This window comes from Vulpes vulpes, chromosome 3 (assembly GCF_048418805.1).
Source record: "Vulpes vulpes isolate BD-2025 chromosome 3, VulVul3, whole genome shotgun sequence".
Taxonomy (NCBI): Eukaryota; Metazoa; Chordata; class Mammalia; order Carnivora; family Canidae; genus Vulpes; species Vulpes vulpes.
The window spans coordinates 100,764,692-100,908,230 of NC_132782.1; the positions used below are offsets into that span (position 1 = coordinate 100,764,692).

The window sequence follows — 143,539 nt, forward strand, 5'->3', positions numbered from 1 at the left end:
ACCGCATACAAGGTGTGCACAGGCATGTTTCCTTAAGGCACATGCACGACCTTCTGCAGGCCTCTACATCCAATGACAAGGCTTCCCTAAGTACTCACTCTAAGTCTAAACCCGAGGTACCCATTCGCCCTCTCTTAGTCCCAGCTTTGGAAGCCATTCCCTGTGATCTCCTTATTTGCTGCAAATAAAGTCTTCTCTCTGTGACAACTTACCCAGTACAGTTTCTGTGACTCACCAAGGAGTGAACTCACGTTGGTCTGAGCACAGAACAGACCAGGCACGTTAGCAAGTCCTAATGATCCAAACTTGGTGTTTTAAAATTCCCAAGCTCAAGGAATTAAGAAAATGAGGGGCACCTGGGTGGCTCAGTTAAGCGTCTGCCTTTGGCTCAGGTCATGATCCCAGGGTCCTGGGAACCAGCCCCACATGGGTTTCCTGCTCAGTGGGGAATTTGCTTCTCCTTCCCGCCCTGCCCCTCTCCCTGCTTGTGCTTTCTCGCTCTCTCAAATAAATAAATTAAATATTTTTTAAAAAGAGAAATTAAAAGTATTCCATTTACAACTGCATCAAAAAACAAAAATACCTAAGAACAGACTTTTTTTTTTTTTTAAGATTTATTTATTTATTCATGAGAGACACAGAGAGGGAGAGACACAGGCAGAGGGAGAAGCAAACTCCCTGCAGATGAGCCTGATGGGATCAGGCCCTGAGCCAAAGGCAAATGCTCAACCACTGAACCACCCAGGCGTCCCCCTAAGAAAAAACTTAACCAAGGAAGTAAAATTCCCAAACTCCCCATCTCAACCAGGCAAGCAAACTTAACATCACCAGTAGTGAGACAGTGTGACATCATGGGCCTTTTGGTTGGACTATGAAGTTTATAAAACAATAACATTTCTCCTATAAACTTTGGGAAGAAATTTTGGGTCACCATTTTTTTTCCCACAGACCCATACTAGGCAAAATTCCACAAAAAGAAGAAAAATACATTGCCATTTACTAACACAAACATTTAATAAAAAAAAAACTTTAGAGTATTTAGCAAACATTTATATATACCACTTACTCTGGACCAGGCACTCTTGCAAGTGCTTTATAGAAATGACCTCCCTATGTCATCCCAAAGTCTTTCTTTCTTTTCTTTCTTTCTCTTTCTTTCTTTCTTTCTTTCTTTCTTTCTTTCTTTCTTTCTTTCTTTCTTTCTTTCTTTCTTTCTTTCTTTCTTTCTTTTTTAGGATTTTATTTATTTATTCATGACAAAGCAAGAGAGAGGCAGAAACATAGGCAGAGGGAGAAGCAGGTTCCATGCAGGGAGCCCAATGTGGGACTCCGGGGTCATGACCTGAGCCAAAGGCAAGCGCTCAACCGCTGAGCCACCCAGGTGTCCCTCATTTCCAACAGTCTTAAGAGTTTCGCTGGGGGATGGGGGTTGGGGCAAGAAGGGGAGGGTGGAGGAGTGACATAGTAACTTTCAGGTGCCAACCCTGTACTTGCAACCCTGGGTATCTCCTTAAATGTTGCCCCCAGGCCCCCTGCCTGCCTTACTCTAGTCCCAGCCCTAAATTGGCAGTAGATATTGCTATTAGAATCACTTGATAGATGAGAAAACAGGAGCATAGAGAGGTTTAGCAACTTGCCTCAGATCACACAGCTACTGAGTGAAAGAGCCAGCTGTCAATCTAGGCTGTCTGACTCCACAACTCTTAGCCAGCCACCTGTCTCTGCAAATAGGACATTTTAACATGAAAAAGGATAACACAGCAGAATAAAACGGTCCTTCCCAAGAAAGAAGGCTTTGCAACTTGATACACTCATGCACATAGATGGACCTAGGGTTTATAATAAAAATTTAATGTAGCGATTGTCCTGTGCTCCGTGGCTTGGTGGTGTGTGTAAAACAAGCTGACAGGGCGGTTTTTTCCTCCCATGTCACTGAAGGGGCCACCATCAGCTCTAACAGCTGGTTTTTAGGCTTGTGAGCAGCCCCAGGGGCAATACTCTCGGCCTTTGTTAGGATTCAGTTCCTGGCAGGAGGGGATTAAAACTGAATCATCCCAGGGTGAGGGGGGATGGTCTGTGCTTTGTGAGAAGGCAAGGGAGTGGTTTAAGGCTGCTGTCCAAGTAGGAACTGGGTGGCAGGAAGGAAGTATTTTCCAGATCGGCCCTCCTCGGCCCATCTCCGAGCCCCCTGGGAAGAGACAGGCCAGTGTGGATGTGCATGGAGGCAGGACCACAAACACTGAAGTCTTTAAAATAGCAACTGAGCTCTCTCCAGCAAGGGAGGGAACCTTTGCTAAGAGCCCTTAGCAAATAGCCTAGAAAACTGAAAGTGGGCTCATCCTCTCCAGATCTCAGAGATGTTTTTCCTTCTTCGAATTACCTTGCAATTTGCCTGAAAATTACTTTTCAAGACTTACAAACAAAGAAGTATTGTATTTAAAAATCATGGAGCAATTTATCCCAGAATGTAAGAGAAACTGGCCTTCCCTCACCCTGTTATTTTTCACATTTCCAGAGAAAATTTGAACACAAGCTGACCAGAGTTTGGAACATGCCCCCTTATAATCCTCAAATGAACCTCAGGAACCCAATTTATGGAAGCCGCTGGAGTCACTGAGTTCCAGATAATCTAGACATGGGGAATCTATCAGTGACCACAGGCACACCAGGATCCTTGCCCACGTGGGACTTTCCTTTCAGTGAGGGAGACACACAATAAACGGAAAACAGTCAGTTGTATATTTTGTTAGAGTTAGTGACTGCCATGAAAAAGGAAGTCATACAGAGCATGGATAGATTGTTGTAAGCCAACCCGTGGAATGACTGTAGGGGGCAAGGGAAAGGGATGAAAGGAAAAAGCAGTGGGAGGCACAGGGAGGCCTGTTTGTACCTGGACAACAACTAACACAAAAACATGTGGTTGATGAGGCCAAGAACTTACTCTTAGAGCGAGAGAGAAAGCCGGGTGTGCAATGTGGGCAGAGGGGGAGGGGCAGAGGAAGAGGGAGAGGAAAACCTTAAGCAGGCTCCAAGTTCAGCAATGAGCCCAACGTGGAGCTCAACCTCAGGACTCTGAGATCATGACCTGAGCCGAAGTCAAGAGTCAAATGCTTAACTGACTGAGCCACCCAGGGACCCCCAAGAATTTACTCTTGATTTAAGCCAAGGGTCAGAGGGCTGGTGGGGGTTGAAGGAAAAGGGGAGCAGAAGCGGGCAATGTTAAACAGGTGGCCTGGAAGAATGCCACTGAACAAGAGACGTGACGTCTCTTACATGACGTCTTACATGAAGGAGAAGCAAGGGAGTGAGCCACATGGCTCTCTACAGGCAGAGTATTCCTTGCACATGGTGTAAACCTACCTGTACAACTAATGCGGAAAACCAAACAGTATCCTGACCCAAGTCTAAGAGGAAAGAAGGATAAAACACAAGTATTTATAATAAAATAATGGTCATAAAAAATAAATAAAAATTAAAAAAATAATAATGGTCATGAAATAATGCATGTCTACCAGAAAAGATATCTCAAAGGCTTCAAAAAAAAAAAAAAAAAAAAAAGGAGAGTGATGCAGAGAGGTAGTTATGATTGATGTCAATTTTTTTTTTTAACATGGATGGGGTCCGGAGCAGACAGCCATGAAAGAAGTCTTGAGATGTCTTTGGTGCAAAAAAAGGTGTTTTATTAAAGCATGGGGAAGAGATGGTGGGCAGAAAGAGCTAGTGCCCCGGGATTGTGAGGAGCAGCTGAGTATACGCTTTGGGGGTGGGAGAAGTAAAGTTAAAGGAGGTTTCAAAAGAATTTTCATACGCTAAAGAAGACCCAGGATACTGGAGGCCTTGCAACTGTCAGGCTAAGGTTGATTTTCCCTCTAACAGGCATTAACATTAAGAGAGCTGGGAGCTTGGGGCATTTGGCTGGCTCGATCCGTTAAGCAGGGCCTTCAGCACAGGTCAAGATCCCAGAGTCCTGGGATGGAACCCCCATCAGGCTTCCTGCTCAGCAGAGATTCTACTTATCTCTCTCTCTCCCTCTGCCCCTCCCACCACTCCTGTTTTCTCTCTCTCAAATAAATAAACAAAATCTTAAAAGAGAGAGAGAAAGAGAGAGACAGTTGGGAGTTTCCGAAGGAACTGACTGCCTCAAGTATTTGTCAATGGGCTGCAGGTTATAGGACATTTAATTTTATCTACATTTCCTTCTGTCTGTGTTCCCCACATCCGTGATGACCCAAGTACCCTGAGTAGCTTCGATTTTCTGAAATAGTGAGTAACTCTTGACAGAATTAGAGGCTAGATGATGTATACTCTCCTCAATGTACATGGTAGCTGTGTTCCTGGAAAATTCAATACAGGTTCAGAGCATGCAAAAATACTGGGTGTTCGTCAGACGGAGTCTGGTTCTTGGCTTAGATCATTAGAACGGGTTGTAACCTGCCTGCATGTCTGCTTGGATCATGAGTGGTTTGTGTCCCAGGAAACAGGATGTTTATTGCATGGGATGGGACCCATCAGCTCATTGCTAGGGAGCAGCCTGGCTTTCACCTTTGAATTAAATCAGTAGCATTCCCTGTCCATGGTAATTACTAAACTGCCTGCCCACATTTCCAAAGTGCCCCCTGGGTGGGGGGGTGGCGGGGGTGGGGGGAAGTGTATCACCCCAGCTTAAAAACCACTGCTGTAAACCATTTATTTTGCAAATGGGAAATCTGTGGACTCCATGGGTGAAATGGTTTGTCTGCAACCACACAGTCAAGCTGAACTACATTATTATTACTAGCTGTAGTAATGATAAAAATTTTATGTCCCGCATCTTTGTCTCTTTCTATTAAGAGTCTGACCCAAAAGAAAGCATAGGGATAATGAACAGGTGTCCTATAATATATCATTTAAAAATAATAACTTTCATGTCTCAATTATGAGTGCAGTTTTGTAGACATGCTGGCAAATACAGAAAAGCAATAAGAGAAAAAAACGACTGGGATTCTGGGTGGCTCAATTGGTTGAGTGTCTGCCTTTGGCTCAAGTCATGATCTCAGGGTCCTGGGATCAAGTCCTGAATTGGGCTCCCTTGTTCAGCTGGGGAGTCTGCTTCTCCCTCTCTCCGCTCTTGCTCTCTCTTTCTAAAATAAATAAAAATCTTACAAAGAAAAGAAAAAGACTTCTATAGTCACCACCTAGAAATAACTACTTGGTGTGACTGTTTCCATCTCCTTCTGAGGCTCAGCTGCATCTTGCCCCGCTACCATCCAGTTAATTCCTGTTATTCTCAAAGAGAATTAGACTGATTATCACTGCTGCCAAATAAAAGCAAATCAGCCTATGCAAAATTAAAAGTGAGTTAAAAACCAACCAAATGAGTAAAAAGGCAAACCAAAAGTAATCTCAAATTGTCCATGAAAATTCAAAGTAGCAAAGACATTGGTTAGTTCTTTTTCCATAAATGAACTAAAACAATATGCTTTATTTGCATGCATCTATTGATATGTAAAATTCTCTTTTTGTCTCATTTTGTGACCCCATAGTTATAAGTCTTACACGGCCAAGCTCCTATATAAACATTTATTTAGAGATTTACAGTTTACAAAACATTTCTGTTCCAGGCAACTTGTGAAATGACAACTGGAGGAGGCAGGAGGATGAGTTTCCAAGGTCACAGTGATGGGGAAGCAGAAGGCAAGCTGAAGACAAAGCACAAGCTGATACTCCGCAACCCTCCCCTCCCTCCTCCGCTCCCCTGCCGAGAGTGTGTGTGGCATTCCTAAAGCACTCCTGGCTGCCCTAAAGCTAAGGGAAGGGAAAACAAATGGTGAACTGATAAAGATCACAATTCTGCAGGACGTGTCTCCATCAGTTTACCAATATCTTCTTAGTGATTTATAAGGAAAAAGCATTCCTATCAACAGCCTAACTTCCAGAGACCCATAACTCAATTTCCTGGAGAAAGAACGTCCCCTTCGCTTTTATGAGTGTGGGAAGTAGCAGCAGGAGGGAAAGCAAAATTAAAGTTTTAAGAAAGATTTTATTTAATTGGGACGCCTGTGTGGCTCAGCGGTTGAGCATCTGTGTTTAGCTCAGAGTGTGATCCTGGATTCCGGGTGAGTTCCACATCAGGCTCCCTGCATGAAGCCTGCTCTCCTCCCTCTGCCTGTGTCTCTGCCTCTCTTTCTATGTCTCTCATGAATAAATAAATGACATCTTTAAATAAAAGATTTTATTTAATTGACAGAGAGCAAGAGAACACAAGCAGGAGGAGTAGCAGAGGGAGAAGGAGAAGCAGGTCCCCCGCTGAGCAGGAAGCCCAATGTGGGGCTTGATCCCATAATCCTGGGATCATGACCTGAGCTAGCCAGCCATCCCAAACAATAAATTTCTTTATGACCTGCTGCCCATTGATAAGGACCTGGGATAGGAAACTCCCAAATGTCTTACTGTTAGTGTCTTACAGGAATGAAAAGCAACCTTAACCCAGCAAAGGCCAGGGCATCAGTAAGTATCTGTAAGTCTTCTTCAACATATCAAAGTACTTTTGAAAACCTCCTTTAAAAAAAAAAAGAAAGAAAGAAAAGAAAAGAAAAAGAAAAAAGAAAATCTCCCTTTTGGGGACGCCTGGGTAGCTCAGTGATTGAGCATCTGTCTTTGGCTAAGGTCCCGAACCTGGAGTCCCAGAGTCCCACATGAGGCTCCCTGCATGGAGCCTGCTTCTCCCTCTGCCTTTGTCTGCCTCTCGGTGTGTGTCTCTCACAATAAATAAGTAAAATCTTAAACAACAACAACAACAACAAAAACCTCCTTTTCTCCTTTTTCTCTGTCCCTCCCCCAACTCCCAAGTATATAATTAGCCATTCCTCACAACCCCAGGGCAATAGCGCTTTCTGCCCAAGGGGTCCTATCCCAGTGTTTTAATAAAACCACCCGTTTTGCACCAAAGAGGTCTCAAGAATTCTTCCTTGGCTGTCGGCTCCAGACCTCACCAATGTTCCAAAACTCCATCGTAGGATGCACAAGGTGTTCCAGGATTTCTCTGCCTTGAGTGCTCACGGTTCTTGGTCATGCCACTTCGGAGAATGAAGAGGGCGACCAGATGAAGAGTAGTGCGCAGCAAAGCAAGGTTTGTTGAGTAATACTATAAAGCACCCAGAGAGGGAGGGGGGCCCGAGACGGTTGCCACCAGAGTTTCTAAGTTTAGGGGTTTTTATGAGTTCTTTTGCGGAACTGTCTTAAGCGATCAGGGTATGCTGAGCCGTGCCAACCTGGGCTCTGGTCAGGTTTCTGTCTACCTATTAGGTTAATGTCAATGTGCTGGTGATCTTTTTTTGCTGACATCTGGAGGCTTATGTCTTAACTGCCCCTTGCCTGTGATACTGACAAGTGCTTTGTGGCTAATTGCCTTATTTTAGGACATTTTGCAGAAGTCATTTCTGCAAAGGCTACAAAGCAGGATGTTAGTGAGGTCCTGTCTAAGCTGTAAAGCAGGATGTTAGTGCTGTTTTTATTTAGCTGTCCTGATTCCATATTTTCTTTTTGGGTACCCTGGCTCTGGCCACTTAACTATCCAACTAACTCCTAATACAGGGAACCCTGTTTGTATCAGGACAGCCTACATGAAGTACACGGTTGATAGGGACAGGAATTTACTCTTTTAAAAAATTTTATTTATTTATTTATTTAAGAGACAGCACAAGAGCATGAGTTCAGGGGAGGAACAGAGGGAAAAGGAGAAGTAGACTCCCCACTGAGCAGGGAGCCCAATGCAGGGCTCTATCCCAGGACTCTGGGATCATGACCTGAGCTGATGGTAGACACCCAACCAACTGAGCCACCCAGGTGTCTCTGGAATTTATTTTAAGTTTATCAGTTTCTGTTTAAGTATATATCTTTACCTACCCTCCCTCTAGGATTTGGGAATTATGACTCACAGACCTCTCTACTCAATCCTTGCAGACTTTATGAAAACTTGGAGCTGCGATGTGACCATCTTTTGCCATGGGAAGGGAGAAGCAGACAAAATCAGGGGCAAGTGTGAGATATTAGGTTCCAAGAATAAAGAAACAGCAAACAGAAAGCCTACAGGCAAGAATGTGCTAGGTGTGTTCAAGGGGCAGAAAGGAGGCCAGCCACACTGGTGATGGTAGGAGATGGGGTTGGGAGGATCCTGGGCCATAAGGAAAATGAGTGTGTATTCTAAGCCGTAAGAGGAGACCATTGGAGGAGGGGGGTGTTTAAGCAGGAAAATCACAAGATCAACTTCCTTTTTGGGAAAATGTTTGGATAGGGCAGGGAGATAGTCAGGAAGCAGTCCTTGCCTTAGAGGGAGGCAGTGGTGCTTGGGGTAGGTGATCTCTGGGGGATGCTGGGAAGAAGAAAACAGGAGTGATTCCACTCTGCCTGTCTCTTAGGGAAAAGCATGGCTCTTTTCTCCATAAAATAGAGTTTAGAAGCTCCCATTGTCTTCTTAGGAATGATGGTTAAGAGAGGTAAAGCATGATAAAGGTTGGCGCAAAGTAATTTTTCAATAAGCAGTAGTAATTATTATTATTATTCCCCTATTAATAAAAGAGAGCCCTCACCGAGCCTCCATACTACATTCTAGTATGGAAAATAGACAAGTTGTAAAAATAAGGTGCTGAAATTGAGAAAGGAGATGGGGGCGCTGTGGCAAGACATGTGTCTTCCTTTGAAATAAAAGCAATAAATCAAGGATTTCACCATCCTTCTGTCTGAATTTGTTTGTCCGGCTGACAGTCTTCTTCTTCTACTTCTTTCCAACAGGAGATCTTTGTGATCTTTTCCTGAAGAGCTATCTTATTTCTATTCCTGTAAAATTTGTCCTCTCCTGGGAGGAAGAAGTCTCCTTCAGGAGTTTGGGTTCATTCCCTTGCATGGAGAGAAACTAAGGCCCCCCACCTAGCCCCGGATGCAGACCCAAGCCAGGGCCAAGTGCCAGGTGAGACCAGCAGGATGGAGATTCACACCTGGAGTTCTGAGCCTCTTCTTTAAGAACACCCCACCCCCTAAAGGCCATGGGGTTCTGGCCATCCCCTTCTGGATTTGTAGGCTGGGACTGGGGACTAGTAGGTGGCCTCTGATGAGGAATGGGATGAGGGAGTGAGGGAGACACTACCTCATCATAGAAATAGCCATCATTAGTCAACACTCCACAGACTTTTCTTTTTAAAGATTTATTTATTCATGAGAGACACACACACACAGACAGAAGCAGAGACACAGGCAGGGTGAGAAGCAGGCTCCCCACAAAGAGTCTGATGTGGGACTCGATCCAGGACCCCATCATACCCTGAGCCCAAGGCAGGTACTCAACTGCTGAGCCACTCAGGTGTCCCAACACTGCACAAACTTTAAAGGTAATTCTTAAAAATACAAACATCTGCATATAGGTAACGCATCTATGCAGTACAAAACAAGGATAATCATTAAATACTCCCACTCTTTTTTTTTTTTTTTAAGATTTTATTTATATGACAGAAAGAGAGAGCCAGAGAGAACACAGAGGGAGCAGCAGAAGGAAAGGGAGAAGCAGGCTCCCAGCCAAGCAGGGAGCCTGATGTGGGGCTCAATCCCAGGACCCTGGAATTAGGATTTGAGCCAAAGGCAGCTGCTTTAACCAACTGACCCGGGCACCCCCCTCTTTTTCTAAAGATTTTATTTATTTGAGAGAGAGAAAGCCAGAGAAAGATCCCCCACTCTTGTTTAGAGATATTCTATGCATTTACATATACTTTTTTTAACCCAAATGGTAACTTACCTAATATACTTCTTCTGTATCTTGCTTTTTTACTTATATGCTTTTCTATGCAGAATTTCCCATATGTCTATGTATAGAACTATAGAATAGCTGCATGGTATGTGTCAAAAGTTATTTAACCAGCCTCCTACATACAGAGATTTAGGCTGCTTCCAGTCTTCTACTGTTATAAACAACATCGCAAAAAATATCCTTATACAAATGTCATCGCTTGTGGTGCAGAATTTTAAATTTTTGTGTAGTTGGATTTATCATGCTTCTTCGGCTTCTGGGTTTGGGTCAAACTCAGAAAGATCTTCCCCTTGGTGATACTTTTAAAAAAGATTTTATTTATTTATTCATGAGAGACAGAGACGCAGGCATAGGGAGAAGCAGGCTCCATGCAGGGAGCCCAACGTGGGACTCGATCCTGGGTCTCCAGGATCACGCCCTGGGTTGAAGGCAGGCGCTAAACCGCTGAGCCACCGGGCTGCCCTTGGTGATACTTTAAAAAAAAAAAAAAATCCTTTTTCTTTTTTTTAGTACTTCTATATAGTCTTACCTTTTCATTTCCATCTTTGTTTGGATTTTCTTTTGTGTAGGTGTGATATTGGCATCCAGATTAGGATCCACCCGCCCCAACCCCACCCCACTCCAAGCTCTGCCCGGCACTTCAGATGAGTATTCTCACTATAGCCCAGGATCTAGTAATATATTCTCATCTTACAGGTGAAAAAACAGAGGCTCAGAGAGGTGGAGGCATGTGGCCCAGCTGACTTAGGGAATAATTGGAAACTAGGCTGCAAAGAGTAACCCAGTGACCCCACCCTTAACAATAAAAATAGCCTTTATTTTGAGCCAAGTAATTACTGTAAAAATAAATAAATTTTCTATTTTGGAACAGTTTTAAAGTTACAGAAAATAGCCCAAGGAGTACAGAGAGTTTCCATACAGAGACTAGTACAGAGAGAATAGTACACAGAGTTTCTGTACACCCCCGACTCAGTTTCTCTGTTTCCTACTATCTTAAACCACTGATATATTTTTCACAATAGATAAACCAATATTGACACATTATTATTATCTAAAGCACATATTTTATTCAAATTTGCATAGATGCTACTTTTCCTGGTTTCACGTCCCTACTCTTCCCCAGCCCAGCTACACTTACAAGGGTCATGTCTTCTTAGGTTCCTCTTAGCTGCTCAGAGTTTCTCAGACTCTCCCTGTTTTTGGCAAACTTGACAATTTAAGGGGGTAATACCCAGGTATTCTGTAGAAGGTGTCACCTGTAGTTTGTCTGATGGTTTCTTGTGATTGGACTAGGGTTACAGGTTTTGGAGAGAGAGAAACCTCACTGGTGGTGTCATTCTCATCACATCATACCAAGAGTGCATACCGTCAGCATGACATCACTGTTGGGTGTGGACCTTGAATGTCTGAGAGTTTGCCAAGTATTATCCTGATAAAGTTACTTGCCCTCCCACCCATACTGCCCTCTTTGGAAGGAAATCACAGGCTCCACCCCTTTTAAATATCTATATAAATGATCTGGAATGCCACAGGAGATTTATCTACGCTTCATTTTTGTTTTAATTTTTAAAAATTAAAAAACATTTTTATTGGAGTTCAATTTGCCAACATACAGCATAACACCCAGTGCTCATCCCTCCAAGTGCCCCCCTCAGTGTCCATCACCCAGTCACCCTAACACCCCCGCCCACCTCCCCTTCCACTACCCCTTGTTCATTTCCCAGAGTTAGGAGTCTCTCATGTTCTGTCTCCCTCCCTGATATTTCCCACTCATTTTCTCTCCTTTCCCCTTTATCCCCTGTCACTAATTTCTATATTCCCCAAATGAACGAGCCCATGTAATGTTTGTCCTTCTCTGCAGCCTTCCTTCACTCAGCATAACACCCTCCAGGCCCCTCCACGTCGCGCTTCTCATTTATAAATACAATTCAGCAATTCCTTAAACACACGTGCACACCGAGCTACCTTTACTTAATTATTTTTGCTTTTTACTTCTACTCGGCAATGAACTTTCGTGGCCTCAAACAGGACGTGGATGCATGTGAGGAGCGAGGGAACGTGGATACGCAGCGGAATCATAGGTGAGGTCCCCCCTTGCACCTGCACCTCCCGGCTCCCCGAGCGCATTTACAAACGGGTACAGATACTCGTTGATCCCGCCCGCCCCCCAACCCCTTTTGTACCCAAATGGTAACGCCCCAGATACACTTGTTCAGAGTCTCAGTTACTTGCACTAATAACCGTCGCGACCTTGGAGGAAGCCCCCGGGGCTGGGTCGCCCCGCGTCTCGGCCGCGCGGGGGAGCCTCTCAGCGCGCCCCGGGGCTCCCGCAGCCCCCGCAGCCCCCGCAGCCCCCGCTCCTGCGCCCCCGGGGGCGCCCCGGGCTGAGAGCCGCCTCGGCGCCGCGCCCCGCCCCGGGCTCTGTGACGTCCGCGCCGGAACCTGGAATTTCGGCTCCGGGAGCTGGCGGCGGCGGCGGCGGCGGCGGCGGCGGCGGCGGCGGCGGCGGCGGCGGCGGCGGCGGCGGCGGCGGCGGGAGCGGGGTCCGGGTCCTGGCGGCCGGGGCGCGGCGCGGCCATGAGCGAGGCCGGTGCCCGCGCGCTCCCGCCGGCCCGGCGCAGCGGGCAGCCCTTCGCGCACCCAGGTAGGGCGGCGGGAGCGAGGCCGGGGCGCGGGCCCAGCCGCTCGCCCCCTGCCCGCTCCGGGCGGAAAGCGGGCCCCTCCTACCCCCCTCACCCCACCCCGGGCTCCCCATCCTCGCCCCTCCCGGGGGGAGCCCCGGCGGCCCGCTCCTGCTCTGGGGACCCCTTCCCTGTTAGCAGCGCCCAGGACCGGGGGAGAGCCCCGCAGCCCCACTCCTCGGCTCCAGGCGCCCGCCTCCCAAGTCCTGAGGCTTTGCTGTTACAAACCAGCTCTGCCTTGGCCGCCTGTTGCTGTGTGATCTTAGGAAGGCGGCTTGTCTCCTCTGAGCCTCAGGGTCTGCGGCCGTAGAACGGGCCGAGGATGTCGGGGGCGTCAGCTGCGAGGAAAGTAACGTGAAGGGCCTGCGCAGCCCAGTGCTTGGCACATGGGCACAGTGAATGGTGGCCAGCCAAGCGTTACAACCTTTGTCCTTTCTTCTTGCTTTTCTTTCTTTCTTTCTTTCTTTCTTTCTTTCTTTCTTTCTTTCTTTCTTTCTTTCTTTCTTCTTTCTTTCTTTCTTTCTTTCTTTCTTTCTTTCTTTCTTTCCTTTCGTCTTCTTTCTTAAAGATTTTATTTATTTATTCATGATAGACATAGAGAGAGGCAGAGACACAGGCAGAGGGAAAAGCAGGCTCCATGCAGGGAGCCTGACGTGGGACTCGATCCTGGGCCTCCAGGATCACACCCTGGGCTGCAGGCAGGTACTAAACCACAGAGCCAGCCAGGGATCCCCATCTTTGTCCTTTCTTACTGAGTAAAACTTATAGTATCCTGTAAACACTGATTTTGTTTGTTTGTTTTTTACAGAAGCATGTACAACTGCCACCTAGTTGGCAGCACCTAGGCGGGCTTCCTTAGGGCATTCCCATCTTACATTTGTCCCTAACAAAACACAGGACCCTGCTGTGAGTTTTATAAGCAGCGTTTCCTTTATTTCAGTTTGAGGATAGAAGTTTTGTTGCAAGGATTTACAGTAAACCATGAGTGGAGATTTGGGCATCAGGACTCTCTCTGATTGGAGTGTTCTCCATGTCTAGAAGAAAAAGAAAGATATCTAGAGAGATCCAAACCCCAGGAACTTGCTCAGGAGTCAGAAAACAGCAGTCAATTCTGATCGATCCTTATTATTTTCTAGGTCATTATTAAGTGCTGACACCAGCTCCACTTCAGCCTTTCATTTTTTTTTTTTTTAAAGATTTTATTTATCTATTCACAAGAGACACACAGAGAGAGGCAGAGACACAGGCAGAGGGAGAAGCAGGCATCATACAGAGAGCCTGAAGTGGGTCTCGATCCAGGGTCTCCAGGATCATGCCCTGGGCTGCAGGCAGCGCTAAATCGCTGCACCACTGGGGCTGCCCTACTTCAGCCTTTCAGTGATAGCCATTCAAGTATTTTTCTAGCTGGTTTCCACTTATCTTCCTCTTGTTTGAGCACAATCCATCACATTTAAGTTGCTGACCCTGGTTTCCCATAATAGAGGGCATGGGATTCATGTATCTTGGATTTTTGCTGGGTGTTAAAGGAGACTCTTTAACATCTTTTTAGGAGTGTCTTAACTGACCCCTCTGACTAAAAGGTCTTCCCTGTCCCTCGGAAAAATGGTGCTTTATGACCTTGTATCCACCAGAACGTCTTGGGAGGCTCAGAAGGGACCACGTTTGTAACTTTATTGTACTTTGTAAATGGTGGCCCGCTCTATGGGCATCACAGGAGGACGGTTGCTGGAGGAAAGTTGGAGCAGGGCTGGAGACGAAGGGCGTCTGGTTTACAGGAAATATACGTCCTTGTAAATGATAAAACAGATCACATCATTCCCCTCCTAAATTAAAACTTTCCGGGGATCCCTGAGTGGCTCAGCGGTTTAGCGCTTGCCTTCTGCCCAGGGCATGATCCTGGAGTCCCGGGATCGAATCCCGCATCGGGCTCCCTGCATGGGGCCTGCTTCTCCCTCTGCCTGTGTCTCTGCCTCTCTCTCTCTCTCTCTCTCTCTCTCTGTCTGTCTCTCATGAACAAATAAATAAAATTTTAAAAAGAAAAAAAAAAAACTTTCCAGTGGTTTCCCATTGCAATAAGACTAAGCGCCAAACTTTTCTGTGGTGGCTGGTAAGGCCTGGTGATTCTATCCCAGCCCACCTTTCTAGACCTTCATCACCTATGACCCTCCCTTAATCTGTCCAGCTCCAGCTATCCTCACTACCTTTCCATTCCTCCAACATATAGTTACTGCCTCAGGGCCTTTGCACCAGCTGTTCACTTTGCTCGGGCTACATTTCTCTTTGATCTTCCTATGGAAGCTTCTTCCTCCTCCTTTCAGATCTTTGCTCAAATGTCCTCTCAGAGAGGCAGACCTCTGGAACCACCCTGTCTGAAGAAGTGCCCCCATCTCTCTCTCTTCTCCTGATTCTCTTGGTTATTTCTTCAGAGCACTTACCACCATCTGAAGTCACCTGGTTTGATTGTTTTCTTGTCTATTAGCTGTCTCTCCTTGTAGAATGTGGATGCCATGAAAAGCAGGGACTTTGTCGTCTTCTCCTTGGACCTAGAAAAGTGTCTGGCACTTAGTAGATGCTAAATATGTGTTGAATGAATAAATGAATGAATGGGTGAATGAAGTGTACCAAAAGCCACACTGGCAGCTATGGCGTAGAGGTTGAGAATCTGGACTGTGGATTCCTAGATGCAACTCCTCATTTTCCGTGTACTGCCCTTATCTTTAGGCAAGGCACTTAAGTGCTTCGTGCCTCGGTTTCCTTATGTATTAAATGGAAGTAATGATAGTATCTACTTCAAGGGGTCAGTATAAGGATTAAGAGAGTTAATTACATAAAAAGCTTGGTAAGTACTTATATTAGTTATCTGTGCCATGTAACAAATTATCCCCAAACTTACAGGCTTAAAACAGTGATAATCACTTCTTATCTCACAGTTTCTGCAAGTCAGGAATTTGGGGATGACGTATCTGGTTCTGGCTCAGAGTCTCCTGCGAGGTTGAGTTCATGGTGTGGGCCAGAGATGCAGTCCTCTGAAAGCTTGCCTGGGGCCAGAAGATCCCTTTCAAAGATGGCTTGCTCATATTGATGGCAAATTGACACTGGGTGTTGGCAGGAAGCCTCTCTATGTGGACTTCCCCGAAGCTGCTTAAGTGCCCCGTGGACATGGCTTTCTCTGGAGCCTCTGATCCAGGAAAGAGCAAAGAAGAAGCCATTAAGGTCTTTTATCATCTGCTTTTGGAGATCACACCCTGTTATTTCTGCAATATCTTTTTGGTCATGTGGGCCAGCCCTGTTCAGTGTAGAAAGGACCCATGGAAGGGTGTGAGTGTCAGGGTATTTTAGGGGGAGAGGATCACTGGGAGCCACCCTGGAGACTGGTTGCCACAGGACCATCAAAGTGTTAACTGTTATTATTAATGCCTCTGTTCCCTACTAGATGATAAGCCTACTAGGAGGACAAGAGCTGGCCTGTTTGGCTCACCATCATGTCCCCAGTGCTAGGTGCATAGTAGGCCTTCAGTAAATATTAGTTGAGTGGATGCCTTTCATGATTTGGTCCTATGATGCTTCTAGAGCCTGTGAAGCCACTTCTGTTCCCTCTGCCATGGGTGCCATTCATTACCTTATTCTATTATAAGGCATATTCCTTCTTTCAATCTGGTGTCACTTCCTCCTGGAAACCTTCCCTGACTGCTTCTCCTCTCACAGACTGGACTCTGTGTCCCTGCTCTGTATCCACATGGCCCACTGGCCAGTGTAGTCCATTGAGCTATATTCTTGCTTCTCTTGAGATGTATTATCTTTAAGAGCAGGGATTTTGGAATAGAACAGACCCAAGTTCAGACAATGACTTGTCTCAGTTTCCACCACTCTAAGGGAAGGTTCTGATAGAAGTAAAATCTGGAAGACCACATTCTCCCAGGGCCTCTAGAAAGGATTGCCCCTGTGAGCCAGCCCCTGGCTACCTCTCCTGATCCCTGTTGCATTCCCTTACTCCCCACCTGGCTCCAAGCCACCCACTGGTCTCTTCCAGGGTTATTCTTCTCAGGTCCTGCAGTCACTATTCCTCTGCCTGATTGCAGCTTGAATGTCACCTCCCGGAAGAGCCAAAGACCCTGCCCTATCTCAAGTACCCACAGGAGACATTTGCTCATCCCCCAGGCCCCTCAGCCCCATGGTTCCTGGCATGTTCCATGTTTACTGAATGGAATGACTCTTGGTGACTTTTCCCAACCAAACGTTTACCATATTCCATCTGGTAAGTACTTCATACTAGATCATCTAGCACGCATTCAATGACTTTTAAATTGAGGTATGATTCACATAACAAAGCCAACCATTTGGAAAGTATACAATTCAGTGGCATTTAGGACATTCACAGTGTTGTGCAACGACTATCTCTATCTAGCTCCCAGACATTTTCATCCCCCCCAGAGGAAACCCTGTGCCCAATAAGCTATCACTCCCAGATTCCCCCTCCACCCAGCCCCTGGGTACCCCCAATCTGCATTCTGTCTGTGAATTTACCTGTCCTGGACATTGCATAGAAATGGGCTCATACCATAGTGTGACCTTTTGTGACTGCTTCACTTAGCATAAGTAGTATATTCGAGGTTCATCCATGTGGTAGCACATATTAGGACTTCATTCCTTTTTACGGCTAGATAATATTCCTTTGCATGCAGTTTGTTTATCCATCATCTGTTGATGGACATTTGGATTGTTTCCATCTTTTGACTATTAGGAAAAATGCTGCTGTGAGCACTTGTGTACAAGTGTTTGATTGGACATCTGTTTTCAGCTCTCTTGGGTATAAATTTCAGAGTGGAATCACTCGATCATATGGTCATTCTCTGCTTAACTCCTTGAAGATTGGCCGAACTCCAGGACTCTTAACCCTCATGCAGGGGTTTGCTGTGACCATTACCCCATTGTTCATTGGGGAAACCCAAGTGACTCAACCAAGATGACCTGATTGTCAATATGCTGTGACTACATGGGATTGCAACTTCTGGGATGGTTTCAGAGCCACTCACCTCTCCTCTCTCCACCTCAAAGGGCACCACTCTGGGTGGTGGGTGACTTATTTGAATTACCCCATATTCCACAAGGTGGGACTTGGTCTGGGCCTTTGGAGCAGGAACACTTGGAAGGGTAAGGGATAAAAACTAAACAGCCTCTTTAGACTCCTTCTGTGAGGGGCACTAGGACTTGGTTTGTTTTTTGTTTTGTCTTTAAGATAAACAGAACATCTGGAAGTAGTTTTTATGAAGCCTGCCTGGCCCAGGTACAAATCCCAATGTGGCTATTTATCAGGTGGGTAACCTTGAGCAAGTCCTGTTACCTCTGTGACCTTCAGTTTTCTTTCCTGTGCAATGGGGATAATCATACCCCCTATCTGCTAGGGTTGCTGAGAAAGTGTTTTTTTTTTTTTTTTTTAAGGTTTATTAATTTATTTTAGAGAGAGAGAGAGAGAACGTGCAGGTGGGGGAGCAGCGGAAGGAGGGGCAGAGGGAGAGGATCTCATGCAGACTCCTCACTGAGCTTAGAGCCTGAGGATGAGGATGAGGCTGGGGTTTGACATCACAATCCTGAGATCATGACCTGAGCCAAAAATCTAGAGTCGGACACTTCACTGACTGAGCTACCCAGGTGCCCTGGTTGAGGACTTAGCACCACACCTGGCAGGCACTGAGCACTCAAATGGTAGCTGTTGCTATTATTATATTATTATGTTATTATTACTTAGGCCTTCTCTAGCCTTAATATTATAAGACTTGATGATTTCATGTGCTGCATACCAGCACTTTCTGGAGTTACACTATTAGTTCTATGGTTAAGCAACTGTTTGGGTTGTTGTAGTCTGACACATTGTCTTAAACTGGAAGACAAGTTATCGTTCATCCTGCAGGGTTTATTTTGTTGTCCTTATCTGCTAAGGCCATACATCGGGGTTACTTGTCACCCTGAAAGGTTTCCTGGGAGGGAGGGATCTTCTGCAGGTCTCGACGTAGCCGGAGACTGCACAGGCCACCAAAGGCCACAATGGTTCTCTGGTGAGCCAGCCATCTGACTTGAGTTGTTTTTTCCCCTCTGTCTGAAGAGGCCAAGTGAGCTCTGCCCAGCAACTCAGGCCAGATTAGGCCCAAAGGCCCTCGGTGACTTTTTTTGTTTTGTGTTTTTTTTTTTTTTTCAGGAAGTGAAGAATTTAGAGGGATAAAAGGGGGAAATGACTTTTCAGTGTTGTAAGCTTTGTTGCAATCTGGTTGCTTTTTAAAGGAGCTTTGTTGGTAGTGTGGGACCACCCAGACCTTCAGTGGGGCTCCCCCCTCCCCAACACCAGCAGGACGGGGAGAAGGGAACTGAGCCTGCCTGAACCAAGACCCAGTACCCGGGAGAGGAACCTAGTGGTGAAAGAGGCAGGCGAGAGACATGCTTTTAGGAAGCATCTAGTCCAGTGGGGGAGACACTCACTGAACAGGTAAAGAGGGATATAGGGTAGTTATAGCCAGCCATAACTGCCAAGAAGGAAATAAACAAGTGAGGAGCTAGAGAGGGAGAGGGCTGACTTAGCTGAGATGGTCAGAGAGGTCTCTGTGAGGCATGGACTTTGGGGCCGAGGCTGAAGGGTGTAAAGGCACCAGTCATATGAAATGCATCCAGTAGAAGGAGCATCCAGGGGGGCGTCCAGCAAGAGCACAGGGTGGAGGTGGGAATGACGTTGGTGTATTTGGGGAGGGTGCAGGCTGCAGCCTCGATGTGGACTAGTGGGGATGAGGTCAGGCAAGCAGAAGCCAGTTCCTGAGGACCTGGTTGGCCCCAGTCAGCAGTTTGACTTTGGACTCAAATGGATAAGTTTCTTGAATTACTCACAGCAACTCACCAAGTATTATTTGCCCATTTTACCCCCCCTAGAAACTGAGGCTCTGAGAAGTTACAAGCTACTGAAACAGAAGGGCATTAATGTCGTGACTCTAGAACCCGCGTGTCTGTGTGTTCATTGGACAGATGTTTATTTGATTTAAGATGTGCCAGGCACCGTGCTAATTGCCAGGGTGTCCGAGTGAAAAAGAAACTCCGAGGTCTTTGCCCTCGGGGTTCAGAACTTGGCTCAACCTTGGCCAGAATTCCTCTCTGAACTTTCTTTATTGCAAAATGAAGGTAACACATAAGAAGGACCCATGTGGTAAAGTAATAGGATCACAGATGAAAAGTATAGAAAGGGTTTGGTATAATAATCATGGTGCATGGCGAATGCTCCGTCAAGTCTCGCTGTTTTTGTCGTCACTTCCAGAAATGTTAGAAATCTTTTTTGTAGAAGTCTTGGCCAAGGGAGATAAACACTCCACATAAGAAGTAGCTTGGTCTGTAGTAAGATCCCTTACAGCAAATATAAAATCTTTCTGTACATTGGATTCATCAACAAATAACCAGAGGTGTAGCACAACGTGCCAGGCACTAAGCCTAGGGCCCAAGGGTCTCTAAGCCAAGGGTCTGCCAAACTGCAACTCACGGGCCAAATCCAGCCTGCCGCCTATTTTTATAAATAAAATTTTATTAGAACACAGTCATGCAAAAAAAAAAAAAAAAACACAGTCATGCCCATTCATTTATGGATTATGGCTGCTTCCTGTAATGATGGCATAGATGAATAGTTGTGATAGAGACTCAGGTGATAACAGTAAAGAAATAGTAACGTTCTCTGACCTCTTTTGTTTTTTCTTTTTTAATCTTTTTTTTTTCAAGATTTATGTATTTATTCCTGAGAGACACAGAGAGAGAGAGGCAGAGACATAGACAGAGAGAGAAGCAGGCTCCATGCAGGAAGGCTGATGTGGGACTCAATCCCAGGACCCTGGGATCATGACCTCAGCCAAAGGCAGACATTCAACCACTGAGCCACCCAGGTGTCCCTGTTTTTTTCTTTTTTTTAAAAAGATTTTATTTTTTTATTCAAGAGAGACACAGAGAGAGACAGCGACATAGGCAGAGGGAGAAGTGTGGGGAGCCCGATGCGGGACTCCATCCCAGGGCCCCGGGATCATGCTCTGAGCCAAAGGCAGATGCTCAACCACAGAGCCACTCAGGTGCCCCTTGCTGACCTGTTTTCCAAGCATATAATAGCCATCTAATCCTCAAGATGGTCACGTCAGGAACTACTATCACCATTTTACAGATGGGAGAACTGAGGCGGAATGGTCAACAAGGTAACAGGTGGACCTGGGATTCGAATCCAAGGAGTGGGCCTTTGAAGCTGTGCTTTTAACCACTATATCTGTCACCTCCTCAGACAGATGCTTATTATCACTGAGAATCACAGTGATTGCTCCCCAGAGAGGCCACCGGATGCTCCACTCACTTGAAAACCAGGAGACTCCAGTTCAGGGCCCAGCGTCACTCTGATTACCTTGTTAGTCACTCCTCTTGGAGACTGTTTACTCATCTGGTCATAAAGCCTTGGACCCGGCTAGTCCATAGGCCCCACCCAGGTGCCAGGTGGTATGACTCACACAGGTCCTCCCAGGCTGGCAGTTCTGAAGTCTGGCAGATAGAGGAGGCTCCCAAGGCCCTTGGGTCCTCCCCTCTCAGAAAAACGCACAGTAGCTACTGGCAACACGGGGCTATGCAAATAGACATTGAATAAAGTCTGATAAAATTAAAAATTCATTTCCTTAGTCTCACCAGTCACATTTCAATTGCTCAGGAGCCACACATGGCTAGTAGTCACCGCACTGGGCAGTGCAGATATAGAACATTTTTATCATTGCCAAAGGACAGTGCAGCCTGACATTTGATGGCCTGGCATGGGAAATAGCCATGCCAACCTGTGCAGCTCAAGGACAGAAATAGCCACAGGGCCAGCCAGAGAGCTCTTGCTAAATCTGAGTCAGATTATGTCATTCTACTGCTCAAAACCCTTCATAGCTCCCCTCCTTTCTTGACTAAAAGCCAAAGTCCTCACCATGGCCCACAGACCCTGTGTGGTCTGGCTTGTTTCTCCCCAAAACTCTTACCCTGCCACTCATCACTCTCCTTAGCCATACTGGCCTCCCTCCTGTTCCTTGAACTGACTGGGCACAGTCCTGCCTCAGGCCCTTTGCACTTACTCTTCTTTCTCCCTTGGATGCTCTTCTCCCAGATAGCCATGTGGCTCTTTCCTTCCCTTCCTATAGGCTTTGCCCAAACCCATCCATGCCTTATTTTCCTCCACATGCTCTCAATATCTGCAATATATTGTTCTTGGCTTGTTTACTATTGGTCTCTTCTGGCTAGAATATAAGTCCCATAAAGACAAAGGAATTTGTGTGTCATATTGAAGGCTGTCACCTAGCAGTTGCTCAGTAAATGTTTTTAACTGAGCAACTGAATGAATGGGTGGATGGGCAGATGTGTCGCCTTTCCAGGAAGAGGGTAGTCATAGGACTGTGGCCATGGACCACTTGGTGGAGATGTCCTAGCAGCTTCAACTAGATGCCCTGGACCCTGGGCCCTCGGGTTAGGGTTAGAGTTAGCTGTGAGCACAGATTACTTGGGGTACCCCACCCCTAGTTAGCATCCAAAATAAAAGCAATCTTAAAGAATATGAGTGGAAAGAAGCCCAAAAAGTTCTGAAATCAGTGTATACATTGCTTTATTGATAATCTCAAATGGTATGTGCACAAGCCATTTGATCATTTCTTGAGACATAACAGCAAAGCACACATCGAATAGGGCTTCTAATTGGGATGTTGACCATATATTATATTCTGTACCTTAAATAGGAAGAATGATTGGGATGTTGACCGTATATTATATTCTTCCTCTATAAGGTACAGAATATAATATACGGTCAACATCCCAATCATTATTTTTTGCCAGCTTATTTTTTCTCCTTTAAAATTTTTTTTAAAGATTTTATTTGTTTATTCATGGCGGGGGGGGGGGGGGGGAGGCAGAGACTCTGGCAGAGGGAGAAGCAGGCTCCATGCAGGGAACCTGACGTGGGACTGGATCCCAGGTCTCCAGGATCACGCCCTGGGCTGAAGGAGGCGCTAAACCTCCTGAGCCACCCAGGCTGCCCTAATTTTTTTTTCAATTGTGAAAAAAAAAAATCCATATAAAAAAGAATGGTATTCAGTACTTACATTCCTTAAATCTTTTTCTCACTTTTTAAAAAAGAGAGACAGAGAGAGAGGCAGAGACATAGGCGGAGGGAGAAGCGGGCTCCCTGTAAGGAGCCTGATGTGGTACTCCATCCCCAAAATCCGGGATCACACCCTAAGCCAAAGGCAGATGCTCAACTGGTGAGCCACCCAGGTGTCCCTTTTTCTCACTCTTTGATGCCCCTGCTTTGCTGGTGTGCTAAACACATGCTTTGGTCTGCCTGGTAGATGAGCCAACATTGCCTGTACCCTACACACCTGATTCATTCATTCATTCATTCGTTCGTTCGTTCAGCAGGTGTTTATTGAACATCCATCATGTGTCTGGTTCTGTGCTAGAATCTGGGAACTGAGCAGTGCAAGAGAGGTGGGGTCCCTGCTCTTCTGGGGGCTGCAGTCCTACTGGGGAAGGGAGAGGATTGGAGATAAGGTGCAAGTGAACAGTTAGGGAGGAGGATAGAATTAGGGATGAGTGCAGTGGGGTGGGCTGTCAGGAGATAAGGCTGAAGGAGTGAGTGTAAGCTCACTGAGGCAGGAAGTAAATATGCAAACCTTCCTCCTCTCCAGAGTCTCCTGCAGAGAGGGGTTCCATACAATTTGTCAAACAGAACTCAATTTCCCCAGCGGCTGGCGAGAGTCCTGGACCAGATGACCCAGAAGGTCCCTTCTTGTCGGGAGTTTCCAGGATTCTGTGAGTGGGAAGAAAAACCCTGAAGTGAACCCAGCACCAAATACGGTTGGGTTAGGTTCTTGGCAGGCACACGAAGGAAGTTGGTGGTAGTTTTAGTCCCATTTGGATCACGGTTGGCTTGTGCCCACATCCTGGGAATGTAGAGGATCTCACGGCCTGTGAAAAGAACTGTCAAGGTAGTTGGGACCTAAGGATGCTGTTCAGGTATACCTGCCTCTGCCCCTCCTTCAGATGGAGGGCTCTCCATGAGCAAGACGCTGCTCTAAGTCTCAGAGAGACTACCTTTGTCCTTAACCCAGAAGAATACTAGATGTCAGAAAAAGTACTTAAGGGACGCCTGGGTGGCTCAGCGGTTGAGCACCGCCTTTGGCCCAAGGCATGACCCTGGATTCCCAGGATTGAGTCCCACATCAGGCTCCCTGCATGGAGCCTGCTCCTCCCTCTGCCTGGGTCTCTGCCTCTCTCTCTGTGTCTCTCATGAATAAATAAATAAAATCTTAAAAAAAAAAAGTACTTAATTCCTGCCCCTGCCCCCACATCTCCTGTAATTACCCATTCATCTTCCCACCTAAATAATCCTCTCCCAATTGCTACCAGATTCTAGACATTCCTAGATGGAGGCATATCCCAATGTCACATATATGCTCCTGCCTCCCACGCAGACAGCCCACAGGCAGCCCACACACGGACCATAGCACTCCGAGGCCATGCTGGGATGACACTCCAGCTGGGCCACCTCAGGAGAACCTCTGACAGGAACTATAATGAGACATTCTTATTCTCTAAGGATGAGAAAAGCAAGGCTCTGAGAGATGATGAAACCTGTCTAGGAAGCCAAAACCAGGAGTTTGTCTTGATGGCAATGCCTTGGGTGAGCCACCATTTCTCTGGGTCCCGTTTTCTCCGTTGAAAAGCCAGGGCAGTGAAGCCTTCTCTGTCTACTGCTGCACGTTGGCGTGAGAAATCAGGTGATGTCATGCTTTGACCAATGTCTGGTCCTGTATGAAAACAAGCGGAGGTGGATCCTAGTGATAAAAATAATGAGGCCTGCGTTCAAAGGTATGATTGGAATTTTTTTTTCCTTCTATTTGAAGATGAAACGCTTCCCAAGAACATCTGAAGAGGAATAATCCTTCCTTCCTCTGCGATGATGGCCATTTTGAAAATATGGTGTTCTACCAGGGACTGTTGTGAAATATGAATATGAGTGTATGAAGGAAAAATTAAATAATTTCTCTTAGTGTTCACAAAGCACTTTCAAATCCATGGCCCGCTGAATCATTTTATGGTGAGGACTACAGCTTTGGTATTTGGCAAGCCTGTGAGAGGCTCCTAATTCCAGCACTTACTAGCTGTGTGAGTGGGCCCTTCACTTCTCCAGACCTCAGTTTCTTCATCCGTAAAATGGGGTGATCCTATTTAAAGAGTAGTTCAGAGTTGTAAGTGTGGTGACACGTACCTCCCATAGCCTGGCACAAGGTTACTGCTTGGTAAACCCTACATAATGTTATTTGGGTCGTTTGTAATGCCACCCTCATGATCACGCCAATGACGTCTGTGGTATTATATACCCCATTCCTGAGAAGAAAAACATGTGACCCAGAGATGGTCATTGTGGCCCAGCTCGTGGGTGACAAGCCAACCCAGGCTCCAGCCCCAACCCTTGGTCCCTCACCCTACAGTTGCTGAAGATTCAGTTGGTTGGTGCTGTTCCATTTCAAAGACCTTTGTTTGTGGTTCATAAGAGCTCTTTGTTGCTGTCCAGAAGGAGTGGCCTCCAGCCAGGGCTTGGACCCTTTAGCCTCCAGGCCCCCGCCTGCCCCCCCTCCTTTGCACTAGGGAGCCACTGTTACTAAAGGAAGTGTAGCATATCCTCAGGGTGTTCCTGAGCAGGGAAATGGAAGGTTGAGTGAGATTCACAGTCTTGGGCTTGGCAACTGGCAGGGCTCCAGGCGCGTGGCTGTGTGTCATCTGCAGTGGGACAGCTGTTCCGTTGTGTCTGAACATGCTCCTCAGAGAGGCAAACGTTACAAATCTGCACTGTCAGACTCCCATCCAGAGAGCAAGGCCTTGGCTGGCTCCCCCTGCCCAGTGCTGGCCCCTGTGGTAGGGCCCATCCTTAGCCCGGCAGCCTCCAGAGCGATCCTTTAAAATGTGGTCAGATCTCAGCATGCACTCAGAGCCCTCAGCGGCTTCCAGTTGGCCTCATCCAAGTGTCATGCCCAGCCCACAGAGTCTGACTCAATCTGGCCCCAGCCATCTCTCTAGAACCCCTGCTTTTCCATGCTCCCTAGTCTAGTTACCTATTGTTGTCAACAAACTAAACGTGATGGCTCTGCGTTTTATTGTTTCTGCTGATTCTGTGCATCAGGAAATCAGCAGGGCATGGCAGAGATGGTTTGCTCTGCTGTGTGTCATGTCTCTTGGGTCTGGAGCTTCCATATGGGCCTCTTCATGCCCATGGCAGTGCTTGCTGAGGATGACACAAGGGCCGGGGACTGGCTGCAACAGCTCGCTGGGGTCAGAGCCAGAGACTTTGGTTCTCACTGGCCAGAATTGGTTCTCATCCTTGGACACTTGGGGCCTCTTCCTCTCCCAGCAGCATTGCCAGACTTCTTAGACGACGGCCTGAGGGTCCCAGCAGCACAAAAGTGGGAACTTCCAGGCCCTTTTAAGGCTTGGGGCTGGAATTGGCTGAGCAACATTTCTTTTGCAACCTCTGGCTAAAGCAAGTCACAGATCCAGCCTAGACTCAAGGGAAGGGGATTGCAGAGAGGCTGGTGTGGCTTATCAGGGGTCAGGAACAACAGAACCTATGAAGCTGCTGTTCATTCACTCTTTAGCCACGTAGGCCTCCATGCTCTTACTAAAGCATGTTGTACACACACCCACCTCAGGGCCTTTGCACTTGCTGTTTCCTTTTCCTGGGATGCCCTTCCCCAAATATCCGCAGGGCTCATGTCCTCTATTCAGCCCCAGCTTAAATGCTACTTTAGTGCAGAGACCATACCTGACCCACCTATCAGAACCTAGATGGAGGCATCCCAACGTTGCATATATGTTCCTGCCTCCCTTGCAAATGGGAGAGACCCTACTCTGTTTTTGTTTTTGTTTTTTTACCACCTCCTGGCATAATATTCATCACCTATTTACTGTCTAATCTTCCCCTGCCCCCATGTCTAAATATAAGTGCCGTGTGAAAAGGGCATTTGCTTTGTTTGAGGCAGTATCTCTAGCTCCAGATCTGACACATGATGAATACATTTGTTGAATGAATATTGGAGAGGAGGAAACAAGTTCAGAGGTTAAGTAACTTTCCCAAAGACACACAACACTAATAACAACAGAGTCAGGATTCCAACCAAGCATCTAATATTAAGTCTTAGAAGTTTTGTTGCCTATGGGGGGTAACTGCTTAGATAATTATGGCTATTTTCTACTTCCTCTCTCTCTGTCCTATCTCCATTCAAGGTAGTCTTTCCACAACAAAAACTGAATCAGGCATAAAACCCATCTTGAAGGTAGCATCCCTCAACTTCAGTGGAAGGCCCTCCCTTCTTAGACCCCTGCATAAGGCACAGCAAAACTTGGCCTCCAGCGGTGGCCTGATGTAGTAAATACAGATTTTTTTAAAAGATTTTATTTATTCATGAGAGACACACACACAGAGGCAGAGACACAGGCAGAGGAAGAAGCAGGCTCCATGCAAGGAGTCTGATGTGGGACTGGATCCTGCAACTCTGGGATCACACCCTGAGCCAAAGGCAGACGCTCAACTGCTGAGCCAAATACAGGTGTCCCGCAAATACAGATTTTTGAGTCAGGAAGACCTGGTTCTGTTTTCAGCACCTCCACTCACAGGTTAAGCATTGGCAAAATAGTAATGTCATCCATCCTCCATCCATCCATCCATCCATCCATCCATCTTCCTGTCCATCCATCCATCCATCCATCCATCCATCCATCCATCCAATGAGTATTTATTGAATTCCTCTCTGAATCAAGAATGGTGCTAGGTCCTGGGGTGCAGTGGTGAAGAAATCATCACAGTTCTTGCCCTCTGAGAATTTCCAGTCTCCTGGAGGAGACAGATGTACTCACACAGTCACACAAATGAACTTATTTACAAATATTATGTATTTATTTACAACTTGTGATGTGCTGTAAAGGACTTAGTGTGTATGTGGGGGAATGTGTGACAAGGCACCTATAATAGTGCAGTGGGGCAGGAGCAGTTTCCCTGAGGAAGTGACATTTGAGTAGGAGCTAATAGGATAAATAGGTGTGACAAGTTCATTCCAGGCAGAGAAAACAGCATTTGCAAAGGCTCTGAGGAGGAAGGAACAGGGCTCATCTTAGTATCTGAAAGATCCTTAAAAAAATATGTGATTAGGGGGCAGAGAGCTTGAGGAACTGGAGACAAGACAGGAATCTGACCATACATGGCTTTGAGGACCTGAGCATGGGGTTGGGGAAACCCATCTACTTTATTTTCTCATCTGTAAAATGGTACTGATAGTAGTACCTACCTCAGTATGTGTGGGCATCTGTGGTCAGCTGGCTGACAGCTGACTGTAGGTTGTCTGGGATGGTCTCAGCTGGGGTGACCATCCCTGTTCCAGTGGTCATATCCTTCAGCAGGTTAGCTTGGGCTTGTTCATGTGACAGTAACTGGGATCCAGGGAGCAATAGAAGCTGGCAAGGCCCAGAACTGGACAACATCACTTCTACTGCATTCTGTTGGTCCGAGCAGATCACACGGCCAGCGCAGATCCATGATTCTATGTGAAGCTTTTAACACAGTGCCTGGTGCACAGGAAATGCTCTGTCAATGCTATTATTATTGTTGTCATTGGTGTTGATGTTATCACTATGCATTTGCATAGTGCTTTATGCTTTTCAGAGTTTTATCCCATACATCATTATAGCCTACACTGTGTGAAGATAGTTGGGGCAAATTGTACTAGCCCTATCTGACAAATGTAGAAGAGTTTAAATAATTGCCTGAGGTCACACATTTGGTAGTGACTGCAGCCAAACACTGGAACTCAGTTATCATGTAACCTAAAGCATATTTGTACATGCATCTGCTGAAAGTGAACCCATTTGCAGCTGATGTCATTGTTCTGAGCACCAACCTGGTAAATAGGATAACAAAGGTACAAATGCCTTTGTCAGTGATGCAGGCTAGTGACCATCTGCAAGATTTAGGTATAGCCTCTGAGACACAAGTCTCAATGCAAAAAAAAAAAAATTTTTTTTTTTTGGCTCTTAAGTTCACTGGAGTCAATGATGGATCTTTCTCTCTTTTTTTCTTGCCCAGAGAGTCTCTCTTTGGACTCCAGTTTCTTTTCTTCTCCACCTGTGAATTTCCTTCAAGAATTGCCAAGCTATCGGTCCATTGCACGTAGGAGGACAACCATTCCTTCTCGAGACAAGCAAAGTGGTACTTTGCTGAAGCCGACAGACTCTTACAGTTCCCAGCTGGAAGGAAGAATCACTGAAAACCTCAACAGCCAATCGATTCGGAAGTATGCACTGAACATCTCTGAGAAGCGGAGGCTAAGGTTTGTTTGGTGGGCCATCTAGAAGGCATCTGATGTCTGTTTTGGGCAGAGGTGTGTTTTATGCATGGAATGCATTCCTAAAGAGTTTACATAATTCGAATGTATGTATTACTTAGGGTCAACCAAGCTGTGGTAACAAAGTTACCCAAACAGGTAATAGCTCAGTTTATTTCTTCTTCACCTAAGAGTCCTAGGTTCAGATCAAGGGGAAACTTTGTAGTCATTCAGGGACCCAGGCTCTGTCCATCTTGTGGCTCTGCAATCCCCCAAAACCTCACTGTTGTCTACAGTTACTCCCTGTTTCCCCTTCCCTCAGGCCCTGCCAGCTACTACTATACTCTTTTCTCTAGATTTGCCATTCTGGACATTTCAGATAAGTGGAATCATACAATATGTGACCTTTTGTACCAGGATTCCTTCACTTAGCATAATGTTTTCAAGCTTCTTCAACCAAGTTGTGACATGTATGTTGTTCCTTTTTATGGTAATGATATTTCATCATAGGGATGAATATGCCTCATTTTGTCCATTCATTGGTTGGTGAACATTTGGGTTCTACCTTTTGGCTGTTGCGAATAGTACTGCTATGAACATTTATGTGCAAATTTTTGTTTGGGACCCTGTTTTCAGTTCTTTGGGGATATCTACCTAGGAGTGGAATCTCTGGGTCATATGGTATTTTTATGTTTAACTTTGTGAGGCATATCAAGACTGTTTTCCCTAGTGGCCAACCCGTTTTACATTTCCACCAGCAGTGTATGAGGGCTTCACATCATCTTGGCTGAGGTTTTATTTGATGCTGAGGCTTGATGACACTTTCATTATCATTGTCATGATTGTTTATTAACGCAGGAACATTCAGGAGACCCAGATGAAGTATTTATCTGAGTGGGACCAGTGGAAACGGTATAGCAGCAAATCCTGGAAGAGGTTCATAGGGAAGGCTCGTGAGATGACCACCCACCTGGAGCTGTGGCGGAAGGACATTCGCAGCATAGAAGGTACCACACACCCCCACTCTGCACATGCTCCTCTGCAGAAGACTACTGGGCTGGGGGGAAAGTATAGCTTCCTTTTCTCTAACTTCTAGATGAAATTTAGCACTTCCTTCCATGATGAATGGGAACAACTGCACCAGTTAGGATTAGCAGAACCTGTATCTTTGTCACATATTTTCCTGTCCCTTCCAGTTATCTTGGAATATCATTTATGCTTATCACTATTTTGAAATTGCAGCAGTAAATCTGTAAGATCTGCCACTAGGTCTTGTTATTTAATGTGCCGGTGAAGATGCTTATGTATTATTCCAGCACAAATTTGGTTTTTAATATTATAACCATATGTCCATTTTTATTTGGTGCATTTACTATTTTTTTGAGATTTTAATTTTTTAAAGTAATCTCTACACCCAACATGGGGTTCACATTTACAACCCTGAGATCAAGGGTCACATGCTCTACCAACGAAGCTAGCCTGGTGCCCCGTATTTGGTGCATTTATTTTTATTTTATTTTATTTTTGCATCTATGATTCCATTTTACCCCCCAATATTTTAGTTTAAATTCTTGTTAGTTAACATATAGTCTAATCTTTGGTGCATTTAAGATGTTATTCTTTTTTAAAAATTTTTATTTATTTATTCATGAGAGACACAGAGAGAGAGAGAGAGGCAGAGACACAGGCAGAGGAAGAAGCAGGCTCTATGCAGGAAGCCCGATGTGGGATTTGATCCTGGGACTCCAGGATCACACCCTGAGCCAAAGGCAGACACTTAACCTCTGAGCCACCCTGGTGTCCCTAAGATGTTATTCTGAGATGGGATTCATTAGGCTTCAGCAGACTGCCAGAGGTGCCCATGGCCCTGAAAATACTGAAGATCCCTACTTTTCCATATTTTTTTTAAGGATTTCTAAAATCTACTCATCACACACACACACACACACACAGAGGCAGAGACATAGGCAGAGGGAGAGGCAGGATCCATGCAGGGAGCCTGATGTGGGACTCAATCCTGGGACTCTGGGATCAGGGACTGAGCCAAAGGAAAGTGCTCAACCATTGAGGCACCCAGGTGTCCCCCTACTTTTCTATATTGGTGAGAATAGGGTTATAGTATGGTCGGTCAGCTCTGGCTGCTGTAACAAAATACCTTAGTCAGGGTGGCCTCAACAACAGAAGTTATTTTCTTATAGTCCAGAGACTGAAAGTTCAAGACCATGCTGCCTTCTCACTGTGTCTTTGCATGACCTTGTCTTTGTGTGCTCTTGGGGAAAGAGAAGGAGAGACAGAGAGAGAGAGAAGGAGCTCTGACACCTCTTCTTGTCAAAGGACACTATCCCATCATGGGGACCTACTCTTATGGCCTCATCTAAACCTAATCACCCCCCAAAAGCCCCACCTCGAAATACTGTCATATTAGGGCTTAGGGCTTCAGCATATGAGTTTGGGCCAGATAGGGGGAATATAATTCAGTCCATAGCAAGTATACAAAAACTGGAAATTGTGCCAAAATATAAAATTAGGAAAAAACATTTAAATCTTGAGTGACATAGAGCCAGGAGGAAAATACCTCTTAGGATGACATAGTTTCTTTTTTTTTTTTTTTTTAAAGATTTTATTTATTTATTCATAAGAGACACAGGCAGAGGGAGAAGCAGGCTCCATGCAGGGAGCCTGACATGGGACTTGATCCCTGGTCTCCAGGATCACACCCTGGGTGGAAGGCAGGCGCTAAACTGCTGAGCCACCAGGGCTGCCCCCATAGTTTCTACTATAAAGCAAAAACGATTTACAGACAACTCCTCAAATCTGCTCAAATGGGAATTTTGTCAAGTTTGTAGGGAATGTAGCAGGATGAATGGAAGAAATGCTGTCACTGTTAATATTTTAAGACCTTTAAAATACTCTTCAGGGGCGTCTGGGTGGCTTAAGCATCTGCCTTTGGCTCAGGTCATGATCCCTGAGTCTTGGGATCGAACTCCATGTCAGGATCCCTGCTCAGTGGAGAGTCTGCTTCTCCCTCTCTCTCTGCCCCTCCCACCACCCTTGTGTTCTCTCTCTCTGTCTCTCTCAAATAAATAAAATAAAATCTTTAAACTACTCTTGGTAACTTATTCAGTGAAGCGCCTATTTAAATTGTTTTATTGGGAGACTGTAAATGAAATGACAAGGGGCTTCATAAGCTCACTTAAATTTTTTTTTTTTTTTTTTATGATAGTCTTACAGAGAGAGAGAGAGAGGCGCAGAGACATAGGCAGAGGGAGAAGCAGGCTCCATGCACCGGGAGCCTGACGTGGGATTCGATCCCGGGTCTCCAGGATCGCACCCTGGGCCAAAGGCAGGCGCCAAACCGCTGCGCCACCCAGGGATCCCCATAAGCTCACTTAAAATATAACCATCTAGCTATACTTTTTTGAGATCTAAGTACATCATGATGTTTGATGTGATATAATAAGAACTAACACTGATTGAGCCTTTACTATGAATGGGCCATTGTGTTAAACATTTTACTCATATTGGCTTAGTTAATCCTCATCAGAACATTTCTCATAGTTATTTATCATTTGCATGGCTCAGAGAGTAGGAGGAGGTGGATCCAGGAAATAAAGGATTTGATCCAGGCCGAAAAGCTTCTGAGCCCAGGAGTTTAGCCACCATGCCCAGCTTCCTTTCTTGTTTAGTGATGACCTTTCTGGAGGTTTTCATTCACAAAGTGACTTGTGAGAATTCAGAAACATATTCATACATTTGTGGTCAGTTACAAAAGCACTACTGCAGTTCACTGTGGAAAGGCGAGCTTCTTCACTAAACAGTGCTGAGTCAACTAGATACTCCTATAAGAAACCATAGATATTGAGTCCTGTCTTGCACCATTGTCAGATAGTTAATTCAAGAGGGAGTGAGGGAAAAAAAAAAAAAAAAGATGGAGTGTAGATTTAGAAAAAAAGGAGAAAAGAAACCTTAAAGCCAACAGTAGAAGAACAAAATATTTCTTCCTCCCTCCCCCACCTAGAGTACTCCAACTTCAGCTTTCTGGCTGATGGGATCTGCTGTGGGGGTACATGTGGGTCAATACTCCTGATCAGTGATGTCAGGATTTCTTTTTTTCCAGGGAAATTTGGCACTGGGATTCAGTCCTATTTCTCCTTCTTGCGGTTTCTGGTGTTGCTGAATTTGGTGATATTTCTGATCATCTTTATGCTGGTTTTGCTCCCAGTCTTGCTCACCAAATACAACATCACCAACAGCACCTTTGTACTCATTCCATCCAAAGACACGGGTGAGTCTAAGACCTGGTTTGCTGTGAAAATGTTCTTGTCATTTGTACCTAATCTGCAATGCTTCTTTCCTCGGGAATCTTTATATTCTAAGTTGTGGGTGCTTGTATTAGAATGGGCTCGGTTTGCTGCCCAAGCAAATGACCCCATAACTCTCAGCACCTATTAACCACAAAAAGTTCTTTCTCACTCATGGTATGTGTCCATCACTGTTTGGTGGTAGCTTTGTTCCATGTTGTCCTCACTCTGGAGCCCAAGCTGATGGAGCAGCCTCTCCCTGGACTATTGACAGTCACTATGTCCAAAGGAAAAAGAGCCATGGCAAGCATGCTTCTAAAGCTCCTGTCTGGAGATGGCACCTGTCATTTCTGTCACACCTCAATACTCCAAGCAAGTCACCTTGGCCACTCTTGATTTCACCAACACATTTGTGGGGAGCCCTGTGGGCTAGGAAAGTGGAATATATAGCAAACATGATATAACCTACTCTAGTAACTTTACTTTGAGACTTTTATTTCTGGTAATGGTGACATTTATCTTCCACCAGTCATGTGCCAGACATTATGGCAAGTGCTGGACCTGTGTTTTCTTACTGAGTTCTCAAGATAGATCACAACCTTTGGGCATCCTATGTATTCAAATAGAGAACGTTTTTGTTATTCTACAAACATTTATTGATTCCCCTCTAGGTATCAAGCTCTATGCTAAGGGTCAGAAGTAAGTGAGCTGAATCAGAGCCTGATTTATGTTAGAATTATAAAATGGCAAAACTGGAATTGCCTTTGGAGGAACTGGCCCAACTTTTTTTAACAAAGGGGAGGCTAAGGCCTACAGGAGAAGTGGTATATTGGGTTAATTTCCTCATTGTATCCCTCTCCTGTAATTGTGACCTTATAGGGCCTCCCACTGTAGGCAGAATACTTTCTGCCTCATTGGTATTGCACTTGGCCATGTGGCTTGTTTTGTCCAGTGGAGTATTTGCTTGAAATGGTTTGTGTGGTTGGCCTGCATATGAGAAGAGCATCACCCAGATAACCATTGCCTCAACCTGGGCCCCAGAATAAAGTCATATGGCGCAGACCTGAGCCCAATTGGAAGCCTGGAGTCCATCCTAGCTCAGCCTAAATCAGCTCAATGAACTGAAACACAGCTCCATGAATGAGAAAATAAATGTTTGGTATGTTCAGTTACTGAGACTTTGCAGTTATTTGTTACACAGCAATAGCTCACTGATACAGAAAAAGTGAATTAGCTGTTTAAGGATACAGTAGTGTCACTAAAATTGGTATGCAAATAATTTATTGGTTATTTATGCATGTATAAATATATAGGCTGTTTTAATGAACCTGTATGTTTATTTACCCACATGTAGAGATCTTTTAAAATTGGATGTGCTTACAGTGGAATCACAGTTTTATCAATCACATATTCCAAAGCATGTGCAAACATGAACCTGAAACCACAACATACCAATACAAACAGAAAACACATGCTGTTAAGTTGACCCACGTACAGAATGAATAGAAAAAGACATATATCTATAGATGTGTAGGGAAGATAGTGAGAGGAGAAAATCCTGCCTTACTTGGTGGATTGTGGTTTGCATGACAAATAGAAAACCACAAATTCACAAACACATCCATACATAATTTGATGTGACATCTCTCAATGTATATGCATGTGCATGCATATTTACACAAACTTTGATAGACAAGTTACAGAGACTGTACAACTGTTTTCTACTGATGTTCTTCTTTTTGTTTTTTACAGATGTTCAATGCACAGTATATCCAATAAGTAGCTCTGGACTCATTTACTTTTATAGTTATGTCATAGACTTGCTCTCTGGCACTGTAAGTATTTAATTCTGTATTTGTACCCTCAATAGACTGAACATGGGGTAATTTAAAGGTCAGATTCCTGAATGTCTGCATTTAGACCCAGACACAAGAGTTGACCCAAGTACTAACTAGAAAAAGAAACAGGCTTTGCAGTGACTTCAACAGCAAGGATAATGTTCACTCACTTGCTGATAAAATATGCAGGAAATAGATTTTATTGCTTTCAGCCACTGGCCTTTTCTTAGTCCCTGACACCTTCATATTGACTTGCCTCAAATACTGAGTTCTCCCAAAGAAAGAAGTTTCAGTGAAAATAAACCCAGATAGAATTATTTAATTTCTCAAACATTATAAAACCTTACATTTTGGGGTCCCAGACCACCTGGATGAAAGCCATGACTCTTCCTCCCAGAAATCACACACAAAGATATGAGTCATGCATACATGTGCCCGTGTGTGTGTGTGCACACACCACATTTATACATTACTTGAAATTCAAAGTCTGTTTATCTCTAGGATTTGAGCCCTTGCTCCAAATTGGAACTAAGCTTATCCTTCCTACAGTAATTCCAAAGGTGTTTTATCTTCTTTCTTCTAAAAATTAATTTTGGGTGTGTGCTTCCATTTGTTTATCCCACTTTTTTTCAGGAAATAAGATGTAGCTATGAAAAGTGGCCATCTCTGCCTCCTAGACCAAGATTTCTCAACCTCAGCATTATTGATGTTTGGGATCCAATACTTCTTCATTGTGGGGATTGTCCTGTACACTGGAGGAAGTTTAGCAGCCCCCCTGGCCTCTAGATGCCAGTAGCAGCCATAGTTGTGACAATCAAAAATGTCTCCAGACATTGCAGATATTTCCTGGGGAACAGAATTGCCTCTGGTTAGGAACCACTCCTTTAGGGGCACCTGGGTGGCTCAGTGGTTGAGCATCTGCCTTTGGCTCCAGTCGTGATCCCAGGGTCCTGGGATCAAGTTCTGCTTCGGGCTTCCCACAGGAAGCCTGCTTCTCCCTCTACCTGTGGGGTTAGCCTTTCCCTCTGTGTCTCTCACGAATAAATAAAATCTTTAAAAATAAATAAATAAATAAGTAAATAAAATAAAATAAAATTCCCACTATGCAAAAGAAGAAATGGAAGCTATATAGAACATGTGAGGAGGAAAGAAATTCAGTGACTAACCCAAGGTCATTAGTGAAAGCAAAGGGGGATCAGATTCCCAGAACTGCTGTTAGCCTCATTTCTGTAGATGATATCCCACAAAAGAAGTTTTTCTTTGTGGCTCTCCACACACCATAACCTCCTTCCTTAGAGGAAAAATTGTAGGACACTTAGATGCATTTGGTCATAAATGTTCCCTAAATTATATGTTATGAGAGAAGACTTGGCCAGAGAGATTAAACAGTGGCTTGCTGGGGCACCTGGGTGGCTCAGTCAGTAAGCATCTGTCTTTGGCTCAGGTCATGATCCTGGGGCCCTGGGATCAAGCCCCACATCAGGCTCCCTGATCAGTGGGGAGTATACTACTCTCTCTGCCACTGCCCTCCCCCTGCTTATGCTCTCTCTCATGTACTCTCTGTCTTTGTCATTAATTAATTAATATCTTTAGACACTAGCTTGTCTTTGCTGAAAAGAGTTGAGCTCATGATCAAATCAGAAGGATTATTTTCTAGGCCCACTGGATCTTTGCCCTATAATCTTAGCCAATAATGTTACATTACTTTGAGGTTGATATTGATGACAGCCCTAATACCAACCTGGGGCAATTTAAAACAGGTTTCACGTAGTTGGACAAGTTTTTATAGCCTGTGTGTCCAGCTTTCAGAAGCATTAAAGGTGGAGTCTACTGTTTCTACATTTTGTTCTAATAAAACATTTGCTTAAATACTCAATATAAGAATACATGGTTATCATAAAAAATACAGAATTTGTAGAGTGAAAAATAGAATTTACTCCAGTCAATCTTAGAATAATTTCATCACCTCAAAAAGAAATATTGTACCCTTTAGGTATCCCCCTGCCAATCCTCCTAACCTGCCCTGAGCAACCATGATCTATATATACATGGTCTGGTACATGGTCTTTTGTCTCTGTCTTCTTTCACTTAGTGAGTTTTTAAAGGTTCATCCATATTGTAACAGTCTTTCATTCCCTGTCCCCGCCAAATAAGATTCCATTGTGCAGATATACTGCATTTTGTTTATCCATTCACGATAGACATTTGGGTTGTTTACACCTGTTCTTTTTTAAGATTTAATTTTTAAAAATTTATTTATGAGAGAGACAGAGAGAGGCAGAGACATAGGCAGAGGGAGAAGCAGGCTCCCTGTGGAGAGCCTGATGGGGGCCTGGATCCCAGGACCCCAGGATCATGACCTGAGCCAAAAGCAGAGAGTCAACCACTGAGCACCCTCCCCCTCCCCCAGCATCTCTGTTTACACCTTTTTAGGTATTATGAATAATACTGCCCTGAACATTCATGTGTGAGTTTTTGTTGGGGGCATATCCTTTTAATTCTTTGGGGGCATACATCTAGGAGTGGAATCACTAGGTCAAATGGTAACCCTGTATGTAACATTTTAAGGAACTGCCAGACTTTTCCAAAGTGGCTGCACCATTTTATATTCTCATCTGCAGTGTATGAGGATTATGGCATCTCCACATTCTTACCAACACTTGGTATTCACCTGACTTTTTGATGATAGCCACCTAGTTTGTGAAGTAGAATCTCTTTGTGGGTTTTTGTTGTTGTTTGTTGTTTGTTTTTAATTCATGAGAGACACAGAGAGAGGCAGAGACACAGGCAGAGGGAGAAGCAGGCTCCCTACAGGGAACCTGACATGGGACTCGATCCCGGCACCCCAGGATCACGCCCCGTGCTGAAGGCAGACATCCAACTGCTGAGCCACCCAGGCGTCCCTCTTTTCACTTCTTTTTAAAGATTTTATTTATTATTTACTTATTTATTGCCTGAGCGGGGGACAGGGAGGAGTGGAGGGGCTGAAGGAGAAGGAATGAATCTCAAGCCAGCTCTACACTTAGCACAGAGCCTGATGCAGGGCTCAATCCCTTACCCTGAGATCATGACCTGATTCAAACTCAAGAGTTGGGTGCTTAACCAGCTGAGCCACCCAGGCGCCTTATCTTTTCACTCTCTTGATAGTGTCCTTTGAAGCACAGAAGTTTTTAATTTTGTTGAAGCTGTATTTATTTTTTCTTTCATTGCTTGGGCTTTTGGTGTCATATCTAAAAATTCATTGACAGATTCAAGGTCACAAAGACTTTAGTCCTCTGTTTTCTCTGTTAGTCCTCTTTTCTAGTTTTAGCTCTTGTACTTAAGTCTTTAATCCAAAAGTTGATTTTTATATATGGGATAAAGTAGGGGTTCAACTTCTTTTTCTTCCTTTTTCTCTTTCTCTTTCCTTCTCTCTCTCTCTCTCTCTCTCTCTCTCTCTCTCTCTCTTTGCGTGCACAATCCAGTTGTCTCAGCACCGTTTCTTGAAAAAACTATTCTTTCCTTTATCAAAAATCATTGACCATAGATGTATAGTTTCATTTTTTGCCTCAATTCTATTCCATTGATCTACGTATCTATTCTTCTTCTTCTTTTTTTATTTTTAAGATTTATTTATCTGAGAGAGAGAAAGAGCATGAGTGGGAGGGGCAGAAGGAGAGAGAATCTCAAATAGACTCTGCACTGAGCTGGATGTGGGGGCTCAATCTCATGACCATAAGATCATGACCTGAACCAAAATCTAGAGTTGGGCGCTTAACTGACTGTGGCACCTTGACAACCTTCTACATGTCTGTACTTATGTTAATACCACAGTCTCCTGACTACTGTTATTTTATAGTAAGTTTTGAAATTGAGATGTGTGAGTCTCCCAACTTTATTATTCTTTTTCAAGATTGTTTAGACTATTCTAGGTCCCTCACAATTCAATGTTAATTTTAGGATTAGCTGGTAAAGTACTACAAAGAAGGCACTGGGGATTCTGATAGGGATGTGTTGAATCTGTAGATCAATTTGGAGATTGCCATGGATCTCCTGATCCATGAACAGAGAATGTTTTCCATTTATTTAGATCTTCAAGTTTTTAGACAATATTTTATAGTCTTAAGAATATAAGGTTTACACTTCATTTGTTAAATCCATTCCTAAGTATGTTACCCTTTCTGCTGTTTTGCATATGGAGTTGTTTTCTTAATTTCATTTTCAGATCATACAGCTCTGTATTTTTAATGCTTAGGTTTTATAGATGCTTTGTTCCCCAAGCACTAACTGAGCACTCCTTATGACCCTGAGATTGTTTTGGTATCTAGAAATTCAGGGATGAACTGGCATGTGAGTTCCTCGAGGCAGAGACTGATCTGGTTCCCTGCAGTGAACTCACCAGTCTGACCTCATTGCCCTTGGCTTTGTTTCAGGGTTTCTTGGAGGAGACCTGCCTCTTTTATGGACATTACACCATTGATGGGGTGAAATTTCAGAACTTCACATATGATCTGCCCCTGGCTTATTTGTTAAGCACAATTGCCTACTTGGCTCTGAGCCTTCTTTGGATAGTGAAAAGGTAAAATTTATCAGGTCATTGTATTCTTTTTGAATTACCCTTGATGGCTGGGGGTTGGAGGTCCATGGACCTTAGGAGCCATTGCCCAAAAGGTAAGCAGAGTCCAAGAGTGGGCTATAGTAAGAAAGGTATGTGAATATGTTGTGGGCTGAGGAGACCTGGAGGAAACAGAGGCAGGATTTGGGAGCTGAAGCAGTACCTCGGGGTTCTTCAGTCAATCATTATTGCACACATTTGCCAGTGCTGTATTAACCTTATCTTTGAGCTGATGTGGATACTAATCAGGTCTCTACTGGGTTATAAGTGGCAGAAACCCAACTGTGACTAACTAGGGTAAAGGGGATTTGAGAGAACCAAGGAAGGGAGGACACTCCAAATTACAGGAAGGATAAGGATATAGGTATACATCTTCCAAACAGTCAAAAGCAAGGGCTCCTTCATCTCTGATTCTCCTGGTGGCAGCTTCCAAGGTCACAGGTTCAGAAATCCTTTTGAAGAGACTTGTTGGCTCTGCTTCTTCCAGGTACCCAACCCTAACCTTTCAACTAAAGCCAGTATGTCATCATATGAAAACTTTGTATTTCCATGGTAGGCAAGTGGTTTAGTGGGAGATGCCAATTCCCAAGAAAGGAATAGTGAGGAATATGAAAATTGCATTTTTAAAATTTTTATTCAAATTTTAGTCAGTTAATATATGGTACAATATTGGTTTCAGGAGTAGAATTCAGTGATTCATCACTTTTTTAAAAAGATTTTATTTATGTATTCATGAGAGACACAGAGAGAGGGGCAGAGACATAGGCAGAGGGAGAAGCAGGCTCCTTGTGGGGACCCCAGGCATCCCTGATTCATCACTTTTAATTAATTATTATCACTTTTAATTAATTAAACAAACAACTATTCTAAAAAGATGACAGCACAAACACAATAGAAGATGTGTATCTTTCTTGTATGAAGTTCTGAATAGGGACACGGGTTAGGGGGGTAGACTCCTCAGTCATTCTGGATCTCAGGTTTACAAAGTTCAACCATCTTCAGCATGTAGTTGGAAGGGCTGGAAGGGGAAACAACCACAGAGGAGTATCACATGGAAGGTGTCTATGGGCTAGGCGTGGAAGTGATGCACCTCACTCACATTCCATTGGCTACAGCTTATTCACAGAACATGGCTAACTGCAAAGGAAGCTGGGAAGTATTCTTGGCTAGCAATTACTTCCTAGCACTAACATTATACTACAGAAGGAGAACCACAGGTTTTTAATGGACAGCTTGCTATCTCTACCCCAACCATGTTGCCTGGCGGGCAGGGTCATGGTTGGGCACCTCTCTTACTTCACCATCTATTTGAGAGTATAGGTGTTTTAAGCCACGAGGCTGCGAAGCTCCTTATCACAGGCATAGAAGGGACCGGGGTGTTAAGGATTGAGTTTGCCCTCCATGGAGGCTAGAGTTTCACCTTAGAGAAAGCTCCAGAGCCCAGCTGGGCATTCGTACCCTGAGTTGGTATCTGTGAGATGAAAATTAAGTGATGTGTGTCCATCACCTGGTGAAATGGGCAGCACATTGATGCAAACAAGCAGTGGTTCATTTTGGGAGCAGAGAAATGCTTGGTAAAGAAATGTCAGTTGATTGGGGTCTGGCTTTGCCACTCTATGATTATGACAGGGACAGATCCAGTATCTGCTTGTGGTTTAGACAATTTGGAGGGGCCTTCTTTAAGATGAAGATTACAAAAATATCTTGTATAAATTCTGAAAAAATAAAATAGAGTACCAAATGAACACATTGCTGGAGGCTCTCACAGGGCCTTGGAAGGTGCCCTGCAGAAGTAATCAGCTTTATTAGTCAAATAGTGAGTCCACCTCTAGACCTTGCTCAGGCTCCTCATTTCAGGGCTGTAATTGCTTCCTGGGGAAGATTGGAGGGAGGCCTGGATATAATGTAATGGGGAAAGGCCTATCCCTCGATGAGGAAGTGCTGTAAGTGGCAAAGAATATGGACTTTGGAGTCCAGAGACCATGCATGGTTCTCACACCACTTTTCCTCTGTGAGCCTTATTTTCTTCACCTGTGAAATGTGCACAATGGAAGGGTTACTAGGAGGATTAAGTGAAGCAAGGTAGGTAAAGAATTCGGTACTGGGCTGGCACCTTCCAGACATTTATTGAATTAAAATTATCATCATTATCATCATCACATGAGCCCTGCTTCTGCCAGTAACTCTGGATCTGGGGAAATAATTTTTCCCTTCTCTGTATCTCTAAACTTCTCATCTGTAAACTACAGTTTTGGTGTAAATCAGAGGTTATCAACTGGGATAGGACCTCAGAATCACCATGGAGCTTTATAAAATAATGTATTTCTGGGCCCCATGTAAGACCTACCGAATTAAGAATCTCAGAGTCTGAAACCACCTGGGAGTCTGCATTTTGGAAGAGCATTCCAGGTGGTTCTAATATAAATTTTTTTGCTGTGACCTTTTGGCAGAATGATCATTGTAATTCCTTACACTTCTGTGGTCTTCACAATGTACTAGCAAATCCTAAAAAATACCATTTCATTTCCACAGTGTGTGGCGTATGATGTTTTCATATCATCAAATGCTAGGGTGTATTTTTTCCAGGAAAGCGTTTGAACAAATTAAAATTACGAAGTGTGAAACAGAGTGAAATCTGACCTGAACATGTGCTCACTAAATATTTGGATATTTTACTATTTAAGTCATTCATTCATTTATCCCTAGGTTGGATGGTGGTCATATTATGGTCCAGGCACTCCAGATATAAAAGTGGCAACACATCCAGTGTACCTGCCCTCAAGGAATTTAAAATTAAGTCAGGTTAAGGGGCTACAAGCAGTAAACACATAATGATTATAGATTAGGTGCATTGCTGTGAAGAAAATAGACTAACCTGCAGTGGGGTCACACCTTTAGAGAGGGTGATGAGGTGTTTTTGGAAGGGATATTTAAGTCGAAACCTGAATGATGGGAAAGAAGCAGCCATGGGAAGATGCAGGGGAAGAAGTGTCCCAGGAGTGGGTAGAGGGTCCTGTAAGTGCAAAGGTCCTGGGGCCAGAGAAGTTTGTACATATAAGGAAGGAAGAAAAGCCATGGTAGTTACAGCAGAATGGCCACATGGGAGGAAAGATGGCATAGTGCAGGATCTCTGGGCTGTGTTAAAGAGTTTGGATCTTATTCCAGCTGTGAGAGAAGCCCTCAAATAGACGAAAGGAAATGATCTTCAACAATGAGCTACCTGGTGAGCTGCCACGCATGTATAGCATGGTCCAAAACTTGTCCCTGTCAAAATGAGTGGAAAAGGCAGCCAGGCATAACTTTTTTATTGTAAACAAAGCCAATGGCCTGTATTTCCATTGTTGTTCTTATAAGAAGGGTAATGGTGTTTTGGGGTTCAGGTCAGTGGAAGGGTTCAAAATCAACCTGATCCGGAGTGAGGAACACTTCCAGAGTTACTGCAACAAGATCTTTGCCGGCTGGGACTTCTGCATCACCAACCGCAGCATGGCAGATCTGAAGCACAGCAGCCTGCGGTATGAGCTCCGAGTGAGTGCTCCTGGGCTTTCTCTTGGCGGGTTCCTTGCCAGCAAAGTTGTGCCTTGGAAAGCGGGGTGGGGGGACGGGATTGCAGCTTGCAGAGGAGCTAGGGGGTTGGGGGCAGGTGGTCACCAGTGCTTAGCAAGTTTCCCGTGTCGTTTTCAAGAACTTTCCATGCAGAACAGCTTCCCAGAGCTGGTGGACTGGGGTTGGAGGGGAGGTGGATTGGGGATTGGACTGGGGATTGGAAGGGACAAGAGCTGGTGGGAGGAGATGATGTCTTCCCTCCTTCCCCCACCACCTTATCCTGTTAGTTTTCCACCTGATGAGAACCTGTCACGCATCACTTACACCAGGAGAAACAGAACTAAGGTGGAGTGGAGAGAATGGGAAAAAAGTGCAAGAGAATTTCCAGAGTCGTAAGGGGAGAAAGAGGAAGAAGTAGGATCTTGACCAAACCCACCAAGAAAAGGAGGGGACAGTCATAACAAAAGCGTAATAAAGTGAGATGGAAGGTACCAAACCCAATGTATTATTTGTTTAAAAGGAATGAGACACATACTACCTATAAGTAATGCCATGAATTGGTTATGCTTCTTTTTTCACATTTATTGCAAAGTCTAACTGCAGTATTTTTTTTTTTTCTAAGATTTTGTTTATTTGAGAGAGAGAGAGAGAGTGTGTGCAGAGCACGAGTTTTGGGAGGGGCAAAGAGAGAGGTAGAAGTAGACTCCCGGCTGAGCAGGGAGCCTGACTGAGGGCCCCAGCCCAGGACCCTGAGATCATGACCTGACCAAAGGGAGACCTTAATAGACCGAGCCACAGGTGCCCCTACCTGTGGTCTTAGATAGGAGGCCCTACCTTGACATAGACCCCTAGTAGATGTGAAAGCTAGTTGGGCTTGGTCTGGGAAGATACCTGGGCAGAGGTATCTTCTCTTAACAGGAAGGTGTTAGAGATGGATGGATGGGGTATGACGAAGATCACAGATTCCACCCCTGAATATCCCTTCATCCCGTGCTCACGGATGAGTTTTCTTTGGCCCTCAGGCAGACCTGGAGGAAGAAAGAATACGGCAAAAGATAGCAGAAAGGACATCAGAAGAGACGATACGGATTTACTCTTTGAGACTGTTTTTGAACTGTATCGTCCTGGCTGTTTTGGCGGCGTGCTTTTATGCAATCTATAGAGCAACAATATTCTCACAAGAGCACATGAAAAAAGTGAGTCCTCTGTGAAAGTAGTTTAACTTTTACTCTGGTTGGACATTAGGTATGCCAAGTGCATTACAAGCCTCTGAGGTAGAGACCATCATCATTTCTGTTTTATACATAAGGATTTCTGGCTGCTGTGACAGAGAACTGAAAATCAGAGGTGACCAGTTTCTACTTGTTTATTTTTTAAAGATTTTGTTTATTTGAGAGGGAGAGTGAGAGAGCATGAGCAACAGAGAGAGGGAGAAGCAGACTCCCCATGGAGCAGGGATCCCAACACAGGGCTTGATCCCAGGACCTTGAGATCATGATTTGAGCCTAAGGCAGATGCTTAACCAACTGAGCCACCCAAGCACCTCCAGTTTCTACTTTTAATAAAAATACAACAGCATCCAAAAAGGGTGTTTGGAATTTCTCTTGGAATCCACAATATTCAAATTCAGATTTGCCTGCTTAGATTTAATCCCCAATTCCACTACTTACTAGTTAGGGCCTCAGTTTACCTAAAATAGCAGTGGTTTTAAAAATCTATATTGGTCTGGTGGCTCTGCTTCATGAAATCAATCATTGGGGAACCCAGGTTCTTTCCATCTTGTGTCTCTGACATCCTTAGGCTACACCCTCTTTTGTATGGTACAAGATGGTTCAACACCTCCACATTCTAGCCAATGGGAAGTAGGTGAGTGGGATGGGAAGGCACATCATTTCCTTCAAGGGCAGGACCTGATGCTTGCACTTGCAATGTCTGCTCACGTCCCTTTGACCAGAATTTTTTTTAAAAAGATTTTATTTATTTATTCATGAGAGACACACAGAGAAAGAGGCAGAGACATAGGCAGAGAGAGAAGCAGGCACCATGCAGGGAGCCCTATATATATATAAACTTATATATATATTTTATATATATAAAACCATACATGGTTTTATATATGACCATATATATGGCCAAATAGTCCATTACCCTGAAAGAAGGAGAGAATGGCTAGTCCAAATCAACGACTACTATGGCCTTGAAAATACTTTAAATTGCCCATTGATACAGACTACATGGATTTTTTTTTTTAATACTTGACCTTAATTAATCCAATAGAGCTAGTTTTTCTTCCTGTGGTACTGAGCATGGTTCCTCTATTTGAATACCCAAGAAAGGAAATGGCTTATGTTATATTTATTTTATTTTATGTTATGTTTATTTTATTAAAAATTTTTTTCAAGATTTTATTTATTTATTTATTCATGAGAGAGAGAGAGAGAGAGAGAGAGAGAGAGAGAGGGGCAGAGACACAGGCAGTGGGAGAAGCAGGCTCCATGTAGGGAGCCTGATGTGGGACTTGATCCCGGGACTCCAGGATCATGCCCTGGGCTGAAGGCAGGCGCTAAACTGCTGGGCCACCCAGGGATCCCCTAAAAAAAAATTTTTTTTTTTTAATGAGTGGGAAAAATTAGAGAGGGTGACAAAACATAAGAGACTCCTAACTCTGGGAAATGAACAAAGGGTAGTGGAAGGGAAGGCAGGCAAGGGGATGGGTAATGGGCACTGAGAAGGGCACTTGATGGGATGAGCACTGGTGTTATACTATATGTTGGCAAATCGAACTTTCATTTAAAAAAATGGAAAAGAAAAAAACACAAAAATAAAAATAAATTTTTTTTTTTGAGAGAGAGAGTGTCAGGGACAGAGGGAGAGGGAGAGAGAGAATCCCAAGCAGACTCCATGCTCAGCATGTAGTCCAATATGGAGCTCCATCTCACGATCCTGAGATCATGACCTGAGCCATAATCAAAAGTCTGACACTTAACCGACTGAGCCACGCAGGCTTCCCGGAAATGGCTTATGTTTAGGGGCCATGTTGAATGACATATGGGTTTCGTTTTGTTTGTTATCTAAATATGTATAGTTGAGTTCTTTTTTTCTCTTCCAGTTTTATTGAGATAAAATTGACATATATAAGGTGTACAACCTGACTTGAGTACATATAGTTAAGTTCTTCCAAGATCAATTCTATTGTGATGCAACTTCCCTTTGTTATCTTTATAGGAAATTGACAAGATGGTTTTTGGAGAGAACCTCTTGATATTGTACCTGCCTTCTATTGTGATCACGCTGGCCAATTTTATCACACCAATGATCTTTGCCAAGATCATCCACTATGAGGATTATTCCCCAGGCTTTGAGATCCGGCTGACAATTCTTAGGTAATGCCTAGACATGCCAAGCAGGTCACCACTTGCCCACTCTCTTGTCCATGGCAGAGATTGCTAATCCACTGTGGCACCTTTTCCTGCTGAGCCAAGAATCCTCTACAGCCTTTAGGCAGCCCCCATGAATGAATCAGAGTTTGCCCATGCAATGAAATTTCTTTGACTTAAGCATGTACTCAGTGGTATTATATTTTTGGTTCATGTATTAGCGCATCAGCAGCTGAGGGCATAGGTTGGGGCCCTGGGAGGTGGTATTGCTCAGAAGATATTAGAAATGACAAGTGTCTACCAGCAGGGGAATGAAGAAATGAGAGGGGGGAAGGGAAAGCAGTTGATTAAGGGTGTCTTATTGGGGCTATTGGCAGTGGGGGCTCAGTCCTATCGGGCAACTGGGAGTTTAGGTGGGAAATATCTTAGTGGGTTCCCACTCACCAAAGTGTTTATCCTGTACTCCGTAAGAGTGGCTGGCTCCCAAAGGCATCAACTCTCCCATGCTCCTACCTCACTACCCCCCAAATATGGGCCTTGGGAAGAGAGGGGTGCTTGCATTAGGAAACTATGGCATCTGCTGGGATAGCGAATGCCGAGAATGTGTGGCCAGGTCAAGACTATGTTTGCTACAGTGGGCTTCTTATAATTTGTGATAATATCTCTTCTCATTCTAGATAAATACTCAGTTTCTTAGGAAGAAAGGAGGGGAGAGAGGAAGGAAGGAAAGAATGAAAGAAAGAAGGAAAACGAAAGAAAGAAAAGGAAGGAAGGAAGAAAAGGAAAGGAAAGAAAAGAAAAAAAAGAAAGAACAGCTGTAAAGGAGGGTCTTATCTAACAGGGTCTTATCTAACACAAATTAGTTGAAGAAGACCGGGAGGGGATTGTGTGAAATAGTGTTTCATGCCTCAAATGGCATTTGCATTTTTAAAAACTTTTTAATATGGAAAACTTTAAACACAACAAAAGGTATAATAAACTTACATGTGCCCATCACTCAGGGTTTTTTGTTTCTTTGTTGTTGTTGTTGTTGTTTTTTAAGATTTTATTTATTTATTTGAGAGAGTTGGGAGAGCACAAGCATTGGAGAGGGTGAAGCAGGTTGCCCATCCAGCAGGGAGCCTGATGCAGGGCTCGATCCCAGGACCTTAGGATCATGACCTGAGCCAAGGGCAGCCACTTAACTGACTGAGCCACCCAGTCTCCCCCATCACTTAGTTTTGGTCATTACCAACAATTTACTTATCTCATCTGTCCCCTCTACTCACACACACACACACACACACACACACACACACACACACACTTTTGCTGGATTATTTTAAGCAAATCTTATTTCACCTTTCCCCCCATTAACCGATTATCAGCGAACCTAATAAAATTAAATCAGTTTCCTGCTAAAGTTGCAAATGACTTTCTAGGATTGGTTGGTTCAAACGAGGATCCAAACAAAGATCGCATGCTATGTTTGGTCATTATGTCTCTTAAGCCCCCTTTTTCTTTTCAGAATTCCCCTCCCCTTTCATCAGGCCATTGATTTGTGGGAGAAGCTGGGCATTTGTCCTGTAGAATGTCCCCTAGTGTGAATGTAGTTCATTGTTTCTTCATGTTGTGTCGTTCTGTAGCCTACAGTTGATACAAACTGCTGTGTAGATTCTGGCTTTTTATTGGATTCCATTTTTATTATTTTTTAAAGATTTTATTTATTTATTTGACAGAGAAAGAGAGCACAAGTCAGGGGAGCAGCAGAGGGAGAGGAAGAGGGAGAAGCAGGTTCCTCACTGAGCAGGGAGCCTGATGCAGAGCTGGATTCCAATACCCCAGATCATGACCTGAGCCAAAGTCAGATGCTTAACTAACTGAGCCACCCAGGCACCCCTAGATTCCATTTTTAGTTATAGGCCCCTCCTCAGTGGTGTTGGGTACTCGCATTCCACCAGGAAGGATACAATGTCAGGTGGCATGCTGCATAATGAGAAGAGTGAGCAGATGTGTGACTTTGCTTTTTCTTTTTAATCTTTTTTTTTTCTTTTTAAAGATTTTATTTACTTATTCATGAGAGATACACAGAGAGAGGCAGAGACATAGGCAGAGGGAGAAGCAGGGTCCTCGAGGGGATCCCAATGTGGGACTCAATCCCAGGACTCCGAGACCACGCCCTGAGCTGAAGGCAGATGCTTGACCACTGAGCCACCCAGGCATTCCCTCATCTTTCTTTCTTTCTTTTATTTTTTACAATCAAGCAATAGAAAAGCGTCTTTAAAAAATGGTTAGCCCACTCTGCCCTTCTGTCTTGAATCCCGCTCCCCCAGGCAGCCCTCATCTGCAGGGTTTCTGTTCATTTGCACATTTTGTATTCTTTTAGAAATGGGATCATATGTAAGTGACACTCTGTAACATGCTTTTCCCATTCTCAGTATATCAGACATCACTCAAACCTCTTACTTAGAAGATTCAATTAGTTCCCTTCAGGAATGCATAATGTTCTACAGTGTGGCTCTATCATCGTGGATTCAGAAATTGCCAGCTTTCTGGTGCATTTTTTCCCTTGCCATTTAAAATAATTGTAGCAAAAAATATACATCATGTAAAATTTACCATTTTAGGTGTTTTTGGTTTTTTTTTTTATCATTTTTTAAAGATTTTATTTATTTTTTGACACAGAGAACACAAGTCGGGGAGCAAGAGAGGGAGAAGCAGGCTCCCTACTCAGCAAGGGGGGTACTCAATCCCAGGACTCTGGGATCATGACCTGAGCTGAAAGCAGGTGCTTAACCCACTGAGCCACCCAGGTGCCCCTTAGATGCTTTTAAGAAGATTTTATTTTTAAGTAATCTTTATACCCAATGTGGGACTAGAACTTACAACCTTGGGCAGCTCAGGTGGCTCAGCAGTTTAGCGCCACCTTCAGCCCAGGGCGTGATCCTGGAGTCGCAGGATCGAGTCCCACGTTGGGGTCCCTGCAGGGAGCCTGCTTCTCCCTCTGCCTGTGTCTCTGCCTCTCTCTCTGTATCTCATGAATAAATAAATTAAATCTTAAAAAAAAAAAAAAAGAACTTACAACCTCGAGATTAAGAGTTGCATGCTTCCCTGACTGTGCCATCCAGGCGCTCCCATTTTAGAGATTTTTTAAAAATGATTTTATTTATTGTTTTATTTATTTAGAATGCACACAAGTAGGGGGGAGAGGCAGAGGGAGAGGAAGAGAGAGAGAATCTCAAGCAGATTCCATGCTGAGTGTGGAGCCCAATATGGGGCTTGATTTCAGGACCCTGAGATCATGACCTGAGTCGAAATCAATAGACCCACAATGCTAATTACTTGTGGGTTTGCTTTGAAGCTTTTCTGCCCTCTAGCCTCAGTTCCAAGGAGCCAGCCTGCTCTGAGGCTGCTTCTTCCCATCCTCTCTCCTCCCTCTTTTCCCTGCAGGTGTGTCTTTATGCGGCTGGCTACCATCTGTGTGCTGGTGTTCACCTTGGGCTCCAAGATTACATCCTGTGATAACTACTCCTGTGAGCTCTGTGGCTACAACCAGAAACTCTACCCGGTGAGCCTGTAGGGGTGGAAGCGTCCTGTGGGGGGTGGTCATTGTGGGGCGACAGGCTCAACGTCAAGAGAACAGCCCTCAAAGCTATGGGTTTGAATCCCAGTTGATCCACTTTCTTACTGTGTAGCAGAGTTGACACTGGAGGTATGTCTATAGGCTTGAAAACCAGAGTCTCTGCTGGAGCTCAGATCCTCCAGAGGCCACAGGATCTGAGGGTGGACAGGGCATTGGAAGGAGTGTGAGAATCTGGCTTTCTCTGCCCCAGTTGGGCCTCATTTTCTTTTGATCTTTTTTGGTTTCAGTGTTGGGAAACCCAAGTTGGGCAGGAAATGTACAAGCTGATGATCTTTGACCTCATCATCATCTTGGCTGTGACACTTTTTGTGGATTTTCCTAGAAAGTAAGTGTGAGGGATACCCCCTCTTCTTTCCACCTACCCCTCCTGTACCTCCCACATCCCCAGTGGGGGCTCTCATCACAGCTGCTCTTCACAGAGTGCTGACAGGAATCACTGACGACCATCCACTGGCTTGCAACCAGCTCTAGGACATCAATCCCCCTAGTCCATTAGGTGCCCCCTTGAAAGGTAGGATGAACAGAAATGGTTCCCTGAGGCTTCCATGGAGATGGCTTCCAGCCATCAGCACAGCTCCTATCCGGGGAGACCTTCCAGGTTCACACCCCAGCACTGCCACTTGCTGGTCATGCAACCTCGAGCAAGGTATTTAGCTCTGTGCCTGTTTTCCTGCCTGTGAAATGGAGATAGTATAGTAGCCAGAGCCACTTCACAGCACAGTTGTGAGGATTACATGAGAAAATGCAGATAAAAGTACTGTGCACTCAAAAAAATATTAACTATCACTATCATGATTATGATGTCATTGCATTATTATTATTGGCATCTCTTTGAGCCTTAGGTGAAACTCTGCACTTAACCACTTTTTTACCCAGATGTACAAATTATCCAGGCATGTCAAGTAGTCCAGTAAGCCCTTAAAAATAAACTTTAAAAAAAGAAACTTTCCATTTATTTATTTATATATTTATTTACTTATATATATTTATTTTAGAGTGAGAGAATGAGAGAGTGGGGGAGGGGAGGGGGAGAGGGAGAGAGAGGATCTTAAGCAGGCTCCTCGCTCAGTGCTGAGCCTGACACGGGGCTCAGTCTCACAACCCCGAGATCATGATCTGAGCCAAAATCATGAGTCAGACACTTAACTGACTGAACCAGTTAGGTGCCTCAAAACTCTCTTTTTAAAAACCTACACAAATATGACAGGAATGTGTGCTTATTAAAAAAGATGTTAAATATTTAGAATTTAAATAAATACAGAACTTTATAGAATAGCTCCCCAGCCTCACCTCATTTCTCAGAGGTGGCTATTGTTAACACTTTGGGGTAGATCTAGCAGTCCTTAAAAATAAAAACACATTTACATAACTTTATATGTAGGTAAACACACAGTCTTGCAAGAAGTGTTCTTTTTCCCCATATAAATGGGATCACAATCCATCCACACTGGTGTGTAGCTTGCCCTTTTTTTCCGCCTTGTACACACAGAATATCATGAACAACTTTCTGTGTCAAGACACATAGATTTTCTTCATTTATTTTAAAGAATGTGTAGTATAAGTCCATGCCTTATAATTTGTCATCATGGCCCCTACTGGTCGGCATTTAGATTGTTTCCGGTATTTTTGCTAATATGTGGCAATCTATAGTGAACCACTATGTGTGTTAATCTTGGGCCCTGAGTCCTAGGGTTTCTGTAAGAAACTTGTAGGATTCCAGGAAGTGGTGTGCTGGGTGCTAGGGTTCTCATAAGACATTTTCTATGTGAATTCGCATTAGTCTTTGGGCTGAGTGGCAAGCAAGAGCCCAGAGACTGCTCATGTCATTAATTGTCACCACAACCTGGTGAAGTAGGTGGTGTTATAATTCTCCTCCCTTCCAGATAAGGAATACTGAGCCTCGTCTAACCTTATTAGGCTGGAAGCTGTGGATCTGAGATTCAGCCTCTGGTCTTAAGGATTCCAGAGATCACTGTATTCAGCAACTTCTAGGCATGTGACTCATCAGTTTCTACAAGAAATGTGTGTGGAAACAGCCCTGATTTAGTGGACCTGGTTCTGTGGCCTTGGCAGGCGCTGGCCATCCTGGTGAGAAATTGTCCTGTTTGTTTCCAGGCTCCTGGTGACCTACTGTTCCTCTTGGAAGCTGATTCAGTGCTGGGGACAGCAGGAATTTGCCATTCCTGATAACGTTCTGGGGATCGTCTATGGGCAAACCATTTGCTGGATTGGAGCCTTTTTCTCACCTCTTCTCCCTGCAATTGCAACCTTGAAATTCATTATCATCTTTTATGTGAAAGAGGTAAGGAGAGAGCAGGGGTGGGGAGCTGATATTCTGGACCATTCTTTTTTTTTTTTAAAGCTTTTTTTTAAATTTTTTTTTTTTTATTTATGATAGTCACACACACAAGAGAGAAAGAGAGGCAGAGACACAGGCAGAGGGAGAAGCAGGCTCCATGCACCGGGAGCCCGACGTGGGATTCGATCCCGGGTCTCCAGGATTGCGCCCTGGGCCAAAGGCAGGCGCCAAACCGCTGCGCCACCCAGGGATCCCCTGGACCATTCTTGATTTAGCAAGGCAGGTCCTGTATTTGCAGCCCATACACACCCCATCAAACTATCAAAATTACATCCCTTATTTGATAGATATTTTTATTCTGGAAAAAAGACTTTGAATGGATTTCCACATCTTTATAATTTCCAGAGTTTTGTTTAAGGGTTTCTTTTTCTGCTTCTGTGATTTAAATGTTTTTGTAAGTAACCATCTAAGAGCTGAGCCACAATTGATTCATGAGATGACAGTGGCACATTTTAGTGATCACAAAACGTTTAAGTTTTTGTTTTTATTTTAAGATTTTATTTATTTATTCATGAGAGACACAGAGACATAGGCAGAGGGAGAAACAGGCTCCAAGCAGGAAGCCCAATGCGGGACTTGATCCCGGGATCACTCCCTGAGCTGAAGGCAGATGCTCAACTACTGAGCCACCCAGGTGTCCCTATTAATTTAAGTTTTGCAATTTTCCATCTGGATGTTGGAGCCAGTATATTTGTTTTCAGGTCTCTTATTTGTGTAGCTCCTCAAATGGCTCGCAGATCTCCAAGAATTGTGCCTGAGATACGTGCTTACTGGGTAGAGTCGCCCTGAGGAGGACTAACTGATCTGGGCTTATTAACTGAGCTTCTTCTTCTTCTTTTTTTTTTTTTTTTTATTAGAGAGGCAATTTATGCTCACTATTAAACTATATACAAGGGCGCCTGGGTGGTACAGTCAGTTGAGTGTCCTACTCGGTTTCAGCTCAGGTCATGATCTCAGGATCATGAGATTGAGCTCCGCTTCTGGCTCTGCATTCAGTGCAGAATCTACTTGAGATTCTTTTTGCCTCTCCCTCTGCCCCTGCCTCCCCACCACCCACTCTCTCTCTCTCTCTCAAAGTAAATAAATCTTAAAAAAAAAAAAACTTGGGCAGTCAGGGTGGTTCAGCAATTTAGCGCCACCTTCATCCCAGGGCATGATCCTGGAGACCCAGGATCGAGTCCTGCATCGGCTCCCTGCATTGGAGCCTGCTTCTCCCTCCGCCTGTGTCTCTGCCTCTCTCTCTCTCTCTCTCTCTCTCTGTCACTCATGAATAAATAAATAAAATCTTAAAAAAAAAACACTTTATAAACTATATTCATATATGTATATGGTAACTTCGATCTCTTCTTCCAGAGATTCCCTCTGTTAACAGGCCCCATGCTCACTAATTACCTATTATGCCAAGCCCTAAGGATTCAGAAATGGAAATAATAATAATAATAGTAGTATTAATAATAATGACAGTAATCATGGTTGTTAGAATACCATGCGGCCCCCACTCTGCTGAGTACTTTACACAGGTTATCATGTAATGCTTACACACATCTTTTGAAGTAGGTACTAATACTAGCCATATTTTATAAATCAGGAAGCTGAAGTTCAGAGAGGTTAAGTAACTGGCCCAAGGTCACATAGCTTATGAGTGACTCCAGATGTACTTCACTCTAGAACCTAAGCTATTTATTTATTATTATTTATTTTTAATATGAGAGAGAGAGAGCACCAGTGGTGGGGAGGGGCAGAGGGAGAGAGAGAAGCAGACTCCCCGCTGAGCAGGGAGCCTGATGCAGGACTCGATCCCAGGACCCTGAGACCACGACCCAAGCTGAAGGTAGACGCTCAACCAACTTAGCAACCCAGGCATTGTGAACTTAAGGTATTGAATACTTAAGTAAGCAGAGTCTTGAATTGGGCCATACTTCCTACCCAGATGTTTTGGCTTTTGAAGAATGTTCTGGTGCTTTCATGTGGAAACTTCCATTGGTCAAAGGCACCAAAGGAAAGAAGGGTATGAGAAAACATAGAAGAACTTTTTCCTTTTCCAGAAAATATTAGTCACCCAGTGCTTTCCTTGTGTTTGGCCAAATAAAAACGTGTGGGGGTAACAGAATAGGTCATGGGCACTGGGCTGAGTTCTGACACTACAGGCCTGACCAGCCAGCCACCCCCAAACAGGACATCCGGGGTCCTTGGTACTCATTACTATCCAGCTCATGAGATTTTCTGGGCTGCTAAAGTCAGAACAGCTTGGGTCCCCTTCCCCATAAAGTAGTTTTTAAAAATATTAAGGAGAGGAGCACCTTGGTGGCTCAGTGGTTGAGCATCTGCCTTCAGCTCAGGGAGCGATCCTGGAGTCCTGGGATTGAGTCCTCCATCGGGCTCCTGCATGGACCCTGCTTCTCCCTCTGCCTATGTCTCTGCCTCTCTTTTTCTCTGTGTCTCTCATGAATAAATAAATAAAATTGTTTTAAAAAATTGTTTAAATATTAAGGAGAAATTTTATGCCTGTTACTATCCCCTCGCCCCTTTCCACTTGGTATTTCTACAAGTCTTTTTGCCTCGATACAAATATTTGTTTTTATTTTTTATTTTAATTTTCTTAAAGATTTTATTTATTTGAGATAGAGAAAGCATGAGAGAGTGAGTGAGCAGAGGGAGAGGCAGAGGGAGAAGCAGACTCCCTGCTGAGCAGGGAGCCTGACATGGGACTCAATCCCAGGACCCTGAAATCATGACCTGAGCTGAAGGTAGACACTTAACCAACTGAGCCACCCAGGCACCCCAGAAATATTTCCTTTTAATATGGAGGAAAAATAAATATGCTTTTTTAAAAATTGAAACAAAATCTCCCTTAACTTGTTATAGGTTATTTTAAATCCATTTAATACATATTTAAACTCCTATAAGGAATACTTTTTTTTTTTTTAAAGATTTATTTATTTATTCATTCAGAGAGAGCAAGAGAGAGGCAGAGACACAGGCAGATGGAGAAGCAGGCTCCATGCAGGGAGCCCGACATGGGACTCGATCCTGGGTCTCCAGGATCACTCCCTGGGCTAAAGGCAGCACCAAACTGCTGAGCCACCAGGGCTGCCCAAGTACTACTTTTTTAAAAACTTAACAAGGGAGCTTGTGTGTCTCATGAATAAATAAATTCTTAAAAAAAAAAAAACAAACGTAAACATCATATAGCACATTTCACAGTGCTGTGCAGGATGTAGAGCTCTCTCACCCTAAGGGTTACACGATTTCCCACTGTCCAGATGCGCTTCAACCTTCAAGTGGCCCCTGTTGATTGCTACTTAGGTTGCTTCCAGTTATTCCCAGATATCAACAACTGTAGCAGTAAACATCCATTCATATGTATTTTGGCTCCTTTATTCTGTTTTCTCATCGGGATGAATTTCCCCAGGATTAGGGCCTGGGTTAAACATGTTTCATTTTGACTACCCTCTGGAAAAGTCCTATCAGTTTACATTCCCACTGGAACGCATGAATGTGCTCATTTATCATACTTCTTTCTCTCTCTTTCTCTCCCTTTAGATGAGTCTTCTTTATACCTGCAGACCCTCCCCAAGGCAGTTCAGAGCATCCAATTCTAATTTCTTCTTCCTGTTGGTGCTGTTGATCGGACTGTGTTTGGCAATAATACCTCTGACAATCAGCATGGCACGGTAAATATGACTTTGTTTTCTAGAACATTTGCTTGCTTCTTGACATGTCTCTCTCTCTTTTTTTTTAAGAGTTTAGTTATTTATTCATGAGAGACACACAGAGAGAAGCAGAGACACAGGCAGAGGGAGGAGCAGGCTCCCTGCAAGAGCCTGATGTGGGACTCGATTCCAGGATTCCAGGATCATGACCTGAGCTGAAGGCAGACACTCAACAGCTGAGCCACCCAGGCATCCTGACATGTCCCTCTTTTATAGTAAAGGGTCCCTTGCATTCTTTATTAGCTCTCCTCATGGTACTTCGCCTGCAGAAGTCAGTAAGCGAGTTTTGGTAGCCAGGCCCACCTTTATTTTGAAATCTCACTTGGGACACTGGAAAGTTTTGGCCCACTTCCAGAATTTGGGCTTGTAGTGTTGCCATTGTTTTAGAGAGTGTCCTACCCTACTCCCTTATCCTGTGCCTTTCTTCTAGTCTCCTTTTGGATTATTTCTTTGTTTCTGATTATAAAAATAATACATGCTCCCTGTAGAAGACTTGGAGTGTCTTCAGTGTGGCAAGCACTGCGCTAGGGGTATAGAGATGATTCAAACATGGCACAAGGAAGTAGAATCTAGTGTAGAATTTGGTAAGAGCAGACATGCTTAAGACTAAGAATCAGAAGTTGAGGGTTCAAACCCCAGTGGCCCTACTTCCTAGGAATATAACTATTTATACCAAAGGCCGGCAAACATTTCCTGTAAAGGGCAAGCTTACCTAATATTTAGGCTTTGTGGGCTATATGATGTCGATAGCAACGGTTCAACTCTTTTGTGGCATCATGAAAGCAACATAGATAAGATATAAACTAATGGGCATGAGACTGTGCTCCATTAAAACTTTATTTATCAAAAAACAGATGGTGGGCCAGATTTGGCCCATGGGCTATAGTTTACCAATCTGTCTGACTTATAGTCTTATGGAATTCCATTTCTTCATCTTTAAATTAAAATTCTTGAACTTTGAATCTGTCTCTCAGATTTTATTTTTTAACCAATTTGAGTGTATATATTTTTATTGTTTTTTGTTATAGTTATAGATGTTATGTAAAAAGTCAAACAGTACAAAAGGGTGTAAATTAAAGAGGAAAATTTTCTCCATATCCTCCCTTCTTGGTTCCATTCTACCAAGATAACCACCATTAATATCTTATGAATACTTCCAGAAATTCATACAAACAATGTATTTATTCTTAAAAAACACATGCGGAGGGGCAGCCTGGGTGGCTCAGCGGTTTAGCGCCGCCTTCAGCCCAGGGCCTAATCCTGGAGACCTGGGATCGAGTCCCATATCGGGCTCCCTGCATGGAGCCTGCTTCTCCCTCTGCCTGTGTCTCTGCCTCTCCCTCTCTGTCTCATGAATGAATAAATAAAATATTAAAAAAAAAAACACATACAGAATAATGCTATAATCATGTTTGGTTGTTGTTTTTTTTTCATGTAATTTTATATTGTGCCCTTTTTTATGCCAGCACATATAGAACTCTTATTGTTTTAAAATGTTTTTTTAGCTTTGATTTTATATATAATAAATACATTCACATGGCACAAAATTTTTTTTAAAAAAGCATAAGAGTATATGATGGAAATTCATTTTCCAGTCCTTTTTCCCAACTACTTAGTTTCTGTTTGGGAACCAGTCATTTCACATCTCTGTGTCTCTTTCAGTGGTTTTTTAGTATTCTGTTTTGTGAATGGATCATAAATTGCTCATCCATTTTCTTAAGCAATAATTAGGTTGCTTCCAAGAATGTTTTTTTAATCTATAAAGAGAGAGGGGCAGTGGAAAATCTTATACACAGAACTTTGTGATGTGAATGTAGGCAGTTCTTTTAGGCCTTAATTACAAAATTTTTCCATTGTAATTTTATTTAAATTTTCCCCACTTTTTATTTTGAATAATTTTAAATCTGTAGAAAAGTTAGAAAAATAGCAATAGTGAAAACTCCTCTACCTTTCACTGGATGTCCCAGTTGTTAATATTTTGCTACATTTGTTTTCTCTCTCTCTGCATACATTTTTTTGTGTGTGCTGACCTATTTGAAATAGGTATAGGCATCATGACATACCTAAGTAATAGCTTCAGCCACCCCCTTTTGAGATCTGGGGGTGCACAGAAGATTGGAGCTCAATACTTGAGTGTGCAGCTCCTAAAAATAAGAGCATCCTCCTTCCCATGCATGCATCATAACATTATTATATCTAATTAATATTAATGTCATATTTCTACTTTTTCAAATATCTCCAGTTGTCCCGAAATAGTCTTTTATATAGCCTTATTTTTAAAATGAGGCTCTTTTGAGTTTTTTTTTTAAAGATTTTATTTATTTATTCATGAGAGACACAGAGAGGCAGATGGAGAAGCAGGCCCCATGCAGGGGCCCCAAAGTGAGATTCAATCCCGGGACTCCAGGATCATGCCCTGAGCCAAAGGCAGATGCTCAACCACTGAGCCACCCAGGTGCCCCAACATTTTTGACCTGAATGTACTAAAAGGCCCTTATGAACAGGCAGTTCCTCACAGGTCATGATAACAAACATATGGGCATGCAGAGGAGAGAGGCTCAGCCTGGGCTGCATGCATCACCCTGAGCCCCATGGTCTGTATCCCAGCAGCATCCCTTCCTCGAAAGCCTGTGGGCCATTCACCAACTTCAACACCACCTGGGAGGTGGTTCCCAAGACGGTGAGCACCTTTCCCAGCTCACTGCAGTCCCTGGTCTATGGCGTCACATCGGAAGCCTTCGCAGTGCCTTTCTTCATGATCATCTGGTAAGAACTGCCTAGACCCTTGCAGATATTCTCCATTGAGGTACAGGGACCCTTCTCTACTGGGAAGTGAGAGCTCATTTGCTACATGTGATAAGTTACCAAACCTCTGTGAGCCTCAGTTACCATCTTTAAAATGGGCATAATAATAGTGAGTTCTTTTTTTTTTAAGATTTTATGTAGTTAGTTATTTATTTAGAGAGAAAGTATGCATGCGTGAATGGGGGAGAAGTAAGAGGAGGGGGAGAGAATCCCAAGCAAACTCCATGCTGAGTGGGGAGCTGGCCATAGGACTCAATCTCACAACCTTGAAATCATGACCTGAGCTGAAACCAAGAGTGGGAAGCTACCCAGAGGCTCCATAATAGTGATTCTTTTTTCTTTTTTTTAAAGATTTTATTTATTTATTCATGAGAGACACAGAGAGAGAGAGGCAGAGACACAGGCAGAGGGAGAAGCTGGCTCCCTGCAGGGAGCCCAACATGGGACTCGATCCCAGGTCTCCAGGATCATGCCCTAGGCCAAAGGTGGCACTAGACCGCTGAGCCACCCAGGATGCCCAATAGTGATTCTCTAAGAAGGTCACTGAGTGAGTTCAGTAAGATCCTGCAGCTAAAGCACTTAGCCCAATGCCCGACATAAAAACTCAATAAACATTGCTAAATAATATTCCTGATTATTTATAAGATCACTTGCTCTTTGATAAAGGAAGTGATTACTGGGCAGAGAGAAGAGCACCAGATTAGAAATATGCACTTGAACCCTGGCAATACTACTTGTACATAGTATGCGTCCTCTCCGTGCCTCAGTTTCCTCACCTGGAAAACGAGAGTAAGAATAGCATTGGTTGTGAGAAGGAAGTATGGTTAACAAAGTGAAATGCGTTAGCAGAGGACCTGGCCCTTGGTAAAAAGGCTCAGTAAATGATAGGTATTGTATGTCATGGTGACAAGTCTTTTCTGCAAGTGAATCATTTTCAGTGTTAAAGTAATTATTGGGCCAGCTGGATGGCTCATTTGGTTAAATGTCTGACTCTTGATCTCAGCTCAGGTCTCAATTTCAGGATTGTGAGTTCAAGCCCCACACTGGGCTCCACCCTGGGTGTAGAGTCTACATTAAAAAAAAAAAAAAAAAGTAACTCTAGTCACAGGTGTGCATTGAAATCTTAGTGTGTGCTGGGTGTTGTTCTAATTACAGTCTATCCTCATTATTCATGGATTCCATTTTTTGTTTGTGTATTGTAAATATGCCTACTTGCCAAACTGCCCAAATCAGTACTCAAGGCAGTTTCATGGTCATTTGTGGACTTAGAGTAGCAAAAACTTTGAATCACCCAAAAAGCACTGTCTTAGTCTGTTTGGGCTGCTATAACAAAATATTATAGGTGAGGTGGCTTATAAACAACAGGAATTTATTTCTTACAATTCTGGAGGCTGCAAGTCCAAGATCAGGGTGTGAATGAGCATGGTTAGGTGAGATCCCTGTTCAGGCTTGCAGACTTCTCTTTTCCTCACATAGCAGAAGAGATGACTAGCTCTTTGGGGTCCCTTTATTAGGGCGCTGATCCCACTTGTGAGGGCTCTGTCCTCATGTCTTAATCACCTCCCAAAGGCCCCTGCTTTCTAATATCATCACCTCGGGATTAGGATTTCAACATATGTTCTCGGGGAGGGGGATTGGGCCCAGAGATTCACACCATAGCATGCATGTTACCAGCTGGAGTCAGCGCAATAGGCTGCCTTCTTGCTTCACCTCTCGTACTATACTTAAGTGTCCTTTTGTGATCTATGTGGGACCTAAGTTTCTTGCATTTTGTGCTTTGGGTGGGTCATTTCACGGTTGAAAATGGCCATGAGCATAGTGCTGAAGTGCTTCGAGTCATTCCTAAGTCCAAGAGGGCTGTGATGTGCCTTACAAAGAAAATAGGTATGTTAGATAAGCTTCATTGAGATGTGTTACAGTTCTGGTGACAGAGTTCAACGTTAAGGAATCAACAATAGTATTTAAATAAGGTTTTTTTTTTCTTTTTAATTATTTATTTATTCATGAGAGACACACAGAGAGGCAGAGACACAGGCAGAGGGAGAAGCAGGCTCCTGGTGGAGAGCCCGATGTGGGACTCAGTCCCAGGACCCTAGGATCATGACCTGAGCTGAAGACAGATGCTCAACCACTGAGCCACCCAGCTGCCCCTAGATAAGGTGTCCTTAAACAGAAACGAGGTTATTATTGATAACTTTCTTTCTCAATAAATATGAAACATAAAACAAGGTATTGATCAGTTGACAAAAATGTTGTGACAGATGACTCCAGGAACCTACCCCCTCCTTGTGTTTCCCCCTACATTCGTTCATAATTCATTAATTCAGTGTTCCTGGAGACTTTATAGAATATAACTACCATACATAACTGGAATTGACTGTAGCTGGCATGTATTAACTGTAATGACATCATTGCAATTATGATACAGATATTCTTACAGTAAAACCCTACCACCATGCAAGAAGTGAACCCCCAAAATTTACTTATTAAAAGCAGGGTACTGGGATGCCTGGGTGGCTCAGTGGTTGAGCATCAATAATAAACAGAAAAATAAAAAAAATCTTAAAAAAATAAATAAAAGCAGGATACTTCTTTAAGATTTTATTTATTTATTCATAAGAGACACAAAAAGAGGCAGGGACATAGGCAGAGGGAGAAGCAGGCTCCCTGCAGGGATCCTGATGTGGGACTCAATCCTAGGACCCCAGGGGCACAACCTAAGCCAAAGGCAGATGCTCAACCTCTGAGCCACCCAGGTACCCCAAAGGAGGATATCTTTGATGGAGATTAATAAAATGACTTTGGGAAGCTGTGCAGACAGTCAGGCTGGAATTCTGAGTATCTCAGGTCAGCTACTCCATTCTAGTGGGTTCGCTTGGCTAGTACCATCTGGTGGTGGCTACTTGATCTGGCCATACTTGTCCTGTGGCCATGGTGTCTTCCAGAAGAGTATCATTGATATCAGTGATTCCAGTGGCCCTTATTTCCTTAGCACTCTACAGGGAGATTGGACAGGAATCCATCTGCCCTTCAGGGAATGTAATGAAGTTGCCTTCTGTTTTCTTGGGGGGGTCATTCCACTGCCCCTCTCCCCCAAAGATAATAACTTCAACCACCCCCATTTTGAGATTTGGGACCTCGCAGAAGATAGGAACCAGTTGCCAGTTGCTTTTATCCAAGGATGTATTATCCTAGGCTTGTTGTCCCTGGTCTTACTATATTATTCCCATTATACAGATGAGAAAACTAAGGTCAGAGAGGTCTCAACAGTGATCATCCACAGCCAGTTCATTCCCCACTGAGCTGTCTAGACCATTTCCTTCTCTCTTCCTGTCATATCGTGTGTGACAGGAGAACACCAACAGTCTTTAATATTAAGGCGCAAGGCATGAATCAGTCTCTGCTACACTGCCAGCTACAAACCCCTCTGGGGCTGTTTTTGATGCCCTCTGCTTGGGAGAGTTTTCTTTCTTTCCTTCTTTCTTTTTAAAAGATTTTTTAAAAAAGTAATCTCTACACCCAGTACAAGGCTCACACCCACAACCCCAGATTTCTCCTTTCTCCTTCCTTCCTTCTCCCTCCCCCCACTTCCTTTCTTCTTTCCCCTCCATCCATCCATCCGTCCCTTCCTCCCTCCCTCTCCCTTCTCTCTCTCTCTCTCTCTCTCTCTCTCTCACACACACACACACACACACACAAATAAACCTGTTCTGGGAAAAGTGGATCCAGCTGTTTTTCCAGTGGCCGTCAAGTGGCACAAACTCCCTAGTGACCTCTCCCTTGTGTTGCAGCCTCATCATGTTTTACTTCATCGCCCTGGCCGGAGCACACAAGCGAGTGGTGGTCCAGCTTCGAGAGCAGCTGTCCCTGGTAAGGAAGAACAGGTGCAGAGGGTCATGGCTGAGGACATCTACCCAGGACACCTAACGGAAAGTGGTGCTTTCCCTAGAGAGAGGGAGGAATGCTGGGGCCCTGCTCACCCCTACCTCCCTGAACTGTGTTCAGGCCAGGCCTTCCCCAGCTTCATCTAGTCACAGGCTCATTCATGCCTTCAACATGTACATTGACCACTACCTGTTCCTCACACTGTGCTGGGATACTGTGGTGACAAAGGATGACGAGACTGCTCAATAGTTAAAAACCATGAATTCCAGTAGCAGTAGCTGCCATGAAGGTAATACGGACGAGGTAGTTAGATGATGAGCAGTCCTCTGCTGCTGTAGATGGTGGCCTCAGAGGGCCTCTTTGAGGAGGTGACATTGGAGCTGAAGCTTGAATGATGAGCCAATTGTGGGAGGTCTCAGGGATGAGAGTAAGAGGCAGAGGGGACAGCGAGAGCACTCCTGGGAGCTGAAGGACAGGTGGCCTGGCTGGAGAGACAAGATGGTGCTGGATTATCAGCTGGGGTCACAGCAAGTGTGCTCACAGCAAGAGGGCTCTGCTAACAAGTGTGGGTTTTTTTTTTTTTAATTTTTATTTATTTATGGTAGTCACACACACACACACACAGAGAGAGAGAGAGAGAGAGAGAGAGAGAGAGAGAGAGAGAGAGGCAGAGACACAGGCAGAGGGAGAAGCAGGCTCCATGCACCGGGAGCCTGACGTGGGATTCGATCCCGGGTCTCCAGGATCGTGCCCTGGGCCAAAGGCAGGCGCCAAACCGCTGCGCCACCCAGGGATCCCCAAGTGTGGGTTTAATTCTGAGTGTGATGAGAAACCAATGAAGTGTGTTAGGTAGCAGCCTAATGTACATTTTTTAAAGATTATTATTTATTTAGCATGTGTGTGCATTTGCGTGTGTGCGAGCCAGTGGGGGTGAGGAGGGGGGCAGAGGGAGAGAGAATGTCAAGCAGATTCCACCCATGCAGGGCTCAGTCTCAGGACCCCAAGATCACGACCCCAGTGGAAACCAAGAGTCAGATACTCAACCAACTGTGCCACCTAGGCGCCCCATCAGTCTGATGTGCATTTTTAAAAGATTTTTGGCCATGTTGTGAACAAGGCACTGTGGAGGGGCACAAGTGCTAGAGGCAGACCAGTTTGGAGGCCATTACAACTGTCCATAGTTAGGATCCTTAACCCCGAGTCTGACAGGTAATTGATTAGGTTGCAATGATGATACTTGTTTTCAAATATATTGAACGTGCTCTTGCACTGATTTCTATCTTTAGGAAAGTCGTGACAAGCGTTACCTGATCCAGAAACTCACAGAAGCCCAGAGGGATATGAAGAACCGACTGGATTATCAATGAGGATCCCGCCACGTGTGGCTCATGAGCTGACCTAGTGACCTGCCAAGACTACAGGTCTGGGTTCGGAGCAGAAGTTTTAAAATATATTTTTCTGGAGTTGATGTTTTCTGAAGGTGACTCCATATGTGCAGCTGCGGTGGTGGTATTTTTGGCACCCGGGCCCTTATGTAGGGCTTCAGTGACTTAGAAAAAGCAGGTTCAAACCAAGTGTTTGCATATAGACCAGCAGCTTAGTGACTCTCCCTCAAAACTAACTTATTAAGCTGTTTAAGCTGTTAGAACAAAGACTGAGGAAAGAGAGCCCTTTTATATTTCTAAAAGCTTATTTATGTTGTCTTTTACAGTTAACTGTAGAGGTCACCCGTTCATGAGGCTGGTTTCTTTGGAACCAGGTTCTGGGGGTTTAGGAGAGAAGTATTCCTTAAGAGGTAGTTACCTCTTTGAATAATTCTGTAGATTTAAAAGGAGACCAGATTTTTCCTTTTTTTCATAAAGAGAAATCCTTGAATTGGGATGTTTGGAACAGATGGTGGAAACATGGGAGAGGATGGTTGTGTAATCCTAGCTACCTGGTTGTAATATGAGAGAGAAAAGGCATTCCTGCGGTGTGAATAAGCAGGAATACCTGGATTAAGCTTTAGGAGGAGGGGAACAGCCACAGATTGAGGGCCTTGACGTCTTAGCTTCCTGGGCATTTTGCTGCAGCCTTCTTACTCAGGGGAAGCTGCCTCTATGGTGCTGAGTCCCTTCTGGGCCTAAGTTCCAAAGACTTAGTAGAGGGCTCTGGGTCATCAAAATTAAGAGGCAAAATTTCAAGTCTTCCAAATGCCATTTCCCTTGCTGCCCTGAGGTCTCCATTTCTGACAGACACTTCACATTTTGGAGCCTGGCATAGAAGGGCAGTTCAGTATATCCAGGGAGCACAGAGCTCCACAGTTTATGTGCATGATGCGTGTTGGAAGAGGTGGGTTGCAGCATCAGACCAACCTGAGTGTCCTAGAACATACAATGCCAGTGTCTTCCAGGCACATATGCATATATATAGGGCTATTGTTTTCTTGTGCCTAAAGTTTTTAGTTTTATTTTACAAAGTATGCAGAGTATTGCTTAAGGTTTCCGTTATAGTAAGAAAAAAGAAAAAAAAAAAACATGTGCAATAAATACCTCAGCATAAACTTACCTGAAATTGATAGCTCTGAACCTTTTAATAGAAGTCTAAATTATTTCACATCATCAGTTCTCATCCTAATATCTTCAGAATCTTTTCCAAAGTACTTAGTTTTAGAACAGACTGTTTGAGCCTTTCTTCTGTTGTTTTCCTTACTTTCACTGGCTCGAAACCTTTTCCTAGGGAGGATCCTGGAGTTTAAAGCTGGGTACATGTTCTAGAAAGCTGCTGCTATGAGTATTTCCCACCCGCACCCCTGCCCTCCATTACTCAAAAATGATTGCCTCCTTGCTCTGAGGAGCAGAGCAAGCTTGCTATAGCTTCACATTTCTGTATATTTGCCCCTTTGCCATCTCATTTTCTTGGTCTTCCCCCAACATTAGCATTAACATGGGATTATTTATGTACCTGTGAAACTGATGAGTTTTTCAAGCTAATAATAACTAGTATCATGGAATTTTGAGTAACCAAAAGTTCACTCTATCCTCACTTGAAATTCTTATTGTTGGCATTTTTGCCTAGCACACTTATGTTTTTGCCTTCACCATGCTTCTGAGGACAGTCAAGTTGTGTTGTATGTGCGTGTGTGTGTGTGCGCGTATGTATGTAAGTGTGTGAGATGGAAACTGTTTTCTTTCCCTATTATAAAGTTGATACTGGTATATGTTAATATGTTCATTTGGTTAATGAATGAATTTGGTTAATGTATGCTAATATAGTCATTTTGGTTACATGCTGCTGATTTACATACCTTTTACTTGAATGTTTATATATTTTGATAACTTTAATAACTTCAAGTGATGTCTGTATAATTGCTGAAGCGCAGATCTCTAACAAATGTGCCTTAAAACTACTGATTAAACAGTATCTTGAAGGTTTAAAAATGTGTTTGTGTATATTTGAATTCATGGAGGTTTCTTGTCATCGCAATCAAGCGATCATGGAAAACTGTAACAGTTTGTAAAGTTGCTCTTTGCCTCTTCCTAGAATCACAGAACTATTTAATGCAATCACCAGATGAGTGCTTTTAAGACTCCTTGACTCCAAGGAGGAGTCTATGTGTGTTTTATACTAAAAAGACATAAGCTGGGGCGCCTGGGTGGCTCAGTGGTTGAACATCTGCCTTTGGCTCCTGTCATGATCCTGGGGTCCTGGGATCAAATCCCTCATCGGGTTCCCTGCAGGGAGCCTGCTTCTCCTTCTGCCTATGTCTCTGCCTCTCTGTCTCTCATGAATAAATAAATAAAATCTTTAAGAAAAAAGAGAAAAGATATTTCAAGCACTCCCCTTCTCACCCCCATCTCCTTAGAGGGAGCCACTGCTAATGTTTATTCTCCCAGAAAATTATAATACATATTCAAATAGATCCATGTATGTGGTTGAATGTATGAAGTATATATTTTTGAGCTTCTCTTTTTTTTTTTCCTTATAGCATCTTAAAGATCTTTCCATATAAATAGTCACTTCATTCTTTTTAATAGCTACACAGCATTCCACCATATCAGTGTATACTTCCATAAGGGTTAGCTCCTTTTTTTTTTTTTTTAAGATTTTATTTGTTCATGAGAGACACAGCGAGAGGCAGAGACACAGGCAGAGGGAGAATCAGGCTCCATGCAGGGAGCCCAATGCAGGACTCGATCCCAGGGCCCCAGGATCACGACCTGAGCTGAAGGCAGATGCTCAACCACTGAGCCACCCAGGTGCCCCAAGGGTTAGCTCCTTGCTAGGCTAGATACTTGGTTCAGCTCACCAACACTGCTCCCCATCCATCATCCTGTTACAAACTCGAGGAGCTGGAATCTTAAAAGTCCCTGCCAAGCATGTCTCTATTTCTCTGTTCTGTCTTTTTCTCCTAAAGAACAGGTTCTTGTTCTCTATCAAAGCAGGATTCCATATTCTTGAAATCACAAAATATTCTCATCCCAGTGAAGAGCAGAAGTCAATTAGGCAAGTTTTTAGTTTGCATTAACTCTTAAGTGGCAATATGATTGCAGCTACTCATGAGTAAATAATGATGGAAAAAGGTATGGGTTTTGCCAGAGTGGAGCTGCAAGGTCTAATCCCTGGGAAAATAGGACTTCTGAATGTGTCTTCTTTACATACGGTATGATTTTATTAGTAAATTCCATCTGGTGTATTTTCTCTCCAATAGAGAAGGGTGCTTGGGACCTGGCATGGCTTTGCTACTTAATTGTATAATTTTGTACAGGTGTCTTCACCTTTCTCAGATAAAATTTCCTTACCTTTAAATGGAAAATAAAACATATATTTACTTTTATTTTTGAGAATGGAGTTAGGGACTAATATGCTTTTTCTTTTTGAAATTTTTTTTCTCATTATAAAAATACTTTTTTTTTTTTTTATTAGAGAGATAGAGAGAGCACATGAGTGGTGGGGGTGGGGGGAGAAGCAGACTACCCACTGAAGGGAGTTAGACTGGGGCTCAATCCCAGGACCCTGAGATCATGACCTGAGCCGAAGGCAGCTGCTTAACTGACTGAGCCACCCAGGCACCCTATTGCCAAATTCTTTTTAAGATATCACAGAGGGAGGGAGGATGGGATGAAAAGAAAAAAAAAATGTTGGTATTCTCATTTCTTTTTCACTTACTGTGTTTTTCAAAAGTTCTTTATAAGCATTTCAATTGGCTACATAATATAATATCCAGATGGGTCATAATTTTTAACATTCCTTTGCTGCTTAACATTTTGTTTTCAAATTTTCCTGACAATAACTGGGACTTCTATAAATTTTTATTAACTTTTTTTTCTTCTTAGGAGCAGAGACCTAGAAGTGAGATTACAACAAAGATTTAGAAAGAACATTTGAAAAAAAAAAAAGAAAAAGAACATTTGAAGGCCTTTGAGAGGTTTATACTCAGTATAAAGTGAGAATGTTCTATCATCCTCACTTTCACTAAGAATTTAGGTTTAAGAAACTATAATTCACCATAATTTAAAATTATTGTAGTTTGTTAAAATAAATAAAATTATTGTAGTTTGTTAGAGTAGTTTGAAAGCAACTAGCACCTCAATTATTTTATAGTGTATATTAAATGTTTTATAGTCACTTGGAAAAAAAAATAAATGTTTTATAGTCACTTGGAAAAAATATATAATCCAAGGGTGTAAAGCAGAAAGTGAAAGCCCCCTTCTCACAATCCCAACCTTCTAAAGTTACCAATATTAAATGCTTTTGTTATATATCCTCCCAGGTATGCATCTTTGATTTTTTTCCCCTTCTCATATATCCTACATTTGAAAAATTATTCCTATTAGATAGATCCCTTAAAGTAAGTAGGGCTGTTGTATCAGGGGATTTGTGTTATTTTTTAAATATCCAATAAAAATATTTTCATAGAACTTTTTCCTTAGTTTTAGAATCACAGCAAAATTGAGAGGAAGGTAGAGATGCCAGTACGCTCTTGGCCCCCACACATGCACGGCCACCCCCATTCTCCATATCCTCCACCAGAATGGCACACGTGTTAGAGGTGATGAGCCTACACGCACGCCCTGGGTATTCACGTTAGGATCCGCGTCGCTGGATCTCCTCTCCATTACCCTGCATACCGCCCCAAACCATCTGCACCAATACGGATGCATACCAAGAATAAAGTGAAAACAAACAAAAAATCAATGTTCTCTATACGAATCCTAAAACTAGAGAAAACGACAAAATTTAAATCGGCTGTTAGCCCCACCACGGACACTACTGACCACGTGGTGAATTTAATTTCATTCCGCAATTTCTACTTTTTAAATTTTCTGCTATTTTAAAGTCGATGTAGGATACATAGAGGAAACTCTCCTTCCATGTTAGTAATGCAAAAAAATACAGTGGCTGCGCCAATAAAGAATCCCTTCGTGATCCTTTTCCCCCAGAATTTACACCGGGGCAGGATCTTTGGAAGACCAATGTAGCATCCTCATCTCCCTAGCAACCCAAGTCTCTTACACAATCGTCGTCCTGAGTGATTGATGGTGATCGCATCCAATACCGTCTTCTCACTTGCCCTTTCCAACCAATCAAATGGAAGCAGCGGCCGAGGGGGCGTTCCCACCGGTGCAACGGGGGGCAGTGTCGCTCTGACGCCTGCTGTGCGTCATCAGTCTGCGCTCAACACACGTTTCGCCCGCTCCGCGCCGGGGAGCGGTTGCCTTGTCGCTACAATGAGCTGCGCCGCGCGGGCGGCGGTCCGCTCCCTGTGGCGGCTGCGCGCGGGCACCCTGCGGCCTCTCACAGGTAAAAGAGGAGCGTGGACGCAGATGCGTGGGAAATCGGCGGGCCAGGGAATTCGTCGGTGTCCTGGGCCGAAGAGGTCACGGGGGCCGACGTTCGTAGACGTCATCCGGCTGCGACGGAGGCGTGAACCTGGGGGCGCTGATAGGCGGGGCGGGAGGGGCGGCGCGTTGGGCGATGACGTCATTGTGCACCTGTGCCGGGCGGTCCCTGCGGTAGCGGTGGGCGTTCCGGGCCGAGGACAGGTGGCGACCTGGAAAGTGCAGAGTCCGCGTTGCGGTCGTGCGGCCGGCGGCGTGGGCTTGGTAGAAGCGTAGGTTCAAAGGTCGCACCCCTGACCTACGGGGTCGCCTTGTCTGCATTTTAACAAGACCCTCGAATGACTTGCATGCACTCTAAAGCTAGAGAAGCACCAGGGGGGTGGAGGAAGCTTAGAATTCGGATTAGGGAGATGGGTTAGGATCTCCGGTCCTTCTCCAACCTTTTTTTTTTTTTTTCCATTAGAGCTGCCCCAGAAAATTGTTGTGAGGTCTTTTTCTCAAATTTAAATCATTTGTGTACCACCTAAAGATTTTTTTTAAGATTTTATTTTTTTTTGTAAATTTATTTTTTATTGGTGTTCAATTTGCCAACATATAGAATAACACCCAGTGCTCATCCCATCAAGTGTCCCCCTCAGTGCCCCCACCCCCGAAGATTTTTTTTTCTTTTTTTGCCTTTTAGCAATACCATTTGTACTTTTGATTACTAGATGTGCTTTTTCTACAACCGTGTTCCGTTTTCAAATTCAGTAATTTCATGGAAACTGAATCCTTATGGTAAAGACGGAAAACCAGTATTGCCTGCCCCTAACAGAGTATTCAAAAAACTAAATGCGCTGGAAACAAAAACGAAAAGTAAATTGTATCAGGTACTGTTGTCTACCAAGGCCTGAACCTTATGGGTTTAAAAAAAAAAAAAAAAAGGGAGGGGTAGGAGATTGGCAAGTATTAGGAAGGTATTTGTAAACTGAGACATTCTGTTTGATGAAATCAAAAAGATTGCAAAGGAATTTAGAAGAAAGTAACTCTTACTACATGGGTGTATTTAATGCATGTTCGTAAATCACTTAATATCTTCCGATATACCGCTCAAAATCTAGGTACCATCATTGTTAGGTGTTTCACCCTTTGGGAAGGCACTAACATGATATAATGCATTTGAGAGCTTTTAGCACTGAGCCCCAACTTTATTTTTACTCAATTTTAAGATGTGTGACAATGCAGGCAAAACTCAGAGGATTGTTAAACGTGACTTTTAACGTTCTTTTGTTGAGCCAGTGAGCGTAACAGAATAAGAGTCCTTGTTTTTCATTTATAAAGTTACTTTGCTTCCTGTATCTCATTTTATCGTTATAACTCAGTAAGAAAGGTGTTACTATTGTATGTCTCCTTAGGAAGGAAATAACCTGATGATTATTGCCAATTTTATATATAAGAAATGGTGATTCTGATTTGCCCAAGGTTAGTGTTAAAGACAGAAAACATCTTTTCTTTTCTTTCTTTCCTTCCTTCCTACCCCTCTCTCCCTCTGTTCCTTCCCTTCTCCCTTCCTTGATTTTTCTTTTTCGGTAATCTCTACCCCCAACATGGGGTTTGAACCAACAACCCTGAGATCAGGAGTCACATGCTCTACCAACTGAACCAGCCAGGTGCACCAACCATCCCATAATTTTTAAAGATACCTTGTAGAGATTGTGAAAAGGTAGAAATGGCAAATATTTCAATACCCAATCTTCCACGCACCCCACAAAACATCATCTATTAGGTGCCTGAATCTGGGAAAGTGGTGCAGTGCTAGGGAACTGTTTAGTATGTTGTTTGTTTCTTTTTTTTTTTTTTTTTTTGAAGATTTTATTTATTTATGATAGACACAGAAAGAGAGAGAGGCAGAGACACAGGCAGAGGGAGAGGCAGGCTCCACGCCGGGAGCCCGACGTGGGACTCGATCCCAGGACTCCAGGATCGCGCCCTGGGCCAAAGGCAGGCGCTAAACCACTGATCCACCCAGGGATCCCCCTGTTTAGTATGTTTTTAACAGAAATATAGTGCTGCCCATCAGAAGTCAGCTGTGTGTTTGAACTCATCCTGTGTACTCAATCCCTTGCTATTTCTCATTAAATGTGTTTTTTGTTTTTTGTTTTTTTAAATGAGTATTGGCTTGTCTTAAAGTTCCTTCCCATTAATATGTTTTTAGATAGGAGTAACAAATGAAAGAAAAGGTGAACAAGATTATCTTGAGGAATAGGGCCAGCTCATCATTTTCAGTTTTAATTCCTAGCAGTCATGTTTCTACAAGGAGGTCAAATTAATGGGAGCACCAGTTCTTGGACTTAGAGGCAACAACTTGGGACAGGCTACCTTGATTTCGTCAAATGTGTCAAATTGTTCTCCATATAAAAACATGGGCATTAACCACAGTGACCTGCTGTCTGATGGCATAGATCTGAGTGGTGCATTATACCTAGCAGCATTTGGACTCCATCCAGTTGTTGATGACTACTTCCCAGGTTCCATCCAGTTTCGTGAGTCAGATGTGCTCAGTGAGATGGAGCAGATTATATGGAAGAGTGGATCAAAGCTGGGTCACCATGCTTCAGACCCCCATGTTATGCTCCTTTGTTTAGTGAGGCATTTAAAATCCCACCTGGTCAAAAAGTTCAAATGAAGAATCACCCCAAATTTTACCTGGCCTACCCCATCACTTTTTGTCCAAAGTACTCAAGCCTTTTAATGAAAACCCTACAGATGTACTCAAAGTGAGGTTTTCTGCACATTTTCAGGGTGTTGATGTTAGCCTAAATGAAAAGAAGTATGTATTAACGATATGGTAGGCATACATAAGAGCCTTGGAACACATCTCAAGATGATACCAACACACATCACAGTTCACATTACAAACTAACTGGCCTCCCTGGGTCTCCACTTTCATAACTGCAAAATGAGCTGATAACATGTTATATACCTAAACTTGTAAAACTCTAGGGGAAAAAATTTGGGGGGTACCTTAATGTAAGGCTCAGAGAACACATTGAAGGTGTCACTACTAGGAGATTTTTTTTTTTAAGACTAAATTTAATCTGTCCTGAATAATTTACATTTCAAAGACAAGAATTTCATTGAACTGATAGTATACCATAATAAGATCAAACCTAAGCCCCAGGGCACATTTTCCAAATCCCATGCCCATGGATGTTTTGAGAGGACTTAAATCTGTGGTTCTCAACCTTGACTGCAGAAAAGATTTGTCCAGAGCTTTTATAAAAATCCACCCTGAGATTAATTGGGGAGCAACATCCATGGTTTTGAAAGCTCCTCAGGAGGTTTTGTGCAGCCAGGGTCAGGAATAAAGTAGGCCGGGTGGGGAGGTGAATTGTTCATCTAGAGACCACGTGCCTTGCTGCCACGTTAGCTGCCTGGTGAAAAGACAGGTTCAGTATTTCCAGATCTTTCTGTGATTAATGTGAAGCCAGAAATCCAGATCTTTAGGTAAAATCTATGCTTTAAGTGTTGGTAACTAATTCATTTAAAAAAAAAAAAAAGATAGGGATCCCTGGGTGGCACAGCGGTTTAGCCCCTGCCTTTGGCCCAGAGCGCAATCCTGGAGACCCGGGATCGAATCCCACCTCAGGCTCCCAGTGCATGGAGCCTGCTTCTCCCTCTGCCTGTGTCTCTGCCCCCCCCCCCCCTCTCTCTATCATAAATAAATAAAAATTAAAAAAAAAAAAAAAGATGGGCGGGGGCGTGCCTGGCTAGCTCAGTCATTAGAGCATGGGACTCTTGATCTTACGGTTGTGAATTCACGCCCCGCATTGGGCTTGGAGCCTACTTAAAAAAAAAAAAAAAAAAAGCAAAAAAGCAAAAGAACACTGCAGATTAAACAGAATACATTTATGAGCATACCCTACCCATGGGGAACTCATCTGTGACCTTTGTTCTAAGGCGCCTCTTTCTTCTGCCTATAAAAGGAAACATCTGTTTTACTCAGGAGTAATAAAGAATAAAAACATTTGTGTTGCAGCGTATGGAAGAAGAATTGGTGTCAGGTTTTACAGTTCAGGAATGACCTTAGACAATGTCAATCGGGCAGCTGTGGATCGAATAATCCGGGTGGATCATGCAGGTGAATATGGAGCAAACCGAATCTATGCAGGACAGATGGCTGTCCTGGGTCGGACAAGTGTCGGGCCAGTCATTCAGGTGGGTACTTCATTATCTCCACCCACCCACCCACTGGCCTAGTCTTACTGAACAGCAGGGGGGGCCAGAAGCCTTCAAGCCATGAATCACATGAGGTCATACATTTGCAAGGGAGAGCAAAAATTGGTTATTTTAGGGTGGGCAGTGGAGCCAGTGAAAAATATATTATTCTTTTTATGTGTATGGCACCTGGGTGGCTCAGATTGTGATCCCGGGGTCCTGGGATCGAGTCCCACATCAGGCTCCCCATAGGGAGCCTGTGTCCCTCTGCCTATGTCTCTGCCTCTCTGTGTCTCTTGTGAATAAATGAATAAATAAAATCTTTAAAAAAAAAGTATCCTTTTTATGTGTAAAGCACAGACATACAGTACACAAACAGATATATAGTATACCTGAAGTATTAAAATTACATCATGGAATGGGCAGTAAAAAAGGGTTGAGAATAATTGCATTGGTGAAAGCACCAGTTGCTGAGAGGTGGTGATCCTGTCCCCAGTGGGGATATTTTTATATATATATATATATATATATATATATATATATATATATATTTAAAGATTTTTAAAATTTATTTATTCATGAGAGACATAGGCAGAGGGAGAAGCAGGCTCCTTGCAGGGAGCCCAATGCAGGACTCGATCCCGGGTCTCCAGGATCACACCCTGGGCTGAAGGTGGGCAATCCCCAATATTTTATATTTTATAATGAGAGGCAGAGAGAGGGGCCTGGGCTTTGTTGTCACAAAGACCCGGGTTCACGTTCCAGCTTTCTTCCACCTACCTGTGTGACCTTGAGGAGGTTCCATGACCTCTCTGGGTCTCCATTTCCATATCTGTTAAATGAGCTGATAACATCTACCTCATTGGGTTTGGGTGAGGAATAAATGAGGTGGCAGGCATAGGGCAACTGACACCATGTCTGGCATGTAATAGACAGCACGAGTCAAATTGCCTGCTCTGAGTTCTTGGGCAAGTTGCCTAACCTCTCTGTGCCTCACTTTATCTGTATAATGGGGATAATAATAATAGTTTGTGCAGATTAAGTGAATTGCCTTCATAAAGCTATTTGATAGCGAGTGCCTGGCACTTAAGAAGTGCTGTAATTTGGGGGATCCCTGGGTAGCTCAGAGGTTTAACGCCTGCCTTCAGCCCAGGGCGTGATCCTGGAGTCCCGGGATCGAGTCCCATGTCGGGCTCCCTGCATGGAGCCTGCTTCTCCCTCTGCGTGTGTCTCTGCCTCTCTCTCTCTCTCTGTGTGTGTCTCTCATGAATAAATAAATAAAATCTTAAAAAAAAAAAAAATGCCATATGTTAACTCTTTCATCATTCTCCCGTTTTCATTTTTTTTTTAATAATAAATTTTTTTATTGGTGTTCAATTTACCAACATACAGAATGACACCCAGTGCTCATCCAGTCAAGTGCCCCCCTCAGTGCCCGTCACCCATTCACCCCCACCTCCCGCCCTCCTCCCCTTCCATCACCCCTAGTTTGTTTCCCAGAGTTAGGAGTCTTTATGTTCTGTCTCCCTTTCTGATATTTCCTACCCATTTCTTCTCCCTTCCCCTCTATTCCCTTTCGCACTATTATCTATATTCCCCAAATGAATGAGAACATACAATGTTTGTCCTTCTCCGATTGACTTACTTCATTCACCATAATACCTTCCAGTTCCATCCACGTTGAAGCAAATGGTGGGTATTTGTCGTTTCTAATGGCTGAGTAATATTCCATTGTATACATAAACCACATCTTCTTTATCCATTCGTCTTTCAATGGACACTGAGGCTCCTTCCACAGTTTGGCTATTGTGGACATTGCTGCTAGAAACATCGGGGTGCAGGTGTCCCGGCGTTTCTTTGCATCTGAATCATTGGGGTAAATTCCCTTTTTCCTTTGATATAAATGACACTTCTATTCTAGCAGTCTAGAGGGAAATGACACAATAGGTGATATGCTGCCCTCCTGATTTTGGAATGGGCTGAACACCTCAGTTCTCATTAATTGTGGACTTTGTCCTTGAATAGGCTATGCGGGTCCAAGAACTGCTGGAGCCGTGGTTCATGGCCCACTTATCTGGAATTGAGGGAACAGACTCTTCTCTTGGTTTGTTGGCACCCTCTGTATCCACGATGCTTTTCAGTTGATGTTTTGCTTTTTTCCTCCAATAATTCAAGGGGAGAGGGGGAAATAGCAGTTCTCATTTTTCTTTTTTTTTTTTTATAAAGTTCTCATTTTTCATTCCATTTCCACATTGCTTCCTTTTCCCGACTTAGGGCATGTAGCTTCTCCTTGGTATGTAGCCGGTGACCTCTATGTGATGCTTGCATGTCTTTATTGTTATGTTTCTTACAGAAAATGTGGGATCAAGAAAAGGACCACTTGAAAAAGTTCAACGAGTTGATGGTTGCATTCAGGGTGCGGCCGACGATTCTGATGCCCTTTTGGAACGTGGTGGGGTTTGCACTGGGTATGTGTCTGTCCAGAAGAGCTTACATGAGCTTAGGGATCTGGCAATGATTAAATCGGTAAAATACCGATTTCATAATTCTTTATGTGTCCTCTTAACCACCTTTTTATTTCCTTAACATTTTTAAAAGTCAAATGGACTTTTTTGGGGGACTTAAATTTACTTAATTTTACTTTACTTTTTTTTTAAATTTTACTTAAATTTACTTAAATATTTATGTATTTGAATCAGTACTTTTATAAATAGAAGGTGCGATAAAAGCAAATACAACAGAGAAGGAAAAAAACTAGAGCAATTCAGGTGTATCCAGTTGATATTCTCTGACAAAGGTTCTAAGCTTGAGATCAGCTCACTCTTAAAAAGGGAGAAGACTGGGGATCCCTGGGTGGTTCAATGGTTTAGTGCCTGCCTTTGGACGAGGGCGTGATCCTGGAGTCCCGGAATCAAGTTCCTTATCGGGCTCCCTGCTCTCTCTCTCTCATGAATAGATAAATAAAATCTAAAAAAAAAAAAAAAAAAAAAAGGAGAAGACTATTTGTTAGAAAAGAATCAAAGACATACCCCAAATGAAGACTTTCTTCTTGCTATATTGAGAGGGTTCAGAAGAGCCTTGAAAAGAGAATAGCATTCTTACTATGTGATTCGGGATTTAGCAGTGTGACCTAATACCACCTAAAACCGGTTTTCACTGGGCAGGTTGCTCCTAAGCATAGATGGCAGTGTCTAGAGACATTTTTGGCTGTCACAATCAGGGCTGCTACTGGCATCCAGTGGGTAGAGGCCAGGGGTGCTGCTAATGTCCTCCAATGCCCAGGACAGCCCTAACAACAGGGAATTACCCAGCCCCAGAGCCCGGAGTACTGAGCTCGACGAACTCTGACCTGACATGATCTCTCCTCACCAGTGTGGTCTCAGTCCCATCCCTTTCTGCTCTGGATTTGACAATTCCAGGTGCAGGAACTGCCCTGCTTGGGAAAGAGGGAGCAATGGCCTGCACTGTGGCTGTGGAAGAGTCCATAGCACATCACTATAACAACCAGATCAGGACGCTGATGGAGAAGGATCCTGAAAAATACGAGGAGCTTCTTCAGGTATTTGAATATACTCTGGAAAGGGGCTGCCAAGGGAGAAAAGGGCAACTTGGTAAGGAGGAAAAAAAATAGAAAAGTAGGGAATGACAGGCCTTAGAAACCTAGGAGAGCACCTCATTCTAAAGGTAGGAAGCACAGAAAGCCAAAGCCGTGGGCCCTGGTCACATGCTCAGGGAGAGCTGGGACCAGAAGCTATGTCTCCGGAGCCCACATCTATATTCTCCACTTCTGGATCACTGAAAGATTCTGAACAAATGTGAGCACAAAACCCTCAGAATAAATAAATGAAATAATAGGTATCTTCAGATGATGTTCTATAGCAAATGAGGGAACTGCTTAATTTTTTTTTTTTAAGTCTAAATTAGGGATTGGTAAATCCTGGCCTGGGGCAGACCACCTATTTCTGTAAATTGTTTTATTGGAACATAGCCACACCTGCCCGTTTAGATGTCCATGGCTGCTGTCCCTGGCAGAGTTAAGTAGGTGTGAAGGGGACCATACCGCCTGTGGAGCTTGAAGTGTTGATCTCCGGCCCTTCATAGAGAAAGGTTGCCTACCCCTGTCTTAGATGGTAGTATGAGGATTTAACCTCCAGGAGGAGATAGGACAGAAGGAGAGTTGGATCCTGACTTGCTTTGATTTCTTTGTATTTAACCAGGTGATAAGGAAATTTCGGGATGAAGAGCTAGAGCACCATGACATAGGCCTTGAACATGATGCACAACTGGTAGGAGACCTCCCTTTACTATTTGCTTGTGGGACTCTGGGCACCTTATTTGGAAGATTAAGGGGTGAGAGGTTTTTGTGTCTTGAGAAGTAGATTTCATTGTAACCACCAAAGAAAACAAACCAAAACAGTGCTTTGACAAAAAAGCAGGCCAATGCGTTGCTCCCAGCTGGGATCTTGTTTCTTGCTTCTTCCTTCATCATTTCCACTAGCAGCTTCCTTCCCCTTCCTGACTAAAAACCAAATGATTCAAATGCTCTGACAGTCATGAAACCACCCCAACCTGATGAATTTAAAGACATTGTTAGATCTTAAGTCTTATCCAGAGAGTTCCAGCCTTGCCATACCAGGCCATGTCTTCCTGCTACAAGTGAACATAGAACATGTTTCTTTTGTTTGCTTATTATCATTTTTAACAGGCTCCAGCATACACCATTTTGAAGAACCTTATCCAGGCCGGATGCAGCATGGCGATATATTTATCAGAAAGATTTTAAAGTATGTCCATTTTTCCCTGTCTACAAGAGATGACAGTGATTTAACAAGTGGCACTGGCAGTAAAGGAAATGTGCAATTATTGGTATATGAAACTTGTTAATAAACTGCAGGAGCTTTTTTTTTTTCATTAATAAAACTCTCTAGTGTTTTTTTTTTCCCCTGTACTGCCTTCTGCTAGAAGGCTGACCGCTCACCGGGTTTATTCCAGTTAAAACAAATGTAGCTCTTCCTTGTTTGTTCCATAGTCCATTATTTTGTAAAACATTAAGAATGAATCATTAAGAAAATAATGGGAATTTTTTTTTTAGATTTATTTATTTATTTATTTTGGAGGGGATGGGAATGCACACGCATGAGTGCAGGAGAGAATCTCAAAGCAGACTCCCTGCTGAACACAGAGCGCGGCAAGGGGCTTGATATCACGACCCTAAGATAATAACCTGAGCCAAAAGCAAGAGTTGGATGCTCAACTGACTGAGCCACCCAGGTGTCCCAGAAATAAGAGAAATCTTTAAGAAAGAAAATTTGATTTCACTCCTAACCAAAAGTAATTTCAAACATGAGGGTGTTGAAGATCAACAAAGCAAGACTGTCAAATCCATTAGTTAAATAGAAGACTGCCATTATTTCCAGCGGCCTCCTTAGCTGCTCTTCCTCTCTTCTAGATTTCTCCTTACCAGAGGGTGCCAGGGTGTCTTGCATGGCCCAGTTTTGTCTGTCCTCTTTGTCTTGGTATCCCATCCTGCCTTGTGGCTCATTCCCTACCATTCCCTTTTCAGCCCAGCTTTCTCATTTCCAAATATCCAACTGTCTACCCAGCTCTTCCACTTGGAAGTCAGAGACCCTCAAGCTCCACGTGCCCCATCTGAACTCCTCCCCCACCTCCATCCCGATGCCCCAGCGGCGTTCCTTATCACAGTTAATAGCAGCTCCATCCTTCTGGTCCTCAGGCTAAAATCTCTAGACTCACCTTTGACACCTACCTAAATCACACCTCCATCCGGTCTGCCCGGACATCCTACAGGCTCTGCCAAAGCCTTTTCACTGCCTCAGGAGCTGCCACCCTCATCTTACCTGGATTATTTTAGAAGCCTCCTTACTATTCTTCCTGCCTTACCCTGTCCTCCCACAATCCATTCTTCACCCACAGCCACAGTGATCCTTTGAACTGTATGCCAGGCCATGTTCCTGCTCAGCTCAGAAACCCCCCAATGGCTTTTCCCAGTTCCCTCAGCATCAGAGTCAAAGTCCCTAAAATGGTTTCTAAGAACCTGCGTGATTTGGCCCTCTGACCCCTTCCCCTTTTCCTCAGTGTGCTCCAGCCATGCTGGCCTCCTTGCCATTTCTCAAAACACCAAGCAAGCTCCTGTGTCAGGGCATTTGCAATGGCTGTTCCCTCTGCCTGCAGATAGCCACATGGACAAATCCCTCACCAACTCTCAAACTTTTGTCTCATGTCACTTCTTAAAGGAGGCCTACCCTGACCACCTCTTTCAAAATTGCAAACCCTATCCCACTGCATGCTTCATCCCACTTGTTCAACTCTTCCATTTTTTTTCTCCCCATAATGCTCATCAACTTCTGGCATATTATATACTGTACTTACTTGGTTTTTGTTTGTTTCTCCCTGTAAGACCGTAAGCTGTATAGGTCAGGAATCATTTTAATCACTGGCACATAAATAGCCATCAGTGGGATTGGATGAAGAAATAGCTCTCCCTTGTTAGAAGTCATTTTCACATAACTAGTAATTCAAGACTACTCCATGTGCTTCTCCACAAAATTCAGTAGAGATTTATTGAAAAGACGCTACCAAGTCAGGCTGGGCCCCTGGGTTCTAGATCTATAGAGTATGGTTTGCTATAAAACTCAAAATCTTCCAGCCAAGAAGAAAAAACACACACACACACACACACAAAAAAAAAAGCAAAACATGCTACCAAGAAACCAAAGAAAGGCCATTCTCTGTGCTTCGTGCTGATTTAAAAAGAAAGCAACAAAAACCAGGCTGGGTATCCACATGCAAAAGAATGAGTTTGGACCCTTATTTCACAGCTTATACAAAAATTAAACGGATTAAAAATACAAATGGTAATGCCAAAACTCTAAAACTCTTAGAAGAAGACATAAGGGTAAGTCTGTGTGACCTTGGATTAGACCAGTTTCCTAGATTTGACACCAAACGTACAAGTAACAAAAGAAAAAAGCTTAGATAGATAGGACTTAATCAGAATAGGAACTTTTGTGCTCTTCAAGAAGGTGAAACATAGCTCACAGAATGGGAGAGAATGTTTACAAATCATAGATCTGATAAGGGATTTGTACTGAGAGTATATAAAGAACTCTTACAACTCAACAATAAGACAAATAGCCCCATTAAAAATAGTCAAAGGATGTGAATAGACCTGTCTTCAAAAAAGATGTACACATGGCCAATAAGCATTTGAAAAGATGCCCCAAATCATTAGTCCTTAGGGAAAACCACAGTGAGATAACAACCCACAATTACTACTCAAAACATAGAAAATGACCTATTGGCAAGGGTATAGAGGAACTGGATCCTCATACACTGCTAGTGCCAATGCAAAAATGGTGCAGCCCCTTTGGGAAAAAAAAGTGTAACAGTTCCTCAGTCAATTAAATACAGTTACCATATGATACAGTAACTCTAGGTATAAATCCTGAAGAAATGAATACCTGAGTTCAAACAAATACATCTACATGAATGCTCACAGCAATGTTATTCCTAATAGCCGAAAGGTGGAAACAATCAAAATGTCTATCACCTGATTTGTAGATAAGCAAAATGTAGCATATCTATACCTTGGAATATTATTTGGTTGTAAAAAGGAACGAAGTATATAAAAAAAAAAGGAATGAAGTACTACTAAACGTGCTATAATATTGATAAACCTTAAAAACATGATATTTGGGCACAAAGTTGCAGAATGTGAAAATGAAAATGCTGGAGAAAGATGGTGATGGTTGCCCAACGATGTGAATGTACTTTAGGCCACTGACCTCTACACATAAAAATGGTTACATGATAAATATTATGTATAGTTTACTACAATTAAAAAGAAAAGCTAAGTGAAGGAAGCCAGACAAAAGGCCACATGTTGTATGATTCCATGTATATGAAATGTCCAGAAGAGGCAAATCCATAGAGATAGACTAGTGGGTGCCTAGGTTGTAAGGAATGGGGGGCAATGGGGAGTAGCTGCTAATAGATAGTTTCTAGAATTTGGGGTGATGAATGTTCTAGAATTAGCTGGTGGTGATGGTTACAGAACCTGGTGACAATAGTGAAGAAAAAAAAAACATTGAATCAAACACTTGAAAATGGCGAATTTTATGGTATGTGAAGCAATGCAATAAAAAATACATGATTTATAGTTTTTTGCTGTAAATGAGAGCAAATTTCAATCCCCTCTATTGAGTGGGGAAATGATTTCTTTTAACATGCCACCCTTCAAGTCAGCAAAGCATGCAGAAGCCTTGATCTTCTGAGATGCTGATGCTGCATCTTGGCCTCCCATGTCAAAGCTAATTTTTAAGTATTGCAGTCAGGAATCTTAGTCATATAAAGATATTTTGTACAATACTTATTAAAAGCCCAGGTTTGTTGCTGTTTGTTTAGCACCCCCTTCAGAATTGATGGCTGATGTTTTGTGCTTCTGAGAGCTTCCAGAACAAGACCAGAGAGATCTTCCAAATCCCCCTGTGGTTGTTTTTAATTCTATTACAGCTTGTCCTCGAGTATTAACAAGGTAATCTTGTCTTTCCCTTACTTTACTGCTCTGACCTTTCAGGGAAAATGTGATTTTAAAATTGGACACCATCCAAAGATGATGCCAGGAGGACAAAGGATGTTATTCTGGCAAGCAGCATAGTTCCAAAGAGGCAACCTGAGATACGATTCCATTGCTACTCAAAGTGTGGTCCATAGACCAATAGCAGTGGTATCTCCCGGCAGCATGTTAGAAATGCAGAATTTGGAGCTCCTCCCCAGACCTTCTGAATCAGAATCTGCATTTTAACAAGATGTGGTGGTTTTAGACTATGTCCACAAATTCCTGGATACTCTTCTGTTCAGTGGAGCCTAATGGCCCTTGCCTCGAGTGTAGGCTGTGCTTAGTGACTTGTTTCTCACAAATGGTGGAAACGATGGAGTGTGACTGCCAAGCCTGCCTGGTCATAAAAGAGGTTGCAGCTTTTACCTTTCTCTCCAAGATCACTCAGTCTAGGAAAAGCCAGCTGCCATGTGGTGAGAACACTCAAGCAGTTAATCTGTGGAGAGGGTCACAGGGCCAAGAGCTGAGGCCGCCTGCCAGTAGCCATGATGTGCACCATCGTGGAAGTGAATCTTTCAGCCCCAGTCCTGCCTTCAGATGATGTAGTCCCGGGCGACATCCTGCCTGCAACCTCATGAGACACCCAGAGCCAGGATCACCCAGCTGTCCACTCCTCGGTTCCTGACTCTCAGCAACTACTTTCGATGATAAATGTTTGCTGTTTTCAGCTGCTGAGTTTTGGGGTGATTTGTTATGTGGTAATAATTAACCAATACCCAACACCTCCAGGTGATTTGGAAGCACATTAGTGCAAGAAGCTGAACTGGACCATGAACTTTTGGACGGCAGAGACCATCTTGGTCATTTCCATACCTTCAGAGCTTAGCACAGTGTTTGACACTCCGTAAATTTTTGTTGGAACAAAATACAAAGTTAAATTGCCCTGTTTTTAAGAAGTGAAAACTTTTTTTTGGTAAAAAAATAATGCACACATTCCCATGGCGAATTAGTGCTAAAGGGTATATAGAGTGACAAGTAGATCTCTCTGTAGACTGCTGTTGCTTATCAGGAAACTGTGACCAGCAGCTGCCTTACTTTGTGATCAGCTATTAGCAATCTGTCACATAAGACAGTACATGGATTTCTTTCTTTTCCCCCCTTTACTTCCCAAAGAAATAGTTGCCTCGAGATGAAACACTATAAAAATGACATATAGGTTAAAAAAAAAAAGCACAGGGGCTCCTGGGTGGCTCTCAGTCAGTTAAGCATCTGCCTTTGGGCTTGGGTCAGGATCCCAGGATCCTGGGATCGAGCCCCACATCGGGCTCCCTGCTCACTGTCAAGTCTGCTTCTCCCTCTCCCTTTGTGGTCTCCCACTCTCTCAAATAAATAAAATCTCCAAAAGAAAAGAAACAAAGCAAAACCCAAAAACCAAAACACAAGGCACTGCTTCCAAACGTATCCCTAAAAGTAACCACTGTTAATAATTCATCGTGTACCTCTCCAGACACTCGAATTTTTTATCCATACATGGACACTTTTGGGTTCGGATCGCTCCTCACTTGGAATAATACTGTGCATCTTTGATCTGCAATCTGTGTTTTTCTTTGGCGCCTTATCGGCCATCGTTCCAGGACAACATGGGTAGATGCACGGCGTGTCCCTGGTTGGCGACAACACTTCCATTTCACAGCTGACCCACCGCCACCACCTGGACGCTGCCTGGCTCCCACCCAGCAGTACTGCTCTGCCTCACCCACTCCATTCCCCCACCGCCCCCCACCCCTGGGGGCACCAGCTCCGCTTGCCCCCTTTAGGAAGGAAGGAGGTGGAAACCCAGTCTGCAGGAGCCGGATGCCCTTGAACTTTACCACCAGGCCACTTGGCCTCTAATGTCCTCTCTTCCTTTATCAGTGGACAATTCGGTCATTAGTAACACAAAATTTGGGGACATCTAATGCTTCCGGGGACCACATTTGAATACAGATTCTGGAATTTCAGGAGAGACCTCTCGGCCTTCTCCTTCTTACCCCTTTCGGAGGGGTTCAATACTCTTTCGAGAACATGATATAGACTGGATCCTCACTCCAGGGCCGCCTTAAAAGGAGGCCTCCTTCTTGATCTGATGATCTGAGCAGAAGAAAACATGACCTTTCCCCACCGAGGGAACAAAAGAAACCTTTCCTCAAAACTGGTCTTTTCTGGCTCTTGCCAGAGCACAAAAAGGCCTTTCCGACCAAACACGTTTGCAAAGGTTGAAAAGGCGCCTCTGGCCTTCGGGGACTTGCGTCCTCCCACTCGGTCTCCCGGGATGTCAGCCGTGCGGGGCGGTGACAGACAGGCGGCAGCTCTGACCCAGAGCGCGTCGGCAGCCCGGCCGCCGGCGCGCCAAGGGCAAAGGAAGGTCGCAGACTCGGCGGCGCCCGCCTTCCGCCACCAGGGGGCGCCCGCGCCCCGAGGTCCGAGTCCGGCCCGCAGAGCTGGCTGCTAAGTCACGTCCAGAGGGTCCCAGGGACAGCGCCTGGGGAGCAAGGCGAGGCCTCTGCTACGCGTTTTCCCCAATAATCCCCCCTCCCCATCCCCGCTCCCAGAGCGGAATGGATTGGCACGTTGGCGCCATGCAAGAGGCGAAGGGCTGAGCACATACATGTGCCAGTGCGTGCGGGCCCAGGGACCTGAGAGCATCCTTCTCAGGAAGGATGCATTTTCCTTCTTAGGAAAGGGAGACAGGAAAACACAGGGGAGGGAGATCAACCCCTGCCCCAAGCATCCCGCAGTACCCAGGGGCCTGCACTGAGTATTGATTCATTATTTCACCCTGCTCCCTGGACACAACTTGCTCGCACACACCTTCTGGCTCACATGATGGGCCCTTTTTCTGATGAAGGCCATTTACCCTCCTAAGCCATTTATCTCATAAGCGATGTCATCCCACACACTCACTTATCTTATCTCTCTTGGATTCTATCATTGAAGGTCGTTCCCTGCTTTCCTACCATCTCTCCATCGTGGCGTGATGCTGTGTAAGGCAAGGCCTGTCCCCACACCTCACTCGCCCCGAGTCCATGTTTGATAAACTAATTTTAGCAAAAAAAAAAAAAAAACCAAAACACATATGAACTCATAAAATGAAACCAAATGAATTGACGCCAGTAATCACAAGTAATGACAAACAATCCTCCTGCTGTCAATGTGAATAGACCTAGAAACTGTAAGGGGAACCATGTTGAGTGGAGGATGGAAGAGTAGGAGGGGAGAGATGGCACCTGAGGCAGAACACAGGAGACAGAGGTTCACTGTAAGGGAGCAGTGGCCAGACAGCAGAGGAGAGGCTGTCTGCAAGGAGGGGGGCCCGGGGGGCTGTAGTTAGCAGGGGTGGGGGGATGTGAGAAGGGATGGAGACACACTGAGTTCTTCTTTGGTACTTGTACCTGGTCCTAAGTGGCCCATTGGTCAGGTGGGGCCTATAGGTATTTGGAGGTGGGTCGCCTGCTGAGCCTGTTTGCTTCAGCCCAGTGATCACTGTGGGCCCTTTTACCTTACACAGGTTTCCATTGCTCAAGCCTCTTGCCTAAAAGCAGCCTCTACAGAAACTTCTGGATGAAAGTATGACGTTGGGAAGGAGGGACCTTCAACCCTCTCATCCATCTGCTTCCCTAACCCTGCGTGAGCCTGGCAAACATGTAACCTGCAGCTGTGCCTCAACTCTTCTTCCTCAAAACGCTTTTCCTTTATTGCCACTGTTTGGTTTTTTGAGAATTTCCCTTTATGATACTCCATTCCTTTTTTAAAATGTCAATTATGTTTCTAGGGTTATGCAGAATTTTCTAATTCTTATTCCTGGAATGCTTACCTGGGCATGTGCATCAGAATCAACTCCTGAGATTAAAAAAGGAAAAAAAAATCTGCTCCTACTGAACGAGAAGCTACATGGCTGGCTTGAGGGATGAATATATTTTAAAAATTCACATGGGGCTCTGATGTGCAGGCCTGATTAAGAATCAGTGGTTTCATGCCATAAGGGCTTCATTTTAAAATCTGTCCCCAAATGGATGCTTTCCCCTTGCTTTATATTTTATTGGGGGGGGGGGGGGGGGGCTGATTCAGGATTTCCATTCTGTTCCACTCCCTTCTTGCACTGTTTTCTCCTAAAATGTGACTTGTTCCAGTTTTCTCCAGTCCATTCAGTACCATGACAGCTGGAAACATGTTCCAGACCAAGTTGTCTTCATGGGTTGGAAACAATGGGGAAGAGCAGTGCTCTCAGTTCGGCTGGGGGACGGGGAGGGATGGGGTGGGGTGTGTGTGGAGAGCAGTCTTTGTGTAGTATTTTCCATGCTTAGCTTCCAACTGGCTTTATTGAATCTATAAAAGAATTGTGAGGAGTTGCCACCTGTTGCACTTGCTTCCTGATGCTCTGTGTATGTATTTATGTTTAAGTAAGACAAGGTCACTAAAAGAATAATTATCTCATTTTTTTTTTTTTTTGGTTTTAAGGGAGTATATTATCCTAGATGCTGCAGAATAAAAAAATTTTATTTTAATTTTTTAAAAAGATGTTATTAATTTATTCATGAGAGACACACAGAGAGAGGCAGAGACATAGGCAGATGGAGGAGCAGGCTCCCTGCAGGGAGCCCGATGCAAGACTCAATCCCAGGACCCCAGAATTATGACCTGAGCCAAAGGCAGATGGTCAACCACTGAGCCACCCAGCCGTCCCTCACAATCCTTTTTTATAGCATTTAGAAGAGACATAAAACATCTCTACTTTGCTATGATAGAAAATATTAGTTCTGCTAAATGAAAAACCAGATGTTTTCTTCAGGTATGGTTTGATCCAGGAGCTCAAACCAAATACAGGTTCCCCCCTCAGTCCTTCTGCTTTCCACAGTGTTGATATTAGGCTCACAATGACACCCCTCCTCCCCCCCGTGGCTCTCCTCCTGTGTGGCAGCAGAATTAGGGCAGCACTTCCATGCATCACCTCCTAACACTCCTCCACCTACAAGAAAGATAAGGATCTCTTCCTCTAGCTTCTGCAGAAGAGAGAAAACTTTGCTTTCCCAGAATCCACAGCCCATACACCCCGACCCCCCATCTCTAGACTCATTTTTCTCCATTCAGGCCATATTTCTCCTTGTCAGCCACTCACCGTGGTCTCCAGGGGATGTCCTTACCTTTCTCCACCTGTGAAATGATTGCCCCAGGTTGTCAGGGATGAACCTGAAAAACATGTGCTAAGTGGAAGAAGCCAATCACAAAGGACCACAAATTATTATTCCATTTACAGGAAATGTCCAGAATAGGCAAATCTCTAGAGACAGAAATTGGATTAGTGATTATTACCTAGGGTTGGGAAGCAGGTCTTGGGGAAGAAGGTGACAGCTAAGGGGCTCAGGGTTCTTTTGGGGATAAGTAAAATGTTCTAAAACTGTGAGGATGGTCTCACAACTGTGTGAACAGAATAGAAGCAATTGAATTGTCACCTTCGATCGGTGAATTGTGTGATATGTGAGTCATATCTCAATAAAACTGTTGGGGTTTTTTTAGAGGTCATACGTGTCAAGTGCTTTTTACAGTACCTGGCACATCCTGTCTGCCTGTTTCACTAGGTCCAGAGGTCACAGTGGCTTCCCACCGTAGCAGACCCTGGGGGGTTCATCAGACCTCAAGTTTAAGTTTCTTTCTTTTCTTTTTTTTTTTTTTAAGATTTTTAAAAATTTATTTATTCATGAGAGACACACAGAGAGAGAGAAGCAGAGACACAGGCAGAGGGAGAAGCAGGCTCCACGCAGGGAGTCCAACGTGGGACTCGATCCTGGAACTCCAGGATCAGGCCTTGGGCTGAAGACGGCACTAAACCGCTGAGCCACCCAAGCTGCCCTTTAAGTTTCTTTCATCCTGACCTTGTCTTTCCGAATAGCCCCATCATAAACCCCCTTTATTGTCTTTATTATCTCCTTTTGAGTGTTCCCCCCTTTCCTGCTAAGACTCTGACTGCATTGAGACCACGTCTCCAGAAGAAGAGCAGGACTTACTGGCTACTCAGAAAGGAATTTTGTGTGTTCAGTTGACTGGGCCACAGGGTGCTCAGGCATTTGGCCAGAAGCTGGGTGTCTCTGTGAGGGTGTTTTTGGTTGAGGTTAACATCTGAATCGGTAGACTGAGTAGAGCAGATTGCTCTTCTAATTGGGGAGGGTAGATGGTGGGGAGTGGACCTCCTCTAATCAGTTGAAGGCCTGGATAGAACATAAAGTGTGATTTTCTGGAAAGTAGGAGGCAATTCCTTCTGCCAGACTGCTGGACTGGCACCCTGGTCCTTTCCTGACTCAGTACTTCAGCTGAAACGTCAGCTCTTTGGTCTTTTGCAGACTGGAGCTATTACCATTGGCTCTCCTGCGTCTCCAGCCTGCTGACTGTATAGATCTTGGGACTCTAACAGCCTCCCCACTCATGTGAGTTTCTTTTTCTATAAATGTAGATTGTCTTGATTCTGTTTCTCTGGAGAGCCTCGACAAGGACAGGACCCAAAGGAAAGATGAGTCAGTGGTGAGTTTCTGGCTGAATGACTAGGAAAACTATCAAAATATAGGACAGAAGTAAGGAAATCAAATCAAGGCAAGTGGTTGGTGTGGGGACAAGAGGGTTTTCTTTTTCATTTACAAACACTTATTTAACATCTGGCCTGTACCAGATAGAGTGCCAGCCCCTGGGGATTGAAAGATCCACGCCGTTGACTCCACTAGAGGCCAAATCCATCCTCGACTCTATATTTAGCCTCACTCTCAGCATTGAATTAATCTTAAGATCTGTCGTTTTAACCTTCCTGGATTGCTTTCAAATCTGTCTCTTTGGCGGATAGAGATGGCTTCCATCAGAATCACCATTCCTGCCCCCCCCCCCTTCCCCATTCCTTTAAGACTCACAACATTTTGAAATGATTTCATTCTGAGTTCAGGAGGACTGTGGTCATATGTGAGGTAGATGAAGAACTTTTATATGTGGAATCAGAAAACAGAAAGTCACTGGTATTGATCAAAGTGCATGGACACAAAGTATATTTTGTAATTCCATATTACTTCAGGTGGCAGGACAGAGGTTGCTACCAATGTTTAGGTTTTTTTTTTTTTAAGATTATTTATTTATTCACGAGAGATACAGAGAGAGAGGCAGACACAGGCAGAGAGAGAAGCAGGCTCCATGCAGGGAGCCTGATGTGGGACTTGATCCTGTGACTTCAGGATCACGTCCTGAGCCAAAGCCAGATGCTCAACCATTGAGCCACCCAGGCGTCCCAATGTTTAGTGTTTGTAGGAGGGTGAGATAGTGCCTGAAGAAAAATTATTTGCAGTTATTCCATAAAATCCCACTAGTCAAAACAGGGCCCAGAGTAGAAGAAAGATGGGTGGGAGGCAGAGGACAGCTCCAGAAAGAGGGAAAAAAATACCCATGCTGAGCATCCCTCCTCCTGAGAGTCCCTTTATACTTTATCCCCCTCTGATGGAAGGAAACCTGACAGCCATGGCAAGGAGGGACAGTTTGGACCGGTCACCCCTGGCTCCTTGGAGGTCTGTGGGGCATCGTGTTTGTCTACCCATTTCTGTGGGAACCCAGGGGAGACACTCAGACTGTTAAATCATCTTGGGTGAGGTGGGGCGGGGAGTTGTCCGTTCTCCAAGGTGGGAACCCATCAGCAGGAAACCTTGTCTCCCCCTTCTCCCTTTCCTTCTTTTTGTTCTAGATGAGCAGAGATGAGAGAAGGAGTAAATCACTTTACCAAGGACTCTACTTTTGGTATTGATTTCTTTCTTTCTTTTTTTTTAATGTCCCTTATCACTACTCTTTTTCTTTCTTTTTAAAAAGGTTTTATTTATTCATTCATGAGAGACACACACAGAGAGGCAGAAACACAGGCAGAGGGAGAAGCAAGCTCCATGCAGGGAACTCAACATGGGACTCGATCCTGGGACTCCAGGATCACGCCCTGGGCTGAAGACGGCGCCAAACCACTGAGCCACCGGGCTGCCCTGGTATTGATTTCTAAGCAGCCGTGAACAAAGATGGAGAGATTTGGGAGTTGTATTCAGGTTTTAAAAAATTCAAACCCGTGTCATTTTACCCGCACCCATCACCTCTTCACAAGTATTGGCCACCGTCATCTCTTACCTGATGCCACGGTCTCCACCTTGGGCTCTATGCAGCCAGCATTGTCTCCCTCCACATGGCAATGGGATGTGCCCATGACTACATTTAGGCCAGTAAAATATAAGGAGAAGTTCTTAGGTGGGACTCCTAAGAAAGCGTCTTAGAAATTGGGGGAGACAGGGGTGCTGGAGTGACTCAGTAGTTGAGCGTCTGCCTTTGGCTCAGGTCGTGATCCCGGGATCCTGGGATCAAGTACTGCATTGGGCTTCCCACAGGGAGCCTGCTTCTCCCTCTGCCTGTGTCTCTGCCTCTCTGTGTGTGTGTCTCTCATGAGCAAACAAATAAAATCTAAAATAAAACAAAAACAGCTAGATTTAGCTCCCTGGCCATAATTCCCTGGCCCACCACCTCATCAGGCTAGTGAAGTGGTTTAGCTGAGATTTGAGCTACTCTTATATACTCTGTTCTGCATCTTAGTTTACTCCCATTATAGTAAGTCTTGGAGACCACTGAGCCCCCAAATCTAGCTGTTATGGTAAATCAGTTTTTACTGAAAAACAGCCCTGTCCTTCATTTACATGTCTCTGGCTGATTTCCACTGAGAAAGACAGACTTTAATACCTACAACAAAATCTGGAAAAAAAAAACACAAACAAACAAACAAAAAAAACCAAAATCTGTATGGACTATCGAACCTAAATTATTTACCTATTGGCCCTTTGCAAAAAACATTCGTAACCCCTGATCTAGGCCTTGCTCTTATTATCTCTAAAATGGGTTGATGGAAACATGCCTGGGTTCTCAGGGATTGTAAGGATTATGAAACACAACGAACATAAAAACGACGTAGCCATTACAGTAAATCCTCAATAAACAAAGGTAATTATTATGACGTTCTCACTGATCTCATTCTCTTTTCATCCAGTAGAAACTTCCCTGTAAGTATTTGATGAATATATATTTTTTTGGAGATCCAAGCAAATTGCTTTAGATATTAAAGAACAGTTAACAAATCTAGTAAACGTGTGTGTGTGTGTGTGTGTGTGTGTGTGTGTGTGTGTGTTGGAGGAGTTGGCACTGAGTTGAGGATAGGAAACCAATATTTGTTAAGCCCTTACCATGTGCCAGGTGTGGGATAGATGCTTTCTGTGTGTTGTTTCACTGAAGTATTATCATCCAGGAGAGGGAAGCTGGAACTCAGAAGGAAAAGATGTAGAGTCAGTGACACAGTTAAGTCCCTGAGCTGGGACTCCAATCCATTGCTACTTCCCTCCAAAGCTCATGCTCTTTCCATTAGAGAAGCACCTAGCAGTTGAGCTGTGTCCTTTGCCAGGCAAGGCCTTAGAGCCCCGTATGCCTCACCTGTAGTTTGCCCGGGACAGTCCTGGTCCATGCCTATCATACAACTCACTTAATCCATGGCACCTGTTTTCCCTTTCAAGCATGAGTTTGGACAATAAAGTCTATGGTCCGGACCATAATGTAGGAGGCTTCAAATATCAGCCCAGTGAGGGATGAGCCCTTTGTTTTGTTTACTGAGTGTTCTAAGCACCTAGAACAGAATATGACACATAGTAGGTGGTCAGTAAGTGTGTGTTGAATCAGTGGATGCTTGAGTCAATTGTCAGTGATCCACACAGGTAGCTGCCAAGTGAACAAGAGCCACACAGCGGGAAGAGGACTATTCTGTTAAAATAACTCTGAACACATCTGGATACCTGGCTCTTGGTCCCTCTATGTGGTTACAGCAAACTGTGCCTAGTTGGGGGTTTGGGTTTTTAGTGATACAAAATGAACATTCACTTCATACCAGATGTGGTCCAGGTTGGGCATCCCAGATGAACGAGGTAAGTATTGTTTAAGGCTGCCTAAAGAACTGGGGTCCCCGGGGTTCGGGGCCCCTCATGCAGGGTCAGAAATTAAACACATGAAATTGAGCCCCAGGTGGCTTTGCCAAAGAAAAGGGAGGTAAATTAAGTGCTCAGCACAGCCCTGACATGAAAGCAGGGCTGATAATCCATCCCTTTTATTCACACAGTATGTCATGGGCCACTTCCAGCTGCAGAAGAAAGCCTGACCTTTGGAGAGGGGCTATAAAAAGACAGCCAAATTCACTCCTTCTTTCCCCACAATGCACTTTTCACAAAGGAACAGAAGCGAAGGATCTCTGTGTTCAGGTGAAAGGTACACAAAGGCATCTTGGCATTTTGTCAAGCTAATGGACAGAGCTCAGGGCAGCAAACAGGATGCTGCTGAGGCTGGGACAGCCTGGTGTGGCCATTCGAGAGCTGGACAAGGCGGCTGCCAGCACAGAGGGACATCCTTGCCCACCAGCCCTCCAGCACCCGGGGTCAGGGATGGTTTACGAAGCTGCTCCAGAGCTCCAGGGCCAGGAGGCAGAGATCACTGACAAAGGTAACTCTCAAGGACTTAGAAATCACATCTACGGAGCTCCTGGGTGGCTCAGTCGGTGAAGCCTCTGCCTTTGACTCAGTTCATGATCTCAGGGTCCTGGGATCGAGCCCAGTATCAGGCTCCTGCTCAACGGGGAGTCTGCTTCTCCCTCTCCCTCTGCCGCTCCCTCTGCTCCTTGTCTCTCTCCCTCTCTCTCTCTCTGTCAGATATATAAATAAAATCTTAAAAAAAAATGACATCTACATTTGTGATGGCTCAAACCCATGAGAGTATTCCAAACTCAATTGATGAAAACATCCCAAAATATGACGTTGTCAAAGGTCTCGGAGAAAGTGAGCGGCCTGTTCGTTCTCTCTATCCCTTGCAGCCTGGGGATGGGATGGGGAGGTTCCAGAGGCAGCGGGGATGGTGAAAAGGGACATATTATCAAAGATACCCTTGAAATGATTTCTTAAATTCCTGGTATATACAACATCATACTATCTCTGTATACCTCGTTTGTTTTTCTTTTTCCAGGGCTGGAACAGATCCCTGCATTTCTCCAGATGAGCTCAGTAAGTTGTTTCTCGGGACCATAATGAAGGGAAATAGCAATCTTACTTTTAAAAAAAAAAGATTTAATTTATTTATTTGAGAGAGAGAGAACAGGAGCAGGGGGGAGAGACAGAAGCAGAATCCCCAAGGAGCAGGGAGCCTGATGCAGGGGGTCAATCCCAGGACCCTGAGATCATGACCTGAACTGAAGGCAGACACTCAAATGACTGAGCCACCCAGGCACCCCGGGAAATAGCAATCTTTGAATATTAGTCACACCCAGGAGGTGTGAACTGAACAGAGTGAGGTGACCAGCAGACTGTCAGCTTCCATCTTGTGCTTAACCAAGAGCCATGTGCCCCAGAGAGCCAGCAGTAGATGGGTGGTTTTCCTGCAATCAGTGTTTATATTGTGACTCTCATCTCCCCCCCACTTTATTCCCCACTTCCCCATCTTTCTGCCATGTCACAGCACAGGCACATCTGTCTAGCATTCATGGGTCCGGAGAAGTTCTCACATCTTAATGCAGGTTTTTCTTCTCTCTAACTCTTTAGATTTCACAGGCCAGTAAAATAAATTCAACAAATATTTATTTCTTGAGTGATTCTTGCGCCAGGCACTGAGAAGATAATGGGACGCCTGCCCACATCCCAGTGGCAGAGGTAAGTGAGTTGAGACTCTGATCTAGGATCGCCCACTGATAATTTTGCTCAGTTAGGACTTTAGGAGAGAAACAAGCCTCCCTTGATCATCATTGCTATCAATTTCTCCTTAGAAATTGAAAATGGTTATTTAAACATAAAACAGGGGCACCTGAGTGGCTCAGTGGTTGAGCATTTGCCTTCGGTTTAGGGCGTGTTCCCAGGGTCCTGGGATCGAGACCCACTTCAGGCTTCCCAAAGGAGCCTGCTTCTCCCTCTACCTGTGTCTCTGCCTCTCTCTCTCTCTCATGAATAAATAAATAAAATCTTTAAAAAAAAATCCAACAGAGCAAAAGGGCATATTCTTACTATTTTTTTTGAGACTGAGCCAAGTTTCTTTTCTTTTTTTTTTTTAATTAATTTTTATTGGTGTTCAATTTACCAACATACAGAAAAACACCCAGTGCTCATCCCGTCAAGTGTCCACCTCAGTATTCTTACTATTTTTTAAAAAAGATTTTATGTATTTATTTGAGAAAGAGAGAGAGATTGTAGGTACACGTGCACACAAGTTGGGGGGAGATGCAGAGGGAGAGGAAGAGAGACAAGCAGACTTCTTGTGGAGCCTGACACAGGGCTTGATCTCACAAATCTTGAGATCATGACCTGAGCTGAAATCAAGAGTCAGACGCTCAACCCACTGAACCACCCAGGTGCCCCTCTTTTTGTTTTTGTTTTTGTTTTTTAAGCTTAAATTTTTTAAGTGATCTCTACACCCAATATGGGGCTTGAACTTACAACTCCGGAGACGCATGTTCCACCGACTGAGCCAACCAGGCACCCAGGGCATACTCTTTAAAGGACAGATTTTTTTCAATGATTATATTAGAATCTTATCGTATGCAAATTTAGGTTGTTGGGATTCAGCTACATAAATAAAACTGCTTTGAGTGTAGGAGAGAAATCAAATGACTTGTGCAGAGGACGCCCATCTACCCACCACTTAGATTTTACCTTGAATGTTTAACTTGACTTGCTTTCTCATGTCTGCCCATTTATCTGCCCATCATTCCAGCTCCCTTTTTGATATGTTTCAAACACAATACCTGAGGCCAGTACACATCACCCCAAAACACTTCAGCATGCACATCACTCACTAGAATCCAATTTGCATTTATGATTTTTTGAGGTAAAGCTGAGATACTGTGAAAGCCATAAGCCTGAAGTGGACTGACTATTCAATGAGTTTTGACAAATGTGTAATCCAAATCCCTCTGCTGATCTATCAAGGGTAATTTGAACTAAATACAATTTTCTGTTGCCATGTGCTGACTGAAATGTCCCTACCCTGCAAGAAGAGACTCCACCGTAAAATTGAGCTATATGACAAATTCTCTTCATATCCCTTTTTTTGCTCTTTTGCCCCAGACCCTGGAAAACATTCATCAGAGGTTCATTCTGGGAACAGTTGACTCAGGGCAGTTTGTGGGGTGGTTCAAGTAATCAGCATAAGAAGGGTGGGTTCGAATCCCAACCCTGCCAGTTTCTGGCTCTATGAACTAGGGCCAAGTATGTACCCTGCCTGTATGCCTCAGTTTCCCCATCTACAAAATAAGGATAGAACCTGCCTCATCAGGTTGTTCTGTGTGGGGAGGGCTTAATTAGTTAAATTACCTAATTAGATCTTAATTAGAATATTGCCTGCCAAGTAGCAAACATTCAGGGCGTGCTGACCCTTATCACCACATTTGTAGCAGGAGACAGGGAAGAGGAGATCTCATATCTGACTCATTAACCTCTGGTAGACAGTGGCTTTCTTTTTTCTTTTTCTTTTCTTTTTTTGGTATATTTGGGTTTAAAACATTATTTTATTTTATTAATTTTTAATTTATTTTTTAAATTTTTAAAGATTTATTTATTTATTCATGAGAGACACACAGAGAGGCAGAGACATAAGCAGAGGGAGATGCAGGGCTCCCCCCAGGGTGCCCAATGTGGGAATCGATCCCAGATCCCAGGATCACGCCCTGAGCCAAAGGCAGATGCTCAATTGCTAAGCCACCCAGGCATCCCTTAATTTTTTAATTTAAATTCAACTTGCCAGTATACGGTGTAACACCCAGTGCTCATCCCATCAAGTGCCCTCCTTAGTGCCCATCACTCAATCATCTCATTCCCCCTATCCCCCTCCCCTTCTGCAACCCTGTTTGTTTCCCAGAGTTAGGAGTCTCTCATGGTTTGTCTTCCTTTCTAATTTTTCCCCACTCAGTTTCCCTCCTTTAGACAGTGGCTTTCTGAACTCAGTGATTTTATGTTCCTCTCTGTTCTGAGTCTCTCTGGCCGCATTGGCCTTCCAGCCAGAAATTTAATGACTGTCAAAATTCTCACCATGACATCACCAGACAATGTCAGTGGGAAGTCTGTGTCCATAAAATGACTCAAACTAGAATTGGAGCAGGTGGGGGATTGGGTTCTTACTCTCTAATTGTGTTGGGTTTTAGTGTAAATCTCATGGCCTTGAATTTAATATTGCACCATTTTATTGGCACCAAATTGCATTACAGACTCATTAGCTCTCTCTTGGCCCTTCATCTCTGCCAGACCAAAGCTTGCCTTTGACTGATGTTGGTTTCATTATTCAGGACCTTAAATAAACAGTATCTTTGAAAATGGAGATCAGAGAAGGACATTTTCTAGTGGAAAGCTCTTTATCAATACAGGGATACTTTGTGGGATTTCTGAAATAAGATTCATTCTTTCATCCAGTCAGACATTCAACAATTAGCAATTGAGTCTGTACAAGGCAGTTATGTTCCCAGTTCGCAAGAACTCTTACAATATATTTAGAAATACAAACATTTATTTAGTAATCATACAAATAATGAATTACAATTAGGATAGAACTGATCCAACAGCAGCCCTTGGAGCAGATACTTACTGTTGGTCGCTTGCTCCAGCAAAGGCTGATAATTGTCCCCTAAATTTACTTCCTCTCTTTTCCATAAAAATAAAACACACATTTTCCCCCAAGATTTTATTTATTTATTCATGAGAGACAGAGAGAGGCAGAGCAAGACATAGGCAGAGGGAGTGGGGAGCCCGACGCGGGACTCAAATCAGGATACAACCTGAGCCAAAGGCAGACCCTCAACCACTGAGCCACCCAGGTGCTCCTAAAAAATTTATTTTTAGCAGGATATGTGCTATCTAGGATAATGACTACATTTCCCAGCCTCCTTTCCTGTCCTATATGGCCACATATGATTCTGGTACAAATTCCAGTGTGTAGAAGTGGGTTTTCCCACACCACCAAGCAATTCCCCAACACCAGCTGGGTATCCTCCAATTCAACTCAATTCTGACACTACGTATCAGACTCAGATTCCACAGGTTAGGGGCTTAGTCCCACAAGACGCCCCCTCAGCACCTCACTTTAGGTGCCATTCACAAGGCTAGGTTGTCACCTAGCTTCTGACCAAATGGAGCTTCTATAGGTCAGAGGTTCCAACCCCCCCAACCCTCCTGGCCTTGGGTTTGATTCATTTGCTAGGGTGGCTCACAGAACTGAGAGAAACATTTTGCTTAGTAGTTTACAGGTTTACTACAAAAGGATATAACTTCTGGGACCCCTGAGTGGCTCAGTGGTTGAGCATCTGGTTCAGCTCAGGGTGTGATCCCCGGGTCCTAGGATTGGGTCCTAGGATCAAGTCCCGCATCAGGCTCCCTCAGGGAGCCTGTTTCTCCCTCTGTCTATGTCTCTGCCCTTCTCTCTGTTTCTCTCATTAATAAATAAATAAAAATAAATAAAATCTTAAAAAAAAAGAAAAAGGATATAACTTCTGGAACAGCCAGATGGAAGGTATAGGGCAAGACACTGGGAAAGAGCATTGTGTGTGTGTTGGGGGGGGGGGGGGGTGTTCCAGGCACCGCTCTTCCCCATCAGCCCGTGTTCATCAACTGGAAGTTCTCCAAACCCCAAGCTTTTGGATTTTTATAGAAATCTCAGTACATAAGCATGATTGATTAACTCATTGGCCATTGCTGATTGATTCAACCCCAGCCTCCCTCCTACCCCTGGAGGTCAGGGGATGGGACTGAACATTTCTAACCTCCTAATCATGGGGTTGGTTCTCCCAGCAATCACTCCCCAACCTTAGGTGATGGTAAAAGCCACCTCATTAACATAACAAAGGACACCTTGATTGCTTTCATCACTTCGAAATTCCAAATTCCTGCTCTGTGCCAGGAGAGGGGGTGAAGACCATATAAATAGTTCTTATTCTAAAATCACAAAATCCAGCAGGTGACTAAGTTATGGCCAGTATACTGTTGCAATTCCCTGTCCTGCCCTTCCTTTGTCTTTTTACTTCCAGCTCATTTTGCATCCCCAGGATCACATTCATGTGCAAGTCAAACTACATTCTGTTTTCTAGGAAATGGAGCTAAAATGCTTTTCACTTCTTGCCACCTCCACCACCCACTGCATCAGAGTTACCAGGAAGAGGCACACTCACATGATCTCAGACCCCAGTGGGGATTATTAGAAGGATTTTAGAAAAAACAGGTCACGGCTGTTCACTCAAACAGAAATGAGGTCTGGAATGTCATTGAGGCACATGGCAGCTTTAGCACCGGGACAGTGACTCAGACACTTCAGTCAGCTGCTTGTTCCTACCCTCCCCTGACCTGCCATGGTATCAATTTCCTCGAGGTCTTGGCATATTCTGTGGCTTCTGCTTAATTCTGAATCCCACTTCTCTGTCCCATTCAGAATCCCCAAGGGGATAGGTTTGAGCCATTTGGTCACCATCTATTATTGGATGGCTCTGTTGGCAAAGCTGTGTGGCAGCCCCCTGTGTCGCTGGCTGCCCTGGTGAAGTGACTTGAGAGTAAATATTTAGAAATATGCATATACATCAATTTGACATTGTTGTGACATCCATAAAAGTATAACTGATGGGCTTGTCTCTTTGAATAGAGGATAGACCAGCATGGGTGTTCTGAATTGCATGTGATATCAGCTGTGTAATAGTCATGCATAGGAGAACCAACAGGAAATTTTTATTTTTATTTTTTTAAAGATTTTTTTATTTATTGAGAGAGAGAGAGAGAGAGAGGCAGAGTCATAGGCAGAGGAAGAAGCAGGCTCCATGCAGGTAGCCTTACGTGGGACTCGATCCCGGGTCTCCAGGATCACACCCCAGGCTGCAGGCGGTGCTAAACTGTTGCACCACCAGGGCTGCCCCCAACAGGAAGTTTTTAAAGGAATAGTAATAACTCATCTATTGGATACAGTTTAGAAAGGCACCGAGAAAGCTGCAGGAAAGACTCTGAACCCAACTTCCAGAAAAGATTCCTAAGCCACACAGCAGAACTTGGCCATCATGGGAGCTGCTGCCCCTGCCCCCACCAGACAGCTGCCTATGGAATCAAGTCCCAGTCATGGGTAGCAGAACCACCCCACCCTTGCCACCAGCCATACTAGCAAAGTGGGTGTCTTGCCAGGGAATCCAGGACTGTGTTCCATTTTCCAGCTCCCAATGCAGAAGAAGGCTCGCTGGAGAAGGCTGGAGTGCATGGCCAGTGAAGGCCACAGTGTCTGTTCACACACTCCAGACTCTCACAACAACAGGATTGACGTCCTGCTCCCCACAACTGTCATGCTCCTGGACCTCCGTGCATTGCATCATCTGTTGCCATTGCCCTAAATGGCCTCCCTGCATTTCTGTTGCTCAAAATTGTATTCATTCATTCAACAAACCTCTGAAGTTCCAAGCATGGCATTGGGTGCTGTGGATACCAAGTGGAATATGGCAAAGTCCTTGCTTCCAAGAACCTCATCATCTGGTTAGGGACATAGAAATATAAATAAGGGACACCTGGGTGGCTCAGCGGTTGAGCATCTGCCTGTGGCTCGGGTCATGATCCCGTGGTCCTGGGATTAAGTCCCACGTTGGGCTCCCTACATGGAGCCTGCTTCTCCCTCTGCCTCTGCCTCTGTCTCTGCCTCTCTGTGTGTCTCTCATGAATAAATAAATAAAATCTTTAAAAAAAATATATATATATATATATATAAATTAACCTGCTCCCCAGAGTCCCCCTTTCTGTGCTGTAAAACCCTTTACAATGTGAAAGGGAGGAAAGCGCCAGGTTTGGGCTCTCAGCTCTGGGGTCGGATTTGCCAGCTGTGTAACTTGGAATAAGTTACTTACCTTCCCTTAGCCTCACTTTTCCCATATACAAAAGGGCATTAATAACAGCACCTGCCTCACTGGGCTTGTTCTGAGTATTTCAGGAGACGCTACTCAGGAAGGGCTGTGTCTGGGAGGCACATGATATTTATTAAACATCATGTCCTTTCCCATCCTTCAAAGCCTGATCATATGTCTCGTCCCCGTCCCCGGGGGCCTTCCCCAAACCTCCCCGTGAGAAATGAGTCACCTCTGCCTTCTCTTTTCCTCTCATCAGTGTTGGCATTCTTCCTCCACGGAACACACCCCTGGCATATCAGAAATGCTGGAAGGACTTTGGTATATATTTGCTGATCTATTAATAAAAAACAGGAGTGGCCTTTGTCAGCTAGTAAACATTAAAGGTTTTTTTAAGGAAATAATTATCGAAAGCCACTGAAAGGGTGGCAGTTTTCAGAATCCACCCACACTGTGTGAATGGAGCATCTTGATTGTTTTCCTTTGCATTCCTGCCTGCTACAAGGTGAGAACCCACAGAGGTGTGTAATAAATTAATAATAAGTGATTTTGTGTCTGTCCTGACACATACAGTAGATTTTCCAAGGGCAAGGTTCCGAGGCTTACTTGTACCTTGAATTCTTTGGAGGAAATGAGCTATGGAAACCGATTATAGGCAGGAAAAAAGGTAACAGTGATACATCATTTATGCAGTGTAGTGGGGTGAATCGTGGCCCACTGTGAAATAACAGAAAATATATGTATTAGTCTCTGCTCCTGGTTCCTGGCACAGAGCTCCTAAAACCCTTGCAATTTCCTAGGTGATAACAGCACAGAGAACATTTTTTGTTCCAACGAGGTGACTCTGGGTGGGCTCCTGGATGGTTCCAGGATGGGGTCTGGTCACCAGGAAGACCAAGCATGATTAGCAGCTTGGTATTTTCAGCAACCCCACCGCTTCTCCAGGGATGGTAAAGGGGCTAAAATTGAGTTAATAATTGATCATGCCCATGTGAGAAAGCCTCCATAAAATCTCAATAATACACAGTGTGGGGAGCTTCCAGGTTGGTGAACACATCCATGCACGGGGAGGGTGACATGGCACCCTTTAAAGAGTGACACCCCCACTCTACAGGGACAGAAAGATCTTTATCCTATCCTTTAATAAATAGGTAAACATGCTTCCCTGAGTCCTGTGAGCTCTGCTAGCAAATTAATCAAACCTAAGGTGGGGGTTATGGGAGCCTCCAATTTGTAGCCAAGTGGGACAGAAGTAGTGGGTCAGCTGGGGACCTGCTATTTATGACTGGCATCTGAAGTGTGGGGACAGGCTCAGGGGAATGAGCTCTTAACCTGTGGGATCTGATACCATCCCCAGGTAGAGAGTGTCAGAATGGGTTAGGTTGTAGGACACCCAGCTGGCGTGGCAAAGAATTGCTTGTTGTGCAGAAAAATCTGGGCCTGGTTTGATGGACTGAAGTGTCAGAAGTAGGGTCTGCGGTGTGAGTAGTAAAGGAGACACCTAAGAAAGAAAACCGAGGTTCTTCCAATACACCCCCCCCCCCCCCCCCCGCCCAAAGATATGTCCACATCCTAACCCTTGGAACCTGTGATTGTGACCTTCTTTGGGAAGAGAATCTTTGCAGGTGTAATAAGTTAAAGATCTCCGGATGAGATCACTAGGCTTACATCCAGTGACAAGCGTCCTTACAAGAGATGGAAAAAGAAAAGATACAGATGCAGAGGAGAAGCCTATAGGAAGAGAGAGGCAGGGATTAGAGCAGAGTGATGGGGCTACAAGCCAAGGGAGGCCTGGGGCCACCAGCAACAGGACGAGTCCTCCCCTAAAGCTTTCAGAGGGAGCACCAGCCAGTTTTGCCTTTGAGAACTGTGAGAGATTAAATCTCTCTTATTTCAAGGCCTCCCCCTCCCCTGTGACAGAGAATCACAAACTGATTCTCTGTCACAGCAGCCCTGGGACATGAATCCAGTTGCTTTTGGCCTATCACAGCAGACCCAAGTAGTCGGAGCAGAGATTGTAGGACCTAAAATAATTATTCTCTGGTCTTTTACAACAACAAAAAATGTTGGCTGAGAGTTGCCCTTTTTTGTTGTTGTTTTCTGTATAGATTGTATTATTTATTCAGGAGAAACATAGAGAGAGGGACACCTGGGTGGCTCAGCAGTTGAGTGTCTGCCTTTGGTCCAGGGTGTCCATGTGTCTTTCATGAATAGATAAATAAAATCTCCAAAAGAAAAAAAGAGAGAGAGAGAGAGAGAAACAGAGAGGCAGAGACATAGGCAGAGGGAGAGGCAGGCTCCCTGCGGGGAGCCTGATGTGGGACTCGATCCCAGGACCCCGGGATCATGATTGGAACTGAAGGCAGATGCCCAGCCGCTGAGCTACCCAGGTGCCCGGAGAGTTGCCCTTTCTTGTATGGCTGAAGACACACGCCGCCATTTCCGATTGGGAGAACATAGTACCCTGTTAATATTGCCCCCCTTCCATAGATTAGAGGGGATATTGAAGCAAAGTGAGATTAAGAGATGTATCCAAAATTGGTGGCCACCTGTTGTTTTTGCATGCCAGAGCATCTCCCTTCTTCCAGCACTGGCGCTGTGGCTTTTCTTGGGGGAATACCCCTCCCACAGTCCTCAGGGGCAGGACAGGGCTCACCCCAGCCCCAACTGTGTTGTTCAGCTGGGGCTCCGTATACCATAGACTGGATGACTAAACCAACAGAAATTTACTTTCCCCACAATTGAGGAGGCTGGAGAGTCCAAGGTACAGAGGGTCTGGTTTCTGGTGCAAGTTCTCCTCCTGGCCCACAGATGGTCACCTTCTTGCTGTGTCCTCACAAGGTTTTTCCTTAGTGTGTGTGTATGTATGAAGAGAGAACTCTAGATTTTCCTCTTTTTTTAAGATTTATTTATTTGAGAGAGCGAGAGAGTGCACATGTGTACGAATGCAGCTTGCGGGGGAAGGGACAGAGGGAGAGAAACTCTGAGCAGACTCTCCACTGAGCTCAGAGCCCCACTTCGGTTGCAATCCCAGGACCCATGACAACATGATCTGAGCCGAAACCAGAAGTCAGGCTCTGTCCACGTGCCCCTTCCTCTTCTTATAATGACACCAGTCCTGTTGCAATAGGACCCATCCTTATAACCTTAGTTAACCTTAATGACCACCGAAAAGCTGTTTCCAAATACAGTCATAGCAGGGGTTAGGGTTTCTTTTTCTTTTCTTTTCTTTTTTTTTTTAAGATTTTATTTCTTTATTCATGAGAGACACAGAGAGAGAAGCAAAGACACAGGCAGAGGGAGAAGCAGGCTCCATGCAAGGAGCCAGATGGGGGACTCAATCTGGGACTCCGGGATCATGCCCCGGGCTGAAGGCAGATGCTTAACCGCTCAGCTGCCCAGGCATCCCTAGGGTTTCAACATATGAATTTTGAGGGGACACAACAGTCCATAGAACCAGCCCAGGTTTATCAGTGCATTGTCTAACTTGGCCACTTTCACATATTTATTTTTAAAAAAAAAAATTTTTTTTAAAGTAAATTCTATCCCCAACATGGGGCTCAAACTCTCGATTCCAAGATCAAGAATCACTTGCTCTACCAACCAAGCCAGCCAGGTGCCTCTAACTTGGTCACTTTTAGGATGCGTCTCAAGCCTATCTCTAGGTGTGGCATTTGCTACAATTTTCAGGCAAGCACAGCTCTCTTTTCCTCCTGCACGGAGGTTAATGTGAGGATAACGTGAGGCTAGAGCAGCCAGGGGCATGCGGAGAAAGCCTAGTGCCCCCATCTCAGAAAAAGGCAGAGCTCAGAAGGGGATGGAGAGTACCTGGATCCAACTGTACCAGGATTCCCTGGACATCTCACTTAACACTGACACAGTAAATTTTTTTAGCTGTATTCCTTTATCTCGCAAGCCAAAGAACCCGGACAAGTAGGCAATGGGCCCATGGCCATTGGGATCTGAATGGCCTCCATTGGATCTGAAAGCCAGTCTCCTTAGCTCCAAGAAGCTCCGAGATTTCCTGGGATTCATCCCAATGCTTAACTCAGGAGCCATCCCCTGTGTCCTGAGTCTCAGATGGCAGCTGAGTTCTGACATTTTTAATGCCTTTCACCTTTGCTCTCATTAAATGGTGTTGGGAGGGGGTAAGGTGCAATGAACATAAATAAATAAAGGTGATTATTTAAGTAAATCCAGTTTAATTAAACAACTCCAGATTATTTCAGGGCGTACTCCTGTTATGAAACAAAACAAAGCTTCCAGAGGCCTGGATGAATTCCCAGCAGTTGAGGAGGGTACCCCGTGGTCCTGCCGCCTGGCTTCCCTGCAGCTAGAAGCCTCTATTCAAGGCCCAACTCTGCCAAAGCTGTGTGACCCTGGGCAAGCGGCCCAAGCCAGCTCTGCCTGGGTTTCCTTATCTGAAAAATGGGGAAGATAATAGTGTACATTTTATAAGATTAACATGAGGAGGGGCAGCCCGGGTGGCTCAGCGGTTTAGTGCCACCTTTGGTCCAGGGTGTGATCGTGGAGACCCAAGATCGAGTCCCACGTCCGGCTCCCTACATGGAGCCTGCTTCTCCCTCTGTCTGTGTCTCTGCCTCTCTCTCTCTATCTCTCATGAATAAATAAATAAAATCTTAAAAAAAAAAAAAAGATTAACAAGAGGAGTGAGCATGTGTAACGTGATTAGCCCAGTGCCTGCACACAGCAAGTCCTCCGGAAGAAGACTTGTTATTTAGGACAATAAATTGTTATTCCCAAGGCCGGCTTCCCCCGCATTCAGACCTCAGGCCACATGTCAGCCCTCAGGGAGCCTCGGGCTTCCAGGGGGCAGCCCCCACTTCTCAGCCTTCTCGCTGCCCAGCACAGCATCGTTTCTTGCGAGCATTGGATCCTTTCTCTTTTGGTTTCCTTTTTCAGAAAGGCTGGAGGCTCTCCCAAGGCAGAGACCTCGGCTGACCCCCTGGGCTGCTGCGCCCCCAGCTCCCAGCCTGGCACGTAGTAGGTGCTTAGGCAATCCGGGGCGTGGACGAGGGCCGGGCGCCGCGCCTGCCACGCCACCAACGCCACGACCCGCTGGGCGGGGGCGGGGAGGGACGCCCGGGGCGAGCTCCTCTCCTCTTCCTTTCAACTTCCCAGCGTAACTTTCTGCGAGCCGGACTCCCCGGGCGGCCACCGCCCCGGAATCGGGGCCTTCCGAGGCCTGCCCTCGGGGAGGAGGGGAGAGGGGCGGCCCGCGAGGAGCCAGTTCCGAGCGCGCCCTGAAGTCCCTCCCGCCGCCCCGCGTCGCCGTAAGGCGGAGGCCGGGGAGGGGGCCCCGGCGCCTCGGCGCGCGCCGCCAGACTCCGGCATTTCCTCCCCGCTGGCTGGCGCGGCCTCGCCTCCCCTCGGAAGAGGGGGCTCCGGGGGCCGAGCAGCGGGCAGAGCGCGCCGGGGAGCCCCGGAGCGCCGGCCGGGGTAGGAGGCGGGCCGGGCCGGGCCGGGCGGGGCCGGGCGGGGCGGGGAGCCGGGCGCCGAGGGCCGAGGGCCGAGGGCCGCCGCGCGGGACGGAGCGCGCCGCCGGCGCAGGGCGCGGCCCGGGGCCCGGGAGCGCAGGGCGGGCCGCGGCTGCAGGGGACGCCCGGGCTGGGAGAGGAGGCCGCGCTGGAGGGCGCCTTCCCCCGGCCGTGCGAGGGGGCGGCCGCCGCGGAGGCCACGGAGACCGGGGCCGCGGGGCCGCCGGGGCGCTGCCCGCATGCTGGGCCGGGGGCGCCGCCGGGGCTCGCGGCCCGGGCCGCACGGACGCCGCTGCCCCGCGCGCCCGCGATGTCGGTGCACTACACCCTCAACCTGCGCGTCTTCTGGCCCCTGGTGACCGGCCTCTGCACGGCCCTGGTGTGCCTGTACCACGTCCTCCGGGGAAGCGGGGGCGCCCGCGCGCAGCCCCCCGACGGCGCGGACGGCGGCTTCCCGCTGCTCCAGGTGGCCGCGCTGCTCCTCGTCGGCTACGTCCTCCTGCGCTGTCGCCACGCCGTCCGGCAGCGCTTCCTGCCGGGGGCCCCTCGCCTGGGGAGCCGCTCCACCTTCTCGCCGAGGCACCTCCGAGAGCCGAGCCTGGGCATCTTGCTGGAGAGCTACTACGAGCACGAGGTGCGCCTGTCCCCGCACGTGCTGGGCCACAGCAAGGCGCACGTGAGCCGGATCGTGGGCGAGCTGGTGCGCGCTGGCCGCGCCCGCGGGTCCCCGGGCCCCATCCCCGGCGGGGCGCTGGCGCTGGCCTTCCGCGGAGACTTCATCCAGGTGGGCAGCGCCTACGAGCAGCATAAAATCCGGCGGCCCGACGGTTTCGACGTGCTGGTGCCGCTGCGCCTGCCGCCGCCGGTGGCGCTGGAGCCGCGGAGCCTGGGCGCGGAGGCGGCGCTCGCCCCGGCCTTTCTCGGCTGCTTCGTGTGCGCGCTCAAGGCGCCGCCGGGGGCCCCCGCGAGCCGGTGGCTCCGGGACTGCAGGCCCTTCGCCGACGGCTTCTGCGTGGACGTGCTCGGGCGGCGGCACCTCTCCGCCTCGCTGGTGCTGCGCTGGTTCCAGGCGCACCTGCAGCGCTCCCTGGCCACCGTGCGCTACAGCCTGGAGGGGCGTTGTCGGGTCAGCCTGACCCCCGGCGGCCTGGAGCAGCCTCCCACCCTGCACATCCTGCCTTGCCGCACCGACTACGGCTGCTGCCGCCTCTCCATGGCGGTGCGTCTCATCCCCGCTGTGCACGTGGGCGACGGCGTTTTCCTGGTGGCGCCACCACCGTCACCGTCCCCCTCGCTCGTCGGGCCCCTGCCGGAGCTCCCGGGAGGCCTGCGCACGGACGCTCTGTGGGGCGTGAACACCGCCCGCCAGGAGCAGAAGCTGCTGAGCTGGCTGCAGGAACGGGCCCCTCCAGGTGCCTGCTACCTCAAGTGCCTGCAGCTGCTTAAAGCCCTGCGAGACCTGGGCGCCCGCGGGCTGGACCCGACGGCCGCCACCCAGTGGGGACGCATCCTGTCCTCGTATGTGCTCAAGACGGCGCTGCTGGCGGTGCTGCTGCGTGAGGGGGCTCCGGGTCAAGGCTGGGACGAGGCACACCTGTGCGAGCGGTTGGGAGAATTAGTGCAGTTCCTCCGGGACTGCCTGCTGCGGCACCACACGCTCTTCCACTGCGTCCTGGGCCCTGGAGGGGCAGCTGCCGAGGTCGGCCCGCTGCCCAAGGTGCTGCGGGAAGCTGCCCCAGTCGACCTCCTGGCAGCGTTCGACAGGCACGCCCGGGAACTTGCGGCGGCGCGATTGCTGTCCACATGGCGAAGGCTGCCCCAGCTTCTCCGGGTCTACGGGGGTCCTCGCTACCTGGACATGTGCCCTCAACCCGGGAGTCAGCGCACGCAGGGCTTCCCTGAAGATCAGCCCTAAACCTGGACAGTGCGCCGCCAGGCCTAATGCTCCTATAGCCTCTCCCACCGCGTAGGGTGGGGAGGGCGATGAAGCCAGTTTAATGCAAGGAAATGAGGTGCCAAGGGTGTTGGAAAATTCGGAGGGTGACATTTGGGGGCTTAAATGTCACCCCGGGCTCTGCAATCCAGTCTAGTTATGGCGTCTTCTTCACACCCACCAGCATGTCCTGAGCAAGCTACAGAAAGACCTCAAACACCAGCAGGGGAGAGTTGGTTCAAAATGTTGGTTTGTGTGGAATGATTCTGTAGAAGGATCCAGCTTCTAGGGAAGCCCAATAAAGGAAGCAAGAACTAGCTACAGAGAAAGTTCCTTTGTCAGGTTTCGAGACCCAGATCTCTGCCCCCCACCCCCCAAAGAAGCTAATGGGGTTTTTTTGTTGTTGTTCTAACTGCCTGCTATATTTTGGGCTCCTGGTTGTCTTTTAAAAAATCTGAATCTTTGTCTACAACTGGAATTTAAGTTCTATTCTAGGGGCTCATATTGTGAGGAACAGTTTCCACTATTCACATTGATATTAATGTGTTTCTTAAATGGTGCAATCAGGGCTGCTTGACAGGATTGCAAAGAATTAAGTCACAGGTGTTGAGAGGCAGTGAAGAGTTGGTTAGAGAAACTTCCAGAGCAGATAGCACTTTATTTTGATCAGTCCTTTCATTTTGTGGTAATTGCCAGGGCCAAGTGTTGCATCCCAAAGGGAGACCAGTTACGTTTGTTATTAAGAAATGTGCAGTCTTAAAAAGCAGGCTTGCTTAACCTGCCTGCAGGCACACACTGGGATATGTACCAGTCAACACCCATTCGTAGCAGAAGAGCCCACGGGGAACCAGGTAGGGTGCAAAGTAGCAAAAGAGAACATGTTTAGGACAACACTGGCCAGGACTCAGAACATGTTGGGTTTTGAGAAAGATGCATATCAGTGTTTGCCTATCAAGGTGACTCATCAGAGCTTGCTGCTGGCTGGAGACAGATACGGTGTTGTTTGAAGCCTTTTGAACAAACTCTTCTGCATGGAAATTTCTTTCTGCGCTTCATGAGATAATGAGGAAATGCCTGCTGTAGTGTCTAGCATGGAGTTAGCTCTCTCGGCCACTGCTCAGTGATGGTGAGTGGTTACCACGTTTCTCTCCCATTGCCCTTGGCAGCCTGTAAGCGATCCTAAGGCCAGCTCGGAGGAGCAATTGATTCAGCCCAGGTCTTGTAAGGCATTTCCCATAGAACTCAGGATCTTGGGCTCCATGCTCTCTGACCATCCGGTCAGCAGTCAGTCAAGGAGAGCGAGTGAGGGGGAGGAGGGGCGCGGTGACAGCTTTTGCCAGCAGTGTGCTGGTTTTTTCTCTTTGGACATACATATCCCCAACTCAGCTTAGGTTTAGGTTCAGAGTAGTCCATCATCTGCTTGCCTAATAGAAAATGCAACCACTCCCACCCAGTGTTAGACTTTGAGACTTTAAAAAAATCTTTTTTGGCAAAGACATGTATTTCCTTGACTCTTAAAGGTAAAACCTGGAAGACAGAAGTAGCCACCTGGATAGGGCCATGGTTTAACTTCTGAGTTATTTTGAGGGAATTCTTTAAACTTTCTTTCGGGGATCTACCTGGCCACTGCAGGAAACCATTGGGAATAAATGATTTGCAGGGAATCCTTACGAGGGCTGCACAGACTTCTTACATCCTTTGCAACCTTGGACTGTAAGAGAAACCGTTGCAATTGTCATGACTTCTCTTTGAAGTTGTTCTGAGGACAGTTCCTCTTGATATCATAAAGGTCATTCCCAGCTTTTAAGGTCAGCGGTAGGTCATAAGGTACAGAGTTCAAGCAAAGGGATTGGTCTACCAGCTTCTGCAAAGATATAAACTGCATGGTGTTTCTTAAAATTACTTTTTAAAACATATGAGAAGAGTAAGTAGATCTTTATATACATATATATACATATATAAATATATATTTATAATGTTTCCATATCAGCCACAGTTCCCCCTGTAGTCATTAAGTCTACTGAAGCGGGAGCAGCAAGGCTATTGGAGGAATTATAAAGCTTTAAAAGCTGAACTTTCCAAATGTCTCCAGCTCAGCTGATAGGTTCCTTTTTTTTTTTTTTTAAATCTTACTCATCTTTTGAAGTTTAAATCTGGTAACATTCTGTTCTTGTAGTGGTTTTGTTATGTTTTTTCAGGTTAATTACCCAAAGCCTCATCCATCCTCAAGAATTTAAAATTTTATTATTATGTTTTAATTAGTGGGGCATTGTGTTTGTGAATTTTTAAAATATTAATGTCTTATTTAAGGACCATGCTGAGCGATTGTTCTCTGTACATGGCAACCAAAACTCAGAGATTTCGATCAATTTTGATCAATGTTTAGCGATCCCAAACATGTACTGTGTACAAATGAAATAATAAGGCGTATTAGCCAGGTGTGATGGCTGCCCTGAGGCACTTAAACTAAGCTAAATTCTGTATTTTATCAGGGCTCCATCACATCCTTGATCTGAAATGTACACATTTTTGGTGTATACTTGGTACTAGGAGATTCATGTATGCAAATATTCTTATTCAAGAAACTGCAAAATTGCTCATGTTAAAAAAAAAAAAAAAAGATTAATTGTCCAGCCAGTGCCCGAAGAAAAGTTTTGGGGAGGACAATTCCGCCCTTTTGCCCCAAGACACCCTTCCATTATTCCCACTGACCTACCAGTCTTGGGAGTCATCTTGGAAGGCTCGTGGGCTGAGAAAAGATGTTTTTTTGCAACAGGAGATGGAAGAAGCTATAAGAAGGGAGATTAGGAACAAGGGAACCAAAAGAAATCTGAAGAATTCAGGAGGGAGGCCTTCAGAGGGAAGCGAGGGAAGAGACAAAGGAAAGGAGAGCCCAGGAGTGGAAATCACATGTGGGTGCAAGAGGTTTGGGTAGGAAAGGCATTTTTAGGTATGTGCTATTTCAAAGCAGGGGTCGCAAACTCAGCAGCCTGCAGAAGCAAGGCAGGGAGATCTTTATGGGAAGGGGTGGGTGGGTGGTGGGGACTGTGCCCATTCTTAAGTGGGGCAGCCATTCAGTGTTCAGCTCTGTGCTGGGAAAAGGGGAGGGAGAGAGGGACCAGAAATCAGGATTTCTTTTTTTTTTTTTTTAAATGAAACGTACTCATTTTTAAACAAACTAATGTTAAATTGTCCCAAACGCCACATGGGCCAAATAGAACAGTTGCTTGAGCCTGGCGCCACCAGTTTGCGACCCCTGCCATATACAGTTGACCCTCCAAGTATGTCTAAAGTTATATTTATTGTTATGGTGATGTTGTTATACATAGTTGGGGGTGTGATATTTCAAGTCCTTATTGCTCAGAGCTAAGCTTTATTGTAGAAACAAACCAAAAAAAAAAAAAAATTTAACAAGGCCACAGATAACACTTAACTCACAATTCCCAGAAGGACCCTCGAATCTGGAGCTGTTCTTGTCCAGCCACATCCTCCAAGCAAACCACTGGGGGTGGATTCTTGGCATTTCCTTCCTGGTGAGTTGAGGCTCAACTCCTCTGGCTCTGTCCGAGTTCACAGATGAGTAATCAGGAAGGATTGCAGAATAACTTGTTTCTTTTTTATTTGTATTATTTGTTCTTATTTTTAAATTATTATTATTTTTTTTAGTAGTATCCCAAGCTGTGGCTTAGTGGTGACAGTTGCTGGCCGTGGACCCCAGGAAACCAGTGCTGGGTCTTCAGGCCAACCTTCTTGGGTTTGCTGCCATTCTGCCATTCCCACTGCCAAGAACACTGTTTTGATCAGATGTTTCCACCCCTTTCTGGGATGGCTCCCACCAAAACTGACATCCTACCGTTCCAAAGGAATTAACCTAACCTGCTTCCATAGCATGTCTTTTACCCCCATTAACATTTCCAGTGAGCCTTGAGAGGGAAGGAAGTTCAGTGTTATCATCTTGGTGTTTGTTAATTTTTTTTTTTTTAAATCTCACGTCTATTACTTAGACACTACTGTTTATTTTCGTTTATACCTACATAGCACATGATTTGATGGGAATTTAGCAAGTATAAGGTGGGAGAGGGCGAAGATAATATGCAATCATCTATACAGTGTTAATAGACTAAAAAACTTATGTGTAATCTGGTTTTTAAAGTGTCAGATATTCAGGAATATTTTTAGCACCTTTTGCTTAAAAAAAAAATGTGCCTTGACTCAGTGACTTGACTTTAAAACATTCCTTTTATTTTATTGTTATTTTAAATATGTACTCTGACCCCCAGCTGTGTATTATGAAGCAGTCTGTCGGCTGCAGTCATAGTATATGGTTTGTTCCAATAACAGAGACCAAAGGGTTAATCAGATATGATCCCGCTGCTACAGTCGTGTGATTACAAGGAGTTTTAGATCACACCAAATTTCCATGGCCCGCACAGTTGAGGCCAGACATTTGTTTTCTATTTCAGGTTGGAGTAAATTTGCACTTTTAATCTTTTGGGTCTTTGGGGGGGCCTTGTTCTTTGATACTTTGCTTTGTTAATAAAAGAACTTGTAGAAATCTCTGGACTGAATGTCAGATTTGGGGAGGGTCCCCTCTTCTTCAAGGGCACCTGTGGACGCACTGGCTTATGATTCCTGACACAAGCTCACCAGCTTCCAGCATCTGGGTCTATGAGTCTTTTCTTGCTCAGTGACACTGGAATGATTGCACAGAGTTGGCACGGTACACAGGTGGGCAAGAATGTTAGTTCCTAGCTCTATAGGTTTGTAGCCTGGGGGTCCGGCCTTCAAGTCTTTTTCTTTGCCTAGAACCTTCTGCCTGGCTCCCACACACACACACACACCCCATAACACAATTCAAGTTGTGGCCTGTGGCTAATTTATTGCTCAAGAATTTTGCTGCGAAATCTCTTAGGCCCTTGGGCCCTCTCCAAATGGTAAACATTTGCTAATTGTGAAAAACCACCGGGCTTAGTGAAAGATGGAATCTTGGAGATGCTAAGACTCCTCAAAGTCTTGGAGCCAGGTGAACGTTTCGAGAACCTGCAGCCACAGGCTGATTAAACAGTAGTTGTGGGGGATACTTACCCAGGGAAGATGCAGTAGGTGTGTTTGGTACAGTTTCCAACTGTAGTTGTTGAGTGGTTCCTGTCCCCAGTATTAGGATACATATAGAAGTGACCCCAGGCAGGTGGGGTCTCTCTCCCAGGAGCTCGCAAACCACTAGTGAGAGGTCAGCAGTTCCGTTGTTTCCATGCAGTGTGGTGGGTGGTGGTGAGGAAGGGCTGTGGAAACACAGAAGAGGGGTACCTCGTGCATTTCAGGGGTTTCACGGAGGGCTGCTTGGAAGAAGGGACATCGAAGCTGAGATCTAGAGGTAGGGAGGAATTTGCTCAGTGAAGGGAGGTGGGCAGGAGACCAAGGTATCAAGGACAGAGAGGAGCAGAGCATTTCAGTTTGGCTGGAAGGTGGTTGGGGGGCGGGAGGGCGGAGGCTCCAGTGGCAAAAGGTAAGTGGGAGGGGGAGGAAGGCGCCAGGATACAGGGGTCTTGAAGCCAGAGCTTCTCACACTGGAGTGTACAAATCACGGGGGAGTCTGGCTGGAGTGCAAATTCTAATTCAGCAGGTCTGAGCTGGGACCTGAGATCCTGCTCTCCTAACGAGCCCCCACGTGACGGTGACGCCGCTGGCCCCGGGGCCACACTTTGATCACAGGGTCATACACCACGATAAAGGTTTGGACGATCCCGGAGATACTGGTGAGCCGCTTTCGGCAAGGAATGGCAGGGTCAAGTTTCAGCATTTCAGTTTGGCTCACTCTGGCTTCGAGGTGGAGAAGGGATTAAAGGGGGGGGAGGCAATTTATTTATTTTTTGTAAATAAAATTTTACAGCCATGCCCCTTCGTTTATATACGATCCCTGGCTGAAGTCAACCTACCCTGGCAGAGCTGAATAATTGCAACACGATCCTGAAAATATTTACTCTCTGGTTCTTTACAGAAAAAAATCGGTTGGAAGTAATCAGACTAGGACATCTCCAGATGAAGTAATCAGACTGGGATGTCTTCAGATGTCGCAGCAATCCAGGCCTGGGCAGGGGGCCCGAGGTGGGGACAGAAACAAGTGGCCCGAAAGACACAATAGTGTCCTGGCTAGGGCCGGGACTTTTGACACCAAGAGATTTGTCTTCAAGTCCTGGGTCCTGCATTCCTCATCTGTGTGTCTCTCTACAAATTACCTGATCCTCTTGGAACCTTGATTCCCTCATCTATAAAATGGGATTAATAGTAGAAACTCCCTCGAAGGAGTTAGTGAGGATTTAGTGAGATTGTGTTTAACGTTTTTAACCACTGGAAATGGGCAGTCAGTAGAGACATAATTATTGGGGTTTTTTTTTTTTTTTTTTGAGACATAATTATTGGAATAGAAGTTTGATTTAGTCTGCTTCTCTAAACTCTTCCCTCTGTTCCTTTTGCTGCTCATTCTCTCTCCACTGGAGGGTGTGTTTCCCTTTTATCCACTCAACCATCTCTCCAGCTCCTCCAGTTTTGTTCATCTCTTTTCTTGATGTCCACGGTGATCTACTCAATGAAAAGCTCCCACTCTGGGAACTCTGGTGGTCTGGTTACTAAAACCGTTCCCCGTCTTCCTTCTCTTCCCATACCAATGCCTTTGCGGTCTCTCCCATCAAGAAGGGGAGCCTTTTTCACTCACCTGTGAAACTGAAATGACTTTGTGACTTTTCTCTAGTCAATAGCATGTAGCGGAAGGGATGTGCTGGTTGCTGGCCTGGTCTGCCTCTGATTGTTCTCTTGCAGGCCTGCTGCCACTGTGGGAATAACTAGCCTGCTGGAGGATGCAAGCTCATGGGATCTAATCAGTCCTGTCACCCAATCTCATCACCAGCCACCTGTGGGACACACTCAAGAAGCCATCCCAGAATGACCTGACAACAAACTGAAACCCTTGAACAAATCCAGCCAAGACCAGTCACACTTGGCCCAGATTAGGAGAAGGACTCAGCTGGCCTGTAGCCTCCAAGAAATAATAGACATTGTTTTAAGCCACTGAGTTAGTAAGTGATATCTTACTGGTTTGGAGGCTTAAAAACAATCAGGCATATGAGGGTGGCCACTGAAGTCCATACAGGCTGCCCTTGACTTCTATACATTTGACTTTCAAATGCCCAGACTTTGATACAAGTACTTGACTGACACCCCAAACCACTTGGCCCCAGGAATCCGGATTTCCCTCGTGAGCTGATGCAGTGGGGGGCTGGCCCACCACTCAGTGGTTCAGTTGGGCTGGTGTCACCATCTTTGTGCCATGTGTTGACACAGTTGTTAAACTATGTTCCTGCACTTGCCCTTCTCTTGTAAAAATAAACGGAGGCTGGGAAAACGAGAGTGCTGATTCAGGTGATAAAATGCCACAGGTCTCTAAGGTAATCCAACGGAGACGTGGATTCCATGTGCCCAGAGTGGCCGAGCTTCAGCTGTGATCACATGCCAGCTGCTGTTGAACTGCTGGGTGGTGCGTTCAATTGTTAAGGAAAAGAACAACAGTGATGAAGGGCGTGTAGGAAACGGTATCCGTTAGGAATACATTTGGCGCCAACTTACAGAAACCTAACCTGTAGTGACTTAAGCAAACAAGAGTTTGGGATGTCTGGGTGGCTCAGTGGTTGAGCATGTGCCTTTGGCTCAGGGCATGATCTCCGGGCTCTGGGATCGAGTCCCACATCGGGCTCCCTGCAGGGAGCCTGCTTCTCCCTCTGCCTGTGTCTCTGCCTCTCTCTGTGTGTCTCTCATGAATAAATAAATAAAATCTTACAAGAAAACCCCAAACAAATAGGGGCTTACTTTGCCGCATCAACCAGAGCCGAGAGGTGGGCAGCCAGCAGTTCAGGGGTGAATTAGGGAATAGCAGAAGATGGTGTCAAAGAAGTAATTAGGGAATATATAATTTCATAATCCTATGATTTATACTTGCCTAAGTCCTTGCATAATAAATGCTCAGTAAATGTTAGAACTGAAGTCCCAGCTCCACCATTCAGTGGTTGTAATCTTTTGGGGCAAGTCAGTTTTCTGGACATTAATTTCCTCATTTGCCAAATAGGGGTCGGGTGGGTAATCCTGTCCTTTATAAGCTTGTTGGGAGCATCAAAGGGTAATGTGTGTGAAATTGAGAAATGCTACCCAAATTTTAGTGGTTGTCTCCGAAGTGGTGCTCCATCATCTTTGGAACAGTAGGAAAGTGAATCTATTTTTTTCCTTTTTTTGAAAGATTTTATTTATTTGTCTATTTGAGGTGTGGGGGGAGGGGCAGGGGGGAAGGAAAAAAACAAGCAGACTCCGAATGGAGCCCCATATGGGGCTCGATCCCACGATCCTGAGATCAGGACCCAAGCTGAAACCAAGAGTCAAGCACTCAACCCATAAAGCCACCCAAGGTGAATCCGTTTCTTAAGGAGGGGTCACCCTCGGGCACTCTGCCCAACACCTCCCCACCACCAAGCTTCCTGTCCTTCAGGTCTGTGAGTGAGCAGCAGTTGTGAATATTTGTTCCCAAGAGAGGGGACATCTAAAGAGAGGATCCACCATCCCCCATATCTCTTTCTTCCAAATTATATCATTTTCTTATAAGCTTTCTCTTTATTTCATTTCTCAAATGAAATTTCATTTCTGTTGCTTGGGTCCTGGGTGGAAAGTTTAAGCTCATGGTTCTCATCCTGGCTCTAAAATAATCCATGAGGGGCTTTGTACAATTATCCACACACGACGGGGCACCTGGGTGGCTCAGTTGGTTAGGTGTCTGACTCTTGATTTTGGCTCAGGTCATGATCTCAGGGTCCTGAGATCAAGCCCTGCATCAGGCTCCATGTTGGGTGTGGAGCCTCCTTGGGATTCTCTCTCCCTCCCACCCCACCCCACACTTGCCTCTCTCTCTCTTTCTTAAAAAAAATAAAAAAAATAAAATAAAGTATCCACACTCAGGACTCCATCCTGGCCCAGTGAGGTCAGAAATTCAGGGAGTGGGATCCCTGGGTGGCTCAGCAGTTTAGCGCCTGCCTTTGGCCCATGGCGTGATCCTGGGGACCCGGGATCAGGTCCCACGTTGGGCTCCCCGCATGGAGCATGCTTCTCCCTCTGCCAGTGTCTCTGCCTCTCTCTGTGTCTCTCATGAATAAATAAATTAAATCTTTAAAAAAAAAAAAAGAAAAGAAAAGAAAGAAACTCAGGGAGTACAGTCCAGGTATGGGTGCTTTTTACAGCTCCCTGGATGATTCTAGAATGCACCCAGGGTCATGAACCACAGGGCCTTAGTCAGATGGCCCTGAGGTCAGAGAAGCTAGAACCACCATCTGGTATGTGTGAAGGATGCTTTGTGGCAGACAGACAGCTGAAGACGTGGTGGTGGAGGTGAAATGATAAGAGTGCAGAATGGAATTCTTCAGCTGAGAGACATAGGGCAAAATATCACTACTCGGGCATAGGATTTAATCCCACTGGCAATTCCTCTTTTCTCCAACCCCACGGAGATGGAAACAAAATGAAAAAATTAATTTCTAAAAGGCATTGGAGAATCATCCTGAAATTTCTCAGCAAAAAAAAAAAAAAAAAAAAAAGCTTCTTTATTCAGAGGCACACTGGCCTTGTTCTTTTTGTCTTCTAGCCTAGAGAGGACACACGTCATATACAGCCTGTCTTTACAAAATGCTGTCTCCTTTCATGAATATTCAGTGGTTTTGCCCACAGTTTGTCTCAGCCTCCCTCCTCCCCCCACTACCATCTCCTGGGCAGTGACTTTGAGCTGGCACTTACAAAAAATTAAAGTCCATCAAGGCATCCTCCAATAAAGCTGGGTGTGTGTGGGAGAGGGGGGGTGGGGGGGAGATTTAGGAGTCCTACTGAATGCCAGACTCAAACTAAAAGCTTTTAATGACGTTATCTCATCAAAAGATCTCTAACTTCACGGTTTATTTAATCATTGGTCTCCTCGAATTAGGAGCTAGGCCTCTGATGGGTGACTGTCGATCCTTATCAAAATAAAACCATTAAGACATATTTCAACCTTGGAGAACAATGGTGTGGCATTTGGAGATGGGGGTGCCCTTGGGGTTTTGCACAGTTAGAAAACCACAGGCTGAAAACACTGCTCTCTATCTTAAGCAAAGGATTTGTGATGATTGATGATTTTCCCCTCTGAGAAATACCTGGTTTCCAAAAGCACTCTAATTAGTAGGGATCTCCATTTTCCAAGTATCCAAAATGCATTTGGCTGTCCTGTCATTAAACCCAGACCCGTGTCCTAGCTGAGAAGTCTGAGCCCTTCCCGGGTCCAGGGGAGGCACGCCTGCCAGCCGAGTAACACTGTATTTCCTGCCCCGGTGCAGTCAGGCAGGATCAACTGACTGGTTCCCAGCAATGGGCAGGGGTCCTGCAGAGGTGCTAAAGGTCACACGTGAATATGGTGGCAGCACAAGATGGCAATTGAATCAGTACCAAGAGCACAGCTGCCCTTGACAGTCACCTGACTCATACTGGCCTTTGCACGAGAGCAAAAGAAGCCTTTGTGATGTTAGCCTTGCAAACTGAAATGTTGGGACTCTTGGTGACAGCAGAGAAGCCCGGCCAAACGTAGTCCTGCCACAGGATGTAGAAGAGGGCTCCTATCATGACCCCTTTTGGGGAAATCCCATTGCAAGCCCCTCAGATTCTTGTGTTTGTACTAGATGGGGAGAAGATGCCCTCTTCAAGGACCCCAGGGACTTCCTTTATGAAATGCTCCATCTCTGTTCACTCACGCAGTAAATAATCACCGACTGCCACTTTGTGCCAGGGCCCGCACTGGCACTGGGGATTGATTGAGTGGTTAGCAAAACAGACTCTATCGCATTTTTGCCCGCAGCCTTCAGTGTGCTGGATGAGACAGGCGCTGGACAAACAAGCATGCCAATTAGTGCCCAATAACTAGTGGAGGTGAATGCTTTGCAGGAAGGAGGTTCCTGCGACTCTGTAAATCAGAACGGACGTTACAGCAGCCCAGGGGGATTAGAGAAGGCCTCCCTGAAATTTTGAAGCCCAGCACCCTAACCATGAGGGTCTATCTCCGGGTGTCACCCTTGCAGAACACTTAACTGTGTGCAGAGCTCTGAGCCAGATGCTTGGCACACACCGCCCTCACTTGACCAGTGCAACAGTCCTAGGAGGTGTCCCACTTTACAGGTGAGAAAACCGGGGGCTCAGCAAAATGAGGCCACGTGCCCCACGTAGTAAGTGCAGACAGGGGTTCGAATCCACATCTGCTTGGCCACACCACTCCCACTCATTTCTGGCCCTTGCAAACTGAGCCAAGGAGCCTAGTCATGCAGGAAGTCCCCCCTCACGAGGCCCACAGTGGAAGATCAAAATGAAACCAGCCGGCAGATGTTTGCAAGTTGCCTGGAAAAGCCACCCACCATTGGGGAGGGGGTAGCTTTCTCCCCACTTCCCAAGCCCCTCCTTAAAAGCTCCAGTTTCCTTTTTTCATTTTTACAGCGTCCCCTCCCCCACTCCCCAGAGGACTGACTTCTCCTTTCAGCAGACAGGAAGGCGTGGGCTGCTGGCCCTACAGTAGCCAGGCCACTGACAGGGGATGGCTTCCCTCCAAGCTTAACCCAGATGCAAATGATAGGGACATACCAGCTCTTTCTCCTCTTGGCTTCGTGCTGTGTTTCCCTTTCTCCCCAGAATAGAAGCAGGAAGGCCTTTAGGTAGCTGCAGGGAAGTGTTAGCAGATATGAGCCCATTGCCTTGTCTTACAGGAGGACTGAACTGATTCCACATATAGATGCATTTACACTCATTCTGACACACACTTAGCATGCAGGCGTGCGTGGACACACGCGTGCACAGATATACCCGCTCTCACACTCTAACACACACGCTCATAGCTAACCCTTTAAGACACTCACTGGATTCCAGGCAGTTTTCTAGGTCTAGGCAAATGGATGCTGATCGCCAGTGGGCCAGATCCAGCCTGCCACCTGTTTGTGTAAATAAAGTTTTATTGGAACCCAGCCATGCGCATTCAGTAATGCAATATCCGTGGCTGCTTTTTACCACCCAGGTTGCGACAGTGACCACATGGCCTGCAAAATCTGAAATATTTACTACCTGGCCCTTTACAGGGAAAGTTTCCCAGCTCCTGTTCTAAGTAAAAACTCTACAAGGTATGACTGCTGCAGAGCTTATCACCTTAAAACTTAATGGCTTAGAAACAGCCACCACCATTATTATATTTTATGATTCTGTGTGTTAACTGGGCTCTGCTGGCAGTTCTGCTCCTTGTCATGTCAGCTAGGACCACAGTCCCTTACAGGAGGGCTCACTCCTAAAGGGGCCAGTTGGTGCTGCTGTGGGCTGTGAGCTCAGCTGGCACCGAGGACAAACCACTGTGCCTTGGTTTCCCTCCACAGGGACTTACTTTCTGGCTCTGGCATCTCCTAGCTTGGCCGCTGGGTTCCAAGAGGTTGTGTTCCCCATTTGCAAATGCAGAAGAACTGCAGATCTTCTAAGGCCCAGATTCTACTGGTCAGAACAAACCACACGCCCAGCCCAGGCTCATGGGGAAGTGACGCAGACTCCGCCTATCGGTGGCCAGACTGGCAAAGAATTTGCAGCCACCTTTAATCCACCAGAGTAAGTACCCTTTTTCATTTTAGACACAGGGACACCGAGGCACAGAATGGTTAAATAACCTGCCCAGCAACACCCAACTAGTGACACACACAACCTCATACACACTCATTCACACAAATATGCCCGTGCACATGCAGTCACACACTACACATATATCCATCACACACACATTCATAGTTCACATCCATATATACAGCGATATGGTCACATATTTACATTTTCATGTAGACCCCAAGTCCTCATGCTCATGCGAGGTTACATATATGCACATGCATATTTGCACATAAACGTTCACCTATGCATGCATACTCACACATGCACACACTCCAGGCATACACACCCTCACACACACACCCTCCACATCCACATGCATAATCACACGTATCCACATGCATGAACACACATATGTACAGCTTGATCCATCTCCACCGACCACGGTAATTTGCTTCAAGGATCCAGAAGCCTTTTCTTCCTCTTTTTTGAACAAGTAAGTCATTCTGAGGCCAGAAAACCCTCCTGCCTTCCTGCAATTGTGCAAAGCCTCTCTCTACACAAAAAGGTCCATAGACCTGGGACCCTGGATTCCTAGCCCCACTTAGAATGGCCACAGGGCGTGAGACCCACTCACCTTTGTTGACGTTAGATGTGAGAAACAGGGAAGTTAAGGACGTTGTCCGGGATCATACAGCAGAAGCTGCCGAGCTGGCTAACCTCCAGGCATTCATTCAGCTGGGCTGGGTGCCGGGGCCTCAGTGGTGCTCGACGAATGGCTAAGTCCTGAGCGCTTGTTCAGTAATGATTGTTTTTAAGAGACCTGACTCATTTAGAAGCAGTTTTAGGTTCACAGCAAAGTTGATTGGAAGGTACTGAGGTTTACCATATACCGCCGGCCTCTGTACATGCATGGCCTTCCCCTTTCAACATCCTCCACCAAAGTGGTACATATGTGATAAGTGATGAGCCTACATCAATGCATCATAATCACCCAAAGTTCATGGCTTTTACCTCCAGGTTATTTGTGAGTTTTACATTTTATGGTTTGGGATGGATGTATAATGACATGTATCCACCGTTATAGTATCATATAGAGTATTTTCACTCCCCTAAAAACCCTGTGCATCTGGTCTATTCATTCCCCCTTTCCCCATAACATCTGAGATCCACTGATCTTTTTATTTATTTATTTTAAAATATTTTTAAAAAGTAATCTCTACACCCAACATGGGGCTCGAACCTACCACCCCACAATCAAGCATCTCATGGTCTACCAGCCAGGAGCTCCAACTACTGATCTTTTTAATGTCTCTCTAGTTTTGCCTTTTCCAGAAGGTCATATAGTCAGAATCCTACAGTATGGGGTCCTTTTCAGACTGGCTTCTTCCACTTAGTAATATGCATTTAAGTTTCCTCCATGTCTTTTCATGGCTTGAGAGCTCGTTTCTTTTTAGTGCTGGATAATATCCAGTCATCTGGATACACCACAGCTCATTTATTCACTCACTTTACTGAAGGACATCTTGGTTGCTTCGGTATTCATTTTTATTCGTGACTGTAGAAAGCAGGTAGAACAGAAATGCTCCCCAAACCTTATGAATCACACACCAAGGATGTCAGACAGTGAGGATGTAGAAAAGAAATGTCCATCTTTCCTCCCTCATTTGGTCACCATCTATCCCAGCCATCTTCAGACCTAGCCAGGCATTACAGTGACATGGGGAGATTTTTAAAAATATTGCTGCCTGGGTCCCATTCAATTGGTCTGTGCTGGGGCCTGAGTGTCACGATTTTTTTTTTTTTTTTTTAAGATACTCAAGTGATTCTAATGGAGGCTTTAAAAACCACTGGTCCACCAAAATCCCACTGTAGGTGGAAGGTTCTTCTGGTGGCTCTTGAGTAGAAGTTGAAGGTTGTCTGTTGGAAGTTTAAAACAAGTGGATCTGGGTTTGCCAATGCAGTGCTGTTTTGGCATATTTATTTCGATGAAATGTGAAGGCTCCAGCAGGACATGCTCTCTTCATTTGTCTGCTTTCAAACACCATCCTCTCTCACCTTCCACCAGCTGCTTCACACATTTAGTTACTGGCCTGGCACCTGGAGTCATTCGGTCTTACTGACCGTGGAACCTGGCTTTGGCCAAGGTGATCCATGTGTCTCAGTTTGTCCAAGGTTTTTCAAGCTCAGCACAGAAAATCCCATGTCCCAGGAGCCTTCCTCAATCCTGAGCAAACTGGACAGGTCATCACCCTATTTTGACACTTTTTTTTTTTTTTAAGATTTTGTTTATTCATGGGAGAGAAACAGAAAGAGGCAGAGACGTAGGCAGAAAGAGAAGCAGGCTCCCTATGGTGAGCCTGATGCAGGACTTGATCCCAGGACCCTGGGATCACCACCTGAGCCAAAGGTAAATGCTTGACCCCTGAGCCACCTAGGTGCCCCTATTTTGACCCTTCTTATTAGAAAGTGAAGACAGACCCACAAATCACTCTAAAACACCTGTTCTCAATGCCAGCTGCACATGAGAATCACCTGGGTAGTATTAATAACTACCCTTAGCAGGTCCCAGAATTACACTCCATCCCACTCTCAAGTGACTGTTACACCCCCAGAGATTCTGATGTCATTGATCCATGTGCATCTGGGGAATTGAGGATTTTTAAAAGCTCCCCCCAGTGATTCTAATGTGAAGGTGGAGGCAAAGAGCCTTGAGCAAGGTCAGAGAGAATTAGCTACCAGGGGGATTGCTCTAGAAAGGAGCAGATGAAGCAAGCCACCCAAATGAAGAGACATCACAGAAGAAACAATGCAATTTGTCATCAGAACTGTGAGTAAAATCCCTTTATCTCTCTGAGTTTCTTTCTTTCTTTTTTTTTTTTTTAAGATTTTATTTATTTATTTGAGAGAGAGGGAGCATGTGCATGAGTGAGAGAGCAGAAGCAGGAGCAGGGGCAGGGGCAGAGGGAGAGAAGCAGGCTCCTGCTGAGCAGGGAGCCTGACTCAGGGGTCCATCCCAGGGACCTGAGATCATGACCTGAGCTAAAGGCAAACGTTTAACCACCTGAGCCACCCAGGCGCCCCTGAGCCTCAGTTCCTTGATCTATAAAATGGGAACCTCCCATAAAATAAAGCATGCAAGGTGTAGGCACGGAAAATGATTGATGCTCGTAGAATAATAACAACGTGCCATTTATCCAGTACCCAGAGTGTGCTAAATACTTTTCAGTCTCTGACTCATTTGGGCCTAGGAGGTAGCTAGTGTTCTTATTTCGACTCTAGACTCAGAATGGTCTGTAGTTGAAGGAACCACAGAAATACCCTGGTTCTGTTAAATTATTTTTGCAGAGAGCCAGGCCAAGATGCAAGTGACCCAGATAAATCAGAAACTGACCCTGGGAATCTAGAAGGATGCACGCTGGCCTTGGATTCATTTTTCAAAATGAAAATAGCTTTCTTGTTTGTGACCATAGATATCATAAAGATAAATAAAATAAAAAGTTCAAATAATGCAGAATCCTGTGAGAAAGAAGTGAAGATCTTCAGGGCCAAGCTTCTCCCATGACACCAGGAGTGGAAGAGAAGGGCTGCCCTAGGAAATCTCCACCCACCTACCCATCGGCCCCTTGCCCATCCCTTTAGGAAAAAAAACAACATCAGTTCCCATGACATCATCTCCCGCCTTGGAGCTGGCATGTTGGGGACAATGGCAGGATATGGAGTTCCAAAGAGTTCTGACATCAGCCTCATTGGAAAGAGCTCCTGGAGCTGGGACTTTCCCCTGATCAAGGCCTCTATGAGGGACCATTTCAGCTTGCACCCAGAGCTGTCCCCAGAGTGACTAATAATAATGATATTGATTGAACACTCACAATGTGTCAGACATCAGTCAGAGGGTGAATTAACTCATAAAATCCTTGTCTCCACCTAGCAGTTAGGTACCTTCTTATGGAAGAAGCAGCAGGCTCAGAGAGGCAGATAACTTGCCCAAGGTCACACAGCTGGTAAGCAGCAGAGTCAGGATGGGCACTGGTTCCAGAGCCATGTGCTCTGCATCAAGAAGGTGATGTGATTAAAAAAAAAAGAAGCTGATGTGATGCTCAGAAGAGCCATATGGGGCAGGTCTGTTTAGAATCCTTATCAGATAAATGACGAAATAGGGCTCTGAGAGGTGGAATGACTTACTCAGGGTCATAGAGCTAAGGAGCAGGAGTGCCAGGAAAGAAGTTCACCTGCCTTCAGAGCTGGTCCTTATTTTTTTTTTTAATTTTGATTTTTTAAAAGATTTTATCTATTTATTCATGAGAGACACACACACACATACACACACACAGAGAGAGAGAGAGAGGCAGAGACATAGGCAGAGGGAGAAGCAAGCTCCCTGCAGGGAGTCCGTTGTGGGGCTTGATCCCAGGACCCCAGGATCACAACCTGAGCCAAAGGCAGATGCTCAACCGCAGAGCCACCCAGGTGTCTCCAGAGCTGGCTCTTAGAATCAGGTTTCCTTAACTCCAGCCCTTGAGGTACAACCTTTATGGTGCTTGCTACATCAGTGTACCTTATGAGTTTAATCTTTTTTATTAACGTTGACTTCTTTCTCTAGCCTTATTCCCAACAATATCTTTTAAATTGTTGCTTTAATGTGCTAGTTATATGTATTTTTCTAATACATTAAACAGCTACTAAAGTAAATCACAGGAGCACCTGGGTGGCATTGTCAGTCAAGAGTCTTGGTTTGGGACCAGGTCATGATCTCTGGGTTGTGGGATTGGGTCCTGCGTCAGGCTCCACGCTCTGCATAGAGTCCTGCTTGAGTTTGAGATTCTCTCTCCCTCTTCCTCTGTTTGTGCTCTCTCTCTAATAAATCTTTAAAAAGATTAACCATCCGTATTACATCCCACCAATTATACCTGTACTCACTTAAAAAAAACACAAGAGTTTCTCTGACCAGACATGAATTCCACCTTCTTTAAGGAGTTTGCAGGGACAGCCGTTTTGGTCTATGAGGTGACCTTGAGGATGGAAGTCATGAACTGAGGATGGCTGAGCAGGAATAGAGAGTCTGGATCCCTGCTGACACTTGGAGATTCCATCCCAGTTCTGAGCTGATGATTCTCCAGAATCTCTTTCTTTCTTTCTTTCTTTCTTTCTTTCTTTCTTTCTTTCTTTCTTTCTTTTTCTTTCTTTCTTTTCTTTCTTTCTTCTTTCGATTTTATTTATTTATTCATGAGAGACACAGAGAGAGAGGCAGAGACACAGGCAGAGGGAGAAGCAGGCTCCATGCACACGGAGCTGGACATGGGACTCGATCCTGAGTCTCCAGGATCAGGCCCTGGGCTGAAGGCGGCGCTAAACCGCTGAGCCACCGGGGCTGCCCTCCAGAATCTTTCTTATGTGTGACAGAAATAAACTTTTATCTTAGACTTGTTCTTTTGAAGTTTTGTTGTAAGCAGGAAAATTTACCCTAGCTGATTCAGCTGCTTACAAAAATGGGAAGATGTCCCATTCACATTCGAATGCAAATTGCTATTTTCACTTAAAAAATAAGATCTGGCTACACTGGGGCCCACATTCCCCAGTGGCAACCCTGGGGCTGGGACTGAGGAGGGGCTGTCGCCTTTATTCTCAGCTTGAGTGCCCGTCTCCAGTTCACACAGTCCTCACTAATCACAATGGACAATCCTCCCAATGCCCCCATCTATATTGCCTCCCTGCTCCTGTAGGTGTTTGAGTTTGTGAACCCTGTGTCTCAGAGCCTCAGTTTCCCCATTGGCAAAACTGGACTAACAGTAGAACCTCCCTCTTAGGCTTTGGGGCAGTGGGAAGTTTAGATATGTTACTAGATGTAAAGCGCTTTCCAAAGTGCTCTCCACCCGTCTCAGTAGTGACAGCCCTGCTCTTATTGGGACTGTTACCTTTCTTTTCAATATTGGAAGGAATTTGACTTTTTTGGTGGATGATCCAAAAGTGAAAGAAGAGAAAGCCGGGCACAGCCCAGGCTCCAGCAAGAGTTTCTCAGGTGTGATCATGCCTGAGGGTGACTTTTCTTGCTGGACCAGGGACAAATGCTACCATGGTTATTTCCTCTCTCTCTCTTTTAAAGGGTGAGCAGCTCATCACTTTCACAGAGGATGGGGCTGCCTATGATCTTCTTCAGGCACTTTCCAGCTTCTTCTCTGGCATCCCCCTGCAAGGTCTGGGGACCTGCCATGCCTGGGCTGTCTGCCAGCACTCCTCCATCAGCCTGGGGCTGAGGCAAGGCAGCCAATGCAGTGAGGAGGGGGGATTCCGGGTTAGCCCACAGCACAGGGGAGAGTGGATTTTTTCCCTTTGCCCCCATCCAAGGCTGGTACCTCCCAAGAAAGGCCACATAAAAGGGGGGAAGGAGACAGACACACATTGTGCATACTGAGGTCTGGGGGGATAGGCTGGCAGGGGTCACCCTTAGCATGTGCAGGGGTGCTGCACTCGCTTCCACTCTGAAGGCTGCCTCCTGCCCTGCAGCTCAGGCCCAAGGGCCCTTAGTCAGCCCTTGTGGGACACTCCATGCACATGCAGGAGAGCAGAAAGTGCTGGAGAGTTAGAGCCCTCAGGGCAACCCTCAGGCACTTGGGATCCGATCCTAGCTCTTTGATTCACAAGCTGTGTGATCTTCAGCAAGTTACCTAACATCTCTGAGCTCCAGTCGGCTATCCCAGCATCACCCTGGTGACTAGTCCTGTCCATGTCTCCTTAGGCCATGGGCAGGGGTTTCTCGAGCACATCTCCCGGGTCCAGATGTGCTGAGTTACCCAGTGTGGGCAATCCTAGGGTTACAGAGGGCCAGTGGTGCTCTGCAGTGATTCACAATTTACATTCCCATGGGGAGTGTGTGTGCTTTTCCCAGGCTGTTGAATATCCTTTACAAGCAGAATCATGATATGCTCATTCTTTACCTTGCTTTGTTTCCCCTTGCCATGGATATTGGAGATCTTTCCAAATCAGCCCATCTAGATATGCCTCATAAAAAAAACCATTTTGTTGAATGATATCATAATTATAGAAAAGTGCACAGCACAGTGAATCTTCGGAGTGAAAAACACCTATGTAACCACTACTTAAATCCAGAAACAGAATGTTACTCTCATCAAAGAAGCCCCCCTGCCTGCCCCTCCCCTCTCCCAACCAAAATGCGCTTATAAATAGTATGTACCCCCTTTATTTTAGGGGAGGAGGGACAGAGGGAGAGGAGAAAGAGAATCTTAAGTAGGCTCAGTGCCCTGTGTGGAGCCTGACTCGGGGCTTAATCTCATGACCCCGGATCATGACCTGAGCTGAAATCAAGAGTCAGATGCTTAGCCCACCGAGCTACCCAGGCCCCAATAATATGTACTCTTGTTGTCTTTTTGTTTAGCTTTTTTAGCTAAACATTATGTTTATGAGGTCTTTTAAAAAAGATTTTATTTATTTATTTATTTATTTATTTATTTATTTATTTATTTATTTGAGAGCACAGGCAGGGGGAGGGGTCGAGGCAGAGGGAGAGGGAGAAGCAGTCTCTGCACTGAGCAGGGAGCCCATTGTGGGGCTGGAACTCAGAACCCCAAGGTCATGACCTGAGCCTAAGGCAGATGTTTAACTGACTGAGCTGCCCAGATGCCCCTGTTTGTGAGATTTATTCACATTGTTGCATGTAGCAACATCTAGCAAGGTCTGGAGACATGGTTGTCACAACTTGGAGAGGCGGGAACTGCTGGCGTCTAGTGGATGGGGTCCAGGTGTGCCCCCCTGCAACTCATAAAACAGCCCCATTCCCCGCAACAGAGATCATCTGGCCCCAAATGTCAGCTGTGCTGAAGTTGAGGAAGCCTGTTGCTTCGTCCAGGCTAAGGACTTTGGATTTTATCCTAAGAGAGAGGATGAGAAACCCGGATCAGGTGTATATTGAGATTAACCGCCCAACTATTTTCCAAAGCAGTTGGGTTCTCATTCTTTAGTGACACCTGCATCCTTTTCCATGATGTGGGCACATCCTGTTACCAGTTCCCATTGATTAACTTTACACCATTTCCAATCTTTTGGCCACTACATCAGCACCAGATGAGAGCCCTTGTAACAGTCTGTGTAGACGGCATACTGCATGGGGATGTAAACACATACACATTCTCTCTTTCACCCACAGATTCTCTTTCTGGAGACTCCAGACAATGGGAGGGTGATGGAAGATTCATTTAAATGTAAATTTCCTCCCCCCTCTCAACATGTTTAACATCGAACTGACTTACAGAAATAGCTCCTGTCATCTTGGCTTCTGCTGAGGATTCACATCTTGTGCAAGTGGACACATGATCTGGAAAGATAAACAGGAAGTCCCTCAAGGCACAGGGACATGGGACAGGCCTCTGCTCCTCTGTGAGCTGGGACTCAAATAGCTGAGTGCCAGCCAGGGTGGAGCCCAGGCTAGAGCTGACCCTCCTCTGCCTACCAACAGGACTGACCAGCTCTGGGATGATTTACAATTTTTTCCCCCTAAATGCTTCATCTGAACTAATTCTACTTTGGAATTAATCTCTGGTATCTCAGGGTCTTTTATTTTTGTCTAAAATCCAAGTAACAGTTAGTGCTTAGATTTCAAATGCACTGTTTTAAACCATAACTACATAATCTGTCTTGCTCATTTTTACCTCGCCTATTTTTCAAGTGGCTGTGTTAACAATTTTTTTACATTAACTCTGAATGTTACAATAAAGTTAATAGAACAGAAAATTTATTTATTTATAAAGATTTTATTTATTCATGAGAGACAGAGAACGAGAGAGAGAGAGAGAGAGAGAGAGGCAGAGACACAGGCAGAGGGAGAAGCAAGTTCCATGCAAGGAGCCCGACGTGGGACTCGATCCCAGGACTCTAGGATCACACCCTGGGCCAAAGGTAGGTGCCAACCCGCTGAGCCACGCAGGGATCCCCTAGAACAGAAAATTTAAAATGCCCATGACATTAAGGAAGACAGCCCAGATTCGTTCACTTACTCTCAATAAGAATTAAATTTAGCTCTGAGCTTTCCAGTAGCCAACGCAAAAAGTGAAGCATGATGCGTCGCACGATTTTTTTGTTTTCTAATCAAAGGAAAATGGCACATCTTTAGCCGAGATAATTCTTTTTCTCTTCTTTTCTTTTTTAAAAGAATTTATTTATTTATTCACGAGAGACACAGAGAGAGAAGCAGAGACACAGGAAGAGGGAGAGGCAGGCTCCACACAGGGAGCCCAGTGTGGGACTTGATCCTGGGACTCCGTGATCATGACTTGAGCCATAGGCAGATGCTCAACCGCTGGGCCACCCAGGTGTCCCCGAGATGATTATTTTCTTGATTCGAAGTTCTGAAAGGGGCTGAACCCCCAACTGCCACATGGACAGTAGTGGAGTTGATAGGTGGTCAGGATGGTCCTTGGAGATGGTAAGTAACTTGTTCAAGGTTGCACAGCTGGTCAATGCCGGGGCTGAGTTGCAAACAGGAGAATTTAGACACCTTAAATATCTACCTAAGTACCAGGTACACCTTAGGGCATTTGGTATAATTGTGAGGGCGGGAGGAGGCTGAAGTTTACAGAGTAGCTGACTTAAACTGAATTCGGCCTCCTAAGAGCCATATGACTCTGGGCAATTTAACTCCTTGGGGCTTCAGTTTCTTGATCTGAAAAATGGATAGATAATGGCCCCAACTTCAGAGAGTACTGTGAGGACTTAGTAAATTGATTCCTGGGGAGGGTGTAGCATAGAATCTGGCAAAGATGGTACCCATCAAAGTCAGCTCTCAATGCCAAGAATCCTTGATGGTAAAGAAAATATGGCACACACACACACACACAGACACACACACACACAGATGGAATATTATTCAGCCTTAAAAACGAAGGAAATCTTGCCATGTGCAATGACACGTATAGAACTGGAGGACCTCATACTAATTGAAATAACCCAAACACAGAAAGTCAAATACTGTGCAATCTCATTTACATGTAGAATTTGACATAGTCAAACCCATGGAAGCAGAGAGTAAAATGGTGTTTGCCAGGGGCTGGGAGAAAGGAGAAATGAGGAGATGTTGGGCAAGGGTAAGAATTTCCGTTATACAAAATAAATAAGCTCTGGAGATCTGTTGTCCAGCACGGGGCCTACGTGAAACAATATTGTATCATATCCTTAACGATCTGCTAAGAGCTAGATCTTACATTAGGTGTTCTTACCATAGAAGGGAAAAGACAAAAGGGGTGGGAGGAAGCTTTTGGAGGCAATGGGTAAGTTTATGGCATTGGTAGTGTTAATGGTTTCACGGGTGTGTACTCATCTCCAAACACATCAAGTTCATATGTTAAATAGCCCCAGCTTAGCTATTTGCTCTACATATTTGCTATTTATCTCTATCTGGATCCCTATACATCTATGTTATAAAGAAGCCTTGCTGAGGCAGGAAGGCCAGCTCTCCGCTTCGGGTGGAATCAACCTCTCTGCCCCCTTTTATAAGCCTTTCCTGTTCCCAACCCCGCACTCTCTGATTGCCCTAGGGGGGTTGAGGAGACACAACCAGGACAGGGCCTGGAATTTAATAAATAAGCTCCCTTTGAAATGGCCTGGAGGTCCCAGCTATGCGCTGTCCGCAGTAGTTTTCAGGGCAAGCTTTGCAGTAATACCTTCTGTTTTTATTTTTATTACATTTCCTGTTTAAAAAGCCCTGTTGCTACATGCCCTCATCTGTTTGCCTGCTGCCTCACTTCACCGCTCTGGCAGTTCTGCGAAGGGGCAGGGTTCCCATTGCCATTTTAGAGATGAAGCAAAGAAGGTCCAGAGAGGTTAAGTGACTTCCTTAAGGTCACCCAGCAGAGAAGATACAGAACCCAGCTCTTCTGGGGCCCTGTTCAGGGCTTTCCCCTAGCACATATTGCTGTAGGCCAGCGGTTAATAAAATCATTTCTGGAAATAGTTAAGAGTCAGAGACAGAAAAAAGCACATTTTGAATTGGCCAAGAGGGATTTGAAAAACCAACATGCCTCAAATCCCTGGCTTTTCTCCTGATATGGCTACTAGTCCCTTGTCCCCTGTTCCCTCAGTCTCTGTGTGTCTCTGACCAGCCTCACGGTCCTGCCCAGAAACAAAGCAGAGGACCGGTTCATTTGTTCATTCATTCATTTACTCACTGTTATACACTGAATTGTGGTCATCCCTTCTAATTCATATATTGAAGTCCTAACCTCCAGTGTATCAGAATGTGACTGTATTTAGAGATAGGGCTTTTTTTTTTTTTTTTAAAGATTTATTTATTTATTTGAGAGAGAGAGAGAGAGAGCACAAGCAGGGGATGGGCACAGGCAGAGGGAGAAGCAGGCTCCCCACCGAGCAGGGAGTCTGATGCAGGGCTCGATCCTAGGGCCCCGGGTTCATGACCTGAGCAGAAGGCAGCCCCTCAATGACTGAGCCACCAAGGTGCCCCAAGATAGGGCTTTCAAAGAGATAGGGCTTTCAAAGAGATAGGACTTTCAAAATGAAATCCTATGGGAGGGCCCTAATCCAGTGTAATTGGTGCCCTTACCGGAAGAGGTTAGGACACAGACAGCCCAGACAGAGAGGCCACCGTGGTGAGGACACAGCGAGAAGGTAGCCACCTGCAAGCTCAGGAGGAGGACCTTAGGAGAAATCCACCCTGCCAGCACCTCGATGTTGGGCTTCTAGAACTTTGAGAAAAAAAAATTTCAATCATTTAAGCCCCCCAGTCTGTGGTATTTTGTTGCAATAGCCCTGCCAGAAGAACACACTCACTCCCTTCCTCACACTTTCCCATGCATCTGGCCTCATGTAGGTCTCTGCTTTGCAGTCACTGAGCAAGGTTTCCTGACCACTCTCTTTAAAATCGCAACCCCATTTCCTCTTGCCTCATCCCCTGGTTCCCTCCTCTGCTTCATTTTCCATAGCGCTTAGGACCATCTGGAAACCTGTGTATTTGCCGATTTGTGTGTATATTGCCACCTACCCCCACACGGCTATATGCACACAACAGGGGTAGGGATTTTTTGGTCTGTTTTGTTCACTGCTATACCCACAGTGCCTTGGTTACAGTAGGTGCTCTCTAAGCGGATCTCAATGAACAAGGTCATGTATACACTCAACCAATCAACAGTATCTGAGCTCTGACTTAGCACCACGCACCATGCCAGGAGCCCAGATGTACCTGGGGACCCAAGTGTCTGTCATACTGGACTGAGTATAGATATCAGATGCTGGGGATCGTGTCATGCACTGTCCACTTTCTTCCCAGACTTAGTCTGGGATGATGCTGGATCAATGATTGTTGAATGGCTGTGTGTTTCGAGAAAGGACCTGACCTACCTAACACCCTGGGTGGGAGGGTGAATGGCCCCACTGTGGGACCATGATGTGGCAGGTAGTATATTACTTATTTTTAACAAGTACCAAAGTCTGCAAAGATAGGGATACAGGAGGTAACCTCCCTCTCCATTACTTGATTCAGTTGTATCCTCCTGAGTATGAGAAAAAGGGTGGATGGCAGGATGTTTTTCAAAGCCAGAGCCCTCAGAACTTCTGGCACCCACAGTGATCCATAACCCCCACTCTCCTGGCTTACCATTCACAGCTTGGGGACTTTGAGTTGTTATTTAGAGTTACATGCATTTGTGTTTAATTTTACCCATGGAGATATTTTTACTAAGGTAGAAGGTCAGGAGTGGTGAGCAAAGCATGAATTCGGGCACTTACTGGGGTGCTAGTGACATTTTGTATCTTGAGGGGGGGTTGGGTTGCATAGCTATGCTCCTTTGTCAAAACCCATTGAATAATGTTACTTAAAATCTGTAAATTCCTATGTGTAATTTCACCTATAAACAAATACTGAACTCTAGGGAATGATTTAGGAGGAAGTAAAATAATAACTGCACTTCATCCAAAATGCATCAAATCTCAAGATGGATCAACAGATGGAAACAGATAGCTTCATGATAAAGCAGGCACAGTAAAATATTAATAGAGCCTATGTGATCACTGCAAAATTCTTTAGACTTCTTGGTATGTTTTAAGTTTTTTATATTAAATTTTGGAGGTAAAAAGCATGAGCAAAGCACTGATTATATTTTGGGGGGAAAAGGGGATACATAGGTTTTTCGAATAAGGTAGTAGGAGGGCTGGACAAGGGAGTGAGCCAGAAGTGCCATTTTCAGAATGGTTTCCACAGTGTTCCTAGGTTTCTTTTCCTTCTTTCTTCTTCTTTTTCTTCTTCTTCTTCTTCTTCTTCTCCTTCTCCTTCTCCTCCTCCTCCTCCTCCTCCTCCTCCTCCTCCTTCTCCTTCTCCTTCCTCTTCTTTTTTAAAAGTTTATTTATTTATTATCTTTGGTAATCTCTATACCCAATGTGGGGCTTGAGCTCATGACCCTGGCTTTACCAGGTGAGCCAGCCAGATGCCCTTCATTTCCTTCTTGATTAAAGAGTTACAACATTGATGCCATCCTCAACAGACACAACTGGGACTCCCAATTTATTCCAATCTGTCTCAATCTATAAAGTGGATTGCAGGTATTTTATTTTATTTTATATTTTATTTATTTATTTATTTATTTATATTTTGAGAGAGAGAGAGAGAGAGAGAGAGTGAGTGCACAAGCACATGTCCCAGCAGGGCAGGAGTGGAAGGCAGAGGGAGAGAGAGAATCTTAAGCAGGCTCCATGGCATGACCCTGAGATCACAACCTGAGCCAAAAACAAGAATTGGAGGCTTAACTGACTGAGCCCCCCAGGCATCCTATATTGTAGGTATTTTAGAGAGCCCTATCATAGTTCTAATAATTATACATTTTTCTCTTTTGGAATTTGGGGGCATGTACCACTCATTTATTCACTCACTCATTTATTTATTGACCAATTCATTCTTTCCTTCCTTTCTTCCTCCTGTTGTTTTTCATGAACTCCTTTAATCACTCATTCATACAGGACGTCTCACTATTGTAATTAATTAATATCAAATAAGTGAAATATGCAATGATGCTTTTCATTTTAATTACCACATGTTAAAATCTACACAGTCTATGTGGTGTCATTTTAAATTATAAAGTAAGAGTGTTTTTTTTTTAAGATTTTATTTTTAAGTAATCCCTCTACCCAGTGTGGGGCCCAAACTCACAACCCCAAGATCAAGTGTTACATGCTCTACCAGCCGAGCCAGCCAAGTACCTCTAAAATAAGATTTATTCATACTTCTTTATCAATAGTACATCTGGAGAAGCTTGACAGATTTAGCAAATAAAAATGTAAAACACGCAGGTGAGTTTGAATTTCAGATGAATGATAAATTTTTTAGTATAAATATATCCCATGCAATATTTGGGACATATTTACACTAAAAAAAGTTGTTTTTCTGAAATTCAAATGTAACTGACCATCTTGTATTTTATGTGGCAACCTTGCACATAGACTCACCTCACGTATATTACCTGGAAAACATTTTTTAAAATGATTTTTTAAAAAATCTTTCTTAAAAAATCTTTTTTAAAAAATCTTTTTATTTTGGAAGATTTTATATTTACAGAAAAGTTGCAAAGATAGTATAGGGAGTTCTAGTGTACCCTTTACGTAGTTCCCCTGTTTTAACATTTTACAAAACTGTGGTGTATTCATCAAAACTAAAAAATTCACTTGGGTGCACTGGTATTCACTATACTCCAGATTTTTATTTGGAATTTTCCAAGTTTTCCACTGATGTCCTTTCTCTGTCCCAGGATCCAATCCAGCATACCACATTGCATTTAATAACTCTGATTTTCTTTTAACATTTCATATTTTGGCGGTGAAGCTGGGTGTGTCTATTTGCCTTTGCTTATAAAAGGGCAACTTCCTGAGATTTTGCAAATAACTATTTTAAGCATTCGTGGGCTGGTGAAATGTTTGTGGGAGAACCACAGCAAAAAAGAACAAATTTTGGTTTTGTTTTAAAATACTTTTATTTAAATCCAATTAATTAACATACAGTATATAGTATATTATTAGTTTCAGTGATTGATCAGTCTTATTTAACACCCAGTGCTCATTCTATCCTGTACCCTCCTTAATGCCCATCACCCTGTTACTCCATCCTCCAACCCACCTCTCCTCCAGCAAACCCTCAGTTTCTTTCCCATGATTAAGAGTCTCTTATGGTTTTTCTCCCTCTGATTTCATCTTGTTTTATTTTTTCCTCTCTTCTCCTATGATCCTCTGTTTTGTTTCTTAAATTCTGCATACGAGTGAGATCATATAATAGTTGTCTTTCTCTGACTGACTTATTTCATTTAGCATAACACCCTCTAGTTCCATCCACGGTGTTGCAAATGGCAAGATCTCCTTTTTTTGATGGCTGAATAGTATTCCAGTATGTGTGTGTGTGTGTGTGTGTGTGTGTGTGTGTGTGTGTGTGTGTATCACATAAGAAAAACAAAAGCACTGATTACTACCCAACAAGTTTTGGTTTTGTTAACAATCTGGGTGTGCTGATAGGAGTGCGTTACATGTGTACATGTTTTTTTGCATCTGAGTTGTAATCATAGTAGTATTATTTATTGAGGGATTGCTATGTGCCAGATATTGTGATGTTATTATTGTTGTCAGGCCATGGGCCCCATGAGGGCAGAGATGATCTTTTACTAAGTTTTGTAACCCTGGAATACAGTTTTGTAGCTGGAATACAGTCAGTGCTCTGCAAACATTTACCAAGTAAATGAGGTATATAATTGTTCTCCCCAAATCCATCACCACCAGTTAAACAGTTTAAAAGTCTAGATTTTAAAATTAGTCAGATGAATCGATGTTATGTTGTAACAAATGAGTCCCTGAATCTCAGTGGCTTAAGAAAAGGAAAGTTTAGGGGCACCTGGGTAGCTCACTTGGTTGAGTGGCTGACTCTTGATTTCAGCTCGGGTTGTGATCTTGGGGTTGTGGGATCCAGCCCTGCATCTAGCTCTGCGCTCATCAGAGACTCTGCTTCTCTCTCTTTGCCTCTCCCCCCACTTATGCTTTCTCTCTCAAATAAATAAATAAATAAATAAATAAACAAATAAATAAATAAATATTTTTAAAAACAAACAAAGATTTATTTCTTATCCCTGCTGCCTATGTAAGTTAGGATAGTAGGGGCAGGGCTGGGGCTCTGCATCACTCAGCGACTCAGGCTGACAGATGTTTATATACTTCAACCTCTGCATTCTTAGTCCCCAAAGTAGGATGAGAGAGAACTGAAGCTTATACCCTGCTTCTTAAAGACATCCATCCCTTCTGCTACCACCCTTTGGTTAGAATCAGTTCCATGGCATCATGGTAGCTGCAGACGGGCCGTGGAGTGTAATCTGTTTTGACCTAAGAAAAGAAGGAAATGAAAGGGGACTTGGTGGGCACATGGCAGCATTACATGCGAAATGTAGCTAATGGACAGAGATCGTCCATTTCTACCTACTTGCCTAACTCCCAGCATAGGTTGGCACCAAAAAAAAAAAAAAAAGAAAGAAAAGAAAAGAAAAGCCGCACTGTCAGACTTGTAGGGTTTGTAGGCTGAATAATGTATGAATAAATCAAATGAATGATCATCTCACTTTTCGCCTGGCTTTGGGAAGCACACATTCAGAGTCATATTTAATTCCCGCACTCTGAGGCTGAATCCTTTAAAAGATCCTAATTAGATTCTTGAAAGAAAGAATACCCATCAGACAAACAAATGGCAGGAGGTTGCCTGCGGAGCTAAACTCCAGGCTGGGAAAATGTAATAAGAGGGCCTCTCCCTCTGGAGACTAAACAGATAGGATGAAGAAAGGTCATGCCAATTCATAGCAGGCATAAAACCCATAAATAGTGTCCTTCAAGGCTCAGTGCCCTATTCCCTGTTAGTCTGAGGAGGAGGAAGGAATACTTTCGTGTGATTCTAAGTACATACTTTGTTTCTGATAAATTAAGCTTGAGAGAGTTCTGGATTGTTGACAAGGGTGTTCTACATTCAAAAAGGCCGTATTATGGTCAATATGGGAAATTTCGGAGCCATTTCTTTTCTGCACTGTGGTAAAGCAATAGCAAGGTTTCCCGGGAAGGCAAAGACACCTTTGTGTTCCTGCCTATTTATTATTCTCCTGTGTGAATACACAGTGGTTTGTCACAGTATCATAGGCTCTCACCAGGGACCTCAGAATCATCCTAGAACCACCAGCTCAATTTGCAGGTGAAATTGGAGACCATGCAGGTTAAATTTAGCACGGTTTAATATCTGTGGCTGGGCAGGTTGTGCACTGCACAACTTAAAGGTGTTGTTAATGTAGGCTCCGTGTGAATGGCACCTGTTGGGGTTCAACCATCCTATAAGATTTATTGTGAAGAAAAAAATGATCTCTTGTTGCTTTGAATAAAAAAATGTGTATAAATTTCAAAAATCTTTCAACCGATTATTTAAAGAAGATTAGCATAGCTTTGCAAAGTAGGATTCTCAACTTTTTGAAGCGCCTCACATTTTTGTTTTCTTTCTGGAAGTGGGTATTCCATCACAGCTAAGAGTTCAGACTTGAAAATCAAGGAAGAAATGTGACTTGATCATTACTTAGCTGTGATCTTAGGCAAATCACTTCTGCTCTCTAGTAGAGGGCTCTTTGTTTGTAATATGAACATAATATTATTACTGGCTTGGACAATGTTACCTACAAATTGCCCATCTCCCCTACTTCTTTACATACTGGGAATCTGTTCTTATGGACTTAGATTATGGATCATGGTTGATCACTAAGCCAATCATTGGGCAATCCCATTCCCTGCTTTCCCACACCCCTTTGCACCTAGGGGTAGCCATCTGATCCTGTTCTGGCCAGTGTGTGTGTTGCGTCTGTTTCTAGGATATTTGGTTATACTTGAGTCCCTATTATTATTATTTTTAAAGATTTTATTTATTTATTTGAGAGACAGAGAGAGTAAAAGAGAGCACAAGCTGTGAGGGACAGAGGGAGAAGCAGACTCCTCGTTGAGCAGGGAGCCCAATGTGGGGCTTCGTCCTGGGGTTCCAGGATCATGACCTGAGCTGAAGATAGACGCTCAACTGACTAAGCCACCCAGGTGCCCCACAGTCCCTGTCATTCTTCCATAGAGTTCATAGTTTGAAGACTGTGTGTGTCCAACTGGAAAGAGGATCCACTTAAGAATCAGAAATCACAGACCCTTTTTCTCCCTCCAGGTGTGCCAGTGGTCCTGTTGTATGATTGTGGGCTAGCCACTTCCCCTTTGGGGATTTCAGTTTTCTCATGAAAGTTGCAGGGGGAGGGGGTTGGATGGTACCTGAGGGGTTATTTATTTATTCATTTACACAGGCAAAGAGAACTCTTCAGATCTCATGCCTAACCACCCACTGCCCATCACCCTTTTAGCTCCTCTCCAAGGAGAAGGTGCTGGTTGGCTCCTTGAGAGTCCAGGACATTCTCTGGGCCATGCATCACTAGTGGGAGGAGTCACTGTGTGGCCATGGCACAGCTCTGCTCCGCCTCCTCTCCCACTTCAAGAGTCTGGGCAGGGCTCTGATCTAGTGCCCGCCTGAACTCTTGTGCTTTCCCACTGGGAAACTGATGGCCGTTTGGTTGTGCTCTATATTAAGTTTGGTAAGACCTCAAGGTTAGGGGCACCTGGGTGGCTCAGTTGTCGAGCATCTGCTTTTGGCTCAGGTCGTGATCCTGGGGACCTGGGATCGAGTCCCATATCAGGCTCCCCACAGGGAGCCTGCTTGTCCCTCTGCCTGTGTCTCTGCCTCTCTGTGTCTTTCATGAATAAATAAATAAACTCTTAAAAAAAAAAAAAAAGACCTCAAGATTTATAGGCATGGATTGGGGTAGAGAGTTAGGAAGCCTATGTTAGTCTAGCACTCAAACTAAGTGCTCAGATCTAACTTTTGTTAGGGACTTCTACACTGGTGATTATTAGGTCCAAGTTCAACTCTTAATAATGAAGAGTTCCAGTCTAGCTCTTGTTCCTTGTATATGGCTCCCTAAGGAAATTTGAGAACTGGATGGAGTAGGAGGGGAGCAATAAGGAGATTGACTGTGCTAAGTCTCAGGCATTGCCGGATCCCCGGTTCAATGGTATCAAAAAGATGAGCAAAATCCCAACTCAAGCCAATTCCTACTAAACTTTTAACAACTATTTCTGAAATTCCCATTTTGTGCCATGTCACAGCCAGCTCTGCTGTTCTAAAATTCTCCTATGTTGGTTGAGACTGATGCTGAACCCCAAATTCCCATCCTCCCAGTGGCTTGTGGTTTCCTTTCCTGAGGCCTAAATAGCCGTGTGGCTCCAAGCATTGGAGAATTTTATCCTTCCCCATCTTTCAATTTCCATCAGCCCAGTCTTTAATATGGGCAGCTGATATTGCCATTTTTTTAAAAATTATTTATTTATTTATTTATTTATTTGAGAGAGAGAGCATGAGTGGGGGTGGGCAGGGCAGAGAGAGATAGAGAGGGGAGCCTGACACCGTGCTTGATCCCAGCATCATGACCTGAGCTGAAGAGGCTCAGTGAGCAGAGGCTTCACTGACTTAGCCACCCAGGCCCCAGCATCGACTTAATTTGATGTGGTATTAAACATCTTCCTCTTCAACAACTCCTTTCTTCCTGAGACCCAAGCCTTTCCTCCTATAAAAATTCTGGGGCTCCCTCTGCTGAGGAGCCCCTAAAGATTTACACTTTCTAAGATAGCATGATGGGTTCCATTCAGAGAGAATACTTTCTTGAAAAGCAAACATTAAAATGGCACAATGAGTCCTGGCCCGGCTTCCAACAGCTTTTGGGCATTAGCTCTATGACTGGTGCCATTTATCTTAGGCACCAGGAACTCCAGGACATTGCCATACCTTGTGCTTTTAGAGTGGAACAGGCGATTGTGGAGGACATGGACAGATGTTTTTAAATTGGCCATGCACACTGTATTCTTGCTTTTTTCCCCCAGGCAGGATTTAAAGCAATTTTTTTAAAAAAGGTTTTATTTATTTATTTGAGAGAGAGAGAGAGAGAGCAGAGAGAGGGCACAAGCAGGGGGAAGGGAAGAGAGAGAAGCAGACTCCCTGCTGAGCAAGGAGCCTGGTTCAGGGCAGGATCCCAGGACCCCAGGATCATGACCTGAGCTGAAGGCAGATGCTTAACCGACTGAGCCACCCAGGCGCTCCTTAAAGCAAATTTTTAAAACTTAAAAATAAGCAAACAAACAAGGACACCGTGGGTAGGTTCAGAAGAGCTTGATTCAACAGCTATTTCTGGCAGCTTTCTAGAGCAGGTGTTCAGGAAACAGAGAGGTGAACCGGTGCGGTCCTTGCCCTCAAGGGGCGGGTGGCCTCAGGATGAGACAGACACATAAGAAGCCGCTAGAATATGGGCTAGTCTGAGCCAGGGCTGGTCAGAGTTTAATGTGCCTACAGACCACCTGAGAGCTTCTTAAAATGCAGATTCTGAGCAGATTTGAGACAAATCCTGAGATCTGTGTTTCTCACAAGCTCTAGATGCTGCTGCTGCTGCTGCTTCAGGTCCACATTTTGGTTGGCAAGGGACCAGGCACTGAAAGCATGAAAGCATGGGCTCTGGAGCCACTTACTAGCTGAGTGAGCTTGGAGAAGCTTCTTCGCCTCTCTGAACCTCAGTTTTTCGTCTGTATAACAAGGCCAATAATGCCTACCTTGTGGTATTGTGTCTGTATCAGACGGTATAATTCAGTTGAAGCACTCAGCCTATTGGAAATGCTCAACAAATGGTAGCTGTCCTTGGGAGGGGCTCTTAAGAGCTATTCTGAAGTTAGTGCTATGGGCATTCAAGGAAGGCTTCGTGGAGGGGGTGACATTTCAGCTGAGTCAAGCAGAATGGGAAGAAACATAGGGCAGGGGACAGCCTGAGCAGATGTCTTACAACTGGCCGCATGCTGGGCGTGATTGTTCTTGCGTCAAGACTTGGTATGACATGCATGGGGTTGCCAGAGGCTCAGCCCTTCCTGCTCCTTCTGCTTCTTTCTTCTGCTGTCGTCCTTGCTCTGAAAGGGACATGTGTAGGGATCTGCATGGAGCTGCTCTATCCAACATGGTCGTCATTAGCCCCATGTGGCTAGTCAACATGGACAAGGTACCTAGTGCCACGTATTGAAACGACAGTATGTTGGATATCCTGGGTTAGAGAAATCATGTAAAATATATAAGGAAAAACGGGTGACAAAATACAGTGTATTGTTAAAATTAATTTCACTGTTTCTTTTCACCTTTTCAAAAATGTGGCTAGTAGAAAGTTTTAAATTAAATATGTGGCTTACATTGTATTTCTATTGGCCAGCACTTGCTGGGAGCCACCGGTCAGGTTCCCTTGCTGAGGCTATGGCAGAGAAGTAGGGAGTCCTGATCTGGGGACCTCAGCCAGGGTCTGCTTCTGGAGTTGGAGCAGCTCGGAGAACAGGCATGGAACAGGAGGGAGGGCTGGGTTTGAGGAAAGGAAGGAGGTCAGTTACCATCTCAGCAGATGTTCATATGTGTGCTGTGTAGCAGTTAGCTACTGCTGCATAATAAACCACCCCCAAAACTTAGTCACCTAAAACAACAATCATGCTTCCATGTCTCTGGGTCATCTGGGAAGTTTGCTGATTTAGACAGGGTTGGGTAGATTTTGACTGTGTCTCTTCACGGGCCTCAAATTTAATTGGTCTGTGATAGGGCTTAGCAATCAATACATCTTAAAAGCTCCCAAGTGACCCTAATGCAGCCAGGATTCAGAACCATTGATTCGGACCCTAAAGCAGTGGTTCTCTGATTCAGAACCCCCTGGAGAGTGTATCAAACTAGAAATTGCTGGGCCTTACCCCTCAGACTTTCCAATTTAGCAGATTTGGGTTAGGCCCTAAGAGTTTGCATTTTTTACAAGTTCCCCGGGTGATGTTGATGTGCTGGTCTTGGGGCCACTTTTTGGGAACCGCTCGCTGAGCAGGAAGAAAACAGTGATGAGGTAATGGTGAGCAGGGATTCCTACCAGACAGGATGGGGAAGTAAAACCTCCCCATCTGGGCTGGGAGGAGGAGGGGAGAGAGAGGGGAAGTGAGGTAAGAGATTAGATTTAAAAGTCCTTGCTCCTACTTGCTGGAGGAAGTAGCAAAGGCTGGTGAGTTTTAGAAACCTTCAGCACAGTTTTGGGGAATCTGAGGATTGGACATGGTATTCGGTTTAGCATCACACAGCCCAGAGAGATTGCAGGTCCCTTGGGGAAACACGCTTTGGCATGGCGCCACATCAGTGTGGTGTGAGAATGATGGATTAACCAAGGTGGCATGAGAATGGTGGATCAACCAAGATCTGGGGTAAGGGCCTTGAAGGCAGACTCCCAGAGTCCTGACGGCTGCTGAGAAATCCCTCAGAGACTACAACAATCCCCACCCCCATCCTGGGGACACAAAGGTGGATTGTTGTCTGGGGTTGGGAAGTCTGGGTTTGGGAAGAAGCAAAAGCAATGGGACACCTGGGTGGCTCAGCAGTTGGGCATCTACCTTCCGCTCAGGTCATGATCCCAGAATCTGGGATCCAGTCTCACATCAGGCTCCCTGCATAGAGTCTGCTTCTCCCTCTGCCTCTGTCTCTGCCTCTCTCTGTGTGTCTCATGAACAAATAAATAAATATATATTTTAAAAAAAAGCAAAAGCAATCATAGGGATACAAGCAGGACCCATGGTCATTGGAAATGGGTTCCAGCATGAAAACCAGGAACCAACACAATCCAGACCAGCACAGACCTGCCACTTCTCAGCAGAAAGCAGCAAGAATAGAAGCCCATGTGCAAAGCAGGGTCAGGACTAAGGTCAGGCGAGAGAGGTACCCAGGACACAAAATGCTATTGCAGGGTCAGCACTCACCCTAGACCCAGTCCCCGCACAAAGACGAGAGAGATGAAGCCCCCATATGCTGGAGCCCCACAGACTTACCAGTTCTCCCACACTGCTGCTGGGAGTCTGACATGTACCCTGCA

General features: G+C 44.9%; 3 protein-coding genes across 9 annotated transcripts; all 3 read left to right on the forward strand.

The window, feature by feature from the left end:
* The first annotated feature begins 12,261 nt into the window (after positions 1-12,261).
* Positions 12,262-66,306, forward strand: TMC7 (transmembrane channel like 7). 3 transcript variants are annotated; one of them, XM_026003192.2, is made up of 16 exons: positions 12,262-12,419; positions 28,610-28,853; positions 29,706-29,854; positions 32,965-33,132; positions 34,901-34,983; positions 39,399-39,544; positions 42,961-43,108; positions 44,149-44,322; positions 46,352-46,509; positions 49,933-50,050; positions 50,353-50,450; positions 52,241-52,427; positions 56,028-56,158; positions 58,808-58,963; positions 62,794-62,872; positions 64,174-66,306. In XM_026003192.2, exons 1-16 carry the CDS (start codon positions 12,353-12,355, stop codon positions 64,252-64,254), a joined length of 2,187 nt encoding a protein of 728 aa, XP_025858977.2. In that variant the 5' UTR covers positions 12,262-12,352; the 3' UTR covers positions 64,255-66,306. The 3 variants fall into 3 exon arrangements, with proteins under 3 accessions (XP_025858977.2, XP_072609851.1, XP_025858975.2); XM_026003190.2 differs by lacking the exon at positions 12,262-12,419 and adding an exon at positions 17,672-17,769; XM_072753750.1 differs by lacking the exon at positions 58,808-58,963 and having other exon boundaries at positions 12,284-12,419; positions 64,174-65,402.
* A 3,218-nt stretch (positions 66,307-69,524) lies between these two features.
* On the forward strand, positions 69,525-88,042 carry COQ7 (coenzyme Q7, hydroxylase). 5 transcript variants are annotated; one of them, XM_026003187.2, is made up of 6 exons: positions 69,525-69,670; positions 73,727-73,905; positions 76,259-76,373; positions 77,325-77,464; positions 78,123-78,191; positions 78,611-78,825. In XM_026003187.2, the coding sequence occupies exons 1-6, from the start codon at positions 69,598-69,600 to the stop codon at positions 78,686-78,688; spliced, it is 654 nt and encodes a 217-aa protein (XP_025858972.1). In that variant the 5' UTR covers positions 69,525-69,597; the 3' UTR covers positions 78,689-78,825. The 5 variants fall into 5 exon arrangements, with proteins under 5 accessions (XP_025858972.1, XP_025858971.1, XP_025858973.1 ...); XM_026003186.2 differs by lacking the exon at positions 78,611-78,825 and adding an exon at positions 82,502-84,068 and having other exon boundaries at positions 69,532-69,670; XM_026003188.2 differs by lacking the exon at positions 78,611-78,825 and adding an exon at positions 86,031-88,042 and having other exon boundaries at positions 69,536-69,670.
* A 17,717-nt stretch (positions 88,043-105,759) lies between these two features.
* Positions 105,760-108,268, forward strand: ITPRIPL2 (ITPRIP like 2). The gene has a single exon (XM_072753753.1). It carries the CDS (start codon positions 106,239-106,241, stop codon positions 107,841-107,843), a length of 1,605 nt encoding a protein of 534 aa, XP_072609854.1. The 5' UTR covers positions 105,760-106,238; the 3' UTR covers positions 107,844-108,268.
* Positions 108,269-143,539: the final 35,271 nt, after the last annotated feature.

What these genes read in the sequence shown, in the direction of transcription:
- ITPRIPL2 (XM_072753753.1), top strand. Translation starts at nt 106,239, where the DNA reads ATGTCGGTGCACTACACCCTCAACCTGCGCGTCTTCTGGCCCCTGGTG.
- TMC7 (XM_026003192.2), top strand. Translation starts at nt 12,353, where the DNA reads ATGAGCGAGGCCGGTGCCCGCGCGCTCCCGCCGGCCCGGCGCAGCGGG. An exon ending in TTTGTGGATTTTCCTAGAAA is followed by an intron (nt 50,451 to 52,240) that starts GTAAGTGTGAGG and finishes GTTTGTTTCCAG; the next exon opens with GCTCCTGGTGACCTACTGTT. An exon ending in CTGACAATCAGCATGGCACG is followed by an intron (nt 56,159 to 58,807) that starts GTAAATATGACT and finishes GTATCCCAGCAG; the next exon opens with CATCCCTTCCTCGAAAGCCT.
- COQ7 (XM_026003186.2), top strand. Translation starts at nt 69,598, where the DNA reads ATGAGCTGCGCCGCGCGGGCGGCGGTCCGCTCCCTGTGGCGGCTGCGC. An exon ending in CACCCTGCGGCCTCTCACAG is followed by an intron (nt 69,671 to 73,726) that starts GTAAAAGAGGAG and finishes TTTGTGTTGCAG; the next exon opens with CGTATGGAAGAAGAATTGGT. An exon ending in TTGAACATGATGCACAACTG is followed by an intron (nt 78,192 to 82,501) that starts GTAGGAGACCTC and finishes CTGACCTTTCAG; the next exon opens with GGAAAATGTGATTTTAAAAT.